The 129374-nt window shown below is 38.2% G+C and overlaps 3 protein-coding genes across 19 annotated transcripts; 1 reads left to right on the top strand and 2 right to left on the bottom strand.

The window, feature by feature from the left end:
• Positions 1–8500: 8500 nt before the first annotated feature.
• On the bottom strand, positions 8501–10327 carry EPM2AIP1 (EPM2A interacting protein 1; the record flags this gene model as incomplete). The annotated part of the gene is made up of 1 exon (XM_084247805.1): positions 8501–10327. The coding sequence occupies one exon, from the start codon at positions 10325–10327 to the stop codon at positions 8501–8503; it is 1827 nt and encodes a 608-aa protein (XP_084103931.1).
• A 442-nt stretch (positions 10328–10769) lies between these two features.
• Positions 10770–46710, top strand: MLH1 (mutL homolog 1; the record flags this gene model as incomplete). Of its 5 annotated transcripts, XM_084247910.1 has the most annotated exons (19): positions 10770–10885; positions 12656–12746; positions 14497–14595; positions 15637–15710; positions 17723–17795; positions 18899–18990; positions 20381–20423; positions 20556–20644; positions 22869–22981; positions 25153–25246; positions 26451–26604; positions 32408–32781; positions 34775–34923; positions 38954–39062; positions 40872–40935; positions 44395–44559; positions 45063–45155; positions 45390–45503; positions 46543–46710. In XM_084247910.1, 19 exons carry the CDS (start codon positions 10770–10772, stop codon positions 46708–46710), a joined length of 2274 nt encoding a protein of 757 aa, XP_084104036.1. The 5 variants fall into 5 exon arrangements, with proteins under 5 accessions (XP_084104036.1, XP_084104038.1, XP_084104039.1 ...); XM_084247912.1 differs by lacking the exon at positions 14497–14595; XM_084247913.1 differs by lacking the exon at positions 44395–44559.
• A 2235-nt stretch (positions 46711–48945) lies between these two features.
• LRRFIP2 (LRR binding FLII interacting protein 2) lies at positions 48946–120787 on the bottom strand (the record flags this gene model as incomplete). 13 transcript variants are annotated; one of them, XM_084248399.1, is made up of 27 exons in its annotated part: positions 48946–49167; positions 49599–49703; positions 50294–50373; positions 52542–52662; positions 57376–57425; positions 59832–59964; positions 60190–60291; positions 65845–65937; positions 67908–68000; positions 71402–71572; positions 76462–76533; positions 79116–79232; positions 81041–81085; positions 86587–86676; positions 88577–88645; positions 90765–90821; positions 91246–91293; positions 92370–92414; positions 92497–92547; positions 93969–94043; positions 95541–95606; positions 97055–97096; positions 102130–102174; positions 102274–102330; positions 106081–106131; positions 107003–107089; positions 120698–120787. In XM_084248399.1, 27 exons carry the CDS (start codon positions 120785–120787, stop codon positions 49057–49059), a joined length of 2166 nt encoding a protein of 721 aa, XP_084104525.1. In that variant the 3' UTR covers positions 48946–49056. The 13 variants fall into 13 exon arrangements, with proteins under 13 accessions (XP_084104525.1, XP_084104530.1, XP_084104531.1 ...); XM_084248404.1 differs by lacking the exons at positions 65845–65937; positions 76462–76533; positions 92370–92414; positions 97055–97096; positions 106081–106131; XM_084248405.1 differs by lacking the exons at positions 65845–65937; positions 86587–86676; positions 92370–92414; ... (3 more) ...; positions 97055–97096; positions 106081–106131.
• Between the last annotated feature and the right edge of the window lie 8587 nt (positions 120788–129374).

The raw sequence follows: 129374 nt of genomic DNA, 5'->3' as shown, positions 1-129374 counted from the left end.
CTCTATGAACCTATCTGTTCTGGAATCACAAAATGTGATTTTTGGTGTCTTATTTCTTTAGCTTAGTATAATGTTTTAGGGGTCCACCCATGTAGCACACATCAGCACTTTTATATGACTGAGTAATATTCCACTGTATTTATATAGGACAATTTGTATAGCTGTTAATCTGCTGATGGACAGTGGGGCTAGTTCTACCTCTTTGCAATAGCGACTAGTGCTGCTTTGAACATGTGTGTGCAAATGCTTGTTTTAGTCTTGTGTTTCAAACTCTTTTCAGTATATAATTTGGACTAGAATTATATACTGTTAATCCTACATTTAATCTTTTGAGAAAATACCAGTGTTTTTCATTGTGGTTGAACCATTTTGTATCCCACCAGCAAAGTACAAGAGTTACAGTTTCCCTATACCCTTGCCAATGCTAGTTATTTTTATCATTATTGTATCCCAGTCAATGTGAAGTGGTATTTCATTGCGGTTTGATTTGCATTCCTTTAATGATTAGCATTTAATGATCTTTTCATGTTTGTGGGACACTTTGTGTATCTCCTTTGGAGAAATGGTTATCTAATCCCATGTCCATTATTTTAGTGGGGCTATTTGTTTTGTTATTACTGTTGAGTTTGTAGGAGGACTGAACAAGTAGCTCATTGCCAGTTAGCTCCCACAAAGGGGGAAAAATGGACTTCTGGAATCAAATTACGAAAATTAGAAACAATAGAAAAAGTGATAAGCAATGCTATGAACTACTTAGCCAGTGAGCTTAGATGAAATTCCTAGATCCAAATTATCAACACTTACTTGAGAAAAGATAGACAATCTGAATAAACCCTGAAGAAGCAAAAATATTGAACTAGTAACCAAAAAAACTACCCACAAAGAAAATTCTAGGCCCAAATGGCTTCCCTACTGAATTCAACCAAACATTTAAGAAATACCTATTCTTTACAAACTCTTCCAAAAGTTAGAAGAGGAAATACAACTCACCGACAAATCCTTTGAGAAGGAAGCTACCAATACCATAAGAAACCAAACCTAGGTACAGTAAAGAATTTAACCTTACTCCAAAAAAGGGACACAATGTTATAGACATAGGCACTGGAGCAGAATAAAACTGTTTGGTGGTCAGGGATGCGCTGAGAGACGAGTCACAGAGCAGGTTTACAAGGCAAGTCACTGCTCTTCAGTGAGCAGCCCTCTTGCTATTTATTAAGTAATAGTGAACAAGCATGATTGATTATTACAATGGCAGAAGCAGGGTCCAGGGGATACGAAGGGTATTCATCTTATGGGGGGCAGGACTTCAAAGGGATCAAAGAGTAATAATTTTATGGGGAACGAAAGAGGACATGTTCTGCCACATGTGCAAGGAGTACTTCCCGTGCAGGTGCATGGTATAATTTTCGAGCTACTCCCACAACATCTGGGACCCTGACCACACAATCAATCAATGGCTACCTAGGTGTCCCCGGTCACCTTGTGACATGGGCCATTGTCTCAAGCAGTCATGAGGGAGTGCCTTATCCAAATCTGTCACACACACATTGGTGCACGGAGAGGCCAAGTGCACACAGTGCAGAGGCCTTAAGTGGAAAGGAGACCACAGACCTGGGATCAGTCCAATTTCTGTAAAAGTCTGGAATGTTGTTCATTTACCTGAGTTGCAGGTTCTTTATCTGTAACATGGAACTAGCAAAGGCTCCTAGGTATGTGGTGGGGATGAAATGAGGCAATGATTATAAAAATGTCCTTAAATAAACTAGAACTTCAGAAATGACAACTACTACAGAAAAACACACTTTTAAAGAAATTACCGTATCTCCTTTTCTAATGTCTCATTGTTAACATTATAGTAACATTAAAAGATATATTCTTTTTTTTTTAAAGATTGATTTAAGCATACAAGAATGGGGGTACAGGCTAGAGGTGCGGGGGGTGAGAGGATTTACCAGAGACAGGGTGGGGAACAGAACAGGCAGATTGACTGAAACACACTGCTGAGGGGAGCAGCGGGCGAGTTCAGGAGATGTCTGCTGTGTCATGTGGGTTGCTCCCTGGCCGGGGACCCAAACTCGTGCTGCAGAGGCTGCGGTTAGCTTCATAGGTTGCGTCTTAACCCCTTACGCCACCAGGGAGGTCCCGAACAGATAAATTCTATGGTGTTTTCTTAAGTTATATAGGCAGGTGGAGTGAAATAAGCTCAGCTATGTGTCACTATCACTGGCAACATTAAAACTGATTCCCCCCCCCCAAAAAATATATATAAATGCAGAAGCAAATTATTTTAAAGACAAAAAACTCAGTATTGAGATTAAGAAAAAGACCCAAACATTAAAGATGAGATGGGGTATAACCAGAGACAAAATCAAATGCTATTAACAATTCCATAAATTTGAAAACCTTAATGAAAAAGTCTAGGAAAATAAAAAAATTGATATTCCACATGCAAGCATAAAATAAACCGAAAAATCACCAAACTATGTAATGTAGCACCAATCCCACTCTTTTCTAAGAAATTCTTTCAAGCTCTCATATTCTTTCAGGTAATACGTTTCGTATTTAAACTGTTTCAGAATATACAGCAAAATATGAACTTAATAATTTTACTATCTAAGTAACGATATCTCAATGAATTCTAGATTCCAAAAGGATTTCTGTATCAGCACTGAGATACTATTTCAGCTATTGTTAACCAGAACCAAAGGGCAACATTATGAAGCTTCTGGGGTCTTCCATCTGGCAAACAGATGGTTCCTTAAAAGAAATGGAGACATAGGGCAATCTGGCCATGAAAGCAACAGCAGAGTAGAAAATGCACTTGGGGCGTAGGAGTCAGGAAATAAATAACATTTATTTTGGTTCTGCATAATTCAGAACCACCTTATAGCTGCTACTTCTCTAGGACCCCATTTCTTTACCTGTAAAGGAGGTGGAATAACTGCTCTATAAACTTTGGTCAGTTCCGTAAATTCTAATTTAGAAGGGTCAATGAGAATATAATGAGACAGATACAAAAATATTTATAGCAACTTTATTAATAACCACAAACTGGAAACAACCAACATTTCCATTAATAATAGAATGGATTCTTAAGTTGTGGTGCAGACACAATGGAATACTACACAGAAGTAAAGAAAGAACTGCCGCTACAAAAAAACATGGACGAGTTAGACATAACGCTGAACAAGACATAGTAGTACATACAACTATTAGATTTACATGAAGTTGTAAAACAAACAAAAGTAATCTATGGCAACAACGGACAGAACAGTGGTTATCTGTGTGTATGAAAGGCTTAAGAGCACCTACTTAGTGCTAGAAATGTTCAATATCTTGACCTAGGTGGTAGGTTCAAAAATGTATATAAAAATCTACTGAGGTACACTTAATACTTGCACTTTAATGTTTCACCCCAATAAAAAAGAAAAAAATGTATTTTTAAAGAAATCATATAAATGGATAGATATAACCAGGAATAACTGTTAATTATTAGTGTTGTTTTCCAAATGTACCTGGAAGGATTACACTCCTCCTTCAACTTCCGTGTGGCCATGTGATTTGTTTTGGTCAATTAAAGTGCTTTGAAGGGCCTATGGGTGATTTACCACTTTTTTCCCCACTTCTCAAAATGAGTAGCCACACCCTACATGGCATCTGATTGGCCTGAATCCCAGAATGAATACAACTTAGAGCAGGCTTCAGTGAACTTTCCTCTGTAAAGGATTTTAGACTGCACCATATGCTCTCCGTCACAACTACTCAATTCTCCCACTGGATAGCAAAAGCAGCCAGATAATAAATGGGGAGGGCTGTCTGCAATAAAACCGTATTTACAGAAACAGGGTAGTTTGCTGAGAGCTGTAGTTTATCAATTCCTATCTAAGGCAAAATCCCTAACCAAATTAGGGATATTGTGATTTTTGTGGTTATTACTAGTCTGTCCTGATACAGAAATTGGCCTAGTTGGCATTCAGGAATTTGCTATTGGAGGATAAAAGACATAACTTATGCACAGGCAAATCATGTTAAGGAGTGGTGCAACTGTCCCTTGAGAGAGCCTGGAAGACAGTGTCTATTACTATACAAACAAATTAATAAGACAAGAAAACAAAAATCTTATGGTTGCTGTTGGCTGCTTTTGACAAAATGTATAGGAAGAGATTAGTTCAGAAACAGAATTCATCAATTTGCAAACAGAAATGCCGGGGAATAAGAGATTTCACAAATTCAGGTATTTACAGGGTAGAACGAGGCCACTATTCCATTATAGAAAGACAGAAACGAGAAATCCTTAAATCCAAAGGCTGAATAAAGCTCAGTTGTGTAGTATGGATCAAATCACTGGATGAGTACCATACCTATTAAGAGCTCTAAATGAGTTAATGTGCCTAAAATTTAAAATCCAACAATAAGACTACCAATATTTGGTCTCTTAAACTGGAAGTGGCTCAAGGAAAGAGATTAAAGGTGTGGCTTTCTCATGAAGCCTCAAAGATTCAGAAATTGAGAGGCATGTGAACAAGAAATAAAGTAAACCTAAAAAGTCCAACATTGACTAGATGTCACTTTGAGGGAATCCCTTGGGATGGTGGCGAGGACATTCTGCAAGGCAGCAACTGAATATCTAGTGACCAGAAGAGTCAAATCATTCTAAAATTTTCTTAAATTTACTTACTTTTAAATCCCAGAAGAGCCAGAATACATCTGTAAAGGAAGTATTGATAGCAAGTAAATAGTATGCCATATTCTTCTAGGGTTAATGCTTACACAAGGGAAAATGGATATCAACTCTTAAGCAGCATTATCTTTTTCTAATACCAAATGTAATTTTTTAATTACTGAACTAGTTTTAGGTCACAAAGGACTTTCCCAGTCTTTTCCATCCTGGTTCCTTTGCAAGTATGTCTTTGAAAATCAATAATAATAAAAAAAAAGAAGACTTTTATATCAAGGAGGTAAAGACTTAATATTACATAGTAGATTTATGTGGGTATTCCTGGCTTTGTAATATACAGATTACAATTACCCAGCAAGCAGTCTGAGACAGGACCACCGTGAAGATCAAATGAAACTGTGAAAAGGTTTCAAAGACTATAACACACTACACAAATATTTATTCATTGCAACATTTATTGAGATGCCAGGCATTGTGCTAAGCACTAGAGATAACAGCAAGCAAGGCTTATATGGGTCCTGCCCTTATAAAGCTTACAGTCTAGTAGCGATCAATAAGAAGCAACAATAAAGTGTGCTGTAAGTATATGGCTGGGAAAGAAGAGGGAGTTTGGGGAGTACACTGTAAGGGCATCTAGTCTAGAGGGCACTGATGAAGTCTTTGAGGAAATGGTATATGAACCAAGACCTTAAAAAGAAATGTGTACCATACCCTGAGAGCAATGGTGACAACAAATGAAATGACAGATAAGTCTTTTGGAACATGGAATCAGAATGAAAGAAAGGGCACCTAATGAGGGGGTTACTGTCATTTAGATAGGCTAACTCTGAGAGTAGTAATACTGGAGAACGGAGAAAAAATCAGAAAGTAGACTCAACACAAAGGTTTCTGCAAGGGGATCAAGAGGGAAAAGTCATGGATAACTCAGTTTGGTACTTGAGCGATGGCAATGGAATGGTTGGTTAGTGGCAGTGCCATTGACTGAGAGAGAGAACATGAAAGGTGGTTTGGGGGCAAGACCAAGGGCACACTGTGGTACCTGTTAGACAGCAAAGTGGACTTGAATTACCCATTACATAGATGAATGAGGAAAGGTTTAGACATGAATTTGGAGTCATCTGCATACAGGTGGTAACTGAAGCCATGGAAGATGAAATCAGCTAAGGAGATGATGCATTTATGAGATTGCCTAAAACAACATTTTTAAATGGCAAGAACACAGATATTGAGAAAGTATACCTGGATGTGGTAACTCCCTATAGGCAAAGAAACAAGTATATTAAGGACAGTGGCATCAAAGAAGTTAAGAATACTGACAAGCACTTGGTGAGCTTGGGAGAGCAGTTTGATCAACAATATGACAGACTGGGAATACAGAAAGAAGTGTTTCAAGAAAACTAGTAGTAACAGGAGATACAAAGACACAGTTCTTTAAAAACTGCTTATTTTAACTATATTCACAAATACAAGACGAATAACAACTATTTTATATAAAAATAAAAAACCCAAAATAAAAAACTGCCATGCAGTTACAGAATTACTTAACACAGAAAACAGTAAAATACACACTTTGAAAAACAAAACAAAACAAGACTAGTTTATAGCAAATTCTCTGTTGTTCAGAGTTGATTTAAAGTCCTTGGCTTATATGTCCCCCCACCCCATACCCCCATATGCTGCAATCTAACTTTATTATCACCTTAAGCAAAATACATACTTAACTCCACAAAATATACAAGACTTGAATATTTGAGGAACTGGGGTTAGAAAGCAGAAGCAGCTTTCAGATCTTCCAAACATTCTTTCAATAAAGCATTTGCCACAACAGAGGATGCTCTAAGCTACTGGAAATTAATATGGGCAGATTTTTATTTCATTCGTTTATCACTGTTCTTTTTCAGATATTTAACCTTACTCCTGACCTATAGCTCAACTTGACCACTCTTGATAAATAATATATAATACTTGCTTTTCTGCCTTAAATTAACATATGTAACAGAACACAGCCTATAATCTGATGCAGAATCAGTTACAGATTTATAAAAGCTATTGTGAGCTACTGGAACCTACCAAGGCCTTTACTGCAACTTACCGGGCAACTATGAATGTTGGAATTAGTGTCCCCTACTAAGCATTATCAATTTGCCCAACTTGCCCTTCTAATTTTGCTTCTACAGGTAACCTGCCCTATTCCTCAGAATAAGGTAGTCTACATTGGGCATCTAGTGGCACTTTGGGAGTGATAATTCTTCCTGTGCCAGACTGTCCTGTGCATCAAAGGGGGGGCGGGGCATCAGGCATATGATGAGCAGAACCCACAGTAAATACGACTAACAAAAATACCTCTCTGTATTTCCCAACATCCTCTCAAAAGACTAAAAGGAGGGGTTAGTGACTCTAGTTGAGAACTAGACACAATTTGGGTTCCTGGGTTCTCACGGAATTTATTTTGATGGCTCAGGCATCATTTCCTTCCATATTCTTGGATGTGTAATTCTGGCTCCTTGAATTTGCTCACTTAGTGGCCATAGGATAATGTGTTATAATAGTTACACCAGGACTTTATCACAATAGTTTTCAAACTGTTCTTGATAGGATCTTAATTTGGGTCCTGTTTTTAAGTTATTTTACATATTTGGCTCTGCTGTAAGATTTCCTTTTCATGTTAACAGAAGTCTGAAATTTACTGTTTAGCACAAAGCAGATGTCTCACTAGAAACATGGAATTTTTACAATCTGGGAATAAAGCTGCTTCTTGAGAGTTAAATATTTCCACTTGTACACTGTCTTAATCACAAAATATGTGGGAGTTTCAAATTCTAGAATAAATCCATTTCCAGGAGCTAACAAAATCAGTATATCATTTTAAAATAAAGAATTTCCTCTAAGCAGGAGCTCTTTACAAAGCAGTAACACCCATGCAGACAGGACAAATAGGCTGACACAGCTCACACCTCCTGACTCTAGAGTGCAAAAATCCTTTTCTCTCATTCATTTTGACAGAGTCAAACTTCTGTCTAGAGCAGAAAAAAATTACTAAGGGGCAGGTGTTACGATTCTATACTTACCGTAGTCCTTTATTAAGCAAGCTGATAAAACAGTTCCCTATGGGGAAAATTCAGGGGAAAACCCCAACAACTGGTTAGTCTGATCTCCAAATTGCAACAGGTCTCCTACACCAGTAACTTAAAAATCATTCTTGCTCCCCTACTAAAATTTTACCTGGTTACTTCTTCTATTAGTAATATCATTATCACTGGGATGGTTGGGGGGAGGTGAGGAAGGAATTCTGTCAGTATTTACTTCAGACTCAGAATTTGTTTTTAAAAATTCTCATTTTGACAGTTAGACAAAATACCTCCCCTATTTGTATGTTCTTCCTTTTCAGAAACTTCTGAACTTGCTAAACGAGTTTCTGCAATTGGCTCAAACATACACCTTGAGTTCGTAATTTCAGATTATATGCATCAGCATTTTAACACTTAGTTAAAATAAGAACTTTCTTCAGAACACCTTAAAAACAGACTTCTAAATCACATGTCACTACTCAACTTCTTTAAAAACAATTCTATCACAAAAGTAAAGACGATGACTTTGTCAGTAAGTTTTAAAAAAGGTGTTCTCATGTCAGTCCCATGTTGTTTCTTGAGATGAAAAAGGAAAAAAGATCAGTCAGATGAATCTGAATCCTGATCAATTTAGGTGAATCAACTTGGTGCTTTCCACAATCCGTATTAGTAAATTTTAAAAAATCAAACTAACTTTTGCTTTTAGAATTGGATTCTAAAAGTTTGAGTGTCTCAGCGTTGTAGATTTCAAGGGTTACGGATCAGATTCATTTCTTCCTCTCACAAGATCATCCCAATGCGGCTCTATTTCGGTTGTGGCAATCCTAAAAAGGGCGCGGAGATGGTCATCTGTCAGTGGCTGGCTCAAAGTGTGTTGGTTTCGAGTCAAATATGAAAAAGCCTTTTCGCAGATCTGGTTACTATCAAACAAGGATGCCACCTTACAGGCAACCCCTTTGATAATTGGGTAAGAATCAGCAGACAAACCAGCATAGAACTGCCCCAAGTCTTTGTTTCTATATTCATCCCAAAGGTTAGTGTCTGCCTGAAGTTTTGTTAACTCCATCCTTACTGAAATAGGTGCATATTCAGGCTTAAAGTTAAACGGATTTGCAAAAAGTTCTAAGTCCTTTTTAATGAACCTGAGGTCCTTGAAATGTCTCTCAAATTCTTTCTGCAGGCTACAGATCACTACTTGATACCGATCGGGATCAAATACTTTCTCATCTTCTTTAAGATGCTGTGCAAGTTCATCAGCAACTTCCCGCAAGGCAGCAAAGTGTGTTAGATTTTTCTCCTCCATTTGTCTCTGAAGTAAATTCAGCTTCACTTCAAAGGCACAAATATGGTCAAAGGCAGCAGCAGCAAAGACTTTACTAACCCCCAATAATTCACTGAGTTCTCGGAGATGGTCCATAATATCCACCAAGAAACCAAAGTCGCAAAGCCACTGCTTGTCTGTGAAATGAACTGTAGTTGCTCCTATGGAAACCAAGAATGCCTCTATTTCTTTTCTTAGGGAAAATATTAGTTTTAAAGTTTTCCCTCTTCTAAGCCAATTGTTCAGACACCGTCCATTAACCCTTTCCCCATGCTCTGACTCAGACTCAGTTAGCAAGGCCTGAAATTCGGGCCGCCTAACACCTCTGGTCTTAATCAAAACGATCCATTCAGATATGGTATTGACGATCTGATTAACATCTACATCGTAGGAGCTCAACAGCTCCAAGTGATGAAATCCCGAATAATGGATGACATTCCAACAGTTGGGGCTTACAGCCTTTTCTCTCATGTACGAAACCAGTCCTGAGTTCTCACCAATCATCCTCAGAGTATGGGTCGTGGTTAGTCCAACCATTCGTTGCAAGCTAAGACCTGCAGTCTGCAGGGCCTCTAGGATTGCCGCCATGAGGGCACCAACACTGAAGTGATGAGTCAGGTTGATTATGGTCAGCAGCTCTTCTTGCACCTCCAAGTCCTGGCTCACGCCGCGGACAAAGACCAGGAGGTAATTCTCATAGGCCACAAAAGCCTGGTCGTCCAAGGCAAGGGAATAAGCTTTGAAGTCCTTGGCTCGGTGAAAGAGCTGACTGCGTAGATTCTTGTCAATGTTCAGGACCCTCTGCCGCGTGACCTCTGGAGATAAATCAATGCTATCCAGAACGCTGACATGATCGGGCAGTACATCTCTCAGCATCACCTCCATGCACTGGGATACAAAGTCCCCCTCACCCCAACCGCGCCCCTTCAAGGCCAGGAGCCGGGCGAGCCCGAGGCCTGCGCGAGCAGCTCTCTCCTCGGGAGTGAGCTGGGCGACCACGGGCACGTCGCCCTGCCGCAGGCGCTCCACCAGGGCCGCGCGCTCGCCCTCCGCCACATACCGCTCGTAGTGGTCGTGCTCGGCCTCGTAGTGGCGCCGGACGTCGCGCTCGCGGGTGGCCACGACCACGCGGCGACAGACCAGGCACAGGGCCCCTTCGCCCTCGGGAGGCTCCACCACCAGGTAACGCTGGGTCCATTCGGGCCGGAAAACCTCGGTTTCATCGACTTCCATTTTGCTCCTCTTGGGCGACATCCACATAGTCCCGGAGGCCACCAGAGCGACGCCGACCTCCCGGAGGCCGCAGAGAGGGGAGGAGCAGGAGACGCGCCGAGCACGTCTATCGCTCTGCGCCAGATCACCCCAGCGGGGGACTCCAGCCCCCGACCACAGACCTGCGTCCCTATTGGCTGGGGATTTCGTAGTCCCTGTGGACTGAGCCAATAGGAAGCGCGAACAGTGATTTCTAGCGCGCAAGCGGGTATTCTAGTGGGTCGACGCTATTTTAGGGAGGGTCGATTTGACTGGCATTCGAGCTGCCCAATCAAGAGCTCCCTGGGCCCTAAGCGCGCCGCCGCTGGAGGGGGACGCAGGAAAGCGGAAATGGAGTAGAAAAGGGGACGTGGGCACAAAGCACTGAAGTGATTGGCTGACGGCACTTCCGGAGAGCGTCACGACGCGACCTGCACTCCCTGGCGCCAAAATGTCTCTCGTAGCGGGAGTTATTCGGCGGCTGGATGAGACAGTGGTGAACCGCATCGCGGCGGGAGAAGTTATCCAGCGGCCGGCTAATGCAATCAAGGAGATGATTGAGAACTGGTACGGAGGGAGTCGAGCCGGGCTGTTTTAGCGGCTGCACCGTATGGGGCCGCTGCTCAGGATGGCGTGGACACGCCTCCCTGCCCTCGGCGGAAGCGTGTTCAGCGCATGCCCATTGCGGCGGAGGGACGCTGGGTCCCGCCTTCGCCCTTTCCGGGTTCCGCGTAGTCTCGAACGCCCTCGCGAGATTTTGGTGAAATTGTTGGTTACGCTAATGGAGGGCTGCCCGGTGTTGTTGCAATGGTGGGAAATACTTCTAGAATTGTATATGCAGGAGTTGCAAAACTTGAAATGTGTAAAAAGTTTCCGTAGGGAAAGAAAAAATCTTCCTTCATCCTTGAGATTACCATGTTATCAGTTTATTGCTTATTTCAGAAATCATCCATACATACATTCAAGAGCACAATTCATTTTGAGTTTTATTCTAAATAAATTGGGACTTTAGGACAAGCCGGTGGGATCTTGTCTGCGGTTAAAACTTGTGACTTCCCTGCTTCCCAATTAGTGACCCCGCTTCGTGTTTTCCTGCCCTTTACTTTTGGGGGGGACACATCAGAGTTGCCTGATTCTGTGGGTTGTCCTGTGGTTTGTGAAGCTGAGAAGTGTCACACTATGTGGAAGACAAGGTTAAGAACGTGGAAAGAAAAGTGGGTGTAGACTGTAAGCCATAAGAAAGACAAAATGCTTATAATGTGGCTAAATGTTAAGTCTGATCCTTTGTGATGGAATCAACTGATGTTGATAAAATTTATACATTAAAATTTTAAAACGCCCCAGTAAAGAATGGTCGGTTTGTAAAATCATAGATAATCATTCAGGGTAATGCGACTGAAAGAACAGTTGGTCAGGAAGCACCACTGATGGAAAAGAGAATTAGAAGGTAGTCAAAAGATGGAGCAGGGAACCTGAGAACTTCTTTTGATTTTACATAGTTTGTAAAGTCTGATTTTTGTTTCTATATTGGTAGAATTAACTGACAGAAAACTTGGCCTGTTATCTTACTCTGTACCAACAAACCAAACATGAGCTCAGTGGCTTATAATTCTAGAAGCAGAGATTTTTGTTTGGAGCTCAGTAATATTCTTTAATATATGTCAAGATGGCTAATAGAATTTCAATTCAGGGGCTCCTGAGAAACTATTACTTAATAGTTAAGTAACTTACTGACGTATTTCTGAATAAAGAATTTTTTGCTTGAGGAGTCTTTCTTTTGCAACCCCAGCCTAAATTTGTTTTCTTTAAGAAGAGCTCTTTGCTCATAGGCTGCTCTTCGTAGGTACAAAAAATTTACCGACTTCTCAAAGAGCTTTCCACATTACCACCTCTCCACATATGTTTTGTTTAAAGAAAAGAGGATACAAGAGAAAAACATTTCGAATTTTTAAATGACATTTTTATTAGGGTCCTGAGACTTTGGAAGCTGATACTGATGAAAATAGCAGGTGGTAAAATGAGTTGAGAAGAGGGTAAAAGGCATTTGCTAAAAGGATCCTACTTCTCACTTCTTTCTCTTTCTTTCCTAAAGGAACAGAGGTGGTGCTTAATGTTCTGTTGGAAATGATGGTTGCCCCCTTCTGCTCCTGTCTTTCCTTTCTGCCACACAACATGTGAACTGATAAGTGGAATTACAGAATCTTTCAGACAAAAGAAAAGTACATTAATCAGTCTTGGATTTTCTTGTAATTTATTCTTATCCCTTGGCTCTTACTCAAGTATGTGTGTTAGAGTAGTTGCAGACTGATAAATTACATTTTCTGTTTCATTTTCCAGTTTAGATGCAAAATCCACAAGTATTCAAGTGGTGGTTAAAGAGGGTGGCCTGAAGTTGATTCAGATTCAAGACAATGGCACGGGGATCAGGGTGAGTAAAGCCTCCAAGGAGCAGGATGTGTGTGTGCATGATGTCATCCGGCTGCAGGAAGAGCATACCCTTTCCCTGTTCTCGAAACTCTGGGCTTTGTGGGTATGATTTTTTCACTGAAAATTGCAACAACACCAACAATAGATATTTACTGAAAACTTTTGTCTCTACTGGAAGCTCTACCAGGGAATAAGGATGTCAAGGAGCAAGTCATGGTGCTCTTTAAGGAATATTTGGGGCAGGGAAAATATTATATGCCAAAAAACCATGAAACAGAAGCATGCCTGACATGTTTAAGGATCAGCAGGGAGGTCATTGTGTCTAGAACAGGGTGACAGCATGAAGAGTGACAGAAGTTGAGGTCTGAACTATAAGTAAGCTGTCATGACCTTGTGGACCGTGGAAGGCATGCAGATATCCAACAGGTACATGAAAAGATGTTCAAGTAATCATCAGGGGAAAGATGGTCAACTAATCATCAAAACACAATGAGCTATCACCTCATACCTATTAGAAAGAATATTATCAAAAAGGCAAGATATAGCAAATGTTGGCGAAGATGTAGAGAAAAGGGAACCCTTGTGTTCCATTAGCCCGAACGTGAATTGGTACCGCCACTGTGGAACAGTATGGAGGTTCATCAATAAATTGAAAGTAGAATTGCCATATAAGCCAACATTTCCACTTCTGGGTATTTATTCAAGGCAAAGAAAAACACTAACTTGAAAAGATGTCTGTAATGCTGTTCATTGAAGTATTCTTTTAAACAATAATCAAGGTATGCAAACAATCTAAGTGTCCATTGATGGGTAAATGGATAAAGAAAATGTGGCAAGTGTGTGCACACGCGCACGTGCGCACACACACAGGAATATTGTTCAACCATAAAAAAAATGTGGTATTGCCACTTGTGACAACATGAAAGAACCTTGAGAGCATTACACTCTATGAAATAAGTCAAAGAAAGATAAATACATATGATCTCACTTGTGTGGGATCTGGAAACAAAAACAAAACAAACTAAGATCTTAGATACAGAGAACAATTTTGTGATTGCCAGAGTTGGGGATGACATGGGTGACGAGGTCAAAAGATACAAACCTATAGTTTTTATAAAAGAGTCATGGGGATGTATGATACAGCATGGTTACTATAGTGAAGAATAACTATTTTACATATTTGAAAAATGCCCAGTAAATCTTAAAAGTTCTCACAAGGAAAAAAAGATAACTCTGTATGGTTGTGGAGGATAATATGACTGACTTACTGTGGTGATCATTTCATAATATATATGTGCTGAATCACGTTGTATGCCTGAAATTAAAATATTTGTGTCAATTACACCTCAATAAAAATGGTTAAAAGAGTAAATTTTGTTATGTAATTTATTACAGTTAAATATATCTGTAGTTTTTAATAGAGGCTTTCTAATAATAACTTTTATAAAATACGTGACACAAAATAAGACCATCAAGAGAGTGAGTGTAGACAAAGAACAGATACAAGCATTGGAGTCCTGGGTTACTCCACTGTCAGGGGAGAACTAGCAAATGAGACTGAGAAGTGAGATGAGTAAAAAGGACCAGGACAGTAAGGTATGCGGAATGCCATTGGAGAGTTTTTGTTAACTTAAACACTTCTATGGGGAATTTCTTCTGGGATTCAATCAAGAAAAGGGAAGTTCAAGAAGATTTGGAAAGATGAGTGATGTAGTTATTTCCTTATATTTTGATACCTTGGTATCTTCTAGAAAGAAGACCTGGATATTGTGTGTGAGCGATTTACTACAAGTAAACTGCAGTCCTTTGAAGATTTAAGTCATATTTCTACCTATGGCTTTCGTGGTGAGGTAAGCTAAAGATTAAAGAAATGTTTAAAATAACCTCCTGTGATCACATTTCTGCTTTTGTTGGTGTGTGTTTCTCAATAGAGATATAGGATATGATACTTTTTACTTGTTAAATATATGCAAATCTGAGCAAACTTAATTAAATTCAATTTTCTAAGACAGAATTGTTCTTAATATAATATATAGCATTTTATCTCCAGAGACCTTCCAAAACATTATATGTCACTTAATGGAAGAATGCAGTACCACCTACAAAGTTTTCTTCTCAAAAGTCAAGTGAAACTGGCAAACACTAAGTCTTAAGTGCCAATATTCACAAAATATAGGGGTAAGAAGGGCCTCCCTGGTGGCACAAGGGGTTAAGATGCAACCTGTGAAACTTTCCGCAGCTCCGGACATGAGTTTGATCCCCAGCCAGGGAGCAACCAACATGGCGCAGCAGACCTCTCCTGACTCGCCCGCTGCTCCTTTCAGCAGTGTATTTCAGTAGATCTGCCTGTTCTACTCCCCCCTCTGTCTCTGGTGAATCCGCTGACACCCTGAATCTCTGGCCTACACCCCAGTTCTTGTATGCATAAATAAAAATAAATTTTAAAAAAATTTAGTGGAGGAAAGATAACCTTTAAAAAAAACACACACAATAGGATCTTAAATTTTTATGAAAAAATTCTGGATATCTTTTCATTCAATATATTTTGGACTGTCATAATTATAACGGCTGCATACTATTCCATTACACATGTGCTGTAGTTTATTTAAATGGTTTCCTGTGAACACTTAGGCTCTGCCGTTTTCTTGTGTGAGATTGTTAACATATTAATCCTTTGGTGTGTTTCCATTTAGACTTTTTATATATATATTTCCTTTGTTCTAATTTGCTACAAATTTAGTTTGATTTTTTTTTTAAACATGTCATCAAAGTTGTGTTCATTATTGCCATTTGTTAATACAAAGTGGAAGAGAGGATTTAAACAACCTTTCCCCTTAATGTTGTCCCAACAGCGAGTTTTACCTTTTTTTCCATTTCATTTTCCTTCTTAGGCTTTAGCCAGCATAAGCCATGTGGCTCACGTTACTATTACAACTAAAACAGCTGATGGAAAGTGTGCATACAGGTACAGTGCTATCTTCTTTTGTTTATATATATTCACCCTAAAATGTGCTTTTTAATCTTGGAGTCATCCTATCTAAACACCAGTGTTATCTCTTTTGGCCAAGGTCCTGGGTAAGTTTTCTTTCCTCCCCATGAATGAACTGCTAATCCACAGGAATCATTGTTAGGTGATAATATTACTTTGTGGATTCTTGAAAGATAATGTAGCATATTATAGATGCCTCAAAGGTGTCTATTACACAGAAGTATTTTAAGTAAAATAAAGCTGCTTCTCTTATTTTGCCCCTTTGCTGTTCAATGGGTATCACTCTGGGTTCATTACAGGTCTATGATTGGAGTGCTAGGGCTCACATTTCCTGAGCAGACTTGTAAACCCCCACTACATCAGATATCCATGTCTGTGCTCACCTTCCCATACATGATCTCTGGCTGGCTGTTGTCCTGGCACAGTTTTCAGAGGCTGATAAATAACCATAATAGAACAGAACAGAATTTGAGGAATTAAAATCATTTATAAGCGCTGGCCATTTTCTAGTGGGAGACAGATAGGAGTACCTAAATTATGCCCCAAAAGGATATTGGTTTTTATTAGATTGTAACTTACTAGAGGAAATAGTTTTGACCAGGACAGTCCTGCCTGTTTCTCAGTCTTCTTCAACAGAGGAACATGTTAAATAACAGGAGATGGCACATTTTAGAGTCTATAGCACTGACTGTTGCTAGTGGGGCCATTTGACTCTGAATGAATTATAATTGCTAGGATCGGGGGGGGGGGTGATAACACTAACCCTTTTCACAAAATAAGGAGACTCTTTGGAGTTTGTCTTTGTAAATAATCTGAGCATAAGTTTCCTTTCTTTGTCTCTGCGGTCATGTTATGCCCCTATTTGGACTGCTGGTGGCTCCTCTCCTGCGGTAAGAGGAAATCCAGAGTCATCACTATAGCAATTAGTGTGCTCTTAGGCCACCTTTCCAACCAGTTCTCTCCAAAAATATCTGGCTGCCATGTATTCTGACATTTCTGTGTTTTTGTTTGTTTTTTCCATCCTGGATGGTCTTTCCTGATCTCTACACCTGAAACTATACCTCTCTGGAGCCCAGATAAATTGTGCTCTCCTCTGTGACACTTTCACCCACCTGTACTCCCACCCCAGGCTGACTGTTTCCCTCTCTATATCACTTAGCAGTGTTCTGCAATTTAGATAAAATCCTATTTCCTCACAGATCAAGTGCTTTCCAAGGCCTTTCTGTATCATCAGGACTTCTAAACCCAAGCAAAGAGAGGGCTGGGGTGGGGGGTGGGGGGGATGGAATGACCTGGTTGGTGGGTCCTCACTTGTACACTTCTGACTGCAGGACATGACCCCAAAGCAGACACCGTGTGAAACAAAAATAATGGGATTTGTTTACACAGGGAGTAAGAAAAGGGAGAAAGAAGAGTGGGAGGAAATTATTGTCCTGGCACATGTTGTACCCCAGATAACATCCACTGAGCAGAGACCAAGGTCTAAGCCAAAACCCTGCGTGGTAAGCTGGTAGCTTCTCCAGGTGCCCCTCCTTACCAGCCCAACTGTTCGAGCCTCAGCTCTGCCCCTATTTCCCATCAGCCCCGGCTCGGGGTGGAATCTAGCAAATCCCACCTTCTACCATCAAATTGGCAGTGAGCACCACCCACTGACTGTCTCAGAGGTTGTCTTCACTCTTTCTCTCACACTTCCATAAGCCCTGTATATGACAACTCTCAGGAAATGATAGCACAATTACCAGCAAAATTTTACTGATTTTATAGGCAATGGCAAAACATTGGATTTTTTTTTGTTTGATTTTTTTTTTTTTTGAATTGCAATTTGAAGTATGGAATTATGGAAGTGAGGAAAAGTCTAAAGAAAAATGGTAATTGAGACAGTATGTAACATGGCTATATTTTAATCTACTATTAGTCATTTTTTTTTTTTTAGCCTTTGGATAAGTATCTCTTTTGTTGATCTTAATAATCTCATATTTTCTGAGTAGAGCCAATTACTCAGATGGAAAACTGAAAGCCCCTCCTAAACCCTGTGCAGGCAATCAAGGGACCCAGATTACGGTAAGAGCAGCATATGAATTGTTGAATAAGAACTTTGTATAAATGTTGAAATGAAAAATAAAATTGCTTGTGAGTTTTCAAAGAAATATTAAAATGAATTTTTACTCATTAATAGAAACCCCAAGATATCAGCCCCTGAGCTAGAGATTGTTTGTGGCATGGCAGCCTGCCGGACCCTTTATCTTTTGTGAGAGCCTGGGAGGTTCTTTTATTGGATGGCAGAAATCAGTGGCAGGATAATGGACATTGAAAGAACCTGAAACAGTTCCAGAAGACATGAGTTAGAGTTCCAGCATTGCCATTCAACATTTGTGTATCCGGAGACAAGTTACTTAATCTCAGCTTTTCTCATCAAGTGAAACATCAAGTGGAACTCTAGGCACTTAGAGTTAGCAACCTATCAAAGCAAAGTGGAACCTTGGTTTTTGTTTGATTCAACCACTCACGGGTGTTGGTGTAGTATGAGGGTGTCATGAGGAGGCAGGCCGTTGTGCTGCCTGTTTCTATGATGCCTCATTTGGTCTCTTCCCATTCTGTATCCTATAAAGCACCTCACTGTCATGTTATAGATTCCACCCTCTTCCCCTAGCCCTGGCTATTGCCTGTCTCCCTGAAGACTGACCCCTAGACTCAATGAGGCAGGCAGGAAGCAGGAATGAAGTTGTGCTAGAAAGTGCATGTGAAGAGGCACCCAGCATCGCCATTGGTTGTGATTCCTGAGAACCCCAGATGGCCTTAGAAATTATATAACTAGTTTGAAAAATGCATTTGAGTGCCATGTGATACTATAATTGCATGTTTATGTTTGCCCTATTAAATCATGTGCTATCCTGGGCAAGACTGTGCTTTGTCTTCCTATTGCTGGCATAAAGCCAAGAGCTTGACAGAGCCCTCAGGTACCTGTTTGTGAGATGAGCAAAGGAATGTGGGAGGAGGGAATCATATCCTTTACTCCTTTTGCCCCTTCCCCCAACCAGTGCTTAGAGCTGTGCTGTTGGTAAATATGGTTGGATTCACTGCCGTAGCCAGCATTAGGTGAATAGCGTGGGCTCTAATTTCCATGTCCTTTCATTAATTAACAAGAAAAATCAATTTCTGTTCAGGTGGAGGACCTTTTTTACAACATATCCACGAGGAGGAAAGCTTTGAAAAATCCAAGTGAAGAGTATGGAAAAATTTTGGAAGTTGTTGGCAGGTACAGTTCAAAACCTGGGAGTGGGTCTCTGAGCTCTCTCACCAAAGGAATGTGTTCCAGTGCTTATAAATTGAGAACAGTTGCTGAGCTGGATGGAAAGCAGAATTACTAGCCTACAGATTGTTTCTGGTCAAGGTTTAGTCACCATTTTGGACTTTCATCTCCCCAGGAGAGAGCAGTTGACCACTGTGTTAAGAAGGTTCTTTGGTGACAAGCACAACTGACTGCAGCTAACTTGAACCCAAAAGAAATTTATTGGAGGCCCAGGAGTTACACAAACAGTGGAAACAGGGTGGCCAACTGCTCCTTGAGGAGGACAAGAACCCAGGATGGCTTTGGGGATTTAATGTAGTATCCCTGCTCCAGTGGTTTTCATTCTTTTCTGGCTCTGCTCAAGAGTCTGTTTCTGGGAGAGGGCTAGGGAACCTATTTCTGGAGAGTGATGGACATAGCTAGATCCCCCACACACACACATTATATGCCCAGATCTATGGGGAGATTTTTTAATTGGCAGTTAACTAAGGTATATCAAGTGGAATTGGGACGTTGTTTCCCGATGAAAAATTAGAGGCTGTTCACAGAAGGAGGAAGAAAGTTAGATAAAAACAGCATTATACCCATGATAGATTTATCTGCTAGTTAAGAGGCTCCTGCCTGGACTTTCTAAGTTTGCATGTTCTAGAATTGGAACAGAGATGTATTAACTATTTTTCAATTTCTAAAGAATCAAAAGTGAAAGCAGCACTGGCCCATAATAAAGTGGCACAGATTTACACCAGCTTTCTTTGCTTTGCCCTGGAATTATGTAAGTCAGTGTCTGCATATTATCTCCTAAAAATAAAGATGTCCTGGTGGACTGTTTTGGTTCTAGGTTGTTGAAAGTGAATTATTGTTACTGAATATTTTGTTAGACACAATTCTTTAATTCATGTGAGGAGTAATGAAGACTCAGGTATTGGCACAGGAGCTTGGGTCAAGGAAGAAGCAAGTGAGGAGGGTGATATATTGAGGGGCTCCAAGAGAGAATAGGGTTGTTAAAGCAGGGTTCTCCAGATGCCTTGAGACAACCCAGGCCTCTGGAACACTGTAAAAATGGAACTCTAGGCAAGAAAAAAGTTGTATTATGATATCGTTTAGGCTAGTTAGCAACCTATCAAAGCAAAGTGGAACCTTGGTTTTTGTTTGATTCAACCAAAATTTAACATTGATATCTCCATGCAGTCTGCTGGCTAATTGTCTTGTGGATAAAACAAGATATATGTAGGGGTGTGTGTATTCATTTAGATCACTTAAGTCCATTTATTAAGCTAAAAGCTTAATACTTAAGCAACAACATATGCTTTGTGTTTACTGTTCATTTGTTTACTGTTTATTTTCTTTTCTTTGCCAGGTATTCAATACATAATTCAGGCATTAGTTTCTCAGTTAAAAAAGTAAGTTTTTGATTTATAGGGGGTGCTTATATATTATCAAAGAAAGAGGGAATTTTTATAGTTATGGAGATAAGTCATGCAGTTTCAATCATAACTGAGACAGTAAGTCCTATTTTCTGCTCTGCCCATCAGCAAGGCGAGACCGTAGCTGACGTTAGAACACTGCCCAATGCCACAACCGTGGACAACATTCGCTCCATCTTTGGAAATGCTGTTAGTCGGTATGTTGATAATCTATATTAAAAAAATATTTCAGGGCCTCCCTAGTGGCGTGGGGGTTAAAATCTCAGTGCTATCAAGCTATCACCAGCCACTGTGACATGAGTTCAATCCCAGCCAGGGAGCTGACCCACATAGCGCAGCAGACCTCTCTTGTCTCACCCACTGTTCCCCTTAGCAGTGTATTTCAGTCGATCCGCCTATTCTGCTCCCCACTCTGTCTCTAGTGAATTCTCTCACCCCCCGCACCTCTGGCCTATACCCCAGTTCTTGTATGCATAAATAAATAAAATAAATATTAAAAAAAATTTGCATCCCAGGTCTTGATTTATCATTTCATGACATTATTTTGGACTCTGCCAGGGTAGCACTCACTTTGAGAGTTTCCTTTAATCAAATGCGCTTCTTGCTTCAGATTTGTTAAGAGTCATTATTTCTTATAATTCCCACTTGCTGGTGCATGTTATCTCCTGGGTGCTCACTGTGAATCAGTGTGTTGTCCCTCAGTCTCAGTCTCCAGTGTCTCCTTGTCCTTATGCTTCCATTGTTATCACTTTAGGATTTCATTTATCTACTGCCATTCACTATTAATTGCTCTTCATATTCCAGAATTTTTGCGAGAAGGTAAGGAAGTAAAAAGATGATTAAGTATTTTCTGCCCTTAAACCCTTAAGACTTCCCTGTCTGGCGGCTAGCAAACAGTTTTGTGTCCCCAAGTCTTCATTGTCAAGGAAAGCATAAGAAGGGAAATTGCTTGCATTATGGATTCCTCATTGCAGTCCCCTCTGCAGGTGAAAACCACCACTTTCATGATAGATTGTTAGCTAAATCTTGGCACTTGACAAAGTCTAGAGTGCCTGTGTCATAATTGAGGGGAGAATCAAAAAGACCTTTCTATATGGCAGGCTTATTCCAGATACTGGGGATACATAGATAAGTGAAATAGCCCTGACTTCCCTTTTCCTACAAATCTTTTCTTTTTTAATGGATTTTATTATTTGTTTTCCCCACAATTCTTAAAAGTAGCAGCAAAAATCCCAGAACCAATTTTCTCCTTTGAAAGACAAATTATTCATCCTTTGAGCAAAACCAAGTTCCTATCTATAGAAGTCAAATTGCTCTAAATTACCCTTTTCTTTCTAATTAAGTGTTAGTTTTTTAACTGTGTTCTCAGAGCAGAGAGAAAGCTCTATTGTACAGTGAAACTTTCAAGAGCTCCTTGACTAAATTTTAGACTTAGAATTAGTTGTTAGGAAATTCCTAGGGACTGTAAGAAATTAGAAGTCCCCAAGGGCAGCAGTTCCCGAAGTGTGTTTCTAGAACACTAGACTCTGGAGTCATTTCGGGAAGAAAGGGCTTGCTGGTTCATCGTGTGTGGGAAATGCAAGCCATACCCTCAGAGATTCAGAACATTATTACTGCATGAAAATCTTCCACCATCCCTACAGTAAAGGCTTAATGACTGCCTGCTGTTGACCCAGCACTGTGCTATATGATAGGGATAGAGTCGGGAGTAAAGCAGAAATGATTCTTACCCTCAGAGGACTCACTTTAGTTGGAAAGACATGAAATAATTACTGCCATTCTTTAGTGATTGTGCTAGATGCCTCAAAGGAAGAACATAAAGCACAATAAGAATCTCTCCAAGTCAGGGATAGTCAGAGAAGGCTCTGTGGGGAAGGAATGCCTGAGACATGAGGGAAGAGGGACAATTAACCAGCTGATAATGGGTCAGGAGTAAAACTTTCCAGACTGCAGGGCCAGCACTTGGGAAGACCCACAGGCAGAAGTGAGTGCGGCTTGTGTGAGATCCTCCTTGCACAATCTCACCTCTCCTTAAAGGCACTCTGGGGAATACCAGCCAGATGGTGCTACTCAGGAGAGATGAATTCTTTGAGATTTCATCTTTGGAATTTAGTTACTGAGATACATAAAAGTTTCAGCAAAATACAATCTTACAGCGTAGACTTGGCCTTGTGTCCTAGCAGTTAGAGCAGTGCTTGGCAGATAGAATAAGTGCTTGAAAGCCCTGACTAAATGGGTACCTGAGTGGATTGACAGGATGTAGGGGCATCCTGGACCACCTCAGCAAATCAAGTCCCAGGGGTCCTCATTTGGCCAGGTTAGTTTATGGGAGGGAGCTCTGATTTTTCCATGTGTGGTTCTTTATAATGTTTAGATTTTCCAGTGTTTTCAGAAGTCTTAAAATGTCTTTTTCCCATTTAGAGAATTGATCGAAGTTGGATGTGAGGATAAAACCCTAGCCTTCAAAATGAGTGGCTACATATCTAATGCAAACTACTCAGTGAAGAAGTGCATCTTCTTACTCTTCATCAACCGTAAGTGAAATAAAACCAAGTGAGAAAATCCAATCAGAAGGAATCTTATGGGGCCATGGAAAAATTCCTGATTTATAGCTTGAAGTACACCCAGAGAAACCTCATGACGAAGTATGGTTTGATTAGGAAGCTTTTAAAATTTCTGGCCTAAGTCTGCTCACATGCTCATTACTCACCGACTATTGGGGAGTCTGGGCCTGGCTTTTGAGATGGAGCCCAGGAGAGGACAGCCCAGGCCCCTGTGAGCCAGCACTTTCCTCACCTGCTGCATCAGAGCCTTTACAAGCAGAGGCAGATGTTTCTTCTCTCTGTAGATCAGGTCCACTGTTTGAAACTGCTGCAGATTCTGGAGAGGGGAGGCTTGGGTGTAGGTGCTGTAATTAAAGAAAAGAAGTGGAATGCTAAGACCCTTGAGAATTTTTTAGTAAGGAATGAATTATTTATGATACACAGAATCATATTGGAAATCAAGGAGGTGGTTAACTCAGTGAACTTGAATTTTCCTCTCTGTCTGCTGACATATTATTTACATGATTCTACTTATTTAATAAATACTATTTTGAATTCTGCTTTTTTACTTAATTGCTTATTACATGGTTTTGAGATACAGTGACAGGCAACAATAATCTCAAGCACAGTGTGACTCAGTTTTCCATCCAGAAACAAGATTCATCTCGATTCATTTCTTACCGTTGTCATTATATAGGTCTCATTACCTTTATTGTTTAAAGTAGTTCATAGTTATTTTATAGTTTTGCTTGCTAGTTCTCTAATGGCCATGGTGTATTCCACCTTCCACTTATGGTGATAATCAACTATAAAGCAGTTGCTCAAAGCAATAAACAGTAAGTAAGGAAAAAGCTGGCATTTTATAAACACATTCTGTTAAGCTGGTTTATATTAGCAGGGTTTTCCTCTACTTCATTAGGGGAAATTTAAGCCTGATCTATAACAAAGCTTGCTTTAATCAAAGCTCAGAAAGTTTTTCACTTGTTTTTTTCCTAACCATGAAGAATAATTGCTATGTAACACATGTGTTGGCTGCAGAATACACAAGTAAACACCAGCCTAAGTGCCCTCTGAGTAGCCCATGTCGGTGCTTTGGCGAGCTGTTTACCACATGGACTCTGCATCAGATTCAGCTAATCTGCTCATGATGCCAAGTTCCCAGCAGCAAGGAGAGGTCAAACTGGTGGGCATACCACTCAATTATATGCACACTGTGCAGGCTCACTCAGGAGGCAGGGACAAAGAGCAGTCCTTTGGCATGTCTGAGTCAGAAATCTCAGCAGTGTGATTCCAGCTGTCCTTTTATCAAGTGCCCACACCTGACAGGCCCGCGTGGGCAGGACACGTGCTCCAGAACACAGCGACACTATGGGAGGGCTGTGGACATTCAAAGACTAGTAGGTTCCTCATTGACAAAATCACGGCCGCTCTTCTCATTGCCAAATCCTTGGCTACATCGACACAGGACAGCAGATCATCAGGAGGCCTGTGTATCTGAGCACAAAGAGCTGTGTTTTCTGAAAATAGATCCTCCCTCTGATTTTTAGTTTTATCTTTCCCAGCTTTTATTGTTCTCCACCCCCTCAAACCTGCCTCATTTCCTAAATTACCTTAAACACGGCTATTTGTACTTCTGAAATGCCTGGAAGACTCATTCTTATCTTTCATGACTTAGTTTGCGTACCCCCTGTTGGAACTCCCTGAGCAGAGTCAGTTGTGCCCCTTACCTCACCATGGAACACACACACACCTCTCTTGCACTGCTTACAGTGCAGTTGGACTTAGTTTATTCACCCGAGTAGTCTCCCAGCGTGTTGCGAATGCAATGGGTAGCCAGTCTGTATTTGCATGATGGGACTTAGTCACACTGCCCACCATTCCCAGCCAGCGCAGAGGGGTCCACCTGGGCTGACTGAGGGGAAGGAAGTGGGGAGGCAGAATGTACCACCATGTCATGCTTCTACTACTTGGGCAAGAGGAGAGAGCTCCAAACCCCTCATGAGGTGGCGGGAAGCAGCAACAGATCCCTTTCTCCCCTGGATCTGAGTGGATATCACTCCAGAGATGTTTTTCAGGTAGTTCCATGACATGATATGAATATGTATCTGTTACTTCATCTCTCAGGACGGTTTTGAGCTGGTTACTTTCCTTTTATTTTTCAGATCGTCTGGTAGAGTCAACTTCCTTAAGAAAAGCCATAGAAACAGTATACGCAGCATATTTGCCTAAAAACACACACCCGTTCTTGTATCTCAGGTAATGCACCACCAAAATCCTAGAAATGGCGCACGGTGTAGAAATTTGTTTGGCATTCCTCATTGAAAAAGATGGGCTTACCAGTGCTCTGTCAGAGTGAATCCCATAAACCACTGGCCAGGGGATGTGCTGTCCCTTCTCACAGGCTAAGGGCACAGTTGTACCTGTTCCCTCATTTATTGGCTCCTGCAGCAGAGCCTCCTGTGTGCAGGCTCTGTGTTGGTGAAGCAAAGGTGAATGACATCTTACCCCCACCTTCCCCCAACCAGAGAAACCCTTCCTCCTCCAGGGTCCCTCTGGTGCCCTCTGTTGACAGAGTGTCACATTGCAAAGCTCCTTTTGGGAGCAAGCATATGAAAAGTGGATTTGGAGTTAATAGCTGAGCCAGCCTCTAAATTTACTTTCGTATTAAATTTTAATGACAGAAAGCTGTCTTGCATATATTCTTGTTTTGATCCTCATATAATGCTGAAAAATAGGTAGCAGACAGGTTTATGGTTACAGATGAGAAAACTGATCCAGAGACATGCCCATGGGGCATAACTAGAAATTCTGCTAGTCTTGGAATGATATAATAGCAGCTTAAATGATGTTAGTAAATGATGTATAATGAATGTGTCTGGTACGTGCAAAATTTTTTATATGAATCTAATTCCCACCATAAATTATATCCATTTTATAAGAGAGGAACCTTAGGCAAAGAAAGATGGTGTAGGGCCTCCCCTGTGGCGCAGCAGTTGAGCGCTGGGTTGTGAAGCTGCCCGCAGCCTCTGCAGCGCTGGTTGGATCCCCGGCTGCTCCCCGGCCACCGGAGGAGGGTCCCACATGGCGCAGACCTCTCCTGCCGCCCGCTGCTCCCCTCAGCAGTGTGCTTCGGTCCTTCTGCTTGCTCTGCTCCCCGCTCTGGCTCTGCTGAATTCTCTCACCCTCCCTCGCTTTTGACTGTACCCAGTGCTTGTATAAATAAATAAATAAATCTTTAAAAAATGAATTTAAAAAAAAAGAAAAAAAGAAAGATGGTGTAACTTACCCCCAAACTATGTAGCTTTTATGTAGCAGGGCCAGCATTTTAACCCACGTCACTTAGACTTGACCTTGATATTTTTGACCACTGCGTCCTTTAGCCTCCGTTGTATCATGAATGTGGATTTTCACCTCCACCCCCCACTATTCTGAGGAAATAGTTCCCCTTTTTCTCTGCCAGTTTAGAAATCAGCCCTCAGAATGTGGATGTCAATGTGCACCCCACAAAGCATGAAGTTCACTTCCTGCATGAGGACAGCATTCTGGAGCGGGTGCAGCAGCACATCGAGAGCAAGCTCCTGGGCTCCAACTCCTCCCGGATGTACTTCACCCAGGTGAGGGCACTTTTCACCCAGTCATTTCTCTGCTGCCTTTGCCACCTTAAATGTGCCACCTTAAAATGTGCCACACCAGACATAACAGCCCAGATTTTTTACCTGTTGGACTTTCATGATCATTTTCTTTCAGCAACATTTTTTTCTTTGAACCTAACTGAAGGCATTGTGGTATTATTATCCCTACTCCATCTAGCACCTTAGATGACTTCCCAGGTAAATGAGCTGCCTGAAACATAGGAGTCCTCTTCCCTAGGCCCCTCGCCACTGGAGATGTTTAGGAAGCTTGTCCCGCCTAGGTGGGCAGGTGGAGGGTCAGAGTGCTGGGGAGGCAATAGAAAGAGCAGGGCTGTTCATGTCTCACACACCTAGTTTCCTGCTTTCACATCTCCCTCAGTAGAAGGGAAACTGGTCATCCCCACACTGGAGGACAGTTGTAAGCAGTGGGTCAACAGCGAAAGGTAAATATCTAGCATAGGGCCTGGCACCATTCATCTTATTTCAATTACCCAGGACCCAAGTGCTTAGGATTCCAAGCTATCCCCCTTCTTAGGGGCCCCCAGTTTTCCCATTTAAAACGAGCAGATTGGATAATAGGATCTCGTGTCCCCCTCTAGTTCTGACCTGTGACTCAGGGCAGTCCTGTATCATCAGGCCTTCATCAGAAGTACAACAGAGAAACTCCAGAAATGGAAATATTCTCCCCATTAAATTATACTGGGTCTTGCAAGCAGCAGGTGGGATTCTGGGAGGCCTGCTTCACAGAAAACCTTTTCAGTTACCAAGTGGATGAATGTTTCCCATAAAAATATTCCCCACCTGCAAAGAAGCTAGTTGGAAAATGGCACGGGCCTAAGCAGTGAGATGCAGTGCCAGTGGGGCCACTCCACCACCCTTGAACAGAAGCATTTGGAGACTCTTGGGACAGAGAGAAAGTGAAATGTCTCAGGTTGCACCTGGTGACCATCTGAAAGGTGTTTGTGGCAGGTGGGCAGAGGGAAGTTCTGCCTGGGAATAAGCCCTCAGCCCCCTCTCTTTGGTGGGCTCGGGTGTCACCATGAGCCCATGCTGTCAGAGAGGTAGTAAGTACAGATTCTGGCAGGTCCCATGGGTGAGATGAGGATGCACATGTGCACAGTGGGGTCAAGGAGTCTAGGGTGGGGAAAGCTCTGGGAGCAGCAGCTGCGCCATGGGAAGTGCCTTTTAGTTGTTGGTTGGCTTATGTGTTTTTCACTTAGCCTCAGCGCCCCTTTACTGCTCCTTGTGCTCTGCCTCGCTCCCCAAATATTGTCAAGACACTGTTCTCGTTTTGATCCTCATATAATGCTGAAAAATAGGTAGCAGACAGGTTTATGGTTACAGATGAGAAAACTGATCCAGAGACCTGCCCATGGGGCATAACTAGAAATTCTGCTAGTCTTGGATTGATATAATAGCAGCTTAAATGATGTTAGCAAATGATGTATAATGAATGTGTCAAGTAGAGGTAGCATAGACGGTTCCTACCTTCACAGAGGAACTCACATCTCCTGGAGACCACATCCCAGGAGAGAGAAAAACAGGGCCGTCTGGAGAGGATACGGGAGGGCCTTCTGTCCCGGGCTTGAGCAGTCAAGGAAGGGAGTGAGGGATATGGAGGCTGAAAGCCCACAGCTGAGAAAGAATTAGGGGGGCAAAAGGGGAGGAGGAATGAAAAGGAATGTTTCTGACAGGGAACACTGAGGATAAAAGCCTGGGGTACAAGAGAACTTTGAGGAGCTGAAGGTCCAGAGTGCCACCCTGGCTGTCATTGCGATCACCTGGGAAGCTTGTAGAAAATACCAGCGTCCTCCCCAAACCAGTCAAGCAGTGGGGGTGGAGCGTGGGCATCAGTACTTTTAAAAGCTTCCCCAAGTGCTTTCACATGAGCCAGCTTTAAGCCCTGCTCGCCTTAGTGTGGGCCTGTTGCAGGGAGGGACGCTGGTGAAAGTTGAGTTGCCGAAGAAAACCATGGAGGGGTTTTCTTCAGCTTATTGGAATACAGCTTTGACTTGATGGGAGTTGACGGGACCTGATTTGCATTCTGTGAAGAATGTGGAAAATGGATTGGAAGAGAACGAGAGAAACTCACAGCAATTTGGGAGAAGTGATGAGGGGTCTGGACGAACATTTGGCAGTAAATCTAGAATCATCAGGACCTAGGAATGAGTTGGCTGGTAGCGAGTGAAAGGAGAGCATCCCTGGCCTAGTTGAAGTCCAAAGAAAGAAATTGCTCCAGCAACATGGATGGCGCTGGAAGGGATCATGCTCAGCGAAATAAGCCAAAAAGAAAAAGAAAAATACCGGATGGTCTCACTCATAGCAGGAATCTAGAAAACTTAAATAAGGGACCAGGAAAATGAATAACTATAAGATAGTGAAAATCAAAATCAACAAAAAACTATGAACCAGAGACACTTTTAGGGGGGCGGGAGGGGAGGGATTGGGGTCAGAATGGGGGGGCTGCAATTGTATGGGGAATATAACAATAAAATTTATTTAAAAAAAAAATTTAAAAATCAATTAAAAAAAAAAGAAAGGAAAAAAAAAAAAAAAAAAGAAAGAAAGAAAGAAATTGCTCCAGATGCTGGAGTGGTCTTTGACTCTGTTGAGAAAAGCAGCTCTGAGTTCCCTCCTGTCTTATGCTGCATGAGTCAGGTTCAGTTAGGTTACATTTGGTTTTCTGATAGGACTCAGCAAAGTCCTGACCACTGTGTCTTCAGAAGGAAAGTGGGTTTCTGGGCCAGAGGGCTTGCCTCTGCTGGTGCAGTGGTACAAACCATGGAGCACTTCCGTGGGTGGTAGGGTCCAAACTCAGACCTATTCCTCCTCCTATGGGGTTATCACCTCCCTACCAAAAGTTCTGACTTTTTGGCCTTGGTGGCATCACTGCCTGCTCCCAGCTTGTGCCTTGCACTAGATGCCCTGCATCAGGGTAGCAAAAAGCCCTGGTTTGCAGTGAAGCCATTTGGCATGATAATCAGGGACCATGCAAAGCTTCTAGTTCGTTCTCTCATTTGGACAAAGTATATCATTTCTCTGAACTTTAAAATTATCAACTGCAAAGTAATTATGTTAAAATCTCCTCCCCAAAAACCTGCCTATTGATTTAGCACAGGCAGATAAGTAAATGCATTACAAGCATTCTAAATTGTACAGAAAGAAAGGTCATTTAGGGGCCTCCGTGGTGGCACAAGAGGTTGGGCACCGCACTGTGAGGCAATCCGCAGCCTCTGCAGCATGAGTTTGATCCCCCCGCCAGGGAGTTGACCCACATGGCACGGCAGACCTCCGCTGTCTCACCCGCTGCTCCCCTCAGCAGTGTATTTCAGTCAGTCTGCCTGTTCTGTTCCCCGCGCTGTCTCTGGTGAGTCCTCTTACCCCCCATGCCTCTGTGGCCTGTGCCCCAGCTCTTGTATGCATAAATAAATAAAACTTTTTAAAAAAAAAAAGGTCATTTAACTCTTTTATTGAATATTTTCTTTTTTTTTTAAGAGGCATGTTTTATTTATTTATTTGTTTGTTTGTTTTGTTTATACAAGCACTGGGTACAGTCAGAAGCACGGGATGGGGAGAGAATTCACCAGAGCCAGAGCGGGGAGCAGAGCAGGCAGAAGGACCGAAGTACACTGCTGAGGGGAGCAGCAGGCGGCAGGAGAGGTCTGCGCGCCATGTGGGACCCTCCTCAGGTGGCCGGGGAGCAGCCGGGGATCGAACCGGCGCCGCAGAGGCTGCGGGCAGCTTCGCAACCCAGTGCTCAACCACTGTGCCACCGGGGAGGCCTGAATATTTTCAAACACACACAAAAGTAGTAATACAACAAATCTTCATGTACCTATCATACAGCTTCAACAACCATCAACATTTTGTCATATTTATTTTCTCTGTCCCGCTCTTGCTTGGGGTAGGGAAAGGAACATTTTAGAGCACATTCTGCACATTTACTTTTTCCCTGGTAGTTCATTATTCATCTCACATTTTTCTTCTGACATAATCAGTGTTTTTTTACACCTAATAAAATTAATAATATCATTTTATATCCAGTGCATTCAAATACCCCTTTTATTCACAAAAGATATTTTTCTAGTAGCTGTTTTTCAAATCTTTATCCAGTCAAGTTTCTGTCATTTATCTGCTGTCTGTCACTTTCTCTTCGGTCTCTGAAAGTCACCCTAGTTGCATTTGTTTTTGTGCCCATTGACTCATTCTAAAGGTTTCCTATAGGATAAGGTACATTTTGGATTGGCTGAATGAGTGCTGCTTCTTACTATCATTTAATTTCTTGTAATCCTCCATGTTTCCTATAAACTGGAAGTTAGATACAGAGACATGATTCTATTCTGATTAAAAAAAATTTTTTTTGCAACATAGATAATGCCATGCACTTCCCATCACCTTCCAGCAGGCGGCGTGTCTTGTCTTAATATGTGATTCTGGAGATTAGCTCCACCAGAGGGGTCAGCTGGTGATGAGCTGATTCCTTCATCATAAAGTTCCACATCGATATTTATCTTCATGGCTTCACCATTCACTGAGGACCATAACCCAAAATCTGGGATTTCCCTGGGATTGCAAGATTCTGATTTTTTGCTTTTATTATTTTCTTTGTACTAATTAGCTCATCAGTATTTCTGTGTAGAATAGCTTCCCTTTCCTCATTGGCTAGAGCTATCAGATTATTCTGAAATACAGTTCTGTCTAGAAAGTAAGGTTAAATGCTGAATTCTACTCCTTTTTCAGTTTGCAATGTGTTGTCCTAGCAATCTTCAGTGACATATAATGACTTCCCCCTCTCTGTCTCTTCCTAGTTCTCCTTCTCTTCTTTCTTTCTCCCTCCCCCTATCTCCCCCTCCATATTTCTTTTGTTCTCTTTGTAGTATTTGTCATAAGTGTTAACAAACTGATAACATGTAATCATTTATAGTTATTTTCTTCTTTGATGCTCAAATTATTCCATCTTAGGCCAGTGAAAGCCCCTTCCAACTCTTATTCTTGTCTTTTTCACTCAGTTCCAATATTCTTTGATACTTTCCTTTTTCTGGCAAGACAAGCTGTTGTAGGCTCACTCGGCGCTTTCCCAGCCCCAGCCCTGGATTTGGTTATTTCTCAAATAGCTCTGGTTTATTTTAGTGGACATGGTATTTAGAGACTATAATCTGGTATCAGGGGTCCTCATTGCTGCTGGTTGGTCACTGACATTCAGCCTCCAATACACAGAACTAGGAAATAAATGTATTTACAAACAGTAGAAGAGTGGTTGTCTGGAGCTGGGAGGTAGGGAGGGGTGTGTGGAATGGTGAGTTCGTATTTAATGGGAACAATTTCCCTTTGTGAGGATGAAAAAGTTGAAAATATATATGTACTCAATGCCACAGCTACACACTTGAAAATGGGTAAGTAGTACATTTTTGGTTATATGTATTTTGCCATTAAAAAAAAAGATCCTCTTATGGCAGAAAAAAAAGACAAAAATACCAAAACTTTACATTCATATTTCCATTTCAAATCAATTTTAAGATTACAGGAAATTTGCTAAATTCTTGAGTTTTATATTTGCATACTTCATGCTTTATACTTCAAATTTTGGCTAAAATTTCTTCTGTAATCATTCTGTAACGGTAATTATTCCTGCCTCTAGCTTCTTTCTCCCATACTGCTCCATTTGGGGACTTGGGTTTTTCTAGTTCTTGGGTTTTTCTAGTTCTGGGTTTTTCTAGTTCTAGTTCTTGGGTTTTTCTAGTTCTCTTTCTAGTTCATATTCTGAACCTTCCCATTTTTTTGACAGACTTTACTACCAGGTCTTGCTGGCCCCTCTGGGGAGGTGGTTAAATCCACAGCGCCTGTGAACCCCGCATCGACTTCTGGAAGTGGTGACAAGGTCTATGCTTATCAGATGGTCCGTACAGATTCCCGGGAGCAGAAGCTCGACGCCTTTCTGCAGCCTGTGAGCAAGGCCCCATCTAGTCAGCCCCAGAACATTGCCCCAGAAGACAGGGCAGATGCTCCCGGCAGAGCCATGCAGCAAGATGAGGAAATGCTTGAACTCCCAGCTCCTGCTGAAGTGGCTGCCAAGAATCAGGGCTCGGAGGGGGATGCCACAAAGGAAACTTCAGAAACGTCAGAGAAGAGTGGGTCTCCATCCAGTCTGGGCAACCCCAGGTATGGCCTTTGGGGAAAGGGCAGCTTGCCTCCTTTGTTCTTTAATAAAGCTGCCTTCTAACTTGGACTTTTCATGGACCAAATCCATCTTCTCTCCACCTAACTCATGTTCCCTTCACCATGGAAATGGGCAATGCTTGGTCTGTCTGCCTTTGACCTTGGCTTGAGAGTCAGCTATCACAGTGGCCTTTGAAGTACCTTAAACGTCCACAATGCCAAGCATTAGTTAAAAATCCATCAGAAGACTTATCCCTTTTTTTAGTAGTGAATTTTGAGAAAGCCTCAACAGCAGTGGTGGCTAGACAGGGAAACCGAAAATATCTAGAAGATTTTCTTTCAGCCTACTCAGAGCTACTTTCGTTCCTCTAAGAAGAAACACGCTTTCTCAGTTCAAAGTATAAAACTCCCTGAAGCATCGGAGCTAGTGGTGAACGAGCTAGAGAGCGGGCAAGGATGCCACTAGTGATAACTAGATAACTATTGTTTGATTTGGTGTGCTCCCAGTGTGTGCTCCGCCGGTGTTTAAGACGTGTTTAAGACATCTCACTGAACTCTGCCAGGCGGCTGTGGGTTCTCAAGGTGCACAGGTGCTGAACCTGGAGCTCAGCAGGATGTCATTTGCCTAAGACTGCTCAGCCCTGCTGGCTGACCACTGAGTCCCTGGGGCCAGCTGGCTATTAGAACTTGCGTGAGTTGCTTAACTTCACTTTGTTCATTTCTGAGTCAGCCTAGTGAGGTAACTTCTAGGGACTTCTTCCCAGAGAATAATGCAGGCTGCTGAAATTTACTGAACATGCACCCCATGCCAGATACTTTGATCTCAGTTAAAGCTCTTAAACAGCCCTGCAGGGGGAAGTACTACATTTCTGTTTATCGCTTGGGGAACTGATACCACAAACTATTCACCACGCAGCAGTCAAAGAAATCCTTTTTAGCCAGAAATCAGATTGTATCGCTCTTCTGATGACAACCTGTGGTTTCCCACCACACTTGAGGTAAAACCACCCTCGCTCTTCAGGCCACCGCTTTGCCACTCCAGGATGCTTGGCCACACCGGCCTGCGGCTGACCTACACTGAGTTTCTCACTGCCTTTGTCTTCCTGTGTCCTCAGCCTAGGAAGACTCGGGCTTCTTGTCACTCAGGTTGCAACTCAGATGTCACTTCTTACAGAGGCCTTCTTTGTTCTTTTAATCTAAAGATCTCTCTTCTCTCCATTCCCCATCATTCTGTTACGTGACCTTGTTTTCTTCATAGCATTTGTTGCTTCTTAAATCATCCTTTTCTGTTGTTTGACTCCCACCCTAGAAAGTAAGTGTTGTGAGGACAGGTAGCCTGTCCTGTTGTTCATGGCTGTATGTAGCTGATATTAAAGCAGTGTCTGATGGATGGATAGATGGAGGATGGAATGGGTGACTTGGCAAAGTCAGCTCACTTGTGGCTGGGCCTAACAGGACTCCAAAATCCTGTTGTCCTGTAATGGGCCCCCACTGGAGCCTGCAAGCCATCAGATGAGCAGTGTGCCAGGAAACAGACTGACCTTGCTGCCAGCCCTCTGCACACTGATCCCCCCACAGATGTGCAGAGGCAGCACAGTGAAGCTGCTCCCTTCTCCAAAATGCAATACATAAAATTTGTTTTTTTTTAAAGATGTATTTTTATTTATTTATGCATATAAGAACTGGGGTGCAGGCCAGAGGTTCGGGGGTGAGAGGATTCACCAGAGACAGAGTGGGGAGCAGAACAGGCAGATCTACTGAAATACACTGTTGAGGGGAGCAGCAGGCGAGATAGGAGAGGTCTTCTGTGCCGTGTGGGTTGCTCCTTAGCTGGGGAGCACAATCACACTGGTGCTGCAGTGGCTGGTGATAGTTTGGTAGTGCTGAGACTTAACTACCAGGGAGGCCCCCATAATGCATAAAATTTGACTGAGTTAAATAGCAAGAAAAAAAGAAAAGAACAATAATGATCTGCCAGTTCCCATCTTCATTGCAGAAAGAGACAACGGGAAGGCTCTGATGTGGAAATGGTGGAAGATGAGTCCAGAAAGGAAATGACAGCGGCTTGTACCCCCCGGAGGAGGATCATTAACCTCACCAGTGTTTTGAGTCTCCAGGAAGAAATTAATCAGCGGGGACATGAGAGTACGTAAGTGCAGAGGTCTGCCTGGGACTCCCAGGGTCGGATCTGCTAGCGAGAAGTTTTTGGAAGTGCAGAGAGCATTTCTGTGAGGATGGCCACTGCAGTGAGCTGAGCAAAAACCCCTTCTTTTACTAACCCACAGCAGCAGCAGTAGCTGTTTAAAGACCATTTTCAACTGGGAAAGGAAAAAAGCCTGGTTTTAATTAGAATTAATTGGTCTTCTCATTAAACCATGGGAGTCAGAGTAAAGCAATCATTTACATAATCTTCAGTTTGTTTCTTAGTTCAAAGCAGTGTGATCTAATTCCAATCCTGTGGCCCGAGTGGGGTGTGCTGCTGCTGAGGGTGCACCAGGGTGGGCGGGCCCCGATCCTGCCATTACCACTTCTACTGTGCAGCCTCATCCACGTGACTTAGCCTTTCTGGGCCTCAGTTTTTCTTTGTCTGTAAAAGGAGATTAATTTAACACTTGAGGATTATTATGCTGATCAGGGATAAAATGTAAGTAAGATACTGGTTACAGAGTAAAGAGTCAGATATTTTTAATTTCCTGAAGACAAAGTCATAAATCATTCTCATCGTCTTCAGAAACAGCTTTTCAGGATACCCAAGTGTAGAAGTTTCTCTTCTGTCTCTTTTCTGTGGTTTAAGTACAAAACTAGCATGGGCCTTAGTAAGCTATACTAAAAGAGTGAGTAAATGATTGAGAGGAGCAGCCTGGGAGGTGAAGCCCTAGAATCTTTATTTCAAGGGGATATCAAAGTCAATACTCAGTCTTACCCATCCCTCGTGGGCACGCTGTCAGTCAGTAAACAAGGTTATTTTGGGAAGGTCCAGGATCCACTCAGCGTTCCAAGGAAGCAGGCTCATCTCAGGGATTGGAAATGGCTGGACTTATTCATGCTAGTCCCATAGTTTATCTGTTAACAAGCGAGAGCAAGGCATGTCATGAGATCTTGCTATCATTTGAATGTGACACTGCTTAAAATTTTATCTACAGCTTTATTTTCCTGGTTTTTGGTAAATAATACTGGTTCTGGAAGTACATACTCTTAATATGGTTTGCCACCAGATGAGGGTTTTTTGATCCATGAGGTCAGTGGAGCTCATACTTTTGTCCAGTGTCTCTCATCTACACAAAGTGTGCTATGCCAATCCCTAAGAAATGACCCCTGACCCCTATGTTAACAGGTACCAGGGTGTTGTGGGTTGTTTAGTAAATAACTGACTGCAACAAAAATAAGGTGCACTGTGATAGAGGAAGGCAGTCACTTCAGGGGACCCTGGGGTAAGATCTGCCTGGGGTGCTTCTTGAACATCTCAGCAACAGCCCCAGGCCCTGGCACCGTGCAGCGGCCAGGCAGGCATCCTCCCTGCAGAAGGCCCTCAGGAACCAGAGGGTGGGTCACCCATCCTTTAGGTTTGACTTTACTTATTGCTTCTCAGAAAAACATGCCGAGATATAAGGTTTTCATGAACTCAGTTATGTGGTTTGACTTTGAAGTACGGAAGGATTTTGTCCCATTTTGCTACTTGCAGAAGGAAATGCCCACAGCCTTCCAGTGCTGTGGGGATGTCTGTGGGAGGAGTGAAGTATAGGTCCTGGAAGCCCAGAGAAGAGACCATGAAGAGGTCCAAGGAGTGTCATGAAGCCAGTGAAGAAAAGGCCTGCCTGTCTTCTTTGTTAATGTTCTGCCCGCATGAAAGGCAGCTCTGAATGGGACCAGCAGACACCCCCTCCCTTCCCTGCCCCTGCTGGCAGGACTGTGCTTCAGTAGCTGTGGATGCGTCAGAGCATTCCATGAAAAATCTGGATGGAAAATCTCTGACCCTGTTTTAGTGGATTACACTGCTTTTTCTTTCCTCCAGTGCCTCATTATTCAAGATTATTTGATGGTCTCCAGCTTTTAAAATAATCATTTTCCGCCTACGCAGAACATCCTGTAGAGACATTGAGTTTCCAGTGGGAACAGAGGAAAATGCTTATTCTAAAAATGAAGAAAATAAGCCTCTTTATATGGGGGCGGCAGGGGCCAGGGTGGGGGGAAGCAGAGAGTGTTGCCAAACTTACGTAACAGTGTGAGAATTCACTTATGCTGCCCAAGCTTAAAAAATAAGGTGCAGTAAAAACAAAATGTGCAGGCTTATTGCTGTCCCCAGATGTTCCTCCCAGTTGTGCTGTTTTCATGTCTTTCATTAAAAGAAAAAAAAGTTGTACATACACACCACACAAATATATATGCAGATGTATTGGTAAGTACAAAACCATGCATGTGAAATACACGTAGGGTCCACAGAAGGCAGGTGAACACCTGCTCAAGAAACAGACCTTGGCCGATTCCCTCTCCTTCCTGCCACCCTTAGGGGTAACTGCTCCCCTAAATTTTGTGATTATCGTTTCCTTCTTATTACAGCTTTACCATCCTATTTGTAGCCATAAAAAACTTGCTGCTTAGTTTTACATATTTTCAATTTTTTATAAATGGAAATCTACTCTAAGTATTTTTCTGTAATTTGTGTATTTATGTATTTAGAAAACATGCACGTGTGCTTTGTTAAAATGCACCCATCCTTCCTACACTCTGGTTTACTTTTTCTGTGTGCGACATCCCACTTTGTGACCACGCTGTTGAAGGTCTTGGGAGGACTCATTCGGCCTCAACTCTCCTTCAGTCCCCACCCTCCTTTCCAGCCGAGAGGATTGAGATCTTGGCACGCTGGTTAAGAGACGCTGCCATAACTAGGACAGTTACTGTTGGTTCCTAAAATGACACGGTGTCATGTAGATGTGCTGTCCCTCCAAATGCCGTGCAGATCTTGCCTTTACTCCACCTTTTCTCCAGTGTTTGAGATTATCAGACTCTACTTGTTTGGTATTTGTGAAATGATATCAGTGGTGGTTTTTATTTGCCTTCCCTGGTTACTCATTAAGTTCAGTTTCCTCTTCTATTAAGTGCCTGTTCAAGATTTCTGTTCATTTTTCTGGTTTGGGGGGTTTTGTGGTTTTTTTTGTCTTGTTTTTTTGTCTTACTGATTTTAGGAATTTTCTACAATAAAACATCGTCAGCAAGTTTAGTGCTTAGTTCTAATGTAGGTACATTTTATGAGTTGTTCTTAAAAGATTGACCTTTTAATCCTATTTAGAAATATGTCCTTATTCTGGCATAATTAAAAGATATGCTTTTATACTATCTCCCAAAATGCTTGTACTTAAATCTCTATCCACCTGGAATTCATCTTTAGTGCTTGGTATTTGATTAACAGTTTCCATGTGAGTGCCTAATTGTGCCATAACACTATTGTCAGATTGTTTGAATTTAGTGAATATAATTTGCTCACAATTATATCCCCTAGACTTTTCATGATCTGCCTGAAAAACATCCTTTAGTGGGGCCTTGATGGCAAACCGACTTTTGCTCTTTCATCTTTATTTTCTTCTTTCTCCACACCTCAGATCCTGTGGGACTAAAGTTCATCTTTCCTAAGTTCCTCTGATGTCTTTTTTTTTTTTTTAAGATTTATTTTTTACTTATACAAGAGCTGGGGTACAGGCCAGAGGTATGGGAGGGTGAGAAGATTCACCAGAGACAGGGTGGGGAGCAGAACAGGCAGACAGACCGAAAGCACTGTTGAGGGGAGCAGCGGGCACAACAGGAGAGGTCTGCTGCACCATGTGGGAATCTCCCTGGCTGGCCATGAATTGAACCCACGCTGCAGAGCCTGCGGACAGCTTCACAGCGCTGTGCTCAACCCGCTGCACCACCAGGGAGGCCCTTCTCTGATATCTGGATAAAGTTGTCTTCAGACCCCTCATGACTTCACTGGGTTCCTGTTTTGTCATAGATTGTGACCTTTGGGTACCCCTTAATCCCTTGTTTCATTTAAAAAGATTAAATATATTTTACTCCTCCTATATGTTTTTCTCAGAGGAAAGCATCTCTGTTTGTTTGTTATCCTTGGTTCTGGTACTTGGTGCTTTGGGCTGTGAAGATACTGGTGGATGTATCACTCACCTGTTTTCTGATTTTCCAGCTCTTCGGGAGATGTTGCATAACCATTCCTTTGTGGGCTGTGTAAATCCTCAGTGGGCCTTGGCACAGCATCAGACTAAGTTATACCTTCTCAACACCACCAAACTCAGGTAAATCAGTGAGAGCCACTAAGTCCAGAGTGTATGAGCATGAAAAGCTGGGGTAATTGGAAAGGGACCCAGACTTCGAAGTCAGACAAATTGTTTCAAGTCTAAGCTCAGCTGTTTACCATTTATGTGACCTTGGGTAAGCTACTTTCCTAAACTATCTCAGATTTCTCATCTATAAATTGGGTTGTTTGTAGTTGTTATGAACAGTAGAAATGACTTAAGAAACCTAATGTTTGGTGCTTGATAAATATTGACTGCTGTGAACCAGGTGTTAAGGGCTTAGTGCTTAGAATGCTAGCATCTGCTGTGTGCAAGAGTGTACTATGGTGGAGGCAAGAGAAAAAAGACCCGACACCTCCCTTCCCTCCAGCTTGGAAATATGACAGGGCTTACTCCAGCCACTGAATGAGTCAGTGAGTTTGATGAGCACAGGAAGGGTGACGCCAGCACTGCCATTTGCTGAGTGCATAGCCATTGACATTTCTGTTGTTTGTATCTAGGGACTTTGTGGATGAGCTCCTATGAAGTCTAGAACCTATATTAAATGTCCTTGAATCAGTATACTTCTTCCTTGGGAGGGTGCTGCTAACTTGCATACTGGAGTCATTTTTCCCATAAGACCCTTTTCCCATGAGACCCTCTGCAGGAGGGCAGCCACTATCCATTGCTTGGAGTTGGCACACAAGATAAAAGCTTCTTTGACTCCTCTAACCCAGCACCTGCCCCAGCTCATAAGCTTGGCGTTGGCACTCTTACCTCCTTGAAATTTCAGAACCCATTCCTGCTAGGCTTGGAGACCCTTTCGCTGCAGTTCTGTGCAAGGTTCTTTGTCTTTGCTCTGAGAGTCCTTGGGCTTGTTCTGTGATCCGTCCCTTTTAATCTGCTGGGAATTCTACTACCCTTGTTTTTTTTCTTTTCAACATATCTAAGTGCATGATTTCCAAGGCTCCAAAACACAGTTGTGTTCAGGTTCTTTCATTTCAAAGATAAAGATCCAGGCCAGCTCCCAGAATTTCAACTATTAATAAATGGTTTCCCAGTGAGAAGGTAAGAAATGTACTGAGCCAACTAGATTCAGAGTGCAATGTCTGGATGCAGCTCCTTCTTTCCCCGCTTTACTAACACCAACCTGGGACAAGTCAGGTAGTCACTGGGTACCGCAGTTTCCCCACAACAATAGCCAATGCTTTGTCTAACTTGATAATGAGTCTTCAGACAACATCTATATGGTGCAGATGGCCGTAAGAACTATAAAGTACCATTTATTTCAATAATCTGTTTTTGTAAATTGTTTGATAGATTGTATGCTTCAGAACTGCTTTTGGAATGTTGTCGACCAGTGCATCATCCTAACCATGTTGGTGTGTGCCTGATTATTTCTTCTGATTATTTAGAAAATCTCCGTGCCCTCCTCATACATTCTGTATCATTTTTAATGGTGAATTATAAAAAGTAATTTTAAAGGATTCTTTATAAATGGGGGAAAAGGTAAACAAAACCCCCTAAATCTTACTACAGGTGTCAAAACCCTCTTACAGCACAGGAGGGGTGGGGACAGAGCATGGACCACAGCAAGCTAGACGAAGCCTTCATGCTAAACCAGCCACAGCCCGAGCTGGAGCACAGGGACTCAGCTCTGCCGAGGAAGGGGAGGTCTTGTTAGACTGTGAACCAGGTCCCTCCACCGGGCAGAAACATGGCTTTGTCCCATCCATGCTTCAGGGGTGATTTCTCCTGTTTTGTCCCTACTCTTTGACTCTCAAGCATGGATTCAGTTTTCCCTTAAAGTCACTTCATTTTTATTTTCAGTGAAGAGCTGTTCTACCAGATACTCATTTATGATTTTGCAAATTTTGGTGTTCTGAAGTTATCGGTAAGTTTATTTCCTGCTTCTCATTTCTGAAACTTCAATGACTGGTCTTTTTTGAAAATAACAGCTCTATCCTAACATCTTATTTGTAGTATATTAAATTACTCTAAATATGCTTAGGGTAGTTTCTGTCCTGCATGATTTACATATGGAGGTGTCTTCAATTACAATAGCTTTACACAAAGCGTAAGTTATTTGGTAGCTAACTTCAATAAGTATCTGTTATTACTATTATTATCATAGAAGTTAATATATTTCTACTTAATAAAATTTGCAAAGAAAAAAATTTGAAAAGAAAATAAACATTCTTTCAAGTCTCATGACCCAAAAAACAATCCAAGCTCACAATTTTAGTACACTTTTAGTACCTTGTCATTGCTGAATTTAAAATGAGTTGAAGTTTTACTACTTATCTATGTCACTTCCTAGTTTTTTACATTCGACATGCCCTACAAAAAAGTCTTCTAGGATTTTTATTGGGACTGTGTTGAACCTATAGATCATTGGGCCAGGGGTGAGGGGAGATGATCTTATCCCTTAATATTTCATACTTTTTGTTGATAACTGCAAATGGCACTTTGAAAATATTTCCGATAGTTCCTAGAATATAGAACTACAGGTGTTTTTATACATTGATCTTCTATCTTGCAACCTTGCTAAACTGACTTTTAAGTTCTAGTAGCTTTTTTTGAGATTTCTTCAGGTTTTCTACATGGATAATCATGGCATATGTGAAGTCAGTTTTATCTGTGCCTGTCCAAGCTGGATGCCTTTTATTTTTTTCTCTTGCCTGATTGCACTGGCTGGAACATTAGTACAATGTGGTGAGACTATAAATCCTTTTGATCCTGATCTTAGGGGGAAAGCATTGTTTTTCATACCAAGGGTGCTTTCTGCTATAGGTAGGTTTTTTGTAGACTCCCCCAATGTGGCTAAGAAATTTTCCTTCTTTTCCTTGTTTGCTTAGAGTTTTTATTCAGAAATGGATGTTGATTTTTTCCAAATGCTTTTTCTGCATCTAAGATAATTATATGGCTTTTCTGTTTTCATTTGTTAATATAGTGAATTACGTTGATTTTTATGTTAAAACACTTGTATTGCTGGGATGAACCTGCTTATATGATGTATTGTCCTTTTTCTGTATTAATAGAATTAGTTGGTTGAAGGTTTGCTTACAATTCTTACCTCTGTGCTCATGAATGATAGTGGCTTATAATTTTCTTTTAGTGGCTTAGGCATCAGTGTAATGCTGGCCTTATAAAATGAGTTGCCCTTATTTTCCATCTTTAGAAGAGCTTGTGTAGAGTTGGTATTCATTCCTTAAATATTTGGTGGAGTTCACGATTGAAGCCATCTGGGCTAGAGATTTCCTCAGGGGAAGGTTAACTACAAGTTCAGTTTTGATAAAGAACTGTTCGTACCTTTATGTTTTTCATAGATAAAGAACTACATTTTTCTTCTTGAGTGAGCTTTGTTATTTTGTTTCATTCAAGAATGGTATCTATTTAGGTTTTTGAATTTGTTGCCATAAAGTTGTTTCTAATACTTTTTATTCCTTTAATGTCTGTAGATCTGTAATTATGTAATGCTTTCATTCCTAATATTCACAACTTATGTCATCTCTCTTGAACTTGATCAGTCTGGCTAAAAGTTTATTAATTTTATTAATCTCGAAGAATTATCTTTTGGTTTCATTGATTTTTCTGTTTCCTATTCACTGATAACTGCTTTATATTTCCTTCTATTTATTTTAGGTTTAATTTTCTTTTCTGTTTAATATTTCTTATGGCAGAAGCCAAGGTATTGATTTAAGGTCTTCTTTTCTAATATAGATGTTAAGTGCTATAAATTTCCCCTGTGGGTTGCTTTAGCAAGTTCCCACAAATTTTCTTAGGTTTTGGGCCTCCCCAGTGGCGCAGCGGTTGAGCGCTGGGTTGCAAAGCTGCCTGCAGCCTCTGCAGAGCCGGTTCGATCCCCGGCTGCTCCCCGGCCACCGGAGGAGGGTCCCACATGGCGCACAGACCTCTCCTGCCGCCCGCTGCTCCCCTCAGCAGTGTACTTCGGTCCTTCTGCCTGCTCTGCTACCTGCTCTGGCTCTGGTGAATGCTCTCACCCTCCCTCGCTTCTGACTATACCCAGTGCTTGTATAAATAAATAAAAATAAAAAATCTTTTAAAACAAATTTTTTTTTCTTAGGTTTTTTTTTCCTATTTTCATTCAGTTCAAATACTTTGTTTTTTTTATTTCTTCTTTGACTCACAGGTTATTTGTAAGTATGTTATCTACTTTACAATCACTTGGAAATTTTTCAGAGATCTGCTGATTTCTAGTTTAATTCCATTTTGGTCAAAGAACATACTTAAAATTGTTTTACACTTACTGAGACTTGTTTTGTGATGCACAACAAAGTCTATGACGGTAAATGTTCCATATGCTCTTGAAAAGAATGTATAGTCTGGTCTTATTGAATAGAATGTTCTATAAATGGCAGGTATATTATGGTCAAATTTCTGCATCCTAATTTTCTGTCTACTGATTCTATCAATTAGTGAGAAAGGGATACTGAAACATTTAAAAATAATTAATTTCTCTTAGCAATTGTTTTATCCCTCTTATATTTTAAAGTTCTGTTATTGAGTACATAACTTAGAATTATTAGGTCTTTTTGACTAATTGACTCCTATTATGAAAAAATAATAGTGGTATACAACATGTAAAAAAATAAGATGAATGGCAACATTAACATCAGAAAGGGAGAAATGGAAAATTAGGTATCTTAGTTTTAACCAAAGGATTTCCTTCTCATCAGATGATTTACTTGAAATAGAATTCAATTTAACCTGTTCTCCCTCTCCCTTTCTTTAGTTATCGATGAGGCAGTAAAAAGAAAAGATCTGCTTACTGATTTTCTAGAAATATAATCGAGGTAATTATGTTAAGTTAGTCAGAAAGTGAAATATAGATACTGGATGGTTTCACTCATCTGTGGAATATAAATAACAAAAAAACAGCAGGAATAAACCTTGACCTCAGTGAAACAATATAATGGTTACCAGAAAGAGTGGGGGAAGGGGGCAGGGTGGGTACTGGCACAGGTGGCACGCAAGTGGAACACATGCACATAGGAAGAGCAAAAATGTGACCCCGAAATTAAAATAGAAATTGAAAAAAAAAAATGTAAGTGGGCTCCTTTAAAGCTACAGAGAAAACAGGCGCCTACATGTGGCCTCACCCTTCCCACCTGTTCGTCAGGCTCTGTCACATCTTCTTTGTTGAAACAGCTATTGGTGCAAATGAGGATGAGGTTTTGTTGTGGAGTGGCAGGTGTCTGTCCTAGGGGGAGACAGGGAGTATTAAGATTTGTGTTTCTCGCCTGCTGTCATGATCATGTTTTATAAGAATTCAGGCCTCATTTGCACGCCCCGTTAACACTTGTCCTTTAATGTTCTTGCTCATTCCTAGGAGCCTGCACCACTCTTTGACCTTGCCATGCTCGCCTTAGATAGTCCTGAGAGTGGCTGGACAGAGGAAGATGGTCCCAAAGAAGGACTTGCTGAATACATTGTTGAGTTTCTGAAGAAAAAGGCTGAGATGCTTGCAGACTACTTCTCTTTAGAAATCGATGGGGTATGTGACAGCCATTTTTATGCCTCTGTTCTCTTCAAATATGAGCAGATTCCATAGTTGTTCTAAGAGCAAGATTCTGTCCCCCACTCAGAAGCAGCATGTGACACAGAGGAAATGTGTTCCCTCCCTTTTGCACTGCTAGGTCATACAACCTGTTCAGGCCCACCCCGGGGGATGGACCCAGACACAAGGGAGAATTGAGTCCATAGTCCCTGTAGGCCACGCTGAATGGGATTATGACACTCTCCTTATTGCTGCTTCTTACCTCTTGACCTTTGGGGCTTTCCATCTTGGTGTGTGCTTTGGCTGGTGAGCAGATCCAAAGAAAAGGTTGTTCTGCTCAGGACAAACAAGTCTTTAAGTCCTTAGTGTTCCTGTCCCCAGGGCCCAACCCAGCCAGGCACTACCCCCAGATGTGAAGGAAGCACTGGGAGATGAAATTTGTTTTAACTATAGCCACATTATTTCTTGTCCCCTTGTCCTGCCTTTTCTTCCCCAAGCAGGAAGGGAACCTGATTGGTTTACCCCTTCTGATTGACAACTATGTGCCTCCTTTGGAGGGTTTACCTATCTTCATTCTTCGACTAGCCACGGAGGTAAGTGAGCATGCCCACACTAGCCTTTTGATAAGCGTATGTTGGGAGGGAGATGGCCTTCATCTGGAATGAGAAAGATGAAAAAGTTAAAATAGCTGAAGCCACCCTCTCTCCCCCACATACTCCTCAGCAATATTCAGCAAATTTAAGTAGTCTATGATTTCCATTTAGAAATGAAATCTGCTTAAATCACTTATTTTATGTTAATTTATCCAAATTCTTTCTTTGGATCAGGTGAATTGGGATGAAGAAAAGGAATGTTTTGAAAGCCTCAGTAAAGAATGTGCTATGTTTTACTCCATTCGGAAGCAGTATATATCTGAAGAGTCGACCCTCACAAGCCAGCAGGTACTGTGGTACACATGCTGGGACCCCAGCATTGGAATGGGCCCACACACAATACAGTGTTTAAGAAATGAAACATGTCATCCCTCAGTGCCTAGAGCTACACTGCACATAAGGCTTAAACACAACAGTCAATTACATTTGACTGTTATACATTACATTTTATTATTCATTACATTTATTTCCTTCTGCTGGTCTGGAAGCTACCTCCAGGGTGTTCTTACTATGATATGTAAAAACATAAGCCATCCCAGTGAAGGATGGGAGGTTGAGTGAGATTGTCCAGGGCTAGTGCATCTCACCCTCTCATTGTTGCCCCTTAAGTGTGGAGCCAGTCTTAAGATTCTGGGCTAGTCTCCTCCGTCTCTCTTAGCTTTTGTTTACTCCATATAGCTGATCACTGCTTTGCTAGGAAAACAAAGCTGTTCTGAGGTCAGAGTCCCAGCTCCTCTTCTGGAAGGTCAGCTTGACACGGAAAGGGCCTGGGTTCCATGTCACCTTTCCCGAGCAAATGACAGTGATTTTCATCAACTATTTTGGGTGGGGATGGCAATTGAAATAGTGTAAGAATCAACCAGTAGCCACTTTCTAACCCTCTCAGTGACTGCTTATAGTCATCCGCTGAGGGAGAGTGATATGCCCCAGTTTTATAGATGAGGAAAATAAGGGACAGCTCGCCTTGTCAAGGGTTCCTCAGACGCTGGAGGAGGTGGAACAGACATTCATTTCTAGCTCCTACTGGCCAAAGTCCCTAGGAAACACTTAATTCCAGTGGAGCAGGAAGGTAGCACACTTACCAAACTGCTCAGAGTACAGATGGTCCCGACTTGGGATGGCTCAACTTCCAATTTCAATTTTTCAACTTTATGAGGTAGGAAAGTGCTAAGCATTCAGTAGAAACCATGGCTATTTCTTAAGTGTTAGAAAGCATAGCCCACAATGTGTCACCAGTACTTTTCAAGCCCAGTGCACATCAGCCAGAAACCCCGTGGACATTGGGCACAAAGGGAGAGGCTTATGACATTTACCACATCTTTTCCAGAGTGAAATGCCTGGCTCCACTCCAAAGCCCTGGAAGTGGACTGTGGAACATGTTGTCTATAAAGCCCTCCGCTCACACCTTTTGCCTCCTAATCATTTCACAGAAGATGGAAATATCCTGCAGCTTGCTAACCTGCCTGACCTATACAAAGTTTTTGAGAGGTGTTAAGTATGGTCTCCTGTGGACTCGGGTGTTTTTTGTTTTCCTTTACATCCTAATGTTGGTTAAACACTTATATTTGCCTTCTAATTAGTTAACTCTTCTTTGTGCATGGGGGATTGATATGAATAAATTGTCAGATGTGCCCTAATGTGATTTCTTCTTAAATTTCACTACATTTAAAGTCTACTTCTTAATCAATTTTTATTTAGTAAATATATGATGGTGCTGAAGAACCCCAAAAGTAGTTTGAAAGCCATCTGGACATCTAATAATTCTAAAAAGGCCTTCCTTGAAGATTTAATAGATCAAGCTCTGATTTGATTCTTTATTGTGATAAATTTCTAATACCAGGTGGTACATGTTATGTTGGTTCAAGTGCCTCTTAAAAGAGATCCTGAACATGTAAGAGACTCTGATGACACTGACTATGGAGACAGCCTAATAGTACCTTCAATAACTAATGGAAAAAACTTGAGAAAAGGAACAGTCCTTTATCCAGTCTATAAGTGGCACACTTTGTTAATGGCTGTGAGTATGAATACTATCTGCTTAAGATAAAGAAAGCTCTATGTATTCCTGTTTGAAGGATGATGTAAAAGTATGTATTTAAACTATGCCATTAAAATGAGCTACCTTGGTCTTACCCTGCATAAACACATGTGCAGTCAGCACAGGAAGAATGCTTGTAGTTTTGAGGTAAAATCTAGATTATAATACTCTGAAGAAAAGCCTGTGGACGAGAATAGAAAACTACTGAAAAGAGGTAGAACCATTCTACCTGAAAAAGACAGGAGAGCAGGATGGAAGACATATTTGACATGTACCTCAAGAGAGGCAAAAATTAGGTTCTAAAAAGTAGACCAGCGCATCTAGGAGTGAGATTCCACAAGTCCAGGAGGAGCACAGGCTAAGTGACCAAGAGTGGAGAGAGGAAGAGGGGTTTCTGAGGCCCCCTGAGCTGGCCACCCTGTGTTCAGATGTGGGATTCTAGGATGCATCTGCACTTCAGAACAGCTCCCTCCCCAACCCCACACAACTGCTGTTACTTCTAGGGAAAAATTTTTTAGGAAATCATCTCAATTCAGGCAATTGGGGTCCATATTTTAAAAACAAAGGTCTAATTACTCTAAAGGGAATAAATATTAAAGATTTTATTCACATTTGAGTTAACTTTTATTATCTAGTTTCAAGTCTAATTTTACTATATGGCCTTAATTCATTAGACTTTTGCCAGTATTTTTTCTGTGTAAACACACTGACGATACAACAACAACAGTAAAAACACCTTAATTCTGAGAGCAAAGAACCACAAATTCTGCAACGTGACTATACTCAATAAAAATTGACCTGGGTACCTTTAAAGAAGAGACGAAACTTCCTAATAGAAAAAGTTCTTATTCCAGATTATTTTTTTCTTGAGGGAAAAGAGGAGGGGCAAGATAGGAGGGGCACGATTGCCAGCATTTATTTTAAGTCTCCTCTTACAAAATGAATGTGTCAGCAGCCAGTTGTGCTCAGCAAAAGGGTGTGTTTAATAGACTCTTCAGGCAGACTTCCCACCTGCCTGCCCAGCCCCTCCCTTCCCCACTGGGCTTGTCTGAGGTTTCATTCCACAAATAAGCAGCAGATGAAATACTTTACAAGATACAGCACAGTTGATGTTGAAGACTAAGGACCCTACTCTTACTTTAAGAGTATTAGACCTTGGACTTCCCTGCCCCATGCAATAAAGCAAGTTTTATATACACTCCCATTACCTTTTTCTAATGTTTTCTTATATAAATTTAAATATTTTACAAAAAAAGGCTTTTTCCCCCAAAGATATAAATTTGAGTGAAATATATATTCCCCTTCTGTGAACTTGTTCCTTCACTAAAATATAAATGCTATCTGATATCACGGGTAAATGTCTTTTGACCACTGGACATCACTGAAGTTTGAACTTCCCTGTGGAGAAGGCACTTGTGTTTTCTGAGGTCTCCAGTAAGTATCTCAGTGAGCACTCACAGAATCACTGTCCTCCAGAACCTGTGCCGAAGCTTCCGAATGCCCAGGCACAGGCAGCTGGGAGAAAATGTTGAGTAAGCTTGATTCTAAAATTATGGACAAAATAAAAACAGCATGGACCAGCTCTGGGCCTAGAATCAAACTACAAACAAAATCCATAGTGTTCATTGAAGAAGATTCAAACCTGTTTCATTCTCTCATAAATTAGAAAATACAAAGGTGACTATTTTAATGACAAAGCTCAAACAGTACTGAAAGGGGTTCGTGTCAATGGACAAAATGTCAGTCCCTCTGGGCGGGGCCCTGGAGCAGCACCCAGGCAGAAGAGGCAGAAGGATGGCCTCCCTACTGCTGCGCCAGAAGTGCTGTCCTGTTGGCCTTCATCTTCTCCAATCGCTTGGCCAAGTGGCTGTTGGTCATTTCCATCTCTTCGATCTTGTCCAGTGCTGTTCGTAACTGGAGACAAGAAGAGCTCAGTCACTTCTCATGCTCAGAAACAAAGCCCAATGCTACTTCATTTGAACTTTCTGTGAAGTGGAAGGCCTGCTAATTGCAATGGCCTGAAACAGAATCCAGCAGCCTAGCTGCTTTTCAGGCAGTTAGAGGGGTTAAACAGTGCTGCTGAGGTTAATCACAGAAAGGATATACAGAAGTTGAAGAAACAGACCTGATATAAAAACAAAAAGTAAAACTAGCCTTTTTTTTTTTTTAATTAACTAGCCAAAACATCACAGTAAATGGCAGTCACTGTGTAGGTCAAAAACCAACACAGAAGAATAAGTAACTCTACTTATTGAACCCAGGATTAAATTCCTATGCAGCAAATTATTTATTTCCAAGGATTTTTTCTTTTGAGGAATATATTCAAGGAACATATTAAAACATACCTCTCGTTGTAGCTTCCTTTTCTCTGCTTTCAGTTCATCTTCAACTTTCTCAGCATTCTCAGCAGCGGTTTTATATCTCAGCACCTGTCCCTCTAGCCGGCTATTCTGTAAATTTGAGAACACAGGCCTCTGGTTTGGGGCACTGGGAGCCACCAATTTTTTGTAGCCAAGATGGAAGTACAATGTCATGACAAATTCCAAGTAATCTAACACAAGTCTCCTCAGGGTGAGTCATAGGTCCTGCTATTTATAAATCAAGAATTGTCCCCAGAGGGGATTACAGCTGTAAAGTCAACAGCGGGCCAATTTCCCATGTTAAGTTTTACGATGACCAGAGTGTTTAAGTGCCAAAGTAACATCTCAGGAAGAGACTAACCAAATGGGAAAGTTTTAGACTTTGAAATGTGTAACTGATATTTTTACAAACTGTGATCTTGAGTTCACTTGAAATATCTATAAAAGACAGGATTATAGCTATGATTTTCCACATTTTTACAGAAAACAGAAAGCTGAACTGCTCTGCCAGGCATTCTTTGCTGGCTTTTTTCCTTCAATATAGACCTTTTATAGCAACTCAACCGCCAAGCCAGTGCCACAAGGCCTGTGTGTTCATGGGCTTTGCCACTTAGTTGGAGTGAGCAGATGTGTTTTAAGGGACTTTAAGTAACTTGGTACCATAAAGAAGAATTACTTACACTTTGCTCCAAGGTGGTTATATCCTGTTCTGCTTTTGAAAGCTTAAACTTATATTCACTAATTTGTCTATTGGCATCTCCTAGAACAGAAGAGAATAATGAATCACTTCTCAGAAGTGAAGGTGACCCATCTCCTGCAGCACAGGAAAGGGCTGTGCTATCTCACACCAAATGCACACACACAGCAACCACGGCCTTGATGGCAGCCCGGGTTCTGGAGTAAGTATGCTCTAGCACATATGTTGCAACAGCATCCCTTCAGTCAGGAGTTAGAAGAACTTATTCTTCACCCCAAGATTTGTGTGGACAAGAGTTTTGAGCAGGGAGCCCCACCAACTATACCCGTAGCCCTAGGTCCCAGGAGCTTGTGTGCTTGGACTATGCCCTCTGGTTCCCTGACCCCCAGCACTCCAAACCTTCTTAGCTCTCAGGTTTCCTTCTGTTCACCCATACTTAAGTGCTTCTTGTCCCCCACCTCTGGTTCAAGTCCTAACCAACTTAAAAGGTCACCATCAATTTTCACTTCTTTTAGAACTAGTGAACTGTAACTACCCCTTCCTTTGTTGCATTTTATTTGTACTGTTTAATGACATTTTTCATAATCTTATGTATGTAAGAAGAGAGGCCCTGTCTTCACCTTCCTTCTTGAATCTATCTTGAAACTCTCCTGCTATAGCAAAATACTCTCCATATATATTATATGCTTAATATTTGCTGAAATAAATGTTTTTCAATAATACTTGTGATAATGTGTTACAGGTAGAACTATAAATCACTAGATGTAAATCTGACCTAAGAAGCAAATTATTAAAAATGAGAAGTTTGGAAATGACAGGAGCAAAAATTTCCTCACCAATCCAAATTTAACAAAAGTCATCCTGAAATTATAGAGTAGGAATCATACGGCTTACAGGAGATAAATTTAACCTTCCTAATTTAATAAATTTTTTATATTTCTACATAACTAAGGTTACATTTACCTATATCATCTTCAATACAAGAGGTTTTTTACTTGGATAGGTACTATCACCCTAAAATAATAGGGTTGTAAAATTGTCTTCTCAAAAGTCACCTATGGTAGTGACAAAAAAAATCCTATTCCTGGGCTCTAAAATCGAAACTTCAGAATCATGTATTAATTCTCAAGCCCAGCAATTTATTATCAAAATGTGATGCTTCCTTCTCACTCTCCAAATCACTCATTCCTTCCTGTTTTCAAAAGTGTAAGTCCCTGATCTCAGCCATTTCAGCATGTTTTGAAATACCATTTCAAAACACCATGCTTAGCAGCCAGATCACTGGCCAGAGCCAAAAGTCACTAGGGTTCCTTTCCTGGCCTTCTGGGGTGGTGAGCTGCCTGCTTTTGCCTTTGCCCCCAGCCTGGCTCAGCTCACCTTACTCTACAGTTCACCCTAAGAACATTTTCCTACCTTCTACAGAGCCAGCTCTTTAACACCTGCCTGCTCTAGGAAGTATTAACACAAAAAGGCATGTCCATTTCCACTCACTATGATTCCTTTTGAATTTGCTCCTTCAGGCCAATCTCTTTGAAATCTATCACTTGCCCTCTAAGACTTGCAGCCACTATACTGCTTCAGCTCACCATCATAGCCTCCTGAGTAGTCAGCCCGCTTCCTCATGCCCGTCTTCATCTACCCTCTATGTCATAACAGTATTTCTAGAACAAAACATGTACCAGGTAGTGTCACAAGGGTCCTACCTTACATCCAATAGAGGAAGTGATGCTAACCTCAAAGTATTAATAAGTTAATATAAAGTTTTAATCTAAGAAGTTTTTTCTATTTAGTCTAGTTTAATATTTAGGTGAAAAGGTCACAGAATAACAATATTTTTAAATAAGTTATCAGAAAAGCCATTATTCAAATTGAAAAATTAAAGTTTCTCCTGTCTGTAAATTCTTAACATCTATACACAAATGGCAGCTGATATTTCTCTACTATGGGAAATTTTCCTACAACCATGAATATAGTAGGATTTTAAAATACCATCGAGTCAAAAGTAGAAAGGGTGAGAAATTAGAATAATTTAAGTAAACTGAATAGGCTTCCTTTGTGGCCTTATTTTAAATACCATCTAATAAAGATCAGTTTGGATTAACAAGAATACTGGGAAATACTGAACTTAATCAACATTAGTGTATGAGTTAACTAGATCCCTGCAGTTAGCCAAATAAATTCCTAGAATGGAGCCACATACGGATTGAAACTGGCCTGTCCCCAGCACCTACTCTGCATTTCGATGAACTGCAAGTCTGAGCCGTTCTGCAGCCCTGCCAGGTCCCCCACTGTGCCATCACTCCTGGAGCCCTTCTGCCGTTCTTCCTCTAACTGCAGCTTCAGTTTTCTGACCTGAAGTAGAAATAAAGGCTCATCAGCAAGACCAGGTCTCTCAAATACAGATGCTTGGCCCAACAATCACACCAAAGGATAGGGCCGATCTTCATCAGTCACAGACCATTCATTCAAAAACTATTTCCTTAAATGCTGACGTGCAGCTGACAATGACTTCCCCATAGTAGGGCTGATGTGGTAATGACAACGATGAGTCCAGACATATGCATATGCACCTGTCTGGAAGAATACTGTGTGACAAGATATAAAATGAATCTTGTTCAGATGTAACAACCTTATAATGTAAGGTCCAGGTATCTTCATAATTGGTGTCAGCTCTACAACAGAACATAAAAACAGCTACAAAAACCCATTAATGTATGACTTGACAGCTATGAGGAACAAAAGCAGGGAAGTGTAGGCATGGCTAATATTTTATCTAAGTCAGTCATTAAGCAGCTGTACCCTATTTGGGCTAAAGAATACAAACTAACTGAATCATTAAGATGTATTTAACTAAAGAGAGTTTTAGGTTAAAAATTTTTAATTTATGTACTTGAAAAGATCCTTATAATGAAAGCAAATAAAATTTTAAGTATAATACATAAAATTTCCAAAAATCTAAAACCAAAAACTAATCGAGTGTCTGCTATGGAGGACACTCTCCTCAAGGTGCTGGAGATAAGCGGTGAACAAAATCAAAAGGAGAAAATTCCAAGACAAGATGTCCCAATGAAAATATTTCTGTATTTTCCTTTGTGTAAGTTTTTAGGAAAGCCTATCTTTTGAGTATTTTTGCTGCTTTTATTAAAAATGGAAAATTCCAGGGCCTCCCTGGTGGCACAGGTGGTTGAACGCCACACTGTGAAGCTGTCCGCAGCCTCCGCAGCATGGGTTCGATTCCGGCTGGTCGGCGAGAATCCCACATGGCGCAGCATACCTCTCCTGTCTTGCCTGCTGTTCCCCTCAGCAATGTATTTCCTCAGTCTGCCTGTTCTGTTCGCTGCTCTGTCTCTGGTGAAACCTCTCACTCTCCCGCACCTCTGGCCTGTACCTCGGTTCTTGTACAAATAAAATAAATCTTTAACCAAAAACAAACAAACAAACAAAAGATACAGAAAAACCTGCTTTTTTTTTTTAAAAAAAAAAGGACAATTCCATAAACATTTATGTTTTTTGTTTAGTTTTAGAGTTAAGTTAAATATTCTTATTTAGAAACCATTCTGCAAATGGAAATATACCTTTAAGTTTGGCAAGTTAATCTTATTAATTTACCCAAAATAAAGGATGTTCATAACATCTAATTCAGAAAAGCTCCAAACTGAAAACAATCCAAATGTCCGTTAATGGGAGAGATAAAGAAACTGTGCTTCATCTATGCAATGGAATAACTACTCAGCAAAAAGGGGGAAGATACTACTGAAACATACAACAACATGGTTGATCTCAAAATAGCAGCATGAAAGATATCAGAAAAAACAAGAATACATAAAAGTCCAGAAAGTGCAAACTCATTTATAGTGACAGAAAGCAGATCAGTAGTTGCCTGGAAAGAAGGGGGTGCAAGAAGGAAAGTTTACAAATTTGGGGAATTATGGATATTTTCCCCATCTTGATTGTGGGATAATTTCACAGGTGTTGCTATGGACTGAATTCTGTCCTCCCCCAAAATCTGCATGTAGAGGTTCTAAACTCCAATACCTCAGAATATGACCTTTGGACACAATCATTGCAGATGTGATTAGTTAAACTAAGATGAGGTCAGATAAACAGGATGGGCCCTTAATCTAATATGACTGATGCCCCTAAAAAAGGAATGCCAGATGAAGAGACAGACACATCCAGAGGCAAGATGATGTGAACACACAGAGAGTACTATATACAAGTCAAGGAACAGCAAAGATTGCCAGCAAACGCCCAGAAGCTAGAAGAGGAGCATGGAAGTACAGAAGCATAGATTTCCCTGCATAGGCCTCGGAAGGAACCAACACTGCTGACACGTGGATCTCAACTTCTACCCTCCAGAGCTATGACACACTACATTTCTGTTTCTCGAAGTCACCCAGCCTGTGGTTCTCTGCTACAGCAGGCCTAGGAAATGAAAGCAGTTATATATATTTGTACACTTCTAAGTATATGTGGTTTATTCTCTACCTAACAAAGCTAGTGGGGGTAGGAGACTAGTATGCAAAATTTTTCAAATAAAATAAAATTAAAAGGGACTTTGGGTTGGGGGTACAAAAACAAGGTCCAGTTGAAGACAGGGGTCCTACAAATGGAAACAAGGACATCAGGTGAACACAGATACGCAGATATATACTGAACACTGAGGTCTCTAGGCCACCCTCAGTTACCAGAATGCAAACAGCTAGGTAGAGACTGGAGGATATCGCCCTTTAGTAATCTCTCACTAGCCTAAAACAAAAGAATAAAAAATACCACATTGAAGGTTCCCAACAAAACATCTAGCCACATCAGTCTTTATAAAAACTTGGACATGCCTCACTCATATCCTCAGAGCTGCCCTAGGAGTTTTTAGTACCCTACTCATACACTGAAGACCAAACACATATAAAAGAGTATCCAGTAGGAAATAAACTATGCAGACAGCAGAAAATAAACCAACAAGCCTATCAATACCCTCTAAGTGAAAATATCTACATCTTTGAAATGACCACAGGGGGGGAAAAAAAAATCCAGCAAGCAAGACAACGTTAAGAAATTCTTTTAGAAAGCAGAGCAAAGTGACGGAAAACAGGAGAGAAACATTAAGTTACAGCATCAGTCCCAATGCCCCCCTCCACCAGAAATCAACGAGCTGTGTTTCTTCAAATGCCTGTTAACTCTCATCATCAGAGATCCAGAAAGCATCACTCAGAGCCAGCCTCCTTCATTTGATAACTGCAATTCCAGCATAATTCAGTTACAAGTATCTTCTCTTTAACTGCAATTCCTGATCTTTCTAGTTCATCTCTCTGGGGGATATCCCCACTGACACCTCTTATACACTGTTCTCATCTTCTTTCCTCTGTGTCTTGATGACTTTCTGGATATCCATTCAAACTTCCCTACCCCCATCTTTAATATCTAGGTCCATCACTGTAATCATTCCCATATAAACCTTCACCTCTTCTGCCTATTATATTCACGTCATAAGACCTGACTCTCCACTCACTTCTTGTATGCACCTATGCAGCTAAATGTGGCTAAAGAAACCACATAATGCATTCACACAAGTCTTTAACAAATCCTGTAATTCCCTGATTGCTTACATTTACTGTTTATTGTCTGGTCTACCTCACTACAATGTAAGGTCCATGAAAGAATGAATTTTTGTTTGTTAACTGATCTGTTCACTTAAGTATCCCAAATTCCTAGAATAGTGTCTGTCATATAGTAGAAACTCATTTTTTATAATTCCTATTCAATATCTGAATGATTGAATAGACAGTCCATAAAGAGGTAACACAGAATATGGGAAGGGAGAAAATCAATAACAAAATCATTCCAGAAATTTTCCCAGAACTAAGGGATACAAATTCCTAGTATTCACAGGGGCCCATGTTATAAAAACTCCAAATCATATAACAGAACACTAGAGAGAAAGAGAGTATGATACAAGCTTCCAGACAGCGGAGGGGGAAAGAGTCACATACAAAAGATCAGAAAAAGTCTTTTGAAATTTTCAACAGCCATACTGCAAGCCAAATGACAAGCAGTTTATTTCATAAAAGAAAAAAGAGAGCAAAAAGATGAAGGAGAATGATCACAACCCAGAATTCTATACCCAGTCAAACTATTAATCAAGTAAGACAGTAAAATGAAGAGCCTGCAAGGTTAAGAAAAAAAGCCCACATGCCCTTTTTTCAGAAAGTTACCAAAATAAGATACTGAATAAAGAAGATGACAGACATATGACAGTTCACAAAAGGAATTCAACCCAAATCATAGGCAGAGGAAACCCTATATGATAATGAGGGGAGTCATGTTTTTGTATTAAGGGATCAAGCCATTAAATTAGAATGGGGTGAGTCAGTTGCTCCAAGAATCAACAAGATGGAACTAAGAATACTTAATGCATCTGAGGACACTAATGTTGCAGGGTCTGCAGCTAAATTAGTGATAAATATGCAGAAAACCAAGCAACTGAAAAGAAAAACCACAATATTAACTTCAGGGGAAATAGAAAGTTGTAAAGAAGATGAAAGGCAACCCTAGAAGGATATATGACTCCACTGAGTAGTGTTTACAGAGTCCTAGTAACATAAACAGACTGGAATTATGCTCTTCCTTTACTTGGAGGATGGGAAGTGCATGTGTGTGTGTGATAGGGACAGAGGATAAAAAAGAGTTAAGTTCTTTTCCATTAAGGGATGTCAAAAAAGAATACTTAAAATAGAACAATCCATAAGCACGTCATATAGAGAGATAGAAGCACAGACCAAGGAATCGGCTAAAAGAACCAAAAGTGGTCAGGGGTAATGGCAGAGGAGGCAGGGCAGGGAATTTCTGTCTTCATAGCAAGCTATGTAGAACTATTGGACTCCTTAAACTATATGTCCCATAATTATTTAAAAGAATAGGCAAAATATGAATTGTCTTTTCATACTTCAAATCTTGAGCACTGATGTTTGAAGTAAACATTTCCTTCTAGTGTACATTATAATTTGCCAAAATTTTACAGTGATTTAGTCAGTTACAATTACCTTCCAATGAGAAGAATGCCTTTACCTGTGATAGCAGCTCTTCCTTTTCTCCAGCAAGTTTTCGTAGCCTCACATCTAAAACAAAAGAACAAAGTTGCAAACTAAATCTGTAATGATGTGGTATACGAGCAATTAAAAATGTCTTCAAATTCACAAACAGCAAACATTATCAGATAAACAACGTACAGATCCGAATATCAAAATAAATGAAGACTTTAATGGTGTTAAGGAAAAGTACTGAATTATTCAATTCCTATTTCCACACAACTGATATTTATCAGCTGCTAAATGTAATATTTGCTCCCCAGAGCAGTGATTTTCCATTTCAAGACAAACTGAAGTACAAAGATCATTTCCTTGTTTCAAAATTTGCAGACTTTCAACAGTAAAGACAATTCAAATACCAAAAGTGTTCCTCCAAATAAGGAGAAAATGAAATATGGGAGAGAAGACGGGTTAAGAGTGGGACTGGGAGGGGAAACTGGAGCAAAGAAAATGGAGGAACATATGTTGGAAGAAGGAAAGGCTCACAAGAGCTAGTGGGGAGAAAGAGCAGTCAAGGGCTAATTTGAACCTTGGTAGCAAAGATCAGTAATGCTCACTCCTGGCCTGTGTTAAGGGCTGCAGCGTCGCCAGTACCTGTTTAAATAGGCCCCTTAGAACAAGGAGATGCCTGTAGAGGCATAAAAGCAGCAGCTGACACCTTCCCACTATCAAAGAGGGTCAGGGTCCAATGTTAAGTTCGGGTTTCTTCAGCACCTTCCACACAGGCAGAGGAAAGCACAGCCAGCCCCAGCTGCACACTCAGACAGTTCTCCAAAGCAGTTCTTCACTCACACAGCTAGCCCCAGCCGCTCTACCCAAGTGCTCTGCCACGACATTTAGCAAACATGCTTACTATCTTTTAAAAAGTTTTTTAGCTTCCCCATTCTTACAGTATATCCCACTCTTCTAGGAAACCCAATAATATATGAAAACAAGATGAAAAAGAAAAAAGTCATTTTTTAATTAAAAAACTGATAATAAAGTATTTATCTGTGCCCTCTTTTATTCCTCTAGAGCAGGATTCTTAGTGGGGGAAATGGATGGGCATCTGTGTGATTTCTTTTTTTTTTTTTTTTTTTTTTAATTTTCTAGAGGCATGTCTTATTTATTTATCTATTTGTTTGTTTGTTTGTTTGGTTTATACATGCACTGGGTACAGTCAGAAGCCGGAAGGGTGAGAGAATTCACCAGAGCCAGAGCAGGGAGCGGAACAGGCAGAAGGACCGAAGTACACTGCTGAGGGGAGCAGCGGGCGGCAGGAGAGGTCTGCGCGCCATGTGGGACCCTCCTCCGGTGGCCGGGGAGCAGCCGGGGATCGAACCGGCGCCGCAGAGGCCGCGGGCAGCTTCGCAACCCAGCGCTCAACCGCTGCGCCACCTGGGAGGCCCGGCATCTGTGTGATTTCTGAGAGAAATGTCATTAGATCCTCAAAGATTAAATTTAAGAGGCTTAGGCTTTAAGAGGCTCAGAAGCCCTATTGTGGAAATAACATTACTTTTATATCTCTGTTCTTGGTCGTTTGTTTCTTGCCTTAAGAAATGTGGCGGCGGGCCTCCCTGGTGATGCAAGGGGTAAAGCACAGCACTATGAAGCTATCCTCAGCCTCTGCAGCATGAGTTCGATCCCCAGCTGGCCTGGGAGCTACCCACATGGCGCAGCAGACCTCTTCTGACTCACCCGCTGCTCCCCTCAGCAGTGTATTTCAGTCAATCTGCCTGTTCTGTTCCCCACTCTGTCTCTGGTGAATCCTCTCACCCCCCACACCTCTGCCTTGCCCCAGTTCTTGCATGCATAAATAAATAAATCTTAAAAAAAAAAAAAAAAGAGAAATGTAGCAGCAAATAACTACGAAACTCTGGGCCTCCCTGGTGGAGCAGGCGGTTGAGCATCACACTGTGAAGCTGTCCGCAGCCTCTGCAGCGCAGGTTCGAACCCCACTCTCTCTGGTGAATCCTCTCACCCTCCCATGCATCTGGCCTGTACCCCAGTTCTTGTAAAAATAAATCTTTAAAAAAAAAAAAAGAAAGAAAAGAACAGAACTATGAAGCTCTGGCATAAGTAGCAGAGCACAAAAGCAGATGCTCCAGAAAGAAAAACTTAAAACATACTTGGGAAGTCTCCTACCAAGCCCACTGGTTCCCTGGGCCAGGTGCTACATGATCCCTTCGCAGGAAGTTTTTATTTAAGTGAAAAAGCAATGTGTATAACACAGAATGCTTCCATCCAAGGACCTTATAGTTTTCGTTTTTCTGCCTTACAATGACCCCAGAGGCTGGTTTCCCAAGGTCAAGGATGTCTGAAGACAATATGCCCAGATTTCTTCCTGTTAAGGATACAGATAAAGCTCAGACAGCCCTTGGGTTGTTTTTGTTTTTCAAGACAGGATGGGCTATGAAGCTGGAAGTGCAGTAAGACAACATTTATCTAGCGTCTTACCTAGCGGCCCTTCTCCTGCTGATTCCAAAACCTGAGCAGCTTCCTGGGACACGACAGTGATGGCTCCAACTACAGGCTCATGATTGACGTCACCATTGGGAGTGCCATCAGGGATTATAACTAAGCCATGTTTCTGTGAGGAAGAAAAAGACCCATCACAAAAGACACCCCACACAGAAGCAGTATGTACTGTGAATTGACTCAACAATATGTTTACCACAGGTAAAACTGGTTAAAACCAGCTACATGGACTATAGCTCCATAGGAGAAATGACAAACCTACTACAAAGATGGCAGGACAAAAGGAAGGAAGAGCAAAGCAGTGAGAGTTGTGAGCTCCAGGCTGCTGCTGACATACCTCTCCTGTCTTCACCGTCTCCTTCAGGTCAGCTAGCTCCTCTCGGAGCGAATCTCGCTCATTCCTAAGGCAGGCAATGTATTCTTTCTGTTTCTCTAGGGCCTGGTTTTAGACAGGGTAGGAAGGGAAAGAATGGCATAGAAAAAAGAGCAAGTGAAAGGTAGCAGAAAAGAACCTAATTCAAGTAAACAAAGATAAAGGCAAGGAAGCATTAAAAGCTTGGAAACAAGCCTTCAGATATGGGAAGAAATACAAAGTTATTTGGCTATTTATCTCTAAAGAGAGTTTTAACAGAAGCTGGTTAATTGTGCATAAACTTGGCAAATCATGCTTAACACATCAGGCAGGAAAACAAATCTTTCTCTTCCAGTCAATGAAAACAACAGGAAGAAGGAAGACGAAGACAGCTGTAATATTAAAGTTTTTCTTACTGACCTATAATTTCATTTGGTGAACCCCAAAACACATTTCAAATTTAGTTAAAATTGTTTATTCAATAATATGCTTGATGTTTTTAATAAAGAATGGTTCTGAAAAAAAAAATAACCAATATACATAAGGTTTTTCATTAAATATTGGCTGTGGTGATTGTTCTCCAAATAGTATGCCTTAACATCCCTCAAATACCACTAAAAATAGCATATCTCCAAAAGGATCCTTAAATATCTTTTGTTAATTTAATTAAGTACAATTAAGAGTAGTTTGTTTTTCTGATATTCTTTTCAGATGTAAAGGCAAAAATAAACACCGACTAAATACCATGGAGGTTGCCAAATGTGGGTTTCAAAATCAGGCTTTTGAGTCCTGGCACATACTTAACTTACCTAGGCCTCAGTTTCCTCATCTGAAAAGCATAAGTGATCATAGAAGCATCTAATGGGCATATAGTTTGAAATGTAAAATAGTGCAGTGCATAAGATGCCAGGGAAGGCTCAGGAAAAGCCAGCGAACATTTCCATTAGTATTTTCCCTGTCATTGCCTGAATCTCACAAATGTCAGAGCTAAGGAGGACAGTGCAGAAACAAGAACACACTTGGGTCATCAGTGTGTAATTGTTCTAGGTAATAAAATAACCCAGACTTCAAAACACATCCAAATTAAGCAGTTTCTGCAGGAACCTGACAGCTGGACTATTGAAAGAAGCCTTTCACTACACAGAAGTTCATATACTTAATATTTTCTGCCAGCATTCCCACTAATCCAAGAAGTTTAAATAAAACAGGTAACTTTCCTCTCAGTTCACTGAGTGGGAACTGTTTAGTTACTGATTGCTGAATAGCTGGGCCACATTTTAAATGCTTATAGTTCTATTCTGCAAGCAAACTGAAAATAAGTAAATAAGGGGTGATACAACTACCATCTGTGTGTAGCACTAGCTATATCGCAGGCGCTGCTATACATACACTAATTTCTCCCTTAGCAATTGTTACATTTTTACATAAAATATCTCCCTTATATGCCCTGTATTATCTTACCCCTATTTCACAGAGCAGAAAACTGAGGCATAGAGAGGTTATATTTTTTTTGTCAAAAGTCACGGTAAATGACAAAGACAGAAAATGAATCCAGTTCTTTTTTTCAAAAGATACTTGCATACTCTTTCTATATCATAGCCCCATCCAGGCCACAATTAAGTTCCTTTATGTCATCCTAGATACTGCTAGAAAAGTAGTCCTTAAGGCAAGTCCTAATTTACCTAAACTGCAACATCAACATCAATTTTCTTTCAACAGTTTACATTCGCACTATGTGATGTGTCTAAAGTCTGCTTGTAAATTAATAATTCGAATTTCTAGCTTCATACACATTTACTCTAACACTTCCGCCCGATATTGACACTCTATTACACCAGTGATAATATAACATTAGGACAAGAAAGCACAAGCAACACTTTGCCATCTGTTGACAGTCACTTTAATATCTGCTGGGTCAGATATTTTGGTTACTGATATCTGCACGCACAGTTACGCCATGCATCGACACACAAAACTGTGTCAGTGATTACCTTCACAACATGCTCTATGTAAACACTACCACTCAATATAAAAGACTACTTAGGAAAAGACCAATTTGAAACTAGGAATTCTAGCAAATGGAAGGACAAGCCATTTTTTCCTCATCCACATCTTATAACAGTGGATTTTATTTTTACATTTGGACCTTTTAATTTCAACTTCCCATAATTATGAAAGGGAAAATAAAGTATATGTTGTAAATTCTTCCAATTTACCACAAAGTTTGAAGACTACTGAAATACCTTCTAATTGAACAAAATGAATTCACACTGGATCTAAAATTCTCTGTATCACCCAATTAAGTAACCACTAACTACCCTTATGTCTACATTCAATAATAGCTCCACAGTATTTTTTTTTTTTTTGGAGGGGGGTGAGGATAACAAGTACATGCTCAGAGAGATCTAAATAATTCTTTACCCCCAAACTACTCTCAAATTATAATGTCAAGACCTAAAAGATAGTATGTGCAGGGCCTCCCCAGTGGCGCATCATTTGAGCGCTGGGCTGCGAAGCTGCCCGCAGCCTCTGCAGCGCCAGTTTGATCCCTGGCCACCAGTGAGGGTCCCACATGGCGTGCAGACTTCTCCTGCTGCACCTGCTGCTCCCCTCAGCAGTGTTATTTTGTCGGTCTGCCTGTTCTGCTCCCCACTCTGGCTCTGGTGAATTCTCTCATCCTCCCGTGCTTCTGACTGTACCCGTGCTTGTATAAATAAATAAATAAATCTTTAAAAAAAAAAAAAAAAGAGGGTATGTGCAGCTGGCTGAACTTTTGGGGAATAGGTTAATTCTTTGTATAATTGCACAGGGGCATAAATATTTTTAGTCAGAATGGAAGTGAGTCTCAAGCTGGGTTATACAGATGTACAAGTCCTTCACATATACCTATTCTGTACCTGGTTCCTTGGTGCTTGGAACTGCACTGGGGCTAGAGGCATGGCCACTAGGCTCAAGAAGGAAAAATTAAAAATGCTGAACTTTAACATGAAAATAATGACCATGCTCCTTCATGAGGTCATCAAATTTAAATCTTGAAAAGGAAGTTAGGGAAGAGTGATGCATTAGGTAGTCACTGATCATGTTGAAAATGTTTTTTGCTTTTTGTTTTAAATCAAGGGAGGACCACTTCACACACTTTAAGGTGGCTGCTTCCTCTTCCCCACCACCCCCCCAAAGAAAAACAAAACAGAAAAGAAGTGTTGGTAAAGATGTGGAGAAATTGGAATGTATGTGCAGTGCTGGTGGAACTATAAAATGGTACAGCTGCTATTGAAGATAGTATGGCTATTCCTCAAAAACTTGAAAACAGAATTAACCATATAATCGGCAATTATACTTCCAGGTATATACCCAGAAGAAATGAAAGCAGGGACTCATAGAGATATTTATATTTGCACAATCATGTTCATAGCAGCATTAGTCACAAAAGTCAAAGGTGGAAGCAATTCAACTGGACACCAACAGATGAACAGACAGCCAAAATGTGGTCCATGTACACAAGGAATATTATTCAGTCATTAAAAAAAAAAGGTCATTTTGATACATGTTAAGTGCCTGAAGCTTGAGAATATGGGCTAAGTGAAATATGCCAGCCAAAAAAGATAAATACTGTATGACTCTACTTACATGAAATATCTAATATAGAGGGATAAATGTAGAATGATGTTTGTCAGGGGTGAGGGGAGGAGGAACTGGGAAGTTGTTGGCATAGAGTATTGGTTATGCCAGATGAAGAGTTCTGTGCATGGATGATGGTGTCGTTAGTATAAAAATGTGAATGTACTTAATACCGCCACATTTTACACTTAAAATGGCTAGAATGGTAAATTATGGTGAGGTAGAAAACATAGTTCCAAAGGGTCATATACTATGTGATTCTATTTATATAACCTTCTTACAGCAGCAAAATTAGAGAAATGAAAAACAGATCAATGGTTGCCAGAGCTTGGCACAGAGAAAGGGAAGCAGTAGACAGAGCTTCCAAAAGGACAATATTCTGGCAGTGATATGGTACTATAGTTTATAAGACGTTACATTTGGGGAAAACTGGTTAAAAGGCACAGAGGATATCTTTAAATTATTTCTTATAATTGCATATAATTCTACAGTTGCCTCAAAAATTTTTAATTTTTTAAAAAAGTCAAAGAAACACATAATTACATATCACATAGAAAGAAGATGTTCACTAACTCAATAATACCATGAAAGTTAAAAATTCAAATAATTTATACCTTAACCACCAGCACCTGTTTTTTGTAGAAAACAAATTTTGTTTTATTTTGAATATCTATTTTATTAAACTGAGAGGTTTGGATTTTCTGCAGTGGGTCCAAAATAATGTTTAAAATGCTAACATAATTATACAAATTGAAGACTTGGACCTGCAGATTTAAGCTAAAGAAAATTATATAATCTAAGGTCTCAAAAGAAGCCCATTCTAGATAACCACTTCTCACTAAACTTAACAAGTTATCTACTTTATAACATATATTTTTTTCACATCTCATGTTATGTCACCCAAGTAAAACTTCAAATAAAATCATAAATTTACACTCACAATTTCAAACTCCTAATAAAGTTGTTCATTTTGATCCCAGTAGAATTTTAGAAACAATATTTAAGTATAAGAAACTCTAAAAGGCAGTTTTATTTCTTTTAATCTTTGGTCTACCAAACTCTGAGGAAGTAATTTTCTTTTCCATGTGTTTACTAATGAGAGGATAGGGTCCTTGGAAGTGTGAGAAGAACTGGACACTAAAACACCTGCAACAAAAGAGGGATGACCCAGAGGGTTCCATATCCAGACATATCTATAACAGGTGTTCTCAGGAATTTTTGCCAACTTTTCCCTACCCCATCTAACCTTACACAGAACAAGATTTTCTCACTATATCCTTGGCCAAGGATTGCCATCTCACTGTTTCTCCAGCACAGCCATTCCCTCATAAGCCTACAGCCAAAGAGCCTATGCTGTGAGATGGGGCTGCTAGTCAAAGGCCACACAGGGTTAACACATCGGCAATTTTTTAGCCTCCAGGGTACCTGGAATCTACCTGAAGGCTTAGCAAAATAAAGCACTGAAGACATTTTCTTTACCATGGCCTCTGCATTAGGGAGTTATGAGGTTATAATTAGAGATGACGTAAGAGTTTGGCAGCTATGTAAATCTTACATTCCTATCCACTTCTGTAATTAAACTGATTTTAATCGCTTCCTATTTTATTCACCAAGGATTTATGGGATGCTAATAACTTTTCTCTCCACCCCCACTCCTTAACCTCTTGTTTCTTATCCAAATTCTGGTAAGGTAAGGATATCAAATTACCCACAGAGTTTAAATTAAATGCCTGTGGCTGCTTCTGGGTAAGAATCCTAGAGGAATAAAGAGCAACTTCCTTGGAAAGTTACTACTTATAAGTTTCACAAGCCCAGAGTGAACTGGAAAGAAGGGTTCTTTCCCAGCTTAAGATCAGGTTTTTACATAGAAGTTTTGTTCTGTCTTCTGCTTATTTGTATTTTACATTGCACAAATGCTCAAAAAGAATCAAAAGAACAGATTCCTAGGAATCTCTAAGTTAAATTCTATTGGTCTATTCCTCGCCAATGAGCTTTGCACCAACACCCGGTTTTATCTCATACCCTAATGTTTTTATCTTTCCAAAGAATTGTCTCCTGGAGGTCAAACACCTCTTTTGTCATGGTGTCTATGTTCTGCTGCATGCGCTGATTCTCCTGCAGAGGAAGAGGGGGAAGACAAGTAACAAAGGAGCAAAAGAGAAAAGGGAGAATTCAAAGGGAGGAAAATGGAATTAAAATAAAACGGATAAAGCAACTTAACAAAAGGGGAAAGTTTGTGCTGAACAGGAAAAGCAAGAGTTGCTTGCTAAAAGGAAAAACGACGTACAGAGCCTTGGCGCCGGGACTCTCACTGGCTGGCCGCTACAACAGTGAGCAAGGGACTGGGAACAACTGTTCTAGCCACAGTTATGTGGCAGCAAGCCAGCTGGGGTTTCTGTGTGCACACTGCTCCATATGAGTATTCTTCCTTTGATAACTTTTTTCCAAACATGGAACAACTTACATTTCTAGAGAGGAAATTTAGATTTGCTATGAATAAATGATCCTTATCATAGAGAACAAGTAATAGTTTTGAGCTTTATTTTTATTTTTTAAAACAGAACTAAAAAAAATACTACCGGGTCATATCTCAGATTAACCACTTTCAATTTCTGTAATCTAAATCTATAAAAGCAAGGATATAACAACTTATAAAACTAGAAAACTTAGAAAAACTTAGAAAACTAGAAAAACTAGAATTTAGCATTTAGCAATTCTCAAACAACTGTCTGATTAGGAAATGATGACCAACTTATATCCTCTTATACTCAGCAGCTTGACTTTTATACATTATTGACAGATTATTACTTACCTCTTACTTTCCCTGCTCATATATTTCTGATTTACCCTACCATATGAATCTCAGTTCCAAAGATCAAAAAGTATTATTTTGTCATGTTCTTTTTTTTTAGTTATGCATAACTTGGGTATCAACCTCTAAAAGATACTAATTCTAAATATAAAAATGGTCCCTAAAACTACATTTTTAAAAAGTTTTATACCTAACACCTGTGCTTTTAAAGAAACTTAAGTGACAAAGTATAGAAATCAAGCATTACAATTCCTCTTAAATACAATCACTAATTAAAAACTATGATACTTAAAACAATTCTAACTGAAGCTATTGAATTTAAGAACCAGTTCCTAAAAACAACTGTATTATTCTTTTGAAATCATGAAAGGGAGAAAAAATACATCAGTGAGAAAAAGAAAGTAAGACATGGTTGGCTAACTGACATACAAAAAGGGAGAAGAGCCCACATGTGCTAAAATACCAGCAGGATACAAAATTTGGACAATGTTCTTCTTGCCATATGGAAATGCATATAATTGGGAAACCTAAAAGAACCATGTAATTTGAAATATGCAAAGTTTTCCTTATCTGCATTTAGAATTCACAAGTTCTTCCTGCTTTCAACAGGCTGTGTTCAATTCAATTCTTCTTAAGAATAATGATAAGTAACACAAATCCGTACCTAAAAGTTATTACTTTCCCTCTACTGAATGATTTTTAAGTAAATTTACAGGGATAGATAGTAAATGAGGCTGGGTTGGGGTGGAGAGGAGTAGAGAGAAAAAGAGAGAGGGTAAAAGAGAGATGGGATCTGAGAAACCAAGGATTTGGATGAGTCAGGTATGGCCATGGCCAGACTCTGGAACCTCAGCATTGGCCAACCTTTGCCTATTGTACATAAAATGTTTAGGCAACTTCTTCTTTTTATTTAGGCACCTCAGAAATATATCTACCTGAGTGAAGACCGAAATTCAATTCCCAAAAGACAGCATTCACTATGATGCAAAGTATAATGTTACTCTATAATTTTTTCTTTTGACTAAATATGTTTTGGAATGAAAGGCATTTACAGAAACTTCTGCTATGAAAAGGGGGAGTGTTTATAAGGTTCACAGTGTTAATTTTTTAAGCCTTCCTTTATGTTTCCTTTTTGCAAAATTTTAGGGTAGAGCCAAATGTGAAGAGACTTACTGTGGCTTTAACTCCTTTCCCTTCTCAACATACACCCCCTTCTTCCCACTCAATGCATTTCTTTTCCCAAATAAGGCATTCTCATAGTTCACATACGTACCTCAATAAGCTCATCTCTTTGTCGAAGGCCTTCTTTAAGTTCATTCATCTTATGCTGCAGCACACTACACATATGTTTCTGCCTTTCTAACTCCTATTATTAAACAAATTATTAAAATTAGTCAACATATAATATGGTACACAACAAATTTGAATGCACTTAACACAAAAATATAGAGGTTAAAAAGCATGACCCTCTCTCCAAAAAATAACTGAACTACCAAATCATAGTAACTTAGGAAAATTCTGTGTTCTATGAAAAAGTTCAGAAAATTTTAAATTTTCATTACACAGGATTATGTACCTAGAAAACCCAAACTTAGCAATGGCAAAACTTCTATGTTCTATAAGCATGATATAGGGCCTCCTCTGGAGGCACAGCAGTTGAGTGCTGGGCTGCGAAGCTGCCTGCAGCCTCTGCAGTGCCAGTTCAATCCCTGGCCACTGGGGAGGGTCCCACATGGCTCGACAGACCTCTCCTGCCGCACCCGCTGCTCCCCTCAGCAGTGTATTTCATCACTCTGCCTGTTCTGTTCCCCGCTCTGGCTCTGGTGCATTCTCTCACCCTCCTGCGCTTCTGACTGTACCCAGTGCTTGTATGTATAAATAAATAAATAAATAAATAAATAAATAAATAAATAAATAAATAAATCTTTAAAGAAAAAAAAAATATCAAATCAGAGGGAAAGAAAAAGTTATAATTAGTGATGCTGAAATAACTGCATATCCACACGGGAAAAAGACTATTGGAACCATATCTTACATCATTCACCAGAACAAAGCCCAATGGTCAAAGGTATACAGAAAGGATAAGGAGAAAAGGAGAGAGAGGGAGTATGGAGATTAAGGAGGAGGAAAGGGACAAGGAGAGGGAAGAGTAGGAAGGAGGGAGGGAGGGAAGGAGGAAATAGGAATAAAGAAACAGAGATAGAAGATTAACTTCTTTGTTTATTGATTTGACTTCAGATCTATGTAAACATTTTATGTAATTGTAAAACAAAACTAAATTTAAAAAGCAATTCCCGATGGTCGTAACCAAGTGTCCACCAACATGTACATAAACAATATAATGAAATGTGTATGTGACAGATATATACAGTAAATGTTATTCAGGAAGGAAATCCTGCCACATGTTACGACATGGATGAAACTTGGTAAGTGACTGGCTAAGTGAAATAAACCATTTACAGGAAAACAAATACCATGTATATGATTCCACCTAATCAAATTCCTAGAGTTATAAGGTAGAATGAGAGTTGCCAGGAAGTGGAGAGAACATGAAATGGGATTGCTTTAATGGGGACACTGTTTCAGTTTTGCAAGATGTAAAGTTCTGGAGATCTGTTGTACAACAGTGTGAATATATTTGACATTATTGAAACTGCACCATTAAAATGGCTAAGGTGATAAGTTTTATGTGTTTTTAACCATTCATTAAGGTAAAAATAATTTTAAAATAAAAACTTTAAAGTAATTCTTAAGTATTTAAAATAAAACGTAGTGAATTTAACTATCCATTTAGTAGCAAAGGTACAAAGAGAGAAACTATTTTCAGTAACTTAAAAAAACAATAGTTGCACTATATATAACTTAGTGGCAAAATAACCACTGAACAAAACAAAACAAAAAGCTTTGAACTATTTCAGTAGTTATATAGCATGTGGTAACACTGGTATTGCTATTCTGGGTAATGTGGGAAAAAAGCAATGAGAAGAGCATATAACATAATTACTATCATCCCCAGTGACTTTGAGAATTGGGTGTGGTAGTGAAGGAAAAAGTAGATATACACATGTAAAACAGAAGAGGCTAAGTAAAAACTCTAGAGTCCTGGATATGAACTGGAACCATCAGCATAAAATTATAATATACTTTCTTAAAAAAAAAAAATACCCACATACACATATCCTACATAATTCACTAAGAAAAAGTCTATTGCCAGTGACCAATTTGGTGGGAAGAGCACCCCTGGAACCCTCATGTCTCCACTGAAAAAGAACCAGGACTCACTGCACAAATGGCTGATTTCAGCTGTGGAGCAAGAAATGAAGAGGTGAGCCTGGAACACCTTGTGCTGGACAGCAAAAAAGGCACCTGAAACAATCAGGCGCCAGCCAAAATTACTTCAGCATTAACCTGAAGAGTTTCATATCTTATTCATTAAGAACAAAAGCAACAATGATCAGAAAAGCTTGAATTCTAGACTTCATAATGATATTTTGTTTTGAATTTTTTTTAACTTTAACTTTTTTAATTTTTTAAAATTTAAAAAAATATCTCTCATTTTTTAAAATTTATTTTTTTATATATTTGTTCTGAGCACAAGGGACTATGGTGATGGTTCACTGGTGCTATAGTTGTGGGCGCACTATGGGGACTACATGTGAAGACAGAACATAATATTTTAAAAACAAATAATTGATCACTATAAGAGGATGCTAAATAACCAAGCCCTTGTTTAAAAACTTTTAAATAAAGGAAAATAATAAGCCTTTTGCTCAACTTTCCTATGTAAATTGTCTCATTAAAATAATGAGATGATATAAAAAAAATAAAATAAAACTTTAAAAAAAAATAAAATAAAATAATGAGATGAATTTCTCATTAGAGATAGACTTATGCTAATAAATAAAACATAAAAGTGAAAAGAGAACTCACAGAATAGAAAATTTTTGTAAGTCATGTTTGTTATAAAAGATTTATATCTAAGATGCATAGAGTATTACAAGTCAATAGCAAAAAGATAGTTCAATTTTTAAAACAGGCAAAGAATCTGAAAAGATATTTTTCCAAGTAAGATATACAAATAGTTATTAAGCATATGAAATATTTTTAAAACATTGGTTATCAGAAAATGCAAATGTAAACTACACCTCTCTGGTGAATCACACCCTCCTGCCCCACCTCTGGCCTAGACTCCAGTTCTTATATGCATAAATAAAATAAATCTTTAGGAAAAATGGGCCATCTCACTGAAGATCTTTGGAGCTTTGTGGAGTTCCAATCAGTTATAACAGGAAGAAATCAGTAACTCACTGTAATTATCTCATTATGAGATAGAAAATAAAAGTTTAATTGTGCTCTATTTTCAGAAACTAGGGGTCATAAATTTTTCCTTCAGAAAATAAATTTCTTTTAAATTAAAAAAGAAAAATATCTTACATTTTGTCAAACAGGCCAGAGGGGTGTCTGTGTGTGTGTGTGTGTGTGTTGGGGTGGGGGGCAGGTTAGGAGGATTCACCAGACAGAGTGGGGAGCAGAATAGGCAGATTGACTGAGATACACTGCTGCAGGGAGCAGCAGGTGAGACATGAGAGGTCTGCTGCGCCATGTGGGTCAGTTACCCGGCCAGGGATTGAGCTCATGCTGCAGATAGCTTCATAGTGCTGAGACTTAACCCCTGGCGCCATCAGGGAGGCCCAACCCCATAACTTTTATATAGCAGGGTTTTATTTGCTGACCCAAGAGAAAGGTGTGACACAGGTGAGCAATTACCTTTGATTTTTCTTCATTTTCTCTATAAAATTCTGCCATCTGTTCTTCCTGTTCTTCAATAACATCCTTGAGGGTATCTACTTGGTAGATTAAATTGTTCTTCTCGTTGTCTAATTGTGCATTGGAAACCATGGCTTTCTTGTATTTTTCTTCCACTTCTGACAAAGACTCCTAAATGAAAGTCAAAGTCATCTAAATATGTTCACTGCTTATATGCAATATAACAGGAAATTAAAGCACTGGCACAAACACACAAAGATGCATTTTTGCAAAATATAAGCAGTTTAGGAAATTCTTTGTTTAGTAACATGCACATAAAACAGGAAGACAGTAATAAGCCAATAATGCATTTATAAAAATTATATATATTCTCTGCTACCCAATAAAACAAGATTAAGTAGCAATGTTGCCTCTGAGCGATAAAGAGGTATACAAACAACATAGGGAGTCATCACTGTTTTCAGAAATGTTACTTTAGTAGTTTTTAACAAGAGCTGTTTGGTGTTCAGAATGCAGTCATTCAACAGAATATGGCCTCTTTATATAAGTAAACTGATACTCAGTGATTTTGCCACTTCCTATAAGTTTATTTTTAGACTTTCTTGCTCTGCATAATAATGGCAACATAAATTTGTAAATGTTTTTTCTAGTAACTACACAAATTTCAGTCATTTTAAATAAATAAAAAATAATTAAATGATTACCTGAAAAAGAACATAAAATGCTTGAAATTTTATATATTTCAAAGTTCTCTGCCTAAAAGTAGCTTATGAGTATGCTTTTTAATAACTGTATCTAGTTTGATAGATCACTACTACCTGGTGACTGTTTTTAAGCTAAAAAAGAAAAATGTGTTTTTCTGATGGAATTACTTATGGAAATAAATTTTAAAAATACTAACACAATGTTTATCAGAGATCAATGAAACAGAACTAAGAGTTCAGAACCTTATAGTCATGCGCAATTGATTTTTGACAAGGGTGCCCAGAAAGCTTAATGGGAAAGAATCATTTTACAAAAAGTGGTATTGGGGCAAATGAATATCCATATGCAAACAAAAACAAAAGAGTAAATCTTCATGACCTTGAATTAGGCAATAATTTCTTAGATCTGACACCAAAAACACTCTCAATGAAAGTAAAAATAGATTTCGTTAAAACTAAAAATTTTGAGCTACAAAAAAAAGCCATCCAAAAAGTAAAAAAGAGAACCCACAGGAGGGAGGAAGTATTTGTAAATCTTTTATCTAATAAGAGGCTTGTATCCAGAATATCTAAAGAACTTGCACAACTGAAAAATAAAAATTTAAATTAATTTAAAAATGGGCAAGGATTTGAAAACATATTTTTTCAAAGAGGATATATAAGTGGCCAGTAAGCACACAAAAACATACTCAACATCATTAGTAATTAGGGAAATGCACATCAAAAAGACAATGAGATACCATTTCAGATCCACTAGGATGGCTATAATATGATTTAAAAAAAAGAACCAAAAACAATATAACAGGTATTGGTGAGGATGTGGAAGAACTAGATGCCTCCTACATTGCTGGTGGGAAAGTAAAATAGTGCAACTGCTTTAGAAAAGTTTGGCAGCTCCTCAAAATGCTAAACACAGAATTACCATATGTCCCAGCAATTCCATTTCTAGGTATCTATCTACCCAAGAGAAACGGAAAGATAAGTCTATACAAAAACATGTATACAAATGTCCATGACAGCATTATTTTAATAGGCAAAAACTAGAAACCCGGGTCTCCCTGGAGGCACAGTGGTTGAGCGCTGGGTTGCGAAGCTGCCCGCAGCCTCTGCAGCGCCGGTTCGATCCCCGGCTGCTCCCCGGCCACCGGAGGAGGGTCCCGCATGGCGCGCAGACCTCTCCTGCCGCCCGCTGCTCCCCTCAGCAGTGTACTTCGGTCCGTCTGCCTGGTCTGCTCCCCGCTCTAGCTCTGGTGAATTCTCTCACCCTCCCACGCTTCTGACTGTACCCAGTGCTTGTATAAATGATAAATAAATAAATAAATAAATCTTAAAAAAAAAAAAAAACCAAAAACTAGAAACCCATATATCGACCAAGCAATGAATGCATAAAATGTGATAAAACTATACATTAGAATATTACTTCACCATTAAAAAAATTACATATATACACACACATATATTAATATTGTTATAAAATAGATGAATCTTGGAAACATGCTAAATGAAAAGTCAATTAAAAAAGGCAAAAACATTGCATATGATTCCATTGCATATGATTCTGGACATATGAAATATCCAGAATAGGCAAATCCATAAAGAAAGTAGACTGGAGATTACCTAGGGCTGAGTGGGAGAGAGGAGTCAAGAATGAATTAGTATGTGATATCTTTTTAGGGTAATGAAGATGTTTTAAACTTGGGTCATGGTGATGGCTGTACAACTTTGTGACTATGCTAAAAAAACCAGTGAATTGCATACTTTAAATGGGTAAATGTTATGGTATGTGAATAGTATCTCAGCATATATACACACATACACTTAATGCTTCATAAACCTGAAGCATGCTAACAGGCAACATTTATACTAGTATTGGTAATAAATATAATCAAAATAAAGAATATAAGCAAACTCAGTTAGTAGTATCTTAATATAAAACAACAGAGTTTAAATGATTCTGATCCATTTCAGAAGCTAACAGCATAAAACAAGTTCTCCTCACAACTCAGTCCCAGATAAAATGGGTCATAACTGCTTAAATGCCATAATCTAAGAGACTCAATCTGGAGAAACAAGGATAGAAATATCTAACACAACAAATTTAACATAAAATTTGTGAAATGTGGTCTTTGTTAAATAATAGGCCACAGATAACTTTTAAATTTAAGTATTAAGATAGTATAAATTATTTTACTCTAACTACATGTTTTCAATATGACTGAAAACCTGGACTTTGCTTTAGTGTCTGAAGAGGAGATTTTATTGTTGTAAAAATAATATAAGAATTATTTTATTAATTCACTTGTGAAGAATAATCAGTTCTCAGAATGCTGTGAAATTTTAGTTAGCTATGTATTTCATCTTTTAAAAAATGTATTTAAACTATTATTTATTTCTTACATATTTTAAATTTGTTAAACAAATATGACCAAAAATGATGAAGGAAATTTTATTATTAAAAAATTTACTTACCACCATAAAAAAAAAAGGATTTGGATATGTCATATCACAATGTTTGGATTATCAATCAAATCATTTTTCTTGTACTTAAGAGTCATTTCAAGGATAGTTAATAGCTATCTGCGGTCTGAAAACAAGTTCAGTTATGCTGACCATGAACTAAGAAAATGGGTTTTATCTATTCAATTTAATTTGTTCTTTCGTATCCTTTAAAGAATACAATAGTAGATATAAAAGGTAAGAGAAAAAAATACTTAGAAGCAAATAAGCAGGGCCTCCCGGATGGCGCAAGGCGTTGAGTGCAGTGCTGTGAAGCAGTCTGCAGCCTCTGCAATGCGAGTTCAATCTCCGGCCAGGGAGCTACCCACATGGCACAGCAGACCTCTCCTGACTCACCCACTGCTCCCCTTAGCAGTGTAGTTTGGACTATCTGCCTGTCTGTTCCCTGCTCTGTCTCTGGTGAATCCTCTCACCTCCCACACCTCTGGCCTGTACTCCAGTTCTTGTATGCATAAATAAATATATCTTAAAAAAAAAGAAAAGCAAATAAGCAAGTCTCTGAGTCACACTTGTTTTCCGAATACATTGTTACATGAGACTTTAATGAGTAAATTTATTTAATGTACAAGATTTAGTCCCTTGAGTGTAGATAAAAGTCAAATCTCTTAAACTTTAAAAGGAGGATTAAATCCTGAAGATCAGAGCAATAACACTAAATGAGCACATCAGCATACTATACTGAGTCTATAACTCTCCTGATATTACAGACAACCTCATGTTGCCTATCAGCAGCTTCCAGGCTTCCCTCATGGACACTTTCCATAGGACTGCCCATGCTTCTTGGTACTGAGCCTTAATTTTAAGTTCTGTGTGGACTATAAACCCCTGAATGAAGGTTTTGGCTGGTAACTAGGCTGCTTCAAGTCATGCCAGTGAAGCTGATGAAAGTCTTGTCCATTCAGTCCAAAGGCCCTTTGGGGTCTATCCTAAGTCACCTTTCTAAATGCCTTGCTTATGCTTTTCTAGAGGACTGGTGTATAGTTTTGTTTCAAATAGGGACAGGAATGTGTTACGAGGAGCTTTTAGAATCCTCATATTAGGCTTCATAATAAATATCATATGTAATAATATTATGAATGCATTGTAAATATAATAAATATTATTATATACTAGGTTTCATAATAAAGCATACATTTCACAATAATAATAAAACATGTAAAAGAGAGCAAGATAATCTGGTACTACTACAACCAAAATGCTTGGTTTACATGTACACTTATATTGAAACCTGGTAACCATTCTTACTAGGAAAAGATAAGACCCATTTAAATGTACCTCCAAATTCTTTAAGGCATTAAATCTATGTAACCCTTCTGACCTATAGGTAAAAAATATCTAAACAAAAGAAAACACAGGTTTTATGCTGAGTGCTCTCATAAATATTATAAGTGCTCTCATGAATAGTTCTTCTTTCTGCCTTTAATGTAGACTGAATTTGGTGATAGAAATAGACAATACTTTAATTTCTACTTGGAGGAATAGTATGGCCTAATTTTCATTAAAAAAAAACTCTTCGAATTACTTTTAGGTGTTTGCTCAATTTAATTTTGTTTGTCTAAAACACAAGGGCCATGCAAGTATTTATTTTACAAGGTTCAAAAACTGTAAGGTATAATATCTTTTTTTGAATATTCTCAAAACTATACTAAAGATTTAAACATAAGCAGAGAAGAGATTGAAAGTTTGCCTTTCCTATGCATTGCAGGTTAAGCACATGCTTGAAAGACAAACATTGTTAGTAAAGCTATGTGCAGTGGGTTAATATCACTTGTGAAACCACCATTACCAACACTTCTGCATACAGACAGCATGCTTGGACTGCAGAATGAGCCCTGATACCTTTAGTTCTTTAAGTCCCTGCATGTATCTCCCTTCTACATCCTGTATCTGGTCCTTAAGGTCATAGATATCCTGCAGGACATAGGAATGAACCATTGCATAAAACCATGTACAAACAGATATTAAGTCTCAACGGATTCAGATGAAAATGTGATTTTTCTCCATTTAGTCAAAGTATACAAATGTAACTCTTACTCCAAATGACTGAAAAGGGCAAAACAGGTCAGATGACAGTGAGGCTGGATAAGATCTGTAGTAATTGATCTAAAGTGTTAAAATATTTTCTTGTCATTAAATCCTACTGAACTAGATTAGCAAATGGGAATAGGGCTATACATGAGAAAAAGTTAAAACTATAACATTTTTAATACAATTTTGTACATTTTATAAGTAATTTAAGTAATTTTTAGCATAATACTTTACCTAGAGCTAGCAAAATCAGTAGTAAATTAATTATAAGCAGCAAATTTTACTGATATGCATAAGTTTTAAAGACTGTACTAAATGGATATAACTTGGTTACTGACCAAAATTAATTTGGAAAAAAGAAAGCAGAGGGAGGGAATATCAATATACTTCAAACACAATGTCAAATGATATAGTCTATCTTGAGGACACTATTTAAATGATGAGAAAAGCTTTTGCTCCAAGTGTTATTATACTCTTCAGGGGAAAAATAAAGGTCAATTTTTAAATGGAAAATATCGTTTCTTTTGTACCTGACTCTGCTACATAGGGTCTATTCCAGATGCCTGATGGGAAGTAACTGCCCTATGGCCCTAAATACAATTTTGCAATTACAGGTGAGATAAATTACCAAAGACTGATAAGACACATTTTAGATGATATACTTTTCTATCCCTTTGTTTCCACCTTGGTAGGCTTATCTGTATTTTACTCATTCATTTATTCAACAGACACTTATGGAGAATTTATGAAGAACTCAGAAACAGGATACAAAGGTCTCATTTTCTTCAAAGGAGCCATTCTTTCAAAGAAACACAAATAACTGGCAAGAGGTATGATGTCTCAGGCTGTAAGGTCTTCTCCCCTGGTTATTTGCCCGACTTCCTATTCTACTGTCACTGCCACTTTTCTATCCTCTCCTAATCTCCAGTCTACATTTTCAAGATACCTCTTCCACAAACCAAACTCCTGCTACCTGGCCTATAATCTTATTAATGTGATACCTGCCTCTACCTCCTCCTCTACTCTGTCAACAGAAATGAACCTCTAAATCGGGCAGGTCCATTCAAAGCCCCAGACATTCTTCTCACCCACTCAAGCACTTTGCTCATCAGTTATCCTTCTCCTTCCTCAACCTTCAGACTCTTTTCTCTACTGGCTCAATCCCACCTTTAAAAGAAACAAAAACCTTCTCTTAACCTCTCTCTGCTATTGACCAACCAACTCCCATCATCCAATATTTGCTTCAGAACAAATTTCTTCCAGTATCTACCATCACCATTTTGACTTGCTTATCTCATCCTCATTGTTCAACCACAGGGTTACTGTTCCTTACCTCCAGTGCTGCAAACTGTGGTCAGTCATCTTTAAAGAATGCAAATTAGACAGTATTGCTCCCCTATTTAATGTGCCACAGTTGTTAGGGTAAAACTGAATTCCTTTTAGGCTGCCACACTAGATGCTTTGTGGTCTGACCCATCGCTACTTTTCCAACCTCTTTTACTCAACACTACTCCTCACGTCTCATCTTACCCTCTGGCCCCTTTGCTGTACTGATAATCTCCAGTTCTCTCAATATTTCTCTGAGGAAGTCTTCCCTCATCAGCTTCTTTTCCTGGCTAATTTTCATTCTTCCTTTAAATCTTAGCTCAGTTTGTCTCCTCTAAAATGCTTTTTGTTACCTCTGCTCTTTCAATGTAGATGATGCTTCTCTTTAGATGATGAATCCCCTTTACAGTCCTATGCTTGCTACTACCATAGTATCACACCATCTACTTCTGCTGGTATCATCAATGTGTCTTCCCTATGAAAGTGTGAACTCCTAAAGTCCAAGTATGTTGTACTGCCTAAATCTCCAGGGCCACTTGCTTTATAAATGTTGAATGAATGAATACACTTTTTTATTCCTCACAAATAGCAGGTCTGTAAATAGACATTCAAATACATTTTGAAAAGTGCCATTTTTCAAGTAAAAGGTTAATATGAATGGAAGCTCAACTGATGGACTAAATGAGCTTTTCATTATTTGGGTATTTCTGTTTTCCTAAATATTATTATGCTTCTATTATGAAAAACCGAGACATAATGGCATCCAAGCAGCTATTACCCATAATAGCACTAAAGACTAATAATTCCCAGAGTCTGGTTCTTTGTACATCCACATATTTTCCATTTAAAATATGGCCAAATATTTCTGAGATAATTACTTTCACATACATTAATTTTTTTTTTTTTGACATTTGTAAATTAGCAAAACTCATTCCAATAGCACCATATTTTCAGGAAACAGAAGAGGAAAAAAATTATCTGATCTTCCTTTCAGGTCCTGAAATAAGTCACATTCTTAAGTTGTACTGACAATTATTTTTAAGAATTCACAAGCCTTTCTTTTTACTAAGTCATGAAATGCTAAGTAGTTCCAGTAGACTAGCAAACTACAAATAAGCAAAACAAAAACTGTGGCTTACCCGCAATTCACTTAATGAGGTGTCTGCCTCTATTAAGCTGCTGGTGTCACCGCTTCCCCGTCGGGACGAATTCCCACTTAGAGGGGTTGTTGCTGAGGCAGAATTTCGAGATGAAGGCTAGAAAGAAAGAAACACAACACTGCTAAGTCTTGTTTAAAAATATTTGAAAATTTAAATATATTAGTCAAAAATTTTAAATGTGCTTATGCGACTTACACTTGTGGTTTGCACTGTATTTCCTCTGGATAAAACTAAAAACAGGGCAAGGTTGTGGAGGGAAACCTAACACAGTGTAGACAAAAAAAATCACCAAGTGCAGTCTAAGGCAATTTTAGATCATCTTTGGAGACAGGTATTTAGAGAAAGGCCTCTATATATAAATTACAACTTCATTCACATCATTCTGATATATTTTTGGAATCTAGAATTCATATAAACTAAGAAGGAAAGAGTCTCTGTGGGAGCTGTTTTCTAAGTTTATCTTTGCTCTATTGTAAACACTAGGTTGAGACATGAGATTAATATAAAAGTTTTAGAATGTTTTAATTGACATGTTAATTAGCAGTTCCCCTGTTTAATTCCTTAATCTTCCTCTTTAGAATATTCTAATATTTTGTTGATAAAGTTGGATACTATTTGTAACAGAGGAACAATACTCTGTGTCACTGTGAATTTAGATTGTTCTAGCCACAATTAATTTATTTTTTATTATTTTTGTGGCCACAATTAATTTAAATGTGAGACTTTATAACTGGATTAATAAGTAGCACAGATCTGTGCTATTCAATATAGGAGGCACTGGCCCAAGTGTGGCTACTGAGCACTGGAAATGTCATTAGTCCTAATTGAGATTCTTTTAAGTATAAAATATATACTAGATTTCAAAGGTTTAGTACAGGAAAAAGAATGCAGTATGTCTCAATAATTTTTCATATTGAGATGATTATGCTAAATGAAATAAGTCAGACAGTTACCAATGGTCTCACCCATTTGTGAGATATAAATAACAAGAGAACAAACCAGCAAAACAAGAATCATTCTTAGTCTCATAACATACTGGTTACCAGAAGGGTTGGGAAAGAGGGAGGAGAAAGTAGGGGAGAGATGACAGGGTTGTGGCACTGGAGAGCTGGTGGAATGTGGAAAAAACGCATACACATATGGAGGTGTAAATTTGTACTCCCAGAATTATAGTTACTTACATTAGTTGGCAAATCAATAAAACATGGGAGAAAATTAACAAAAAAATAATTTTTCACATTGATTATATTAAAATCTTTCTATTAAAATATATTATTTAAACTAATTGTACCCATTTCTTTTTAGTGTATTTAATGGGTATTTAGTAGCTATTAAAAAATTTTAACTTACATATGTGGCTCATATTTGTGGCTTGTACTGTATTTCTGCTGGACAAAGCTGGCACATCTTTTTTTGGGTACAGCATAAAATTAATTCTAATAAATCACTTTCCTAAGATGATTTTCTAAAAATACTTCTAGAAGAAAATCAGGCATTTTAACACATAGTAACTTCTGGAAAGGATTTCTTTTGTTTCATAAAAACAACTTGTCTGTAAAGTGAAAAAAAGTCTCAGAATTTTTGTCACCATCATTCCTAAAGACACTTCATTGTCAGTATCAAATGACTTCTTAATAGGATCAAATTCTAGAGGAATGAAAATCAAAAGAACAGTCAAAAATTTAAAAGGTGACATTCAAGGACATAAAATACAGTGTCTTTTCTCTTCCCAGTGTTTCACATGATTCAATTACAGAGGAATGTAGGAGAGCAAGGACAGGAAGTAGATGAAGAGAGGAACAGCAACTCTACCAGTTCATGGTAGTAATGTAAAGAATGAAACAGTAGTAGAAAGCTGAACTGACACTGAGAACTTAACTCCCTTAGGAATTAATATAACTCACCCTTGTGTAATTTTCAGCATACTGTTTGTCAGATTTTTCATCCAACTAGAAAAGAAGAGAAAAATCAGGAAAGATCCTTAGTGTGTTGATTTTTTGGGTGGGGGATATCATTGAGTTCTCCAAGTTCGACTGATGTTTGGAACCTAGAAGTAAACATACTAAAAACTGAAATAAAAGATGTGACAGAAGACAAAATGTCAAAAATTTTATTTCTTCTCTTAAGGAAAATATGGAATAAGTAAGCTGTCCTTAATTTAAAAACTTAGAACTTTAAAGAGAAAACTTCTTTTCATGGTATTTAAAACACTTTAAAGAAAACTATACACAAACTTGGGTTTTAGTATCACAAATGTTAATACGAAGAAACTTGTACACATCACAAGGAAAGCCTGATAAACCAAAACCAAAAAATTTTGTTATCCAAGTATTATTAGGACCCAAGACACATAGCTAAGACTAATTGACAAAGCAAAAAAAGTTCACATTAGACTAAAACATGCAAAATAACATCACCAAAAAAAATTTCCCCACAACATTAAGGATCAGTTGTTTGGTTTTTTTCTTTTTAGTAATACACACACACACACACACACACACTCTCTCTCTCTCTCTTTTAAAAAAAAAAAATCAAACAGCACAAAAAGGCATGTGAAATAATAAGTCTTTCTCCCTATTATCCAATTCTCATTCTAAGGGCAACCAACACCCAAGTCTTTGAAAAATTCTAGCAATAGTATCCCAAATATATTCTGTATCTCCACCCTCCCTCCTCAACTAGTTTTCAGAGATGAAAGTATTTCATTTTTTTTCCCATGGATTTTATCATTCCCTGACCCCATATTAATTTGTTATCTGATCTCTTGTTAATGTAAGCTCTAGGTCTGTATGTTCTTTTCTGCATTCCTAACATCAAGAGTAGCACCTAGCATGTAGAAAGACTCAAAATTTATTGAAAGAATGAATAAATGAATCATACCCCATCTGTACTTACAGACTTCGCTCATTAGCTATAGAGTATCCTATTATCTGACGTTCCATAAGTGAGTTATCCTATCTTCTGCTTAAAGATTGTTTTAGACTCTTTAGGTACCTTAAAGATCTATTTCAAAACACTAATTTTATAGTTGAAGAAAGAAATTCGGAAATGAAATTATTTTTTGAAGGTTGAACTACTGTCAGAGTTAGATCCAGATAGCAATTTGGTAAATTTCAACCCCAGTGTTCATAGTATATTATGTACCGGTATAAACTCTACCAGTTACCAGTGGGCATGGGGGAATCACACAGGGACTTAACTAAATGAAAATATACCCAAACTCTAACTCCTAAATTAACCTTACCCAACCAGTATAGAGAAGAGATATGAAAACCTTTCTCAGTTAATTATTATAGCAGAAAATATTTTATTTCTGGTTCTACTAAGACTACTTCATTCTAACTTTCTCGTATTTGAAAATTTTTCTTTTTCTTTTCATTATCCACAGTTATGTTCATTCTCTCAGTAAACACCTCTCATTAGTAGTACTATAGTAGTACTATTAGTAGTTGGTAATTTTGAAACTATCTTAGATTTTGAAATATTTTTGCTACTTCTTGCTGCAATGTTCTCAAAATAGAATTGCTTTTAGTTCACTTAATTTTTTAAAACTAACCACATATGAAATATTTTTAAACAAAATGACAGTAGTTTTTTATATTGGCAATTATTGCCATGAAAAAGGACAATCTTCCATTGCACTTACACTACTAAAATACACTGCCTGATATGTGATATTCTTCACGTTACATCTTCCAACTCTTCTGCGAATGAGTTAAAGGGAAAAACAAGCAGCATTCAAAAACATTCCTCAAGGTCTATTTGAAATCCTGTCTTATGCCACCCTCTCACAAAAATGACTCCAAGCCCACCCATTTGTTAATAGACAGTCAACTTGAAATAATCTTACATTTCAGAGGCTGCATTGCAATGCTGATTCTATTGCCTTCACTATCTTCTGAGAGATCCCAATTGTGGCAACACAAACTGATCATGCACCAAACCTTAGGGATTGTTAAGGCAGCAAAAAAATGCCTAGGGCAGTCTTGCCGCAGTCCAGTTATTTTGGCTGCAGTGACTTGGCCAGAGGCTCTTCAGTTCTCATTTCTCAGACTTGTGCTATATTACGTGCTATCTTCCATTTAGACAAAAAGCTAGTTGAAACATGGTATTTTAAAAGCCCCAGTGCTGTTAGAGCCAAGACAGCTGCACTGCAATGACAAGCTAATATTCATAACGATGACCCAAAGAGCCTGCCAGACCCAGAAAGGTTTTTAAATGCCATAAAATTCAATCATGTTTAACATAATAAAGTATAGAATAGGGAAAGGTTGGTAAAAAGAGTATAAACTTTTAGTTATAAGATGAAATCAATTTAAAATCAACAAGGGTTGTTTTTAAAAATTCAACAAGGGTTGATTTTATAAATTGTGTATGAACATGGAAAAATGAATATGCACTAACACAAAAAATGTTTATAAGATTTAGTAAATGAAAAATCAGAGAACACAGGCTGTGTGTTTTATATGGTCCCAATTCTCTAAGATAAGCAAATTAAACAAGGAAAAGTACTAAAATCATCAAAATGCTAAAAATAAAAGTGGCTCACAAAAAGGTAGATTAAAATTAAAAAAAAAAATCACCCCCCCACCAAAACAAAAACAAAATCCAATAAGCAAAGTGCTTTTTTCCTACAAAGGCCCTCAGGACATATTCATTATTCTCAAATATTTTCAAGTAACAGTATGATATTGTACTCTTAAATAATTAAATAGGAAATTTTCCAATCAATAAAATTGTTTTTTGACAGTTGGAAATGGAAAATTAGCTGACAAGCTTGTAATATTTCATTAGTGTTACTGTGCAAAGAACATGGGATAGCAAATTTTATATCCCAATATGAATGAATAAAATTTACAAGTAAAATTTTCTTAAAGAAATTCAGATTATCAACTAGAACACAGCATCTTACATAGCTTCTCCATATTTCAGAGATAACTGCCTTTTCCTTATTTATGTCTGGGACATCTGAAAATTATTTGTTCTTGACATTATGTAGAACTGTTTCTCTTTAAATCTAAACTCCTTATTTCCTGAAAATAGCACTTCAGACATTCTTTCTTAGAACATATATCTTATGAAGTCTTTAAAACTCTGTTTCTTCTTAAAAGAAAAATATTAGTCTCTGATTAAGAGGCCATTTGAACTTTATTTCAGCTTATGACTACTATTTTGATAATTTTACATCTTACTAAAAATGGTAAAATACAACTGAATCTTTTTTGAATGGACACAGCATTTTAGTTATGAATGCATGTTGGATACCATCATTTAAGAAAGTTGTTCAAAAATAAACTCTAGTGTTTTGCTCCAAATCACTTTTTCCCCTTAAAAGGATAGAGGGAGATTTGATGTAAGTGAGCTATACATATCTGATGCAGAGCAACATTCAGCATGCAGCAACCAATTTGTCAACCATATCAGTGAATCTGACACACTTGATCAGAAGATAAAGGCATCAGAATTTATTCTATTTACTATTTAAGGGTATAAAGTTGTATTCTAATGAGGTAGATTACTGTGTACTTTGCTTAATGTAGTCACTGGATTCTAATCCTTTGTTACATTTTAATTTATGTATACTAACTTGATAATGCTATTCAAAAAGTCTGAGGTAAAAAAGGAAAGAGAACAGAAGATCTCATTTTCCAACCACAGAAGGAGGGGTAATTTTAATTACCTCCTAAAGCAAGACTGGCTAAGGATCCCATTCAGAAATGCTTTAATTCAGACATTACAAATTAGAGGCTAATAGGAGTCAAAAGTTTTTAACAGAAAAGGTACACACAATAAACTAGATGTAATATCCATATCTATTTTTTTTTAAAGATTTATTTATTTATTATTTATACAAGCACTGGGTAGAGTCAGAAGCGCGGGAGGGTGAGAGAATTCACCAGAGCCAGAGCGGGGAGCAGAGCAGGCAGAAGGAGCGAAGTACACTGCTGAGGGGAGCAGCGGGCGGCAGGAGAGGTCTGAGCGCCATGTGGGACCCTCCTCTGGTGGCCGGGGAGCAGCCGGGGATCCAACCGGCGCTGCAGAGGCTGCGGGCAGCTTCGCAACCCAGCGCTCAACCGCTATGCCACTGGGGAGGCCCTCCATATCTATTTAAAAAGTAGGTTATTAAACAAATTAATAAAATGGGCAAATTTTAGGGGAAAGACTTGGAAGTCAGTCTTCTAACTTTGGGGAAGCTAGGAGACTGCTGCACAGTCAGGTTTGAGAACCAAAAATCTGAAATACCTAATGACACATATTTAGAAATATTTTCTAGGATTAAAGTTGTTCAGAAATAGCAATTGAAATATAATCAGTGACATACTGAACATAGGTAAATTATCTCTTCATTAAAAAACTATCTAACTGGGCCTCCCCGGTGGCGCAGGGGTTGAGTGCTGGGTTGCGAAGCTGCCCGCGGCCTCTGCAGCGCGGGTTCGATCCCCGGTTGCTCCCCGGCCACTGGAGGAGGGTCCCACATGGCGCGCAGACCTCTCCTGCCGCCCGCTGCTCCCCTCAGCAGTGTACTTCGGTCCTTCTGCCTGCTCTGCTCCCCGCTCTGGCTCTGGTGAATTCTCTCACCCTCCCACGCTTCTGACTGTACCCAGTGCATGTATAAACAAAACAAACAAACAAATAAATAAATAAAACATGCCTCTATAAAAAAAAATTTAAAAAAAACCTAACTTTTTGTTAAGAAACACTGCATCTCATCAATTAAGTCCTTAATAAACAGGATAGGCTGGTCAATGGATAGAATAACACTAATGCCAGTGACAGAGAAGAGGTGTCATGGAAAGAAAATCAGGGAGGTAAGATACCTGCTAGCTGGAGTTCCTTCATTAAGAAAAATGCCTTGAAGACCTCTCTAGTGAACCATCTTTCATAAAATCAGCTCATGATGAATGTGAAATCAATGGATAGGTATTTTATCAAAATGATGCCATAATCTATGTTTAAAATCTATTTGGATTCTTTGCAGTGACAACAAATTAGTGACACTTTACTAAGTAGTGTCTTTTATCATTCAACCTTCAAAATCTACCTAGAAATTTAGACATTTGCCAAAACAAAATGGAAAGAAAAAATTTAAGATCAATCAGGTGTATATATATATATATATTTTTAAAGATTTATTTATTTATGCATATAAGAACGGGGGGTGGGGGTATAGGCCAGAGGTGCAGGTGGTGAGAGGATTCACCAGAGACAGGGTGGGGAACAGAACAGGCAGATTGTCTGAAATACACTGCTGAGGGGAGCAGCGGGTGAGTCAGGAGAGGTCTGCTGCGCCATGTGGGTTGCTCCCAAGCTGAGGATGGAACTCGTGCAGCAGTGGCTGCGGTTAGCCATCTTAATCCCTTGCACCACCAGGGAGGCCCCAGTTTCTAATTTTAAAGTAGTTGTTAGTCACAAGTCTGAAACAATCAACCCATGCAGTCAATACACTCACACTGGTCAAATCTGGGATGCTGACGTCATCCACCTCAGAGACAACACTCCCCCTACGATTGCAGCGACTAAAACAATCAGCAGCAGAAACCTTTCAGTAAGAAAAAATGAGATGTTTTAAATATTAAGAAAAGAGAACAGAAAAAGACCAGAACATTAGTAAAAGGGGAAATGTTTGCATAGCTGTGTATCTATGTATCCTCACATTTTGAGATGAGGAAAAACTGCTGCAAGAAATATAAAAGGATTCCCAAATGAAGTCACAGCTGCCTAAAACAACTTTTACTTACTAAACTAGTGTTCTATGTTATAAAGATCACTTATTGCCTAAGGGCGAGCAAAGTCTCCCACATTTAAGACATGCATCATTCTCAACAGAAGGGTTTCTAAGATAGTTTCTTTCTTTACTAGTTTATTTTCTGTTTTCTTTACTAGGACATAAGCTCCATGAAATCAGAAATCTGGTCTGTATGGCTTATCACATTATTCCCAACATTTTAACATGATGTCTTATATATATTAGGTATTCCATAAACATTTAGTAAATTAATGAATAAATGAATGTTTTTACCTCACTCAGCATTCTTCCTTACCTTAGCTCTGTTTTTTGCTTAAAAAGTATTAACTTTCAGGAAGGGAATTTGGGCACCCAACCACAGAGGTAAAGGAGGTTTACAGGTATGAAGTTATGCTAAGGGCATTAGTATTTTTATTCACAATAATAGAAATACAACTTAGATTTACATATACGTAATGTTTTATTGGTACCTATACCCTACCAGAATTTTAGTAGCTATTTCCTATAAAGCAATTTATTTAATCCATATATTAGGCCTCACTACAGTCATTAGCATCTCCATTGCACAAATAAAGAAAATGTCATTCACATAACTAATAGGTTATAGAATGGCTCAAGCCCAGGCATCATCATTTAAAAGCCTCTACCTTTTCCACTCCATCACTTTCCAAGGCTTTCAGATACCATGGTTTGCCCCTTCTCCTTCACTGTGAGTATTAACATTAATTGGTTTGTCAATGGAAAACTGCTTTAAAATAGAAGACTAAAATTTTTTCAAGATTTATATATTTATTTAATTGTTTATGTGTGGAAGAACTGGGGTGTAGGTCAGAGATACAGGGGATGAGAGGATTCATGAGAAACAGAGTGGGAAGCAGAACTGGCAAATCTACTGAAATACACTGCGGAGGGGAGCAGTGGGCGAGCCAGGAGAAGTCTGTTGTGCCATATTAGTCAGCTCCCTGGCCAGGGATCAAACTGAGGCCATAGCAGTGATAGTGACAGCACTGAGAGTTAACCCATACCCATCAGGGAGGCCCCAGATGACTAAATTTTTAATGACAAAATCTCAAACACTTGGTGTTCCCTTTCTCCACAAAAACTCTGGGCTTATAATCTTTCATAAAACAAGATGCAGATCAAAATGCCTCCCATTTTTCTTAAATGAATTATAGGCTCTTAGTCAATGGGGTATTTATTCTAATCTAAGACCAGATTTTTTAAATTTTGCTATCACAAAACTCTTTAAAAGTTAAGGGTCTTAACAGAGGTATAGACATTGATTAAGCTTAAATACAACAGTGAAGAAAGCAACTGATAGCAACATGATTTGCAATTCATACTTAGTTTTATACAATGTAGAAGCATTAATTCTAAGTGAGAAACTTCTGGTTTTGGTGAATGTGCACATAACTACATTTGCATAAAACAACAAAAACTAAAAAATAAAAATCTTTCAAATACATAATGACTAGCATATAGAGGTGTGAAAAGACAAATTATTAATGAATGCTTACGTAGCCCACAGAAAGTATATATTCTCTTGAAGGTAAGCTAGTCATGTAAACTAAATTTGAAGAAAATGCTCAATTTGTCAAGTGCAAATGTCACTTTCCAATAGATTTAAAGGGTGTCATGAATCTGTTGCAGTTCTGAAACTTATTTTATGGGTCTGCATGCAAATCATGCTCACCACACTCTCCCTTCGCCGACGACTGGCATGACCAGAAGACGCAATGCTTGCAGTGTCACTGTCGGTAAACTACAGATATTAAAAGAAGATAATGAAAAAGATGCGATTTCACTACAGGCCCACCTGATTGTAAGCAGGCAGGTAAAGTTTAGGAAGCAGACAAATACTCTGTATGTGTATTACAGCAGACACCATTTATTGTGTACCATTAAACACAAAGCTCTTTCAAGGCACAATGAAATACCATCAAAAAACCAAAAGATTTTTTAAAAATACAAAAATTAAGTAGGATTTATCTTCTATTTAAGCTAACTTGAAGAAATAAAAGAAGTGTGCCTGAGTAAACTAGCCACTGGTTAAAGATTTCTTGCTTGTTAAATCTCTAGGCCCCTTGGGATCCTATCAGGGCATCAATAAATATACTTAATGTTTTAGCTTGGGAAAGTAAAAGAATATTTTAAAGTGAAATAATGTAAGTCAAAGACAGAATTGCCTACCAGCAAGGAGAATGAAATGCTGATTCTTATTTTCCTTTATTCATTCCTATGCAACTAGGGGAAATATTTCTAACATTATCTGAGAGTTTTCTTTCTATTTCACCTGTAGTAGAAGACTCATCCAGTTATCTCCATTCTGACATCACTAAGAAACCATTCAGGTATCACTGAGGTAATAATTCTGAACCAAACATGCAAATGAAATAGCAGTTAGCTAGTACAAAAGGACAAGTTTCTACACTTAAATATATTATTATTATTATTTTCCTTTTGCAAGGGGCCATCACACTTGGACATTAAAATACTATTGGGCACAAAAATTGCCATGAGGCATTTCATTACTGGGTGGGTTAAAAACAAACTTCTTCCTTAAAATGTGAAAAAGCCACTATCTCCTTAAACATCCATGTGTAATATTTTGTTAAATACCAGAACAGAATTCTTGAGAAGTATCACTTGAAAATACCAGGTGGACTGCACCAAATTGTATGTAAAAAAAAAGCCCACACAGCTCAAGTGCCCTATGTTGACTATTAAGAAACTGCTTCAACAAATTATCTAATTTTGATGATGTTAAGAATAACAAGATAGTTCCTAAAGTCATCACTAGCTATTAGAAATGTAAATTAGTACAATCTTTTTGGTGGGAAATATGGTAAATGCATCATAATTTAAACATGAATAGTCTAACCATCATCAAACCACAACAATTTACCTTGCAAATCTACTCACATAAGTACATAAAAATATACTTGAATAAGAATATTCATTGTACAGGTGTCTGTCTGTAGTAGCAAATATCTGACACTCCAAATGTTCATCAATAGGGGAGTGATTTTTGGGTTGTACAGTTTATGTACTAATGGTATGATGTATTGCCCTAAAAAGAAACCATTCTAAATAGGCATTCTGTGGAAAAAGGACATTATTGATATTTTAAAAATCTTTTTAAATGTCAAAAACAAAATAAAATACAGTGAGTGATACAAAAAGTAAGAAGGAAAGTTGAAGAACTGTATGAATATGAATTCATAGACATACTGTTCAAATAAAGGGTATTCATATATGTATAAAATATCTCTGAAAGGATCTATAAGAAACTGCCTTTGAGGAATGGATATAGAGGGGAGGGGAAAAGGCCTTTCACTTTGAACTTTGCCTAAACTGACATTACTTTCATAAATTAAAGAGTATTTTTCTAATACTCCAGAAAGAACAAGTGATTAGAATTGTCCGTTTTGTCTTTTATGTAACACTTTATAAAAATTGACTTGCTTTACTTCTTCCACGCCAGTGACTAAAGCACTGGCAAGCAAGTATAATGACTCAATGCAGTGAACACAAAAAAAAAAAAAACGGAAAGGAGAAATAGACTAGCCAAAGCATATACAATAAATTGTCATCACTGAAAAGACAAGAAGTTCTGCACAAATTAAATGTATTAATATTTTTTAATTCTAATGCCTCTGGTTCCAGACTCATTTAAGAAATTACGTGCTGAGTCAAATTCATACGGAGACCACCAATTAGGAAAAATTAGTACCTGAGTTTGTGTAATGAAGCAAAACCATAATCCATGCACAAAAGAGTGAAACACACCACATCCTCAATATTTTAAACTGTGAGTATAAATTAATGAAAACAACCCAAAAAAGTTTCTATAAAGCATGCAAACAGGTAAGAAAGCTCACCACAGGACTGCTTCGGGTTGAACTTGTTCTTGATGAGTAATAACTGTATTCTGATGGCTATAAAGTTTCCAAGAAGAAAGGTTTTACAACAATGATCAGCTCCTTTTCCTGCTGGCAGTAGGTAGTGACCCTTGGACCTAGCTCATCCCTGGCCCCCAGGGCGAGCCAGTAACTATTACTCCCAGGTCTGGGATTCCCATCCTCAAGATCCATCAACCCCAAACAATGAAGGAGCTGCCCTGAGAAGCACTGCTCCACCTTCTGCCTAAGGAATTAATGAGCAAGAAAAGAGGTTTCTTTACTTCTATCTTCTTTATGCTTGAAGCCATGATTTCTAGCCGGCACTCCCTCACAGCTTGGGTGAGAATCACGACTGGATAGCTGATGGATCACAGCTTACAGGTCAGATTAAATAACTTTTCCTTTATAAGTAAACTGTCCCCACCTACACACATCCACTACTTGCTCCCTGGTAACTTACGGTTCGAGAATCATAAGGGCTATATAATCCACCATCATACAATGATGCCTAAAGAACAAAGGAAATACTATTTAGCTATTCAACATCAACGTTATTTTGAAAATGTCGTAACTTCTTTGTAGCATTCTGTTTCAAAAATTTTGAGAAATTGTATAAGTGTACAGTCTCTCTCTGGTGTAAGTATACAGTATAATGGTATAAGTGCATAGTATAAGTGTAGAGTCTCTCTCATTTATATCTCATTTATATCATTATAATGGTATAAGTGTACAGTCTCTCATTTTGAAAATGTCGTAACTTCTTTGTAGCATTCTGTTTCAAAAATTTTGAGAAATGGTATAGGTGTACAGTCTCTCAAGGGGAAGACTTGTTTAACATAACAAGTTATGTTAACATAACATAACACTCATTTGTATGCAAAATTCCTGCATTAGTCTCATTAAAACCTCAAGTTCACACTTGATTTAAGAAGCACCACTGGTTACAGTGCTTCTCTTCATCATGTTATCAACCTAGCATAACTAACATGAAGTTATTCTCTCGAGAAAGTAAATAAAGCAGAAAAGAAAGTGAGGTACAGAAAGTATTTTGCCACTGTCGCAATAAAATTAAGTTACAAAGTCTCAGGTTCCCAGTCCATTTGAAGAGGCCACAACACTACAAACAACAGCTTGAAGCAACCAACTCACTACTCACACATTACACAGAGCTACTGTCTTTGCTTTTAGTCAGTTTGTTTTACTACAATCTAGAATTAATGTGGCCAAGGCCACAGTTGTCTCAAAGAAAAACGTGACATCCCGTGCATGGGCAGCCATCTCACAAGAATAAGCAAGAGTAGGGGGACCCATGCAAATCTATCACCTCTATAACAGGAGAGTAAAGTTTTAGTTTTCACACTACAAATACACTAAATAATAAATATACTAAATAATAAGTACACTGAAGTTTTGTATTTTAAGCACAGGCAGCACATTTTGCAGTACACACGGCATCAGTGTCATGTGTTCTTGACAATTCTGGAGGAAAGTTATCAAAGCAGAGTCAGCACCAGGACAATGCACCCCCCTCCTCCCCACACCCCACCTCTCAGAGCACACTGGCTGGAAGAATAAAATACAAACCAGACTGGCACTTCTGGACAGACCAGAATTTGTAGTAAGGGAGGCCTAAGAAAAAAGTGCATGATTTAACCCAAAGAAAAAGCAATCGGTAACTCTGAAGGCAAAACACATCTCAGCAAGTACTAACCCTGTGACTCTTAGATGTCGCCAGAGGGTCACTATACAGGGAAGAAGACTGCTAAGAAACAAAAACAAAACAAAATAATTAAGCCAATAAAAAGGAGGGCGGGGAGACTTGGTCTCACCACCATAAGACAAAACTTATGTTTATGTTACACTCCATAATTCATTAGCAGGTCATGAGTGCTTAAGGTAGTTCAGCAACACATAAAGTGAGAAAGGCTTAATCATTAGTAATCTTTTTGAATGTCAGTCTTAACAGATAAGAAAGAAAAACAGCTGCAACAAATTTTCTATAAATGTGTTTATGTCCTATTGGCTTTAAACATCAATGTTAGGAGCTGGCTGGCTCTGGTGAATTCTCTCACCCTCCCGCGCTTCTGACTGTACCCAGTGCATGTAAAAACAAAAACAAACAAACAAACCAGCAAACAAATAAATAAAGCATGCCTCTCTAAAAAAAAATAAATAAATAAATAAATAAATAAACATCAATGTTAGGAGCTGGAACAGCAACCTAAGAAAATACTCAGGAAGAGAGGGCCATGGCATGGGGGTGTGGCAAACAGTGGCTGTACCCTAGTCACCAGAGGCTCCTGCAATATTTTCAGTAAGTTAGGAGTCAGGAAAGACTAACAGGTTTAGCCTGATTTAAGTTCTGAGTTACCACTATTACCACTCTTTTTCAAATAGATTAGAAAACCTATCAAAACAAGTGCCAGACAAAGTACTGTAGTTTAATCAGATAAGCCATACTGGTCACAATGAATCCATGCACTAAGGAGGCACAGCATTTTTAAAAATCAAATCTCTCTTTTCCTGATATTACTTGATAGCACAATTTTCAACAGCAATCAAACATAGAAAATGAGAATATTTAAGTTATATGTGCAGGTTTTGAAAACTGAATTACTTTAAATGTATGATATGCCATACAGTTAATGTGTGATCTGTCAAATGCCTTGGAAAAAACAAGAGAGTCTAAACAATAAACAAGCAATTATATTCGTCTCAACTCATTTATAATTTAGATTTCACACATAAGCTTTTATTAAAAGGTCATCCACCATGATGTGTCCTGATACCTACAACTTATTCTGAAATATATTTGCCCCCCAGCCCTACCCAAAATGGAATGATAGGTGGATAGACAGAAGATAATTACATAATAAAATGTCAATTGTAGAATCTAGGTGGTAGGAGGTACATGAGTGGTGTAATATGCAATTCTTTGAACTTTGCTGTACATTAAAATATTTTCATTAAAATTTTGTTTCATTTTGGAAAAAAACTGTATTAGGATGATTCAATAGTTCCCACTGTTAAAAGATACACTCATAAAGATTACGTGAATTCAGTTACCACAAACTAGTATATAACATAGCCATTCCCAGTTCTAACTACTCAAAATGCAAAACAGAGGATTAGAAATATGTTAAACATGGATGAAACATGAAGCCAAAAAAACTTTGGACAAACCCGAGTGTGGTAGGCATAGGTGGGTTTGCTATGTCTAAGACTGCTATAGTTTCTCTGGTCAAAGTAGAGGCCACTCTGCAAAAAGCAAAATTAAACACATTTTTCTTAGGGATTGCCTAACTTTCTCCTCCTTAAAGGCAATGGATCATATTTAGTAAAAGTTAAAATAACAATCACTTTAAGTCACTCACAAAAGTCAAAAGGTTAGCTGTTTTCAAAGCAAGTCATTACTAATTTTACTTTAAAACAAAAGTATAAACTGTTAATCAAAATGGAATGAAAATAATATTTGGCATATTTTAAGTCATACTTAGGAATTTTCTTTAAAAATCCAGGAAAACTGAGTAACTTCCACTTTTATAAATCATTTGGCACTGGCAAAGAAGTTATTAAATGTTATTTTTTTCAAACTTCTCTTAGTATCATTTGTGAAAATAAACTGATCAAATTAAATGACCAGAGTGAGCATCAACTAAATATGGTTTGATCTGAAACATCTACAGCAGATACATTTTAATATATAGCACAAAACAATTTTATACATGGTCATAACTTGTAGTGGAGAAAATCATCTATAATATTCCCTTTAACACTTCTTCATTCATCTTTCTTAGTCAAGGTTAAGAAACTTAGATAATCCTTGACTGACAGACTCCTCCACTGCTGGCATCACAATAGGGGACACCACATTCCTGCCACTCCAGGCCCTGCCTTCCTTTACTACACCCTTAAGGTAACCTGCCTGATGATCCCCAGAGCTATAAATACTTCACACTCTAGGACCACTCACAAAAGTCCTCCATAACACACTCTCTCCTCCCTCCCCCTTCCCACCAGGAGAAGCTTCCAAACCTTCTCTCCATTCCAGCAAGGTTCAGAGCTCTTCCCATGGGGACCCTGAGTGAACAGGGAGTTTGGGACTGCACTTCCTCTGCCAGTCCAGTGGCAGCCTAAGAGGAAAGGGTGTTCCTAGCAGCCCAAATGGGCACTAAATACATTTCCCCCCATAGAAATGCTGCTTAGCAAGGTGGCTGGGTTGGAGAGCACTACTGGTTCTGTAGCTTAATTACACCTACAAGCTAAAGTGTTTTCTGCAAGAGAGCATGGGAACTCTGCCATTGCATCCTTCATTTCTCCCACAAAATTCATTCCAAACTCCTAAAATCTGACTTACAAACAAACATTCAGAATTAAACCTGCTTGTGAGTTTGGTACTATCTATAATCCCACAACTAAATAAATACAAATGTCTACAATAAGAACGTCACTAAACTTATTCTTGAGGTATATGACAAAGGACAGATAATAAACGCAAATACATTGTTAATGAACTACTTGTCACAATTCCCTAAGTCTAGCCCAGAGATTAGCATATATTATTTTGATATTAAGTCATGTAAGTGAAAGAAAATTCTTTTTCAATAAGGTTCTGATAAATCATATCTTTGTGTACTACCAAGTGTCAAAATGCCTTAAGAGCTCACCAAAAAAATCATAATCTTTAGGTTCCCTGTAAGTAACCCACTGAATTTTAGAGCAGCGCAAGATATTGGAATACACAACAGAACTAACCAGTAGGTCTTTATGAGAACCAGAAGATCTCTTCTTTGTTCCATAAGAGTGACTGTAAGAATGATTCTGGAAGCAAATATTTGAAGTTAACGTTATGATTATAAAGTTTTAAAAATAATTTAATATTATTAATCTCAAAATCATACACAGAGAGGTACACGTGAGATAGTCTACATGCAATCAATTTCTCATTTGTTAATAAATGATTCACTGCACTTCACTGGCTAAAACAGATGGCTTCTCTATACATCTGCATTCTCCCTCATTGTCCCCTGTGCCATCCAGCTCAGTGTCTAGTCAGCTAAAAAGAAAGTTTAATTGGGACCCAGTGGCAGGGAGATTTGTAGAGATCTTGATCCCAGACTTCATTTGATTCCCTCTACCTTCTCTATAAAAGTATGGCTGACAAGAGTCCATCTTCTTCAATAGTCTTTCTCATCTAACAAGCGAATGCCAAAAGCAATCCTTTAAATCAACCCAAACAATGTTGAGAGATTAAAGTCTATGACATCACATTACACCAGGCAGTGTGCTAAACCCAGGTTAATGCTCCCACAGCTTGTGCAGGTTAGGAGGAAAACATTCAAGGAAGATGGTGTGGGTTGCCCCTTAAAGCAACAGTATTATTAGATAGCCTTACATACAAGTTCTTTGAGGATGGCACTGTCATAATACATAACTTCGAGAAATACAGAGCCATGAATTTATGAGGGTTTGATAAACACTACTAAATAGGTGATACTACTAAATAGGTGAGCTGGTAGATAAGAAATCCAATCTACATATGCATGCCTTGCCTAAAGTGAGCAGATGCAGCTAGAAGTGCCCTACCTATCAACAATCTGCTCCAGGCAAATCTATTGACTTATACATAGCTAGATAGCAAGTCGATGATTATAAAGTCATCTTTATTTTTTTTGATATGCATAATCTTTCCTTTCATGCATTACCCTGAACTTTTTAAAAGATGTCCAAATAGTCTAAAATTTCAGGCAATCTATAAACATAATATTAACCCAAGAAAAATATGCCTTGATTTCCTTGGCTAAAAAGACACACCTTTAAAAACAAACCAAATTAAGCACAAATGAGTGGATATAACTGATATTTCAGGTGTCATATGTCACTGCTGGGATGTTTTCTGCTTAATAATTTCACACCTGCTAGCTTGTGGCACATAACATGAAACACAGGTCCATGTGTCAAAATACTGCTAGAGACTTGTCTTCCAGGGCAATGAATGTGTGACAGGTGGGTGGTTCATCATTTCAAGAAAAGATATTACTACCAATCTTACTCCTGAATAGAGAAGCAAATAATTTTTATTTGATTCAGAACTCCTAAGAGGAAAAAGTATCCAAAGATTGATTTTAAAACAATAGTTTCTGCTTTGTTAGCCATACACTGTTTCCAAAACATCATAACAAACCTGTGAAAGTTAGTCCTAATCTACGATTAGCATCATCAAGTGTTCATAAAACTGTACATTTAACACAAAATCAAGCACTACATACTAATGATGAAAGTCTTGAAGATTTATCGTTGAGAGCATCATACTGGATTTCAGAAAAAGGTGAAAGTTGGTTGTATTTCCAAAGTCAGAAACATAAAGAAGAAAAAAGAAACATTTGCAAAGTTATTAATAAATCCAGAACTATTTTAAAAAACAAAAAACTATTATATACAAGGCTGGTACACTTGAATTAAAGACTATTCTTCCCCCAACTCCTTCCTAGTATGAGTTATTGCTAAACTGTAAGTATGTATAAAATTGCATATTCTCTTTTGAATATGAAATCATATTCAGTAATGATGGAATGATCCAATCTCAGTATACCATAGCACAAAACACACTAAGGAAGCCTTTAAGTGCAGAAGTTAAGCACTCTGAGTCAAAAGAGGTTGATTTTGATTGCTACCATCATTTCCCATCATCTGAAATATGGCAATGGCAAGACATGGACAGGCAATGAACAAGAGCACATGACTAATATCATCAAGCCTGCCAAAAAAATCAAGCTTCCCACTTAAGAGAAAAAAAAAAAAAAAAACCAACACCAAACAATTGCAACATCAAAATGGGGGTTGTTCCCTTGGATCTGGTTCATGTACACTCACAAAAAACTTCCTTCCCCAAGAACCTCCCTTATTAAAAATGCTGAACAAAACCAGAAACCTTGTCAGAGCAAAAGCATGGAATGCACAAGTTTGGCATTAAATGTAAATAAAACTGTATAAAATTTATAAAACCAGAGAAAAACACAGTCTTTAAGAAAATAAGATAATAGACGTACACCACATTTAAAACCAAAAAATTGGATTAAACAGTAACTACTTAGATTTGTGGTTTCCCAAATTTGTAAAAGCTTATATTTTTAAAACAATCTTACTCAGAAGCGCCACATTTAAGACAATCAAAAGCAGGTAGTCTGGTAAAATATCTTTCTTTTGCAACTCTTATACCCATTAAGAATTTTTGGGAACACTATTCAAAAATTTCATCAAAAATAATGTTTTTCTAAGTATACCTTGCAACTCACTAGTTTCCATAATCAGTTTATGATTTCAACCAGCATTTTAAAAAAATGACACAGAAGAGAAAATATTAGTGTAACATGTACACTAAATATTATTCTCTGAAGCTTTTGTTCAATAATATATTTAAATACTTATACGACATATACATAGGCACATATCTGCAACTGTATACTGCATCATGGTGTAAAAATGAATTTCTCTTTTGCAGCGATGACAATTTTTGAAAACTTAAACTAGAAGACTAAATTAGATAGTCTAGCTCCAATACATTAAAATCATAGTTCAGACAGAACAAAGGCCCTTACTTCATGCCCAATGAATAGTCATGTCTTAATTCCTGACATCCTGTCTGTAATACCAACAAATTTTACAAAGGCATAGAATTTAACAACTCAATTGAAATGGACCTATTTCGTTTCCTTTTCCAGAGTATAATGCCGAATTTAGCTGGGTTTTAAACTATTGCTGAATCTATGTATTAGGGAAACCCATAATTTGGAAACCCCAGTTGCTATTAGAACAATTAGGTAAACAAAAAGAACCACCCCCATCCTCACCCCCCATGCCCCAAAAGTGGCAGTTGGTATCTGTGTCGTTTAAAAACAAATGAAAACAAATGATTCATCAAAGGACAGAGAGCTGAAAATATTAAGGGTTTTATCTAAAACATTTTCAAATCAGCTATTACTATGGATCAAAAAATTGCTTTAACTCTCCAAGAAACATGCCTGAAAGTTTTCATTTGGAAACAAAATTTTTGAAAAGTATAGCAAACAGGTTGTAGAAACAAGTGCAGCAAGTGTCAATTTCTATTAGAATGTACCTATTACTCAAGTCACTGGAACTCTGAGAGTCAACCATGAATGCACAATACTAGCACTACACATGAGCTACACACCATGACATCTTTCCTTTTGGGTGTACTGGCTCTGCTCCAGTGTGCCCCAGTTATGTCCTTCGATGGAGTCTTCAATGGAATTAGGCCGTGTAACAGTAAATGACAAAAGACAAATTGCAAGCATATTAAAATTAAACTCATCTTAAATTATAACTAAATTCATTAAAATTATTTTAAGGGCATTGTTATGCGAAGAGGAAATTATATATACACCAGCAAAAATCTCCAACAAAGAAAAACAACAATGTATTCCTACTGTTCTCATTCAAAATCACCTCATTTTCTAATTTTTGAATGCCTACCTTAAGTCTTCCTCTACATCATTACATATAGCAGTGACCAAACGTTTGAAAGATTGTCTTAAAGAAACAGATTGTTTCAATTCTAAGCTCAGGGCATTGATTTAATCCTCCTTCCCCCAAATCTACCATTCCCAGTCTTAAACTCTCTTGGCTCTTTTGTTTTTATACAGAATGTCTATAGCACTAACACCATTTGTAGCCCAAACAGTTTGCGGCAGGTCACCTTTCAAGAAGGTAATACCTGAAAAGTTAAACTGACAAAAGGAAAGATCAAAGTCCTAAGAAGGCATCTTAAAACCATAAATACATCAGATACTGCTTATGTTCAAACATTAAAGACAAGGAAGGTCCGAAATTGTTATACATTTTAATACATGTAAAAGAGTAATTAATACACATAAGTAAAGTTTAAAATAAAAAACCAACTTCAGAGAAATACCCAAACCCCAAAATTATACAACAAGGCACAATTACATTTAGGTCAGTGTTTTAGGCCATCACATTTAGTTTTACAGACAACAAAAGTTGTGTACATATTGTAGTTATTTTAAAAGGCAAAAAATCTGATGAAAATTTAAAACTGCCAATATTAATGGTTAAGAGAAAAAGGAAAAAAATATATCTCGATTATATTTCTTTTAAACAATATTATTAGTAAGCGTTCACATTTTTAAAATGTGTTAGATATGTACATAATAAAGTACTAGAGTCTCTTTTAGGGTGTAAAATTTTATTAATCTTTAACTTTACATACTAATTTTTAAAATATTGGGAGCTTTTCTCTTTTTTCCCATGGTAACAAATTTTCAGTTACCATAATGAAATAAAATACTATGAAAGTTCTAGTTATGTCTTAAATTTCCTTAATAATATAATTTCCATAGAAAGGAAATCAACCATATTATCTTATAGACATTTCTGTGTAAATAATTTATCAGTTTAATTGTAGATTTATTTTTGTTTGTTTGTAGATTTGTTTTAAATACTTCCAAATTAGGTCAAACTTGACTGGTTTTATTGTTAGCTTAAGCTACTATATATAATTTAATACATAAACTAATTTATAAACTATATAACCAAGTTTTCCTGAAGTCACATAAATCTACAAATAACCAGGTTTCTAATAACTGTGTGAAATGTCACACTGTAAACATTATAACAGAAGCAAAAGAAAAAGCCATGTATGGGCCTCCCCTGGTGGCTCAGGCGGTTGAGCACAGTGCTGTGAAGCTGTCCGCAGCCTCTGCAGCACTGGTTCGATCCCGGCTGGCCTGATTGCGTCCCGGCTGGCCGGAGAGGGCCCCACATGGCGCGGCAGACATCTCCTGTCTCGCCCGCTGCTCCCCTCAGCAGTGTATTTTGTCAGTCTGCCTGTTCTGTTCCCCACTTTGTCTCTGGTGAATCCTCTCACCAACCCGCACATCTGGCCTGTACTCCGGTTCTTGCATAAATAAATAAATAAATATTTAAAAAAAAAAAAAAGAAAAGAAAAAGCCATGTATTTTAAAAAGATGTATAGAGAGGATTATTTTCAAAGCCCTCAAAAGCCAACTTTTAAGTTTTTGTGGACTAACTCCCCATATGATTCTTTTCAAAGTAGTTAAAGATGGGAAAAAAAACAAAACATAAAATGAATTTATTATCTTTAAGTTCTTTGTCCTGTAAAATCATTTTTAATATGATTAGATTTCAAGAAATGATTTGTATTCTTCTAAGTCTAAACTTTTGTATTTACAGCCAAAATATTTATGATTCAAAAGCTAAAAAGAGAGATTATATTCAAAAAGGACAGTTTAAGAATACAATCACATCAATAACTATTATACAAGAACAAACTCAGTTATTATCGTGTATTTTTTTTTTTAGATTTATTTAAATTTTTATACAAGCACTGGGTACAGTCAGAGGTGCGGGAGGGTGAGAGAATTCACCAGAGCCAGAGCAGAGAGTAGAACAGGCAGAGTGACGAAGTACACTGCTGAGGGGAGCAGCGGGAGGCAGGAGAGGTCTGCGCACCAGGTGGGACCCTCACCCGGCGGCCGGGGATCGAACCAGCGCTGCAGAGGCTGTGGGTAGCTTTGCAACCCAGCACTCAACTGCTGCGCCACCGGGGAGGCCCTATTATAGTGTATTTTTATATATTATACCAAATGGGAAGAAAAGTAGACTTGAGGAAAATTAAAATACAGACCTTAATATGAAAGATGACTCTAAAGATGAAAGATCTAGATGTAAAGCTATATACAATTCAATGAGTACATTTAAATCATTGCTTTAAAGTTTAATTAAGGAGAGAGATCAGTCTTTTGGCACAATATGCAAACCTTTAGTGAGTGACTTTCTCATTTATCTAGATTACAACAATGTATGCTAAAATCCTGAGACACACTAAAACATTAATCAAAATGTTGAAGCATGAAACTTCCTATAAATATGACAAGCAAGGAATTTTTCAAGTCAGAAGCTCAATTTTTCCATGTTATAAAATTATAATCAATCACCAAACCCCAAAGCTATTTTCCATTTAATAAATTGTCATTTTTAATAATATGAAAGTAGAAAAAATCAAAAGTTAAACAAAACACTTTCATACTATAAAATCAATCTCACTATTTTGTGATAATTTGCAAAATTAAAGTTTTTTTCATAGGACAAGAATAGACACATAGATTTTAGAGCTGATTTACTTAGAGCAAAAATTTGGAAGCATGAAAACACTTTGCAATATTTACCATCTATTTTAAAAAAGGCAAGGGAGTATGCGAACACTGTCAGATTGTTAAGCAATGATTCTACAGAATATTCAGATATAAGCTTTGCTACCATGGCGCAAACAACTCAAAATACCAACCCTGTGACTGCCAAGACTTCGAATGGACAATGCATCCTCAACTCCCTGATAAAAATAAAAACAAATACAGTAAAAGTGTGTGAGTGGCTGCATTAAGTTAATGAAGGAAAGTTATTATGAACAAGTTTATAGGTTATTACAAACCAGATAAGGACGATGATGACTGGAACGATGGGAATACCTAGCCCTTTCTGAATCTTCCTGGGAAAGGAGAAAGTACATGAAAAGTTAGTCACTGAACAGAAGGTTATCTATCAGAACAACTGAGCAAAGAACAGTCTGTTAATAGCACAGTAGCACCTTCCTTACAAGTAGATGACCACAATTCGGCTCCATACAAGAAATCTGGGGCAGCCACATGCTCCAGTTATAAAAAGATAGAAATCTTGGTAATATTTTCAGTTTCACATTGTATCTATGTCTGACCACTTGCAGAATGTAATGTGTGTATGACCAAGAGAGCTCACCCTACCAAAATAACAATAATCAAGTATACTTAACAAACAGAAATTGAGTTCAGCATTAAAAGTAGCATTTTAGCTGTTTTTTTTTTCCCCACTGTGTATATTGGTTTATGCAGGGCAGAAATAAATGTTATCTTTAATATAGATGTAGTTTATGGACAATATATTGTTTTTAAAATATTGGGGTTATAATTCAGTGCTTATGGCACAGAATTTCCTTTTTTTTTTTAATCACTCTAATGGGGGACGGGGGGAGAAATAGAACTAAATGAAATAACCCCTGATTGTGTGTGGATAAAATGAAAAACTACCTATAATTAGAAGAAACTGGATAAATATTTTAGAGTTAGTAAAGTGATCAAGAGCTCTGCTATATGAAGATTGTTTAAAAATAGAAAGAAAGAAATGACCACAGCCTAATAGTTGACAAAATTAAATGCAAGTCTACACTTTTCCACATCAGCTATTGGCACTGGAGCATTAAGTGCTGAGTCATAGGAAATCAAATGACTAGTCCCTAGAACCTAATCAACTGAAACAGTTAAAAAAAAAAAAGAAAACCTTCTGATCTTTCAAATTTCAAAGTCCAAAGTGTTAAAGTAATTTGCACTGACTAAGAATTTAGGCACAACCGTCCAACTGAGTTCACAGTGCTCTTTTCCAAAATAAATCAACTCCTCAACACCCCATGGCAGTATGATGTGAATAAATCATACTGGTGGAACAAATGAATGTGGCTACATCACTAGTTAATGCTTTATTTTGGTCATGATCTTTGATTAGAAATACATAATTACAATTCATCTGTTGTGTACATTGGTATATCTGATCAAATCTGTTATGAAGTCTGTTTATAAGTATCAGCATCATTCAATGTCCAGTATTTAATTCCTCTCTTCCACAGTTAGGAAAACAATACATTTCCATTCCCCTGGACATCCCTAATAGTATAAAGGATTCAAGTCTGAAGAAACAGAACAATAGCTTAGAAAATGGATTTGTTCAAAACTTTCTGGAAATTTTTATGTTTTAGTATATTTAAATTAAATCCACGGAAATGAGATATACTCTGCTTTTAAAACTGCACTTGAAGTGAGGATGAAGTGGTTTTATTTTTTTTTAAAGGTTTATTTATTTATGCATACAAGAGCTGGGGTACAGGCCAGAGGTGCAGGAGGTGAGAGGATTCACCTGAGACAGAGTGGGGAACAGAACAGGCAGATTGACCAAAGTACACTGCTGAGGGGAGCAGCAGGCAAGTCAGGAGAGGTCTGCTGCACCATGTGGGTTGCTCCCTGGCTGGCTGGGAATCGAACTTGTGCTGCAATGGCTGCGGATGGCTTCATAAGTTGTGTCTTAACCCTTGCGCCACCAGGGAGGCCCCGAAGTGGTTTTATTTTAAAATAAAAACCCTAGCCATTTTCTGTGTCAACCAATATTTATTAAATTGAGGCTGGAGTCATTCTTTCAGTTTCAAATTACATAACTTCTAAAACTGCATTTACTCTTTAGGTCACCAACATGTTACTGATTAAGACATCCAGTTTAAAATCAGGATCTCCAGGGTCATGGAAAGTTAGCTAAAAGGGACTATCTGGAGCCTCAGAAAGATGACAGCACTTTTTACTCTGGTCCTTTCATCTTTCCGTGCACTAGCAGATGGGATACTCTTTCAACACTTCAAATTCTGATTCTGCCAATGACTAAGCAAGTTGTAATTTCACCATTCTTTGTCACCTTATCTATAAAGTGGAGATAATGATACTTGTCTTGTAACAGTGAAGTGAAAACATGCAAAAAGCACTAGCACAGTACTGGCATATAGAACACACTCAATGTTAGTTTCACTCCGGTGCTTCATCACCTTGCTTCCTCATTTCCCAGCCCCACACAAAGAAAAGACTATAACTAGGAGAAATTTTTCATTTAGGAAGGTCCTACTAATAACTGACGGTCCTACTCTTATATATATTGTTTATTAAAATTTATTAGTAATTTAATTTTATATTCAGACTATCACATGCTAACTTCTACTATAAGCTTACAGACAGAAAGCTGCTGATATGCGAGAGGAAGAATCATTTTCAAAGGAGTAAAAGCCCAGTATCTGAGAGGACAGAAGTGATAACTATTCCTACCTAAACTAAGTCCCACCTTCTCTTCATATCCAAATCCCTGTTATTATTCAAGACTTGTGTTACCTGTCAGCTGCATTTTAACCTAAATTGCTCCCCCTCCATGAAAATCTAGCATCCTTACTACCTGAACTGCACACATTTCACACAGATAAAAAAATGTTATTATCTCCATGGATTTTGAACATAGGAATCAAATATTAGAGTCAAAATCGGCTTTTCGTCTTACTTAATGTTTTTTGGCCTGCACTGACATTGTAATATTAAGTAATTTTATCTTTGAATTATAATACATAATTTTAAAAAGTCTGAATAATTTGATTGAAAGTTTACCCAAAAAGGTGATTTCTTTTACTCACATGAGTGAATGCATCGTCAGTAATATGAACCCAGTTACATGCAGAAACATTTTAAGTAAAAAAATCAGGCTAGCTTTAGGAGAAAGAAAGAACACGTTCTACTACGAAGTAACAAACACATACCAGAGAAGTCACTCAATTTTAAAGAACCAAAAATCTTTTCTGTCTTTTCTAAAATGATATCACAATGAAAATTATGATAACATTTTAAATTTGTAAGTTATTACAGTCATAAATAGTCTAATTCTGGTTGTACCAATACAGAAGGGATGCTTAAGAAAATAGTTTTGCAACAATTAGACCCTTTAGAGATCAGACTTCCCTGAGAGTAAGATGATAAAAATAGCCATTCAACACTTTGCATGAGATTTTAAGACTTCACACTCCATACCCCAAGCCATTCACATACCACGTTGAGAAAACTTATAATGGTAAATAGTTGGGGAACTTAAGACTGAAAAGTTCAAATTTAGAAATGATTCACAACAATTAATATTCTTCTGGTTCACAACTTGCTCTTGCAGTTAACAAATATGGGTGGTGGTAAAAGACCTAAAAAGAACTGAGAGAATTGAAAAATAAAATTATCAGAGGAGATGAAAGAGTGACTTGGGTCATCTCTCTATGAAGACCCCACTGAGTCAGGTTTTAAAAAGACAGAGAAAGGAAGAGGCAGGCAGGAGAGGGAGGAGAATAAGGGTGGCAGAGGGTGGGAGCACTGAGGGAGAGAACAAACCTATAGACAGAAAGCATATTCATTTACTCAATCTTTCTTGGTAGGAGCACTCATGAGTGTGAGGCTGCAGATGGCCACAGAATATGGTTGGATTTCAAGTCCACATTTGGTCCACTACAGACAGAAGAGACACTCTGACCTTTAGGTTCAAACATGCCAAACACTTCTACTTTGCAAACTATTAGTCAATGTTTTATTCAAGGTTGCATTACTTCAGCAAGTCATCACAACATGCAGGACAGGCAATCCTAGCCTACCAGCCACTTATGAATCTGTCCCCATTTCCGATCAAAGGAATGATGAGAGTGCTACAAATACAAAGGTTTCATAAACTGAAAAGGTTCCAACATACTGCAATTGCCAAAAAGTATTAAACCAACCCTGTACATTTACCCTGAAGGAAATGATTGTTAACTCAAAGAAAGTTACATTCCAAATACAGAAAATTATTCAGCTGCATATGTTCAAGGATAAAAAGACACATGGTTTAAAAAACCACAAATAGAATTTATAATTAATAACTGTCTCATGATTTACAGTGATTTTCAGAGTATAAAAATGTTGTGTTACAGTCAAAGAATAGATTGCAACATTTTCATTTCAAGCTAAAAAGTGCATGCTTTTCTTTCTGATAATAAAAACATTGAAATTTTTAAACTGTAGAAAGCCATAAGAAGAAAATAAAGCCAGTCATAATTCTGCACAAACTGCAGTATAGATAGTAATCACTTCTTTTTGGTTGTTTTTAATCTCACATATGGATACAGATTTACACAAAACTGGAGTCCTACCAGTCTTACAAGTTTTTTTCCATATGAATATTTTTCTCCATTATTAAATATGCTTAAAATTATATGATTGAATGACTTCACAGTGTTTTACTATGTAAATATCATAATGTAATTAATCCAAATTCAAGGACATTCAAGACTATTGTAAATAATGTTGGCCTTTTTTAAGTCTACTTTAGCTAAAATAAGTAAAGCACTTATAACACCATAACAGTAATGGCTAAATATGTTTACTGTTACTTGAAACAAATGTTGTGTTTAATTTACTATTATAAAATGGCTTATTAAAATATACACATCACATTGTACTAGTTCCAAGGGAAACTAGGTTAACTTTACATGCAAACTCGTCAAGTATTGATTTTTTTGGAAGTAAGCACAGAATTACCTCTTTTTGTTGTCGTTCCAGTTCTCTCATGCGTATATCTCTTGCTTCTGCCCGGGCAGCCCGTTTTGCTGCCAGCCTTGCCTCTGCCTGAAAAGTAATACAAAGATTTAGCTTTATTAAAACAACCACCACCACCACTTCTACACCAGCCTGGAGGATAAGGCGTAAATGGGATGTTACCTTTCAAAGGGGGTGAAAGGGTCAAGATAGATGGTAATCTATCAGCAAGTGTGACTAATTTCTTCAGTCACCTTCATTTCTTTCTCTAGTTCTAGAGACTCTCCTGAAATCTATGCCTTTACCTGTAACTGTCTGCCTTGATTACATATTCAAAACAGTTCCCACAATTCAGTATATATCTTTCCAAACTTGTTTTTTCCAGAATTTCTTTTGCTATCAATTCAATCATATAAATTAGAAACTTCAAAACCAGTCTCAATTTCATCTTGGGCGTTACCAGTATTCAGTCTCCAAGTACTATCAATTCTCTGACCACTGACGTTCTCTCAAACCCATCTCAGCTTTCCTTATTCTCATTGTTCTTATTTTCAGTAACTCTTCATATCCCTCTCTTTAAATTGTAATATAATTCAGGGCCTCCCGGTGGCACAAGGTATTAAGTCTCAGCACTCTCAAGCTATCACCAGCCACTGACATGCATTAGATCCCTGGCAAGGGAGCTAACCCACATGGTGCAGCAGACTTCTGTTTCTCGCTGCTCCCTTCAGCAGTGTATTTCAGTAGATCTGCCTGTTCTGTTCCCCACTCTATCTCTGGTGAATCCTCTCACCCCCTGCACCTCTGTCCTAGACCCCAATTCCTATATGCATAAATAAAAATAAATCTTTTTTAAAAATTTGCAATGCAATTCATATATCACCAAATTCTTTTTTTAAAAAAAAAATTCTTTTATTTATTTAGGCATACAAGAGCAGGGGTGTAGGCCAGAGGTGCAGCGGGTGAGAGGATTCACCAGGGACCGAGTGGGGAGCAGCGGGCAAAACAGGAGAGGTCAGCGGGCAATACACCTTGTTGCTTAGCTCCCTGGCCTGGGTTCTAACTCATAGTACAGTGGCTGCCAATAGCTTGGTAGTGCTGAGACTTAACCCCTTGTGTCACCAGGGAAGCTCTATCATCAAATTCTTAAAAGTACATAGTTCAGTGATTTTATAGTATTCTAAAATTGCACAACTATCACTACTATCTAATTCCAGGATATTCATCACCCCAAAAAGAAATCCTGTATCCATTCATAGACAATCTCTTTACCTCCTCCTCATAGGCCCTTACTACCCTTGATGCACTTGGTCTCTATGAATATGCCTATTCTGGACACTTCATATAAACAGATATATAATAGGACCTTTTCAGTTCTTTCTTGGATACTGTAACTGCCTCCAACATCTACTTGTCTCCAGAATATACCCTATAATTCATCTGTTATTCTGATATGTAAAATCCTCCAAGGAACACATATGAGAAATGATAATTAAGCTTATATCAATATAAAAGGATCCACTTCAAACTGAACTAATTCTATTCAGGGGGAATCTTACCTTTGGCCTTAATATTTATGAAATTATCACAGTGTTACCAGAAAAATCTCCTCACAGTCAAAACTCAGACTTCCAAGATGACCTGGTAGATGAGAACTCACACTAATATAACTACCATCCATTGAGCACTTATTTAGAAAAGTTAGATGCTTATTTTCCTTTAATCCACAATATAGCCCACTGAAGAAAAGAAATGTTAAATCACTTGCCCAATAGTCCCTAGATATATACCCACTGGAGCTGAGGTCCACATCCTGAAGATTCTGGCTCCAGTTAATGCAATTAACCCATGATGCCACAACTTACATCTTCACATCCCTATTGTAAAAGCGTATCCCCTGGATAAATCATAAAAAGATTATTTTGAATGAGTTATCCCAGGATTCTCAACTTAGCATAGTCTCTCTTTTCTATGAAACTATGCCATTCTGGTTCTCTTTATTTCTTTGACTATAACTTTAGCCCAAATATAGATAATCTTCCCCTCTCACTGCTTGTCATCCCTTCACTCCATATTTTCAACTATCAGCCAGTGATAATACCTCAACACAAAATATTTGAACAAAAATAAAAATGTATGTTTCAAATTGTTTGTGGATCTTCTATCATAAACTATGAATGATTAGGGGCAACCTCATCTTCCCCCAGTGAACATACTTTATTTCCCTATTTTCCAGTCTCCAGAAACAGGACTCTTCTCAAACTTGTGCAAAAGCTAGTATCTTAGGGCCTCCTACTTTCTGACCAAATCTTACTTGAATCCAGTACTTGTTGAATTCATTTTAACAGACTCCCCCCTTCCAAATAGGTTCTTACCAGCCGCTTTCACCTAGAATACTTGGTTTTCTAATTTTAACTTCATTTTTTCTATTCCAACTCTTTTCCTTATTATTACATACCACAAATGTTGGGTTAATCTGCCTGGAAGTCCAAGGAGAGAGTGAAGAAAAACAACCCAAAGTAAAATATGATTATACAAAATGTACCCTCTGATGTCCAATACTCAGAAGCATCCTTATACCCTCTGAATTTTAAATTAGGATTCTGCTAATGCTTCAGTTAAATAAACACAGGAAAATAGGCTAAAATAAACTTGCTGTGGCTGCCAGTGGCATACCAAATCAGAAACACAACGGTGGCCAATCCTATTATAAATTTTCCATCTGTCCAGTGGGTCGACAAGTAAGATGGGATCTATTCATCTGCTGAACAGAGCTCACAGTTTGCTTGGAATTAACCCACAAGTCAAATTTCATCTGGGATTGTTATTTGTAGAACAAGAAACAGTTTGCTTTTTTTTTTTTAAAAAAAAAGAAGTTGATTAGATCCACCTAACAGTCAAAGGCAAGAGTGTTAACTATAAGCTTTACTATATATATGTGTGTGTACACACACACACACACACACACACACACACACATATATATATATATATATATATAGAGAGAGAGAGAGAGAGAGAGAGAGGGAGAGTGCGACACCCTCCATTCTACATTGTGAACTCTTCCATCCTCTCCAGGGACTTTGCCCCAATTATCTGATCTCTCTCTTCTGTCTTCATTCGCTACCTATCGGGCTTAGTCTTATCTTAAGAATGTTCAAAGTCCCCTCTCCCAACCCGCCCCCCCATCTTTAAAAAGCAAAAAGCAAGCTAGCAAAATATCCCATTCTGGTTCAATTCTTCCTTGTCTTCTCTTTGCAGCCAACTTTTCTCACACCTCCCTCCTCACTTCCCACTCTCTTCAAATGACTGCATTCTGGCATCTGCCCAAATCACTTTAGTGAAATTGCTCATGCAAAAGTCACTAATGACCTCTAACTATTGAACCCAATAGAATTTTCCTGTTCTTATCTCACTTGTCCTTCCTGGACTTCCAACATCACTGACCACTCATTCCTTCTTAAAGCTATCTTTTCACTTACTGAGCACTAGTGTTCTGGTTTGCCTTTGCCTCTCTGAGCTCCCTTCCTCAGAACCCTCCATGGGTTGGCTCACTTTTCCCAGCTAGCTCCTTACATTTAAACAGAAACAAAGCAGGCTTCCCCTAGTGGCACAGGGGTTGAGCGCTGGGCTGCAAAGCTGCCCACAGCCTCTGCAGCGCTGGTTCAATCCCCGGCCCCAGGCGAGGGTCTGACATGGCGCACAGACCTCCCCTGCTGCGCCCACTGCTCCCCTCAGCAGTGTATTTCATCAGTCTGCCTGTTCTGTTCCCCACTCTGGCTCTGGTGAATCCTCTCACCCTCCTGTGCTTCTGACTGTACCCAGTTGCCTGTATAAATAAATAAATCTTTTTTTTTTTTAAAGATTTATTTATTTATTTATACAAGCACTGGGTACAGTCAGAAGCGCGGGAGGGTGAGAGGATTCACCAGAGCCAGAGCGGGGAGCAGAACAGGCAGAAGGACCGAAGTACACTGCTGAGGGGCGCAGCAGGCGGCAGGAGAGGTCTGCGCGCCATGTGGGACCCTCTGGTGGCCGGGGAGCAGCCGGGGATCGAACCGGCGCTGCAGAGGCTGCGGGCAGCTTTGCAACCCAGCGCTCAACCGAGGCGCCACCAGGGAGGCCCAAATAAATAAATAAATCTTAAAAAAAATAAAAATAAAAATAAATAGAACCAAAGCTTTCAGGCTTGATCTGGCTTTTGGTTGGTTTTTTGTTTTTGTTTTTGTTTTTGTTTTTCACTCTCTGTTCATGCTGATATCAATAGTCTGCAAATCTTTATGTCCAACCCAGATTATTCCCTCCACAATCCTGGTCCAACTGACAGCTATTAAATACTCAGACTAAAATAAGTAAATAAATAAATACTCAAGACTATCTCACTGGAACCTCAGACGCAACATACTACAAAATGAATTTATCATCTTTCCCTTAAACTTCATATTCCCCATCAGCTGTCCTGTTGCCCCAAAACTAAAAAGAATTATACTAATGTTCCTCCCGCTACCTTCAGTCACTACATCTCAACCCCCTTGCTCCCATTAAGACCCTATGTCTTTTCTAATTTTTCTACCCAAACTTTCTTCTCCATTTTACTACAAATGACTTATTTCAGGCTCCACCACCTCTTACCAAGATGACTACAGCAACTTCTTAACCAGTGCCCTGCTCCCTGCCAGTTATTCTACCAATGGTTAAAGCAATTAATTATACTGTAATTCAAACCTGAAAAACATTTTGCCTTTCAGTGGTTCCCCAACAGCTTTCAAAACCAAACTTAAATGCCTCAGCACACCAATGCCTTTATGACTGCCTCCTACTGTCTCTTCAGCACCACCTTCTCATTTCCATAAAGCCATACTGAGGTAAATATCCTGAGAGTTTCCCAGATGGTTTTAGTTGTGTCACACCCCTGTGCTTAGAGAACACTTAGAAGGAAACACACAGAAAACAATACTATTTATGGAGACATGTATTACAACTTTTAGATTATGTACAGGAAAGATAAAGAGATCTTTTGATTTTATTACAGTAGGGAGGGAAGGAAGTGGGGGAGGGGAGGTAAGTCTGAAGAGAGAATCAAAGGACCCTAGACTTGAGCTTTATTATGTCTTCCCTATTATGTCTTCTTTCTCCCTTCCGTTCTATCTTTTTAAAGAAAACAGCTGCTGCTATAGTGACAAAATGTTGACATCAGTTAATGTTCAGTGGTGGATTCATGGTTATTTACTTATATTATTATCAAAATCTTTCTGTAGTATTTTCCAAAAAAAAGTGGCACATGAAAACATATATTCAAATGCCTTTGAAAGAAAAGAAGCCTGTACCTTTTTTGAAGAGTTTGTGCTAATTTGATCATACAAATTTTAAAGAAAGGCAAATTAAAATTACATAATTTGATAGCAATGAACTAAATTGAGCTAAGTCTGGAATTACCAAACTGCATGCATAATATAAGACTCACGTAATTAGCATCAATAAGAAAAACAAAGTATAATCTGGACTTTACAGACTATGCTACAGTTTTAAGAAATACAAAATTTTAGAAAGTGAAACCAAGGAAAATGACTAATTCAGGTAGCTAAGGCTCAGAGTTTACTGTGTTAAATTTTATTTACTCTTCTATGACACTCATGCCAAAAGAACACTGAAAGACAAATTGAAAGACATAATATTTATTGTGTTGCTATGGTTTCCAAATTAACAAATAAAAATCATTACTCAACTTCCTAGCAACTTCCCTTTAGTAAAAAATCTAAGGTATCATTTTTCTTAATTAGATCTTACAACACTTTCAACCACATTTTAAGCTTTATAGCTGAAGACCAAATCTTTACATTTTTCTGAGCACAAACACCAATATACAATAGAAAAAAATCTGGAGATTTTAAACCACTTCTCTCTGATGTTAAACAACTATCTTTCTTTTTTTTCAGAGACACTTTGCTAGCAGAAATTTTTTTTTTTTGACATGGGAGATTTTTTATTTTTTATTTTTTATTTTTTTTTTGTGGGACCTTCACTGGTGGCCGGGGAATGAACCAGCATTTCAGAGACTGCGGGCAGCCTCGCAGCCCAGCGCTCAACCGCTGCGCCACCAGGGGAGGCCCATGGGAGAAGAAATTTAAGACTACTTTATGTCAATGCATTAAAAATGCAAGTTAGGGTCTCTCTGGTGGCGCAAAGTGTTAAGACACAACCTATGAAGCCAACTGCAGCCACCGCAGCACAAGTTTGATCCCCGGCCAGGGAGCTACCCACATGGCGCAGCAGACCTCTCCTGACTTGCCTGCGGCTCCCCTCAGCAATGTATTTCAGTCAATCTGCCCGTTCTGTTCCCCACTCTGTCTCTGGTGGATCGTCTCACTGCCCTCACCCCTGGCCTATACCCCAGTTCTTGTATGAATAAATAATCTTTAAAAAGAAAAAAAAAACGCAAGCTAGTAAATAGATAGCACAAGAAAATTGAACTTTGGATCCACAATGACCTATCTAGCCAAAGGGGGATCTGTTAATCAGAGTCCTAGTAAAAATGTTCAGCAGGAGAAAAAGAGTTGCCAATAATGTCTTCACATTTAAGTTAATAATTGTACTATGTGAATTTTTCCTGTAAATTCCTGTAAGTACAGAAATATGAAGAGTATAACAGTGACTATTACAACAAATATTTTTCAGTCACACTGACACAAAACTAAGGATTCAATAATCCCCCCTTAATTCTGGTTAAATGGAAAAATCAGGGATCAGGGAGCTACTGAGGGTGACATGGCTATCACAAAGCCAGAGTCATGGAGGGGAAGGGTCTGCAGCAAGAGGGAGTGTTCATGTGTTCATCCAATCACACTCTTCCACCTTCCTTTGCCTTAGGTCCAGGGAGTAAATGGGGGTGTGGGGGAGGTAGAGAGAGATCTGCCCTGAACGGGAATTGACCAAATTTATACACTAATACCACTAGAAGTATCCTAAATGACTTCAAGGGAGAGAATTTTGTTTTTAGCTAGGAGAAACAGAAACACCTTCATTTTTTTCATAACTCTGAAAAAAAATAACCACCACTCAAAACTTTTAACAGAATTGTAAGTAAGTGTTTATTCTACCTTCCGTGGAGTTATTTCTCCAGACAAATCCAATTTGCTCAGAACAATCTAAACAAAAAAAAGTGATCCAAAAAGTGTTAAAATTAAGGAAGACTCAAGAATCTACCCAGAAATCCTGGATCTCTTCAGGGTTTAGGCTGAAAGTGATTATCTTCAACCCTATACGTTCTCCCAAGAGAATTATCATCCACACGCATGATTTATCAGTTACCTTCTGTGTGCTTACAAGTCTTATAAAGCCCAGACCTCACCTTTGATCTCTTGATCTATAATCCCAAACTGTGTCTTCGAACTCTCCACTTAATGCCTTACAGGCACCTTAAATATAACAAATGCCAATATAAATTCATGGTCTTCCCTCCCCAAACCTTCTCCCAACTCTAATGTTCCCCACTATCCAAAGAATGAACAAATCAAAACTTCCTCTCTTTGTCACAAAAATAGTCACTCACTGGGCATCACTACTTACCTCTCCATTCCAACCACCTCTCACCATTCCCCACCATCACCACTTCAGACCAGGTCACCACTACCTCTGCTGGTCTAATGACACATCTCTCTATACTCATAAACACCTCTTTCAGACATAATCTCCAACCTACAGTAATGTCATCCTTTTAAGACACAATTTGAGGGCCTCCCCGGTGGCGCAGCGGTTGAGTGATGGGTTGGGAAGCTGCCCACAGCCTCTGCTGCGCTGGTTCGATCCCCGGCCACTGGGTGAGGGTCCCACGTGGTGTGCAGACCTCTCCTGCCACCTGCTGCTCCCCTCAGCAGTGTACTTTGGTCCTTCTGCCTGTTCTGCTCCCTGCTCTGGCTCTGGTGAATTCTTTCACCCTTGTGCTTCTGACTGTACCCAGTGCTTGTATAAATAAACAAACAAATAAATAAATAAATCTTTAAAAAAAAAAAAAGACACAATTTGATCATGTCATACCCCCACACAAAATCTGTCAATGTTATCCCATTGTTCTTAGGTTACAGACCACAGACTATGCGTCTTTGTCAGGATCCTCTATCTCTTCCCCTCTGACATTTGAGTCAGATAATTCTTTGTTGGGAGGTTGTCTTGTGAACTGTATAACAGAATCTTTTAACAGCGTTCCAGACCTCTACCCACAAATCCCAGCAACATAACCCTCCCTAGTTGTGACAGGCAAAAAAAATCTCCATACGCCAATTTGTCCCATGGTGGATAAAATCCCCAAGTTGAGAACCACTCGCCAATATGATTTGGCTCCAGAATAATTCTCTGACTACTCTCCTCCTTGCTGTTCAGGTTACTGTTAACAGTGATCCTATGGAAGGTTATCACAAAGAAGAGTGTAGGAGTCTAGGTGCAAATTTCAGCTCAACTCACTTCTAGCTATTGAACCTTGAGCAAGTTATTTCACTTATCCGTGCCTTGGATTCAACATTATAAAACAAAAACAGCAGAACTTCACAGAGTTGTCATGAGGATTAAATTCATTAAACTACTTAGAACAATGCTTGGTACATAAGAGCTCAGTAAACTAGCTGTTGCTGTTCTTTAAATTCTCCAAACTCTTTCCATCTCAAAAGCTTGTCACACATTATTTCCCGTAACTGCAAAGCTCTTCCCCACATCTGATGTTCAATAAATATTTACTGAGTGAATGACATTCAAAATTCAAGTTTATTGAAAGGATCTAGATTCTTAACTGAAAGATGGCATTAATTCCCATAATGATTGTTGGTTTTAATTCTTTGCATTTTTAAAGGCTATTCCCTTGCCAAAAGTTTTTTTAAGTCAACTATTTGCCAAGGTCTAAAAAATGAATAAATTATTCAAATAAGATAGCAAAATAACTACAAGAAGATCATTAGCTCTATCAAGCTACAATGGTTTCATTTCATAAAACAATTACACTGGGAGTATCTTTGTAACTAAGCAAAATTCTTCTCTCTCTATCACTCTTTTCAGGCTGCTAATCTACAATCAAAAACCACAAAATCTGATTCTCAACTACTAGATACCCGAAATGGTTGTAACATCATTAGTCCACAAAATGAAATCCAATACTGCCCATCAACAGATAAATGAATTTTTTAATATAGTCTATACATATAATGGAATATTATTCAGCCATGAAAATGGAATGAAGTTATTTAAAGGGGTGATGAAGTTCTGATCTTACTGGAGCTTAAAATAAGAATTACAGACTATCTGTGAATGCCAACCAAGATGCTGCATACAACAAAGATGAATACTGAAGACACTGTGCTAAGTGAAATAAGCCAGACACAGAAGGGCAATTACAATATAATCACAGTATGTAAGATATTTAGACTAGACAAATTCATAAAGACAAAGTGAATTAGAGGTTAACGAGGCTCGAAGAAGGGGAAATGGGTTGCTATTGCTTAATGGTTACAGAATAGCTGTCTGGGGTAATGAAAAATGCTTTAGAAATACATAAGTGGTGATGGTTACACAATATTGTAAATATTATTAATGCCACTGAATTGTACCTTTACAATAGTTAAAATGGAAAATTGTTATATGTATTTGACCACAACTAAAAAAAATGCAATATACCAAAAACCATTGAATTATATACACTTCAAATATGTAAAATAAATGTTACATGAATTAAGTCCAATAAAGCTGTTAAAAAATGAAATGCAAAAGCTGTAACAGCCACAAATGTTAAATAGCCATAAACTTTCCTTCCTTTCTATTATTACAAGAATATTTTTACACTCAGTATGTTTACATGGAAATTTTGCTCAACAAAAAGTCTCTGGACAGTCTGTCTGCTAGACTCCAACTTGTATAAAGATGATGTGTTCTTATGCCTGTCATTCACCCTTTAGGTTTAAGAGAACTGTGCATATGAGCATGAATTTTCTTTGGGTCCTGGACCATGAAGAAATAACAGAATTTTAGAGCTAGAATGACTCTCAGATCATCAGGATCCAAAATTAAGGAGTATTTTTATGACTTTCATTAAAGAGATTATGTATAAAACATTCTCTTCATACACTCTAAAACAAGGAAAGCAGTAATGTTGCAGGTGCCAGTGGTACCTCAAAAAGACTGTGTACAAACCCCTCCAGAGGCTTCAATTTCTTGTCACAGAAACACGTCATAACTTTCAGCAAACAGTGTACTATGGCAGAATAACAGATTTTCATCCTACACTTATCTTACTCCTTTGAGAGGCCAGCAGCCTAAGATCCCCAATTTCATACACTCTGCTTTCAGGTAATTAGCAAGTTCTCCAATTGCATTTTTCCCTGAACCTGGGGAACAACCAAAGCCAATGAGCAAGAAAGGTAAGCATCTAGGTACGCTTCTGATGGCCTAGAGGACTTGCTGCTGATCTCTTGAGACAACTATTCTGAGTTCTTTTGAGAACTGTAACTGTCCATGATCCCCTAGCAAATTAGTAACCTGCCTATTACAGGGATAACGGGATTTCTAAATGCACCTACATCCCTGCCTATACAAAGTAGTCTTCCAATTAAAATGCAATCAGGTTTTATAAGATGAAAAGAGTTTTAGAGACAGATGGTATGAAATTGTGACACAAGAAATATATTTTTTGGTTAGTCAGATGTCCAAAATATATTACTCATACACACGTGGAATTCATCCACAGTCCCTGGCTCATAGTTCCCCATGAATCTCCTAGGTGTGGTGATACTCTGCTCGTTTCCAAGAACCACTGTCAGTGTGGGGAGGCCTACACAAACACCTAATTGGTAAAATAGGTCTCAGAACACACCAAGAGTCACAGATGACTATAATGGTGGCATAAGAATGTGAACGTACCTCACGTCACAAAACTATACAATTAAAAATGGTAAACAAGATAGATCTTATGTTAAATGCATTTTATCATAATTTTTAAAAAGTACTCAGTTCTCTATTTTAGCAAGCAAATTATCCAGTTTGCAGAATATATTCATGCCTTTTGTTTCTTTTTATCTTTATTCCATTAGTTGCCTTATTTAGGGCCAATTGAGAAGCAGGGAAACCTGAGCAAACAGTAAGCGAAAGAAAAAAGAAGTTATATTTCTTTATTTATGGCATTCTCTACTTCAAAAAACAATTTGAAGTAAAAAAAGAGCAATTAAACTATTAAGTTTAATTGCAGTTAAAGTATTAAGCAATTAAACTATTAAATCTCAAACTATAAAAATTTAACAAAAATTCTAAACTATTGGTTCTCTTTAATTGTTATGGGGATTTTCTTCATTTCTAACTTAAGGCAATAAATTTTTGTGATGGGGATGATCCTACTGGAGAAAATATCAGAATACATGCATCTAATGCATGAATGGGCAATTCAGAACTGGCTATGAACACTTTAGAGGAAAGAAAAAACCACAAGGAACATATGAAACAATTATTAAAACTGCTAAACACATTTCGACTAAAGTTTTAAAACTACTGCCTCACGTATTAGGCATGAATCATGCAAAACAAGTTTTGAATTTTAATAGCAGAACTTATACCTTCCATGTTTCCATTAACTCTAAGCCTTTGAGCAATTACCAAAATTGTCATATTGATATTCAGAGGCTTAGAAGTGAAAATGAAAACTAGAAATATTAGCCTTATAACTTTTATTACAGGTGGATTAAATCCAAATCTCTCATAAGAAAATAATAATGTACAAGGAAGAATACAAGTTGTAAGTACAAAAAACTGGCCATCCAGAATAGGCTCTTCTGTGTATTTTGGTTCATGGTTCTCAAACTCAACCAGTCATCAAAATCCCCTAGGAAGGGGAAAGAGAGCAAGAGAGCAGGTCCACATATTTAAATAGATTTCTGAGCTCAACACCCACAGATCAAATTGAACGAACAGCAGAAAAGGCCTGGGAATCTGCGCACTGAAACAGCCCCATGATCAACCACATTCTGATGATGAACCACATTTTAGAACATCTATATATTAATAAACTTCTTTTTGCAACAGGAGACCATTTTGCCTCTATTCTCATTTTCTATTTCAACTTACTAATAAGCAACAAATAGCCTCCTGCAAGCCTAATACTGTGTTAAATCATTTCCTTTAATCATCAGAAAAACAAACTATTAATGGGGGAACTAAAGAGGATTAAGAAACAGGGTAGCTTGTGAATAATAAATGCTCCGGTTCTGGAGCCAGAAGTCATATATTTGAATCCAAGCTCTACTTTTTCCTAGTTGTGTGACCTTAGGGAAAGTACTTTCCCCTGCAATAATAGTTTCTTCATCTGTAAAATGGAGATAGCAATAAAACCATTCACAAAATGTTGTGATTAAATGAATTAGTGTATTTTAAATACGTACAATGGTGTTTGCCACATAGTAAGCAATCAAGTGTTGGATTGATAAAATGTTACCCAACTTTGTAAGTGAAGCATCATATCCTAAAAACAGAGCTTAACTACAAAGTAACAACACAAAAAGAGCCTAGAAGATGCTGGCATTGTCTCCCCTCTGAGAAATCTACCTAAACCCCTCCAATTTTGGAAGTAAACATTTTAAGTAGTTTCAATTTTCCAACCAAAATCATGCGGCTTCCAAAATGCTTCCTTTGTGCATATACTTAAGATTGTTGTAAAGTAATATCTACTATTCATTTGTATATATCTCTTACCTTTTATCTAAAAGTATCTGATTTTTAAAGTAATTTTGTTAGAGCAATATCATAATTTTATCATCATTTTTTAGATAACTTTTCTTTGCTGGAAATATCCTATATAATCTGACTTCTAATTCAAAAGCTAACTGAGCAGTTTACAAAGGGAAAAACAAAACAAGGAACTGGATCAAAAAAATACTGTAATACGTCAAAAGGAAACAGCATTAATCCTAGATGAGTCGTTTACTAAGAATAACAAAGAGGAAATGGTGAGGGAATCATTCTCATCAAAAGAATATACTTTAATAATGCTCTAAGCAATTCGTGTGCCAGATGAGAATATAGTCAGCTACAGATAGAGTCCAAAACAAAGATGGTACCTCACTAAAAAACTTAGAGCTGGTAGTTATCCTAAATTTCCAATATGCAACAGGAAATGTTGCCAGTGATTCAATAGGTGACACCCCTTTCCTTTTTTCTTTCTTCTGAGTAGTCAACAACCCAAAACAAAATGGTCTAGAAGCTCTGTTACTAGTTAAAAAGTTAAACATAAAAATCCCACTGCAATATTTCAAAAAAACATCTAAGACACAATCTAAGCAGACACTAAATAGGAATGGTTTCTGTCAATATGTGTAAAGTGCCTCCTGGAATACACTAACTGTATAGCCTAATGAGCATTTCTATAGCACACTTATATCCCCAACATTCTAATGACCTTACGTTTCAATAAATTTCAATACATTAGGAAAAGTACATGGAACTCAAGTCTACAAAATAAAATGAAACCCACAAAAATAAAATGAAAAACTAATTTTGGATAAGTTGAATAGATGTCCAAGTAAAGAGGTGGTACTATATTTATTCTAATACAATATTTCAGAGATAAGATGTAACATCTTATTCCTAATAAGCATTCTGAAACTAGATGAATGAATCAATGTCTGTCTCTCTCTCACTCCATCACATTCAATGTTGACAGGGTGTTTCCAGACACACCTCTCTGGCAATGTTACTCAAAGCTTCATCTTCTGCAGAAAATCGATCTTTCACAGGTGTCCTTTTCCTTCCAGAACCAGGAGTCCCCATGTTGTCTTCCTGGCAATCCCTTAACTGTGAAAAGTTATTGCACTGTTTTCAGTCCTGAAATAAACAGAAAGAGAATACCTTAGGATGTTTCTCACTGTATACTTACGCTTATTTATATGTTCACTTTTAACAAAGAAAATTATATTTATGTATTTATATATAAATTCATCAAGTAATTTTTCTATCAAATTATCCCAATAAATTTTAGAATATTTGCCATAAAGTTACAAAGGTAACTTGGCTTTTAGTGCAATTTAAAAAACAATTCCAATTAAACCATTACCACATAAAAGAACAAATGAAGGCTTATTATTCTGAAATGAACATTAATCAACATTGCCAAACAGCAAGTATCTGAGTGCCTGCTACCGGGTGGTGCCAAAGATACAGTGACAAAGGCTAACAACTTAGAACATATCTATGAGTCTATTATTGTTTTTATTCTTATGAGATAAGCCTATTATTACAAAAAAGAGGAATTCATCTTCCAAAATTAGATAACAAGGATGTCAGACCACGTACCCTTCTAGCAGTGTCTCATGAAAGCATGCATCCCAGTTTAGTTTATGTGAATTCCCTCTCCTTATACATACTCCTAAGATGTACTATGCATTTACTAAATACCCATTGACTTGAAATTTTTCCCTAACTTTAACAAAACTAACTAGCAAAAGTTCATTATACTATGAGTCACAAAGGAATTCTCAAGTAAATCTATCCAAATAGAATCAACTGCATTAAGACTACACATGACTTTAAGGTATTGGAATTTACTTGACTCAAGCAAAATGAAATGGCCACTTCATCAATCCACTCTTGTCAAAAATTTTTCTCCAGTGAAAATTCAGAACATTCCCATTATCTGACACCATTTCTTATGCCTGCAGATTTAGCCTCTTACATTTCTCAAATTAAAGAGGATAGTTTATTACTGTGCCATAGAAAATACATCTGGATATGATAAGAAAATGACTAATTTAAATGGCAACAAACAAAAGATGTATGTGTGAAAGCCGCAGATGATAAATCCCAGTCACAAATCAACAATTTCTGAAAAGCACTGTTTTCTCAGAAATCTGCCATCATCATCATCTTCAGCATAATTTTGACGATCACTCACTTAATAGTAATGGTGTACAAATACTAATCACCTACTGAAAAGAAAAGCAATACAAAATTCTTTTAAGACTGGAGTGACAATTTAGCTAATGTACTGTGGTACCATCTGATATTTGTCCTTCAGCCAGATTTCCAAGGACACAATGAAAAACATTTCCCAGAAACAGAAGATAAAAACAGGCATTTTCTAATTCCAGACACGTAAAAATAATTTTAAAATGAAAAAAAAATTGTCTTTGGAAGTATATAAAAGTTTAACAGTGATTTTTTTTTTTTTAGGAAGATAGGATTATGGATGCATATTTTTCTTCTTGAGTTTCTGAAATTTTAACAGCATTGGAAGAGAAATGCACTTTTTAAAAAATGAAACATTCAGACCCAAGGCTTAAGAATACACTGGCTCAAAACTGAATCCCAAATCCCTGAGAGAAAAATGACAGCAAAAGTGGCAGAGGCAAGGATAAAGGTAGGAAATATGAACAACTGCCTGTCTGTCTTTGACCTTCTTGTCCTATCTAAAGAAGGTACCTATGGGGCTTATGTGACTAACTGGCCAGGTTCTGTAACATTTTTCAGTTGCACTTGAGGTAAAGTAACTAATTCAAAAAAACAATGTAGTGCTTTGAAAGAATTATGTTCTTTGTATTGTGTAGGCAGATTTCTTTACTAATAATATTAGAAAAAGATAAAGGTTTTTCAGTTCCAATGCAATCTATCGATATTCCTAATAACTCTAGAACATTCTAGATCAGTGGTAAGGGGAAACCTTAAAAGAGACAAGATTCCTAACATAGCCACTGGAAAACTGTTTTGAAAGAAAATGACAAAAATAAGGATGTAGCTTCAACGGTGACCTCTAAAAGGTAATTATCAATTTCTGATCATAATGGTCTTTCATTAAGTTTTTAGTCCAAGGAGGTTTCTTCAAGTGCACTTTTCTTCAGGAGCCATGGTAATCTCTCCCAGTGTTGCTATACTAGTATGGACCTATGCGCTAATCCTTCACATCCACTGACAAGAAACACCGACTCATTATCATCAAGTCCTTTACCAGACAATGTCAGACTGATTTTCTCCAGATGGTTTTCTCATTAGGTATTTGTATATCTAAAGGAAAGGGAAGTATTTTCAGGATGTTGTAGAATATAAGCCTTCCAAAATAGACAAATCAATAGGACTTTCTCGTCTCTGATGACCTTCTCATATAATACATTTCTGAAAAATAGGCATTATGCCATATTAAGTGGTACTTCATCATATTGTTCACTTTTGTGAGGACAGAATGTGTATATAATGCCAGTATGTCACATTCTAAATATAGTACACTCAGTAGTTCTGTCTGGATCCTGATGATTACAGTTCCTTTTTATCTACATATTTCATCATGGAATGCTCAAAATATTGGTAGCTATAGAGTTGTCATTACAATTAACACCAAAATGCATAATAAAACATTTTGCAGTTATTCATAAACAAATCCCAGGATCTAGAATGGCAACAGAATTAAAGATTAAGACTTACAGTGACTGCAGTTGTTGCCACTTGATAAAGTTTAAAATTAGAGGATCTGAGTTCAACTGCTTACAATCCCAACTGCAGTGTTGTCTTTCCCACTGCCTAAGTCTTGGTTTTTGAATCTATAAAGTAGAAATAACAACTGTCCCAACTACTTAACAAAGTGTGAGATTCAGATGAATTAAGATACATGCAAGCATTTAATAAACTGTAATGCATTTCATAAATGTTTAAAAGGTCTTGAATTAACTATCTTCTTTGCATCTTAGCATGTGAAGGTGACAAAAGGGCAATCCTTGCCTTTATTTATAATTTCATACTTTAACAAAAATATCCTCAAGTTATCTCCTCCAGCATGAATTATATAATACAGGTAATTAGCCATGCTAATAATGCAAAAATTTTTGCTTGAAGCATGGAACAATCTTGGGAAAATAAAAATGCCTTAACTATAATTATTATACTATATAACACATTCACATAATAAAAAAATGAAAAAAGAAACTTTTAAGGCACTTTGTGGAATTCAAAGTCGATTTTTGAAATAGATGACTGGATCAAGATGTGGCATATATACACAATGGAATATTATTCAGCAATCAAAAAAGATAAAGTTATGCCATTCGCAGCAACATGGATGGAACTAGAAGGAATTATGCTCAGTGAAATAAGCCAGAAGGAAAAAGAAAAATATCAGATGGTTTCACTTATAGCAGGAATATAGGGAAACCAAATAAGACATCAGTGTAAAACAGAGACATACTGCAGAGGAGGAGGAGGGAGAGGGATCAGAGGGAGGGAGGAACACAAGGGGACTGAGGTGATGGTACATGCGTCCACTGGTGAAGGAAACTCTATGGGGACTACACCTGAAGGGGTGGGAGGAAGCATATATTGTTTAATAATGGACAATGATGTAAAAAATAAATATTAAAAATGAATTATGTTCATGAATCTGTCATAATTATTATCACTAATAATACTTAAAATACAAATTTAGATTTCATATAAAAAAACAAAGTCTATTTTTGAAAATCCAAATGAATACACAAGTTTTAGGAGTATTCCCAAATACTTCTGTGACCTTATAATGGGAATTAGTTCCATTATTAGAACACAACCAACTTAGAAGGAAGCAGAAGATAGAGGTCATTAAATGGTACACTTAAGATCTATGCATATCTGAATGGCCAACAGGCATATGAAAAAATGTTCAGCATCACTTGCAATCAGGGAAATGCAAATCAAAACTACAATGAGATACCATCTTACACCAGTGAGAATGGCACATATTAAAAAAACTAGCAACAACAAATGTTGGCAAAGATGTGGAGAAAAAGGAACTCTACTGCACTGCTGGTGGGAATGTAAACTGGTCCAACCACTATGGAGAGCTGTGTGGAGATTCCTCAGTCTACTAAAGATGGCGCTTCCATATGATCCAGCAATTCCACTCCTAGGTATTTACCCAAAGGACACAGAATCATTAATTCAAAAGGGCACCTGCACCCCTATGTTTATAGCAGCACTATTTACAATAGCTAAGCTTTGGAAACAACCCAAATGCCCAAAAATAGATGACTGGATCAAGAAGATGTGGTACATATACACCATGGAATACTATTCAGTAATCAAAAAAAAATAAATTCATGCAATTTGCCGCAACATGGATAGAGCTGGAAGGGATCATGCTCAGCGAAATAAGCCAGAAAGAAAAAGAAAAATACCAGATGGTCTCACTCATAACAGTAATTTAGAAACCTAAATAAGGGACCAGGAGAAAGGCTAATTATAAATGAAGTAAAAATCAAAATCAACAAGCAACTATAAGCCAGAGACACTGTATCGGGGCGGGGGGGGGAGAAGGGGGAGAAGGGATTATTGTCAAAATAAGGGGGGTGGGAATTGTATGGGGACTATAACCAAGAAGAAAAAGCATACATTGTGCAAAAATGAAAAATGATGGAAAAAATGTATAAAATAAAACATAAAAAAGATCTATGCATGTCTACGTAAATTTAACCTCAAAAGAACTTTAAGCACATATTTGAACTCTAGTCAATGATAGATGCTAAAATATTTACTGACACCTGCTATTTATTTTGAAATGAGTTCTCCACATACAAAAGAAAAATGAAATAATGGGTAGAGGAATGGATAGAGACAGATGATAAAGTACAGTATAATGATAGTGGAATCCAGGTGGTAAGTATGGAATCCAGGTGGTAAGTATATGAATAGTGCTTAGAGAACTCTTTCAATTTTTCTGTATTTTGAAAATTTTAATGAAAGTGTTTTTTTAACATGGTGGGGGAAAAGCAACCAGTTGAGAAATGGGGGTGACTATGTGCATATAAAGACACAGGAACAGAGAATTGCAATTAAAAAATCTTGATTTGAAAGAGATTAATCATAGTACAAAAGAATACCAATAGTTATGTATAAATTAGAAAGATTCTGAACAAAGAATAGAATGATACAAATTCTTGGACTAGAAAAGAAAACTTGAGAGAAAGGAGTAAGGGGAGGGCAGAAGTGAGAGGGAGAGGGGTAGAGAAAGGATGACAGGAAGGTATGTAGGAAGGAAGAAAAAGAGGTAGGAAGGGAGGGAGGGAAGAAGGCAGGAGGTAGGAATAAATGAACTACAGGTAATGCTATCAATCCTGTAAATATCTAGATGAGACCATTATATAAAACAAATCATTAACTGAACCTACAGAAAGAATAAAAGGTGCATCTAGAAAATTAAGGCAAAGGATAAAATGAAAAAAAATAGATACGAGAAAAAAATATATATGATGCAAAAGTGGAGGACTTGGCAAGACAAGGAAAGGAAATATTATACACGAATCTCAGGAAACAGACTACCCACAACATGGCAGAATAGAGAGGCTGGAATCACCTTCTTTTCTAGAAAACAAGTATAAAAAAAAATTTGTTGAAAGGAAGACTCACAAATCCTCCCAATAAGAAGTCCAGGACTTTTCCATAGAGAACTTGAACCGAGGTTGGCAGTTATTGAGGAGTGGGAGGAAGGTAAGTGGAGCATGATTGGGAGAGTAGATATCCCACCTGGCAGAATGAGGTGGGAGTCGGCCATCCAAGAAAGGACAGGGCACCCTGGGACATTGTGAATTTCCCTGGAGGAACTTTGCAGAAATCATGCACAGACACCAGTTCAAAGCAGGTCCAAGCCTAGATATTGGGAACTCTGTGACCAATGCAGGCAAGGAAAGTTCTCTCCCTTCCATTTACCTCCCATCCTCCTTCCAGGAGAGATCAGAGTCACCAGGCTGACCCAGGGTAGGCTCCATCGCAGGCCCAACATCAGAGGGAAGAACTGGTGAGAGAATCCATTAATCCCTTAGAAAGTATCAACTGGGTGCATAGAGCTTGCAGCCTCAGTCCTCAAAAGTGTTGCAGCCATGGCAGGGGAGGGAGAAGGGCAGTCAGCCATTGCTTGCAGCCATAGCTAGACAAAATCACCTCCTGCCTGCTAAGCCCAAATAAGTTCCAGAGGATGAATCTTGTGGGCTAGAGCTAGCTCACCTCACCACGAGATACGAGTTTCATAGGTTACAATACATGGCAAAAAGGAGCAGAAGGGAGGTCGGTTGGGAAGTTAAGACAACTAAAGCACTGAACAGAGCATGTTGTAGAAAGGAGAGAAGGCAGAGTGACCAACTTCACTCCTCAAACTGAGACTAAGTATTTATGCCCTAGAATCCCCTTCATCCCCCAACCCATGAAAAGACAAACGAAGAAGAGAAACAAATAAAATTAGATCTATAGCAACTCAACCACCAAAAAAGCAAGTAAGGAAACACACATGCCTAAGAAGCAAGGAACATCTGAACACAAGATGGAAAAGTAAAGTGAGATGTTCTGGGACAAATAAAAAGGATAGGAAAATAAATGACCTATCAGACAAAGACTTCAAAACAATATAAAAATGCCAAATGACTGACTAAAAGGTCAGTCAAAGGCAGATAAGAAGGCATAAAATCACAGAAAAGAAGAAAAATTTAGGCCTCACACTTTTTGACTTCAAACTATACTACACCACAAGAGTAAACAAACAGTATGGTATTGGAACAAAAAAAGACAGAAACTCAGACCAATGGAATAGAACAGAAAGCCCAAAGATAAACCCTCCCCCCAAAAAAGGAGACACAGCCATACCATGAAGAAAGCCTCTTTAACAAGCAGTGTTAGGAAACATCGATAGCTACATGCAAAAGAAAAATGAAAGAAAGAAACTAGATTCATACTTAACTCCATATACAAAAATTAATTCAAAATGGATTCAATATCTGGATATAAGAACTGAAACTATAAAATGTTTGAAAGAAAACACAGGGGACACACTATAGGACATCTACCACAAAGATGGATTTGGAGACTCAACTCCAATGGCAAAGAAAATCAAAGCAGAAATTAACAAGTGGGACTACATGAAACTAAAAAACCTTTGTACCTCAAAAGAAACCATCACAAAAACAAAAAGGCAACCTACAGAATGGGGGAAAATATTTGCATATCACATATCTGCCACGGGGCTAATTTCCAAAATATACTAAGTACCTACACAATCCAGCAACAAAAAAACCACACAACCTAGTCAACAAATAGGCAAAAACCCTAAACAGACATTTTTCTAAAGGCATTCAGAAGCCCTATGGACATAGGAAAAATCTTTCAGCATCACTTATAATAAGGGAAATACAAATCAAAATCACAAGGCATTATCACTTCACCCCTGTGAGAATGGCCCATGTCAAAAAGAATGGAAACAACAAATTCTGGCAAGGATGTGGTAAAAAGGACCTCTCATCCATAGTAGGTGGGAATGTAAGTTGGCAGAGCTTCTATAGAAGATGGTATGGGGATTTCTTAAGAAAATAAGAATGGAAATATTATATTATCCAGCAAAATCTCTAATATTTATCTTAAAAATATGAAAATCTTAATACAAAAAGATTTCTATATGCCTATGTTGATAGCAGCACCATCCACCATTGCCAAGTCATGGAACCAACCTAAGTGCCCTTCAACAGATAAATGGATTAATAAAGTGTGGAATATATTACTCAATGGAATACTATAATGTTGTTTTAAAAGATGAAAATGTACCCCAGTTGTTGTATGCATAAATAAATCTTTAAAAAAAAAGATGAAAATGTCTTTTTGGGTAAAAATGGATGGACATTGAGGTGATTATGTTAAGTGAAGTAAGTCAGAAACTGAAAGAAAGATATCGGAGGGTTTCACTCATGTGTGTAATATAAATAACAATAAATAATAATTAACCACCCTCTTGGTATCATTCCCCATCCAATCCTACAGTCCCATACCACCCCTTAATATGTATTCCTAACCAATATGTGGTTTATTTCTGGAAAACTGAATAACAAAATACAACAGAAATAAATCTTGAACTTAGTGAGAAAATTTAATGGCTTCGGGGGAGGGGGAAGAAGAGGGTGTGGGGGAGGAAGGCAAATGGGTCTTGACATAGATGGTTTGGTGGAGGGTGAGTGGAACATGTGCACATGTAGAGGCAAATGTAACCCCAAAATTAATCAAAAAAAAAAAAGAAATGAACCTTAGGAAACTATAAAAACTATAATGGTTAACTTCAACTCACTGTATAAAACATAATGCCTATAAAGGATTGGTGAGAACCTATATAATCTCATTTTCTACATCTACATTCAGTATTCTTAAGGATTAACAAAAATGTTTTTTAAAATCACATATTTTGAATATTTACTATTCCCACATATTCAACACAATTGACAATTTTTCCATTTCCTCTTTTCACAAGCTGACATGCCAGTGGTTGCACTTGGCTCACTGCTAACCATGTTATTCAACAAAATGAACTTTACTGGGGTTGTATGTTTGACCCGATTTATAATACTATTTCATCAACTGTGCGGAACTCAAAGTA

This window comes from Talpa europaea, assembly GCF_964194135.1.
Source record: "Talpa europaea genome assembly, chromosome: 11".
Taxonomy (NCBI): domain Eukaryota; kingdom Metazoa; phylum Chordata; class Mammalia; order Eulipotyphla; family Talpidae; genus Talpa; species Talpa europaea.
Note: the sequence above shows the minus strand (reverse complement) of the source record. Positions and strands in the feature narration are given on the sequence as shown.